Genomic DNA, 142,839 nt, shown 5'->3' on the forward strand with positions numbered 1-142,839 from the left:
AATAAGCCAGATGCAGCAGGCATGGGATATTTAAATGGATGTGGTGGAGAGGAAAGATGGAAGGTCAAGGAGGAATGGAGGCTGAATGCAAAAGTATGAAAGATACACTGAGGTGGTTTGATTGTACAATACAGAGAGAATGTATGTGAATCAATTTGCAAAACAAATATATGAAGGCAGAGCAAATGGGTCAAGAGATTGAGAAACCTCTGGGTAGGCAGAGCGGATGAGTGGGTAGACAGTCACTTGTCTGAGATGGTATAGGTCCTCCTGCTTGAGCAGGGGGCTAGACTAGAAGACCTCCAAGGTCCCTTCTGGCTCTATTCTATTCAAAAATTCTCCAAAGAGGCAGGAGAGGAGATGGAAAAAAGAAAAGGCCAGCGCGATGGGTGGGAGCAGGAGCGATTTGCAAGGAGAGAAAATACAGAAAAGACAGTGAGGGAGACTGGGGTCATCTCTTCCCCCCCTCCTCTTATTGCTTGCCTTTCATTTCCTTTGATAAATAGATAGATGGATGGATGGATGGATGGATGGATGGATGGATGGATGGGCGGGTGGGTGGATAGAGGGATGGATAGGTAGGTAGGAAGATAGATAGATAGATAGATAGATAGATAGATAGATAGATAGATAGATAGATAGATAGATAGATAGATGATAGATAGATAGATGGGTGGGTGGGTGGGTGGGTGGGTGGGAAAGACAGACAGACAGACAGACAGATAGGTGGGTGGGTGGAGCATGGATAGGTGGGTGGGTGGATGGATAGATAGATAGATAGATAGATAGATAGATAGATAGATAGAGGGAGGAGTGGATAGAGGGATAGATGGATGGATAAGTAGGTGGATAGATGGATGGATGGATGGAAGGATGGATAGATAGATAGATAGATAGATAGATAGATAGATAGATAGATAGATAGATAGATAGATAGATATAGATGGATGGATGGATAGTTGGATGGATACGTAGATGGATAGATGGATGGATAGGTAGGTAGATGGATGGATTATGGATGGATAGACGATAGATAGATAATCCATTTGCCACCTATAACGGCAGGCTGTGAAATTCCAATGCAAACCGAGAGCCAGGACTTATGCAAAACTCAATTCTAAAATACTGATAAATCCTAAAAGCTTTAACTATTATCTTAGTTCGTACACTGAGTTAAAAAATGCCTAATTTTAACTGTGGATTTTTAATATATCATACTGACTTTGGATTGGTTTTCAACACAAAGACATAAATCATAGTTTACAAGTCCTGTGAACTTATAGAATCAGATTTGGAATCTGGAAATCTATCCATCCAATGTTTCCCTACAAATCAAAATGGAGCCATTAATGACCATTCTTGGGTCTGCTCATAGAGCCAACGATGGTGCGAAGAGCGTATCTGATGGCATCCTCTAGCCCAGTGTTTTTCAACCTTTTTTGGGCGAAGGCACACTTGTTTCATGAAAAAAATCACGAGGCACTCCACCATTAGAAAATGTTAAAAAATTTAACTCTGTGCCTATATTGACTATATATAAAGTAATTCTCTTGAATAGGAATCAAATAAACACAAAGAAAGTATTTTATAATTACTTTTCAATTTTTCCCACGGCACACCAGGCAACATCTCGCGGCACACTAGTGTGCCGCGGAACAGTGGTTGAAAAACACTGCTCTAGCCCATGGGTAGGCAACCTTGGCTCTTTTATGACTCATGGACTTCAATTCCCAGAATTCCTGAGCCAGCTATGCTTGCTCAGGAATTCTGGGAGCTGAAGTCCATGAGTCATAAAAGAGCCAAGGTTGCCTACCCCTGCTCTAACCCATGGGTAGGCAACCTTGGCTCTTTTATGACTCGTGGACCAACTCCCAGAATTCCTGAGCCAGCATAACAGTAAATTGCAAATGCATACTATATGGACACGTTAACATGTTTAGGTATTTCTCCATTAAAGTATAGAAACTAGAAAGTATGACAGCCCATCACGTACGTGGTGAATGGTTGTGCCTTCAAGTTGTTTTGACTCCTGTTGATGCCTGCTACATTTTGTGGCACTGGTTTGCCACTTCTTTCTCCACAGGGTTGAGGAAGTGCCCGCCTAAAGGTCAGCCAGCTGGCTTTGTCCACACTCTGAAGTCTAAATCTCTGCACCAAAATGGTTCTACACGTAGACTTTAACCAACTGCTTGCTGATATTCTGTAAGCATTTAAAATGATTACTTTCTTAAAATTTGTTATAGTAATGAAATAAACATTAAGGAAATAGAAAGAAAACCTTTACACAAAAAAACATTTATATGGCCAACTCTCTTTCATTTTTTCCTCTTCTTCTTTCTCCAAACATTTGTAAATTTTAATTATTATTAATTTAAAAACTGAATGTTTCATAAGGTTAGTAACAATTATGGGCCAATTATGAGCCAACAGCCACTTATTAAATGTGTGTGTGGGGGGTGGCAGGGTGGAAGGAAGAGCTCCTTGGGCAGCAGGTTCTGGAGCCCGATGCGGGGGCAGGAGAGGACAACCTGCCGGCTGCCTCAGGATGCCCCCCCTGCACCCCCCCCGGAGCTCTGCTCCATCTGCACCCAGCAGCCACGTCCAACGAGCAGTGGCTGCTGCAACTAACTTCATTTTGTGCACACTTGATTTTTAGTGTGTGGGTGTGAGTTTGATGAGTAATGCGCACAGGAACCATGTACGCTTCAGAGGGAACATAGAGATTTGTTTATTTAAATTTCGATGCTGGCATTTCACTGCTGGCGACACTGGGCAGCTTCAGTGGTCTAAATCCCCCTGTGCCAGGCTTCTGGCCTCGAGGCAGGAGCCCAGTGCTCTCCTACTTCTCCTTCTTGATCCACAGCTGGCTCCCCCGAGGCAAAACGAGAGAAGGGAGGAGTGAAAAATTCTGCCTTCTCTCTGGCACCCATCCTTTCCCCTTCCGACGGGCCTCGCCCTCTCTTCCTTTTCTTTCCAAAATAATTACCCCCCTCCCCCATTTTGGTTTTGGTAATTCTTAAGAGGTTCAGCTCATTTTGGCCTTAACCTTTCTGAGTCAGCTGCTAGAGTTTCCCAAGATTCCTTTGCATCCTTCTGGGACTGGTTGTTCTGGCCAGGTCCCCCGGGGTTGCCACTGCCAGCTCTTGGCTGGCTGGTGCCCGCCGTGTGCAGGAACATCGGAGGCTTTGCATAGCACCACCTCCTGGCCCGTCCCAGGCAAAGCTTGGGCTGAAAGCAGACGGGTGGGGGTGGGGGGAGAGGCAATTTACACACGTCTGAGCTTTAATTGGCTTGTTGTAAATCTTTCACAGTAGCAGAGAAAGAGATAAGCTCTGGCTAAGAGTCATAAATTAGGCAGAGCTCGTTGTAGGGCCGAGATCGACTTCTTGCCTGGAGTCTATAACTGTGAATCTTGGGCAACTTGCGGGCTGAAAGCCTTGACGGTGGCAGGAAAGCCAAGTCAGCTCGGAAGCCATCTGCAGGTGTGGAGCTGGACGGGCCCAGAAGCCACAGTCCCTCCGCCCGTCTGTTGGGCTGCAGGGGAGGAAGCGGGGGAGGTCTCTCCAGGCCTGGCTTCAAGAAAGGACCGAGGGCCTCTTCTCCCGAGGAGCAGCCGGGCTTCTTTGTCCCGTGGCCCCCGAGGGTCCTCTCCTGCGGCTCCCTGGCTGCGAGTAGAAGAGCAGCCTGGGAGGGGCTCCGGGTTCCACTGGCACTGAGCCGCTTTGGCTTGGGGGGGGGCTTGTTCCTCCCCATCTCTGCCTGGGCGAAGGGCCCCTTGCCTCCTCCTGCTCCTTCTCTCGCCGCTCCTGCTGGAGAACTTGAGGGAGCGTCTGGGAAGCTCTTCTCTCCTCTGCTGTGGGGCAGCTGGAGACCCCCCCCCTTTGCAGCAGGTGCACGTTGGACCCCTTCCCTGCAGCTCTCTTGCCTTCTCCCCAGTCGCCTCTTTCGCTTGGAGCCTCCCCACGGATTCCCCTCATCGCCCCCTTCGCTCTCTGGGGTCCCCAGCAGCCAGGAGGAGACCGAAATAAGCAGGGCATTAAAACAGCAGCAGCAACAACAGCTGTGCCCCCCCCTTCCAGGCCTTCCCTCAGGTTCTTCACTCATTTCCTTGCCACCTATCTTGCCGTGGGGGCAAATCTAGGTGGCTTTCAATAGTAAAAAGGAAGGAAAAACAAAAGGCGTGTAAAATAATAGGACAATAAAGCAAACAACGGAGCGCAACGAGAATAAATACATCAATATGATAACCACAAAGATGGATGGGTGCAGAGCAGAGAGCGGGGGGAGGGGGGAACCTGCCATCAATCCAGCAGCCCCCTTCCTTTGCTCACTCAGCGGGCTTATTCCTTGCATGTCCCTCAGCTGCCTCTCCTGGACCAGCCCAACGTGCTTTCCTGCTATTGAGGCTGGGCAATGCAGGCCCAGAGGGAAGCAGGCCAGGGTTTGGGTTTTTTAAAGGAAAAAAGGCAGATTACGTTTTGAAAGTGGAGTGATGGGATTCACGAAGCTGAGGGTTCCTCTCCATGAGGCTGGATGTCATGGGACGCGCAACAGAGAGAGATGCAGACCTGAAATAAGGGAGCATTTCCTTGCTTGTTGGGCTCGTGGCTGCTCCATCACTGGAGGGTTTTGAGAAAAGACTGGCCAGCCATTGTTTGAGGATAGCAATAGCAACGGCACTTAGACTTATATACTGCTCCACAGAGCTTTACAGCACTCTCTAATTGGTTCACAGAGTCAGCATTTTGCCCCCAACAACCAGGTCCTCATTGTACTGACCTTGGAAGGATGGAAGGCTGAGTCAACTTTGATCGAACTCCTGGCAGTCGGCAGAATCAGCCTGCAGTACCGCATTCCAAGCACTGGGCCACCACGGCTCCTTGCACAGGGCCGGATGTTGGGCCAGAGACCTTTAAGGTCTCTATTGAACTGCAGGATTCGGTGGCTTAGATTTTCCTAAGGAGCAAGAAGCAGCAACTCCAGCAGATGATGGTGATTTATCACACCCTTTTTAATCTATTTATATACGGTATATATAGATTACATGGCAGCAACTTGAGGAGATGGGGAGGTGGGTCTTGCTGAAAAGGAAGATCACGATTCATGCTCTAGAGGATCCCTTGAACTACCAACTCCTCTGCGATAAAGAGGCAGAGGGACCATTAGCCTGGGACAGCTGGTGGACAAAGCAGGACCATTTTAGGTTGCATCCATGCTGCTTCACAATGTCTCCTATGACTTGGCCCATTGCGGTTATTACATCAGCTTTGATTGGGAGCTGCCCAGAGTTGGTTGAAAGGTGGGTGGCTATATAAACAAACCCTTGCGGGGGGGGGGGCTCTGTCTCCCTTTACTGGACATCTTCAGAGGCCTTTCTCAATCTTGGGCTGCACCAGCCTCCTTCTTCAATCACGTCAAGAGCTTTTTCCCACTGCTGGCAGGTGGTGGCTGACACCTCTGGTCAACTGGCCAATTCTTTCTTCCAGCCCAGTTAATTTTCAGCAAATATCTGGGGTGGCTGAAGTCTCCCACGACCACTAAGGCTTGAGAGTTGATTTGGGAAGGGACCGATATGACTCTAGGATAGCCACAGTGCTGCCTGGAAGGGGCGGGTGGCCACTCATGAAGTCTGCTGAGGGTGTCGTGTTTGTTCCTGCTCTTCTGAACCTTATCCAGATGGCTCCAAGGGGGTCTCCATATTTAATGTCCTCGCCCCGTCGTGATCTCATCCAGCCATGTTTCTGCATGCCCATCAGGGAACATTTCCTTTGCTCTGATAGGATCCTGGGTGCTCCTCTCGACTGCCCAGGTCATGCCCTGCCACCTCTGCTGTGGGGATGGCAGACGCCCCCCCCCCGGGGTTGTCTGGTTTTCCTGCTGCCCTGCAAGGGGGACGCCTCAGTCTCCTCCTCGCCTTGCACCACCTCCGTGGCCATGCAGCCGAGCTCTTCACACCCAGCCCTCCCCAGCCCATGCTCAGCCTCCCCTCTGACTCAGCAGCAAGCCCTCTTTGGCCGGGCCTATTTTCCCAGCCATGCCAGGGGACCCCCTCTTCTTGGCCAGACATTCATCTCCACATTCAGCCCCCTCAGCTTGCTAAGCAGGCCTTTATTATGCCTTCTTATCCCCTGAAGTGTTTGTCTTCTTCTGGTGATGTCCTTTGTCCCCAGGTAGATAAGCAGGAATGAAGAGGAATTAGTTGGCGCGATGCTCCTTAACAATCTTTCCACTCTGTCAGGGATACGAGCCCCAGGAAGACGGCCGCTTCTCACCAATGCTTATTTGGGGCACACCCAGCAGCCAGCAACACCGGTCCCCTTATCTTCCTCAATGGAGAGCTTTGGTTTCATGATCCTCGTGATCCTCTGGAGCTGCTCTTTCGGCTCTTCTGGAGAGGCTGGGATGACAGACTGTCTCAGCATTCTCCTTCCACATCCAAGGGTTTCCAACTGAGCCCCCTTCCTGACCCCTTCCTGACCCCTGGTCCCTCTGGAATGTCTCCTGCCCTTCGTCCTCTGCTCCTGGACGAGGTCTGTGCTCCTCCAAGCTTTCTCTGCAAAGAGAGGTCTCTGTGCCCTTCGCCTTCCCTGTGAGCCTTCAGGGCCTCTGGAGGCAAGCTGACGTGTGCCAGAAGGACACCTGCCTTCCCTTCAAGTCACAAGACAATCCCAGAGCTACAGAGCTGGAAGTAGCCCCAGAGATCTCACCTGCACAGGGCTTTTGCAGGCTCCCCACTTCCCAAGACAGCCCGTTTCACCGGCTGGCAGCTCTTACCGTCACCGGCTCCGCACAGCTGACCTGCATGTCCTTTCCTGCCATTTTAGTCCATTGGTTCTGCCTTTATGGGGAGCCAGAGAAGGTACCCCAACTCTTGAGAGACCTAAAAGCTGCTGCCACAATCATCTCTCCCCTGGGCTACAGCCCCCCAATGTCTTTTGGGGTGCCTCAGAGGCCCAGCTTCCAGCCCCCTCCCTCGTATGTTCAGAGCCCCCCTCGGGCCCACCTGAGGCAGAGTCTGATAGCGACCTTTCCTCTCATGGAGAATCCCTGTTTCACTCCTGGATGCTGCCCTGATCCAGAGGACCCGTGAAAGCAGAGCTGCTGGCTGAGGCAGCCAGGGGGATTCAGCTGCTGGTCAAGTGGATAAGAGGCACCAACCACAGGCAGATGGCAAAGGCATGAAGGGTGGTGGGGAAGGGAGGAAGGGCTAGGTGGGGACTGGTTCCTTCTGGTTAACGGGAAGGGCTCTGGGCAAGAGCTTTGCAGGTACTCCCACCTGCCCAGCGGGGGTGGGGTGGGGTGGGGGTGTTTGGTTTTTATTCCCCCCGATCTGCTGGGTGGTTGCAGCAGGTTTTGGTCACTTCACATGACCCTGGGACACTGTAACCATCATAAATATGAATCAGTTGCCAAGCATCTGAGTGTAAATAACAAGACCCTGGAGATGCTGCAACAGTCCAGCTGGTCAGCGCTTCTTCTGGGCTCAGCAGAAGCACCAGGATCAGTGCCGAGCTCCATCTGGATCCTGGCGCTGGTCCTGGTGCTTCTGCTGAGCCCTGACAGCCCTGCATCTCTCGCCGTCTCTCGCTCAGGCTTGTGCGGTGCTGCCACCGGTTCAGCTCATTCCTCTTCCCCGCTACCACTTTTCTAGGATGGTCGTGTACCACCTGCCAGGTGTCGATGTACCACAGGTGGTACCCGTACCACTGGTTGAAAAGCCCTGTTCTAGTAAACACCTCCAGAGTTGGAGCACCCACAGCTTCAGGAGGCAAGTTTTTTCTCTTTTGGGGGGTGGGGCGGGTTCCCACCTGTTCCCTGGTCAGCTCCAAGAGCAGCAAAGGAGGCTGGAGGCAGCCCAGCCAAAGAGCCAAAGCAAGCAGGGCTTGGCTGCACGGCCTCCCTCCCTTCTTGGGGCCATTTCCAGAAAGGGCAGGCAGGGCAGACATGCCACAGCTGCTTGGCCCATGGCTCCCTGCGCACCACCTGGGGCCAGGGGAGCTCCTGGATCCCAAGAGCAGCGGGGCTCCATCCAGCCAACGTGGCCATGACTCAGAGGCAGGTGGGGTTGCTCCTGCCCACCTGGCAGGCTTTTCGCGAGAATGCAGCACAGAAGGGTTCTTGTGCCAGTTGCGGGAGGAGTGAGTGTCCCTGATGATCTCCGTGGCCTCCAACTCTGAAGAATTTGTTGCTCTGAATCAAAGCCTTTGTGGGCTGGCTTTGCTCCCCGCGGGAAGCTGGCACACAGCCCAATAAGCAGCAAGTGGCGCTTCAGCACCCCAGTGGCCTTGCTAGTATTTACCACACCGAATCTGCTTCTGCTGAGCCAGGAGAGTTCTGCAGTGGCCCAAAGAGCCGATGCAGTACGTCAACATCGGGTCACCATTCTGCTCTCTGCTGCGCTGGCCGGACTGCGCCTCTGTTTCGTGGACACGCGGCAAGAGGGGCGGGAAAGAGGGCCGAGGAGACAGCAAAAGGGTGGGCCAAACCCTCTGAAGGAGAAGAGAAGGACCTGGAGCTGGACAGGCCAAGGAAGAGAGGCTGAGAGGGGGCAGGGTGGCCGTCCGCCTGGATCGGAAAGACAAAAGACCCCCAAAGTCTCTTTCAGCTCTGTGATTCCAGGAAGAAAGAAAAGGCAGTTATTTCCAGCTCTGGATTGCTGCCTGTATGCCTGGAGCAAGGCCTGGAGCTGGGCAGGAACTTCTCCTCTGGCCCTCTTTTGCCTAAAGAAGAGAACCGGAGTGGCGGGGGCCGGGGGTGGGAGGGAAGAGAACACGATAGGAGCCTTCCCATACTTGGAGAGCAGCCCCGGGAGAAGCTCTGGGTGCGTCCAGCTCAGGGCTGAGAGCAGGGCCCAGCTGGTGGGGAGCAGCTCTAGGGAGACCTTCCAGGCAGTGGGATCTCCGGAGCAGCAGGTGGTGGAAGGGTTGCCTGCCTCCCGTAGACAGGGGAGCTCCCCCTCCCCACAGGTTTCTGGCCCTGGGCAGGGGCTGGACTAGAAGACCTTCAAGGTTCCTTCCAATGCTACCATTCTGGGACCGATGAGCCAAGCAGCACCTGTGTCTGGAAAGGGTGGGAGGTTGGCGCATGAATGCCAGCCAGCTGTGCTTGAACCTTTGCCACAGCAGGACCGTCTGCAGCTCTCCAGGCCTATCATAAGAGAGTGGTGCCCGCTGGGCCAAGCAGCTTTGCACATTGGCAGGGCCTGCAGGTGTGTGTGTGTGTGGGGGGGGGGGCGGCTCAAGCCACACCAGCCAGAGCAGGGAAGAAAGCGCAGGGCAAGCAGGATGGGGGTCAATCTCATGGGATGTTACCAACCCCCCCAGCAGGAGGAGGAGGCTGCCCTGGGCGGAGATCCACTTCATTTGTGGAAGGAAGCTGGTTGGGCAGAAAGGAGCCCGCAACTGAACCAGAGAGGGGGGGCTTCAGGGACCGGCTGCCTCCTTTAGACCCCCTCCCTTGCCAGCTTTCCTGCCAATCAATTCAGCAGCCAGACCTAGCTGCCCCCCATCTCCAACCGCCTTCTTGCTGGGCGACCTGCAGTCTTGGCAGCGGCACCCATCCTGCTGGAACCGCACAAGCCAAGGAAAAGGCAAAAAGAGAGGAGGGCTACAGGCCTGGATCTGACGTAGAAAAGCAGCCCCCGAGTTGGAGAATGCCCCCCCTCCAAGCCCCAAGGGCGCAAAGGGGTGCAGCCCCTTGGTGCTTTTGGGGGGGCTCCTCATCACGGCGCTGCGGCTCCCCTGCAGATGAGAGCTGGCAAGACTGCAAGGGAGGCTTTGGAACCCAGCTGGAGACGGGCACTGCCAGCCTGAAAACATGCCCAGCCCTCTGGGATCGGAAGGGAAGCTGGGAGGAGGTTGGGGGGACCAGGTGCCGGCATGAAGGCAGAGAGGGAGGGGCCCCCTTGGCCCTTGCTGGCAGCTGCACTCAAGGGGGGAGATGCCAGAGGGCTCCACCAGGACAGGCTGACCAGGGCTTTGCTCTGCAGGGGCCGAGCGGGGCAGCTTCCCCCAAACCTGCCAGCTGGCGGGCTGGCAGCGGCTCTTGGGGGCAGGTTCCCTGGCACGTGGCTGGCACAGGGCTCTAGGCCAGTCCTGCAGAGAAGGCTCCCCTCGAAGCCCCCCAGGACCTGCATGAGAAGTGGGGAAGGCAGTGTGTGCTTGGGGGGGGTCTTCCCTGAAGCCCGGCTCTTTTCTGCTTTTCCCTGAGAGCGGCTGGGTCCACACGTGGGGCTCAGGGTCGGGGCACGTCAGGTGGGGGCGATGTTCCAGGAGAGCGGAAGCCTCTCCTTTCCACGCTGTACCAAGCAGCAATTGCCGAGATCTCCAGAGATGTTTAAATTACTGGCCATGTCATAAATCAGCGGCAGAAACAAGATGAAGCAAGACTCCTGCCTGTTGCTGAGCTGCAAAAGGCTTCATTTATTTACTGCAATGGCCAAAAGAGCAGGCAGCTGCCACCGCAGTCAAAAAATTAATCGGCTCCCGGCTTGGCTCGTCTGCCCCCTCCGTAGCCTCTTGGGAACGAAGTGGTGAGATGCGCTTGGGGGCTCCGCACCAAGACTGGCCCTCCCAAGGAAGGGGCCTTCGGCGGCCCTGCAGCACAGCGCTGGCAGGGCCCCCCGGAGCTCGGGTTCAGACCCCTTATCCCATGGGCCAGCAAGGGGGCCTTCGGGGACAGAGAGAAAGGGCGCCATCGGGCCTTGTCCACACTGGGGCTGACTTCTGGGGGCTCCTGCTGACCTGGCCACAGGGGGCAAGGGGTTGCTTCCCAAGCCCTGCAACAGACCTTGGTGCCCTTCCTCCGTGGGCGGGTGAATACCTGGCTCTCTGCACCCTTCTGACCAGCCAAAGGATGAATCTGCCAGCACTGAGGGGGAGGGGCCCAAACGCTGCCCGCTTGGAAGGCACCACTGGGCTCACCAGCAGCTCTCGCAGTGCCCACCGAGCTCCCTGCTCATCGGATGAAAGAGGCATTCATTAATATCACTGGAGCATGGGGGGGGAGGCTGCCTGAAGCAGAAGGTTGTGACAAGTGGCAGCATGATCAAAAAGGCCACGGGCTGCTCATCGTCCACCCACCTTGAAGAGCACCGGGGGCCAAAGAGCAGCCATGGCTGGGGTCAAGGGCCTCTTTGTGCTGTGTTGAAATTGGAGATTTCTTCAAGGACGGTCTTAGCCCCAGCAGTGTGTTGGGCACGCGTAGATGGTCTTCTTTTGCAGAATTCGAACAGGAAGCTGGGTGCCCCCAGCCCTGGTGGCCACCTGGCCATCTGGACCTGTCCACATGGATCCCCACAGCTTTTCTGGGGGCCACTTGCTGCCTCGACCCCCTGGATTCCCTGGTCTTTCATTCTACCTTCCAGTCATCAATATTCAACCAGATTTTTCACATGTCATTTTTATTTTTGTAAGGGTTGCTCATTTTTTATTATTCTGAACCTTCCCCCCCCAGCTCCTCTCTTACAGCTGTTCTTGGTCATTGCACAGGGTCCTCGGAAGCACAAGCAGCTATTCTGATGCTCCCGTTAACCTTAATATGTTCCAGATCTACCCAATCGAAGGCCTGGCTGTGAGCGATCAATTCAAAAGCGAAAACGGACCCTTCTCCGCCTCTGGCTCTCCACTGCCACTGGGGGCCGGCTGCCTGGCCCCAGCTCTCTGCCTTTTCTGGGGCAGACTGTTCCCCTGGGGCTTTTCTCCCCACGCCTTCTGCCCTCCCTAATCCTTGTGTTCATCCGCTACCTTTCAGTACCACGTGCCCCCACCCCCCTTTTTTCTCAGGGAAGGCTGTGGATGCCAGCTCCCAACTTAAGGAGATCTGGGACCATACAGTCGGTCGCAGCCTCCTTTCATTTCTCAGGGGCGGGTGGGGGGAATAATCGGCCTCCTGCTTTCTCCCCCACGCCTCCTAAAAGTTGCAGACCATTTGGAAGAAGACGGTGGCTAGTGCTGCCACGGAGTCAGCTTGGCTCAGGGCCAGACGGGCTGCTCCCTCCCGGCCTGGTGTGGACTTTCTGGGCAGCAGACTGACCAGGCTGACTTGGAAGAGATGGATTACGGACAGCCCTTTTAATTCGGGCTCAGGCCTAAAGCTGGCCTTGTCCTCAACTGGCCACTCTCCAGAGCTGCCTGGGTGTGCGGCCCTTTGCTCTTGGCTCCCCCCAATAGGGCATATTTCAGGGCAACCATGGTGGGTTTTATTAGCCGTGTTCTCCTCTTTGGGGAGGCGGGGGGTGCTGTTTGCACGCAGCAATTTCTAAATCTGGCACCCCACAGGTTCTACCTGCCCTTCAGGCAACCGGGGCTCTCCAAGAAAGGATATTGAGGCCTCTGGACATTATCGATACGTGGATGCCTCCCAGTGGTATTTGTCTTCTCCCTCGGAGCAGAGAAGATCGCCCGAGTGCCAGACAGCTGCTTAAGACTCCGTAATGGATGGGATGATGATTGACAGGCTCAGACTGGACACAGGCACCGAACTCTTTTGGGAAGAAGCTCCCTGGACGGGCTGAATTGTCTCCGGCTTGGGACTGCCCGCATGCTGTGGGAGTGAGGGGACTTTTAAGGGGAGCTAAAAAACGGCAAGGGAAGCCATCCCAGTGCAGGAGAGCGGAAGGCCCTGAAATATTCCGTCCCCTTGACAAGATGAGCCAGCTTCATTCCTGCTTTTTTCTCAGGGGTAATTGGGGCACCAACCCTTGGGTGGGGTTGTTTGGCACAAAGCCCTCGGTTTCCGTGGCCCGATGGACTTGGGGAGTGGGGCGGAGGGGGAGTAGGCATCTGTGGGGCCCATCCGGAAAACCTGCATTCTGCTCTTGGTAAATTAAGAGCCCAATCCTTTTTTTTAAAAAAAACCCCACTGATCTTTGGGAAGGAACACTTGCCTCCTCTTTCATTTCTTGAAAAGGGGCTTTCTGAAAGCCCTCCTGGCCGGATTGGCAAGTCCTGGGGCTGGGGTCCCTGCTGATGAAAGAGGCACTTTGAGTCCCAGGGCGGGGGGGGGGGTCCAGGAGGGAGACGCTGCCAGGAAACCACCAGCTCAAACCTGCCCCTGCTGTGCTTTTCAGGGGAGCCCCGGTTTTTTTCCCCTCCTGGCCTGTTTTGCAGGACAGAGCAGAGAACCAAACGGTCAGGTGAAGAACTGCAGAGTCCGGAGGAGGAAATGGGACTGCGGAGCCCCTCCTCCCCACTTACCGCAATGTGGGAAGATGGAGGGAGCACCAGCCTGGGGGGCTCCTGGGCCACTGCCTAACCCCGCTCGCCTGCCAGGGCCAGCTCTTTGCCCCACCCAACGGCGGGATGCAGGCCCGGTCCACTTCCGCCCACGAAGTCTGGGGCTGCCCAACTCCGCTGTCCGGAGGCTTCCAGTGACCAGCGGCAGCTCCGAAGGGAGGACTCCTTGCGGAGCAAAGGGCGGCCCAGGGCTTGCCCAGCGGAGAGCAGCAGGGACTTGCATCCGCAGGCCGAGGAAGGCAGCCAGGCGAGACCCTGACACGCTGCTCCTTTCTCCCTGGGCGCCGCGTGGATCCCGCGCAGCCCCGGGACGCAGGGCTCGGAGGCGCCCATTCGGGCCAAGCTGCTGGGCGCCGGTCCCCTGCAGGGGGCGCTGCCGGTGCCGGCCCTCTTCGGGAAGCGGGGAGGCAGCCCGGTACCGCCAGTCCCGGAGGGAAGCTGGGCCGGCCCGTGCCGTCTGCCCATCCCGGGCACCGGTCGCGTCGGGCACGGGGCTTTGGCAGCTGCCGCCGCGCTTTGCACGAGCCCCGAGACACGCCGCCCGCCTCCGCTTCCCGCGACGCCAGCAGCCCCGCCCCCCGAAGGCTGCCTGCGCCGGGTTGGCGGAGCCGGAGGCGGCGAGGGGGGGAGCGGGGGGCGGGGCCTTCCCCTCGCCAGCCTTCCAGGAGGCGGCCGGCCGGCCGGCCGGCGTCACCGCCCGAGCTGCCTCCGCCGCCGCCCGTCGCGTCCTGCCTGGCCCCGCCCCGCCGCCCCCGCCCCGACCCCGGCCCAAACTTTCCCTGCTCGGGCAGCTGGCGCGGCGCGGAGCCTGGGCCGGCGCCCGGCTGTGCCATGCGGGGCTTCCCTCGGGCGGCGGCGGCGGCGGCGGGGCGGGCGGGCGGCAGCGGCCCCTGCAGCCGGGGGGGCGGCGGCCGGGCGGCTGACACGATGCGGCCGGGGCTGGGCGCGGGCAGGCGGCATGGCCCCCCCGCCTAAGGGCCCCCCCGCCCGCAAGCTGCTCTGCATGTGCAGCCTCTCGCTCTGCCTCACCTACGCCTGCTACAGCCTCATGGGCGGCCCCGGCCCCCTCCGCTCCCCGCTGGCCGCCCAGGGCTCCCCCAGCCCCGCCGCGCCGTCCGCCAGCCCCGCCGCCCCCCGCCGCCCCGCGCAGCCCCAGACCTCGCCGCCGCCGCCGGGCTCCACGGCGGCGGCGGCAGAAGCGGTGCAGGCGGCGGTCCGGAGCAGCTCCGCCGCCGCGCAGGTAGCCGCCATCAGCCCTCCCGCCGCCGCCGCCGCCGCCGCCGCCGCCACCGTCCCCGGGCGACCTGCCGAAAGCCCCGGCGACGCCAGCACCCCCGCCGCCGCCCAGCTGGCGGACGCCACGGCCACGCCGGCCTGTGGCGAGAAGCGGCTGCCGCAGGCTCTGATCATCGGGGTGAAGAAGGGGGGCACCCGCGCCCTGCTGGAGGCGCTCCGGGCGCATCCCGACGTCCGCGCCGTGGGCACCGAGCCGCACTTCTTCGACCGCAACTACGGGCACGGCCTCGACTGGTACAGGTGAGGCGGGGGGGGCTGTCGGGGAGCGCAGGCACCGGGCTCCGCCACTCCGGGCGCCTCCCTGCCGGGTTCGCGGCGCGCGCGGGCTGCTCGGGCCGTTCGATCGCCGCCGCTTCCTCCGCCCGCAGCAGGAGCCTCGGGGCGCCCCCGCCTTTCCGCAGGTGTGCAAGTTGCCCGCCGGTCTGGACAGCCGCCCGGCCCGGAGGTCGCGTGGCTGCCCGGCTCGCCCACGAACGGCGGCCGGTGGCTCGGGGAGTGCCGCGGAGCGCCGACTCTAGCCCGGCGGCTGCCTCGCGCTCCCCAGGCGCTCGCCCAGGCACCTGGAGGCGGCCGGAGGCGCGGAGGGTGGTCGAGACCCGGGGTGCTGGGCGGGGCGGGGGCTGCGGTAGAGTTGGGATCGGCCGCCTGGGAGGGAGCATCCCCGGGTGGGGAGGACGCGTTTGCTTTCTTGCCCCGAGGAGCCTCTTCGTATCTTAAGGTGCCGTAGGGCGAGCTGCTGTGTGTGTGTGTGTGTGTGTGTGTGTGTGTGTGTGTGTGCGTCGGGGGAGAAGCAGACAAAACTCGAGGCTGTGGAGCAACCCTGGCCGCTTTGGGACAGACCCCCCCCTCCTCCTCCCGCCACTTGATGCTTTTGCCCACCGCTTGGCAATCTCCCCCCTTGCAGAGTGGCTGCTGCTTGGCTTCCTGGCGCTCGGCTTCAGCCCTGAAGAAAACGCGAGCCTCTTCCCGGATTCCCGGGGGGTTCCAGAGCAAGCGCTCTGGGTCGGAAGGTGTCATCTCTGGCGGGTGGCAGCTGCTGGAAAAGGCTGGCCGGGTCATTCGGCTGCTCCTGAGTGTGCAACAGGAGCATGTGGAGGACCCGGGCTGGGCTGCACGACGCTCTCTGGCCCTCCCGAAAGTTGTATGGGCTGCCGAGGCTCTCGTGGGGCCCTGGAAGGAGGGGGGTTCCCAGGAGAGCCTCCTTCCTGGAGGGGGAGGGGGATTGTCTGCATCCTTAGGACTTCTGGGATGGTGGAGGGTTTCCTGCCTGAGCAGAGGGCTGGACTGGAAGACCCCCAAGGTCCCTTCCAAGTGCTCTGCTGTCTGGGGGAGGCTTGGGCGCTGCTGAGCAGAGGGGCCCAGAGGGGCTACGTAGGGCTGAGCTTTGTTGGCTGGGTGGTCCAGGGCTGCACCCATCGCTCAGTTGCCTGCTCAGTTTCCGGCATACCTTTCAGCCCTCCTGAGGGGCACCGGGGAAGAAGTCAGAGGTGCCCTAAAAACAGGGGCTTCCCCAGGGCGGGTGACAAGAGGCAGGAAGAATGTCCTTATCCTCATCCTTAGGCACTTTGCTGTGCTTGTGTGTGTTTGTGTCGATGTTTCTTGCCTAGAGCTTTGGGGTGGGAGAGGTGCCCCTTCACTTTCTGATGTGCAGTTTGCATCTAGCCACGTCTGGCGTGGGCCAGGGACAAGGGCTCCAAGCCAGGAGCTGCCTAGCCTACCATGCGCCGAGACTGGAGGGGCCAATTCTGTTCCCAGACTGTTTTGCCCTGTGCGGGAGCTGCAGCCAGCGGGTGCTGCACGGAGAGGCTGCTGGCCATCCCTGGGACACCCTTCCTGCTTTTGAAGTGGTTTGTGTCTCTCGTGTGGCTTAGCCTGTCTGCTTTGGCTCCCCTGCAGTGGGGCTCGGTGCTTTTGGACCATTTGGGACTGGAAGCCTGCCGTGGGCAGGTCCTGTGCCCCCTGGCAAGCCCCTCATTCTTCGACATTGCCCCGGCATGGGGATTCTCCTCTGGTTGTGGTCTCTTGCTGCCTGGAGTGCTTAACCTTAGCCCAGCCCTGTGATTTGGGGCTGTGACTTTCTGGGGGAGCATTGTGCACCCAGAAGTCGCCTTCTTTATGCAGCTGACCACCCCTTCTCCCCTGGCTTCTAGGAAGTAGGTCAGGAAGTCCAGGGCATTTTGCATTGAGTGAAGGCTCCAGCGTGCCTGAGATGATCCTGGATTCTAGCAAAGGGATTGCCAGTGACTCTGTCCAGCCAGTTCAGCAAATTTGTAGGACTGTACAGCTCCAGCCTCTGCCATAGATGGCCATCCAGTGCCAGTGAAGGAGAGCCCGGCCATCCCGTCCCACGGCAGCTGCTTCATTGGTTAACAGCTGGGCCTGTTTCTTGCCTTCCGCCCCGGCAGCTCCCCCTCCCCTGCTTTGGCTAATGCCGGCAAAATGGGTGGCCGAGGGGCCTCTCTGCCGTGAGTGGAGGCTTCCTGCAAAAGCAGCTCGCTCTCGGCTGGTTTTCTGCTGGCCCTTTGGCTCCAGCTGAATTGCCTGCTCTGTGGTTTCAAAACTCAGGCATTTGTTCCACTCTGACATTTGCTCTGAGCGGTGTGTCTGTGCGTGGGTGTGCATGCCCAGCTAATGGCTCGCACAGCAGGAGGTGACACTGCTCATCTGGCTTCGCTTCGGCCCTTCGTGGCCTCTTAAGGTTATGTGCTTGGGAAGACGTGGGCACATAAGCTGCGGTGGGGCCAGGGTGGGCCAAATTCCTGCAAGATTCTCACAGCTTTGCTCCTCAGGCACTGCTTTTCTAAGCCAAGGGAGGGTCAGACTTGGCTTTGGAACTCAGTGTGGCTGTCCGGGCTGTCCGTGGGCTTCGTGCTGCCCCTCGAGATGGGGGAGGCAGGACTGCTGTAAAAGGCTGCCCGGAAAGCCGGCAGGGGAAACATTGGGGCGCCTCCGGACCCAGAAGCCTTCCGCTGCCGAAAAGGAAATGCCAGAGGTGGGGATGCCGAGCAACCTGTTTGGGGAGGGGGCAGGCGGGGCTGCTGGGAGCAACGACCAACCACCTGACCCATGCTGGGAGAAGAGAGAGAGGGGAGTTGAGGGAGAAGGCCTGGCCTGGCCTGACTGCTGACCCCTCAACACAACGCACAGCCTCCTGAACCACAAATGCATCTAATCACTCTCATCTTGGAATGCTGTGCAGTTGCAATGCTGGGTCTGTGGCTGGCTTGGCCGAGTGGGTCACATAAGCACGGCCTTCATTGAACACTGGGGGCCAGGAAGTGGGGAGGGAGAGCGGGAGAGCTTCCTCTCGCTCTCAAATCATCCAAAAAAAAAAAAGATTGTCGGAAGGGCCCCTCCCTTCGTCCACCCATTTACTCTGCATCGAGTTACATTCCGGTGCCCGCGTCCACCAGACCTTTCACCAGGAATAGACCACAGATGGGTGCAGCTGAGGGGTGGGTGCTTCCGGGCCACAGGAAAGCAAACTGTGGCCTCCTTGCTCCTCGTGGCCTCTCCTGGCCACGGGGCTGGCTCCTCTGGCCCAGACTCAGCTCGGTGGAATCGCCACTTTCTGGGGGGGTTCTGGTGATTTGGGGGGCTTGACCTAGGTGAGCTCTTGTCACTCCCATCCTTAAAATTGAGCCCTGCCACACCCAGCCGGGTTCTGGAGTTTGTGAGCTTTGGGCTCTGGCGAGGCGACGGGGGTGGTGGCTGCTGCCGACTTCTTGGAACCCCTGAGATTGGCCATAAAGCAGCGCATGGTGGAGGCGGGGGGGGGAGCTTAATTGCCTCGGGTGCTGCACGCAGGCTAGCGTGTTCAGCTCCTCTGCAGTTAAATGAGTTGAGATATATCTGGGTGTCTCCCGACTCGGGCGTTGAGTTTTGGAGAGGAAGCAGCAGGATTCTGGGGCACACAGCTGCCTCTGGGGCAGACCAGGGGGTCAGAAGCAGCAGTGTACTGCCAGCTCTGCCCCTCTCCTGCAAGAGTCATGCTCTCACACACACGGCCTTAGCAAAAGATCCTGGGGACGCCGCTGGCAACCTCTTACTTCCTAATTCACCAAGGTGATTCTCTGATTCTCCAGGTGAGGACAGCAGAAGCAGCCGCCGCCGCCACCGTCAAAATTTGCGGCACTTTGAATGTGTCAGAAAGGCATGCAAAGTACAAAGAACTAGCCTCACAAAAGAGCATTTGAGCTACGTCTGCAGGAAGGCAGAAGGCCTGGGCTCCCGTGTGGCTCTGCTCTTCTCCCTAGAGAGGGACGGAGTTGGCTTCAGAAAGACGGCGGGGGGGGGGAGATCAGGAGGTCTGAGCTAAGTCCTGTTCACTTGAGGTTGGTACTGGACAAAATCTGGGGACAAATTATTAAGCAGTCAGCGTTTGGAAAAGAATGCTATTACTTAGCAGATGTCAGCATGGATTTATCAAGAACAAATCGTGACAAATTATATTTGCTACTGAGAGTTCAGTTGACCACAGGAGAATTGTGGATGTGGTGAGTAAAAAAGTTTCCTGTGAGTTTTTGATACAGAAATTGGCAAAATGTTGCCAATGATTAGCTGGGCCCAGAGCTGGTCGTGGGGCTCTGGGAGGCTCTGTTTTAGGCCATGGGCTCTTTTACACATTTACCAATGGCCTGGAAGAGGCATTACAAAATATCTGCAGCCCACACAGAGGGGCGGGAGTTCCAATAGCAGAAAAATATATAGCCCAGGGCCGAACTGTGGAGACAGAGGAGAAAATATCCCAGGAGAGAATCACAGCTTAGGAGGGCCCTGACAAGCTGGAACAAGAAGCCAAAGCGGGTGGGGGGTCGGGGGGGGGGAGTCGACAGGGACAAATGCAGCATCTTACCAACCCGAGCAGAGAGCGGTGCAGCTGCAGAAGAAAAAAGGGGGTGCAATGTGAGGCACCTTCTGTGTGTCAGAAGCAAGCACAGTCAGAGGGGCTGTTTTACCTTGGTCCGGCTACACGTAGGATATGGTGTCCAGCTCTGGGCAGTGGTCAGGGGCTTAGCAAAGGGTGTCCTGGGAGTCACAAAGATGATCCGGTGCCTGGAAGGATGAGGTGGAAGTTCTGGGTCTCTTTAGCCTGAAGATGAGAACTCTGTAGACAGGAAATAATTGTCCAGACCTGTTTAGAAGTCGGAGAAACCAGGGCTTTATGATGCAAAGAGTGATTTTGTGTTGGCTGTAAGAGCTATTTGCCAGCGGGACCTATGCTCAGGAGGGGGTGGGCTGTTTTTCCTTGGGGTGTCTACGGAAGTGCTGCTTGGGTGCCTCCCAGGAAGCCTTCCTTAGCTAGAGCTCAGTTGATGCCCCTGCTGTCACCAAGGATGCCCCGGGCCAGTCCTGCCTCCTTACCTCGTAGCTCTTATACTGGGCGCTTCAGCAGAAATTTCATGGCTCCAGGGCTGGTGAGGTTCATCTGGAACAATCCCTACTGCTTGTATATAGCGGTAATTTCTTTCCGATGATTTTTGCTCGGGCAGGTTTCCATGAATTTAGAAGGCCTGGGGTATGAATAAGCAGCCAAGGGCCTAGTATGAAGAACTGGGAAGGGAGACAGATCAACAGTTCACTGTAGGTATTACATTTTGGTAGCTTTACTTATCTACAGTAATCCTGCTTTTGTGATTGATTACTTGCAGTCCCAGCGGACCATAAAGCTTCCTTGGCTTTTCATTTTCCTGTCCAGCTGCTCTCCGAAGTTGCAACCTTCATCCCGCTGTGCTCTCGGTAGGAGCTGCGGGAGGAATTCTGAGGTGGACTGCAGGATCTGTTTTGAGTGCTCAGTTCCCCAGAAATCCCACTCGAACCGCCCCCGGGTTCCCCCAGAAATGGAAGAGTGAGAAGCGGAGCCCCTTGCCCGCTGCAGCTGTTGGGGGTCGGGGTTCCTCGCAGGCAGGCAGGAGGGCTGGTTGGTTTCCACATCTGCTGGAGAGGCTGCAGCCACCGCCGTTGCCCCTCCATCCCTTTCTCCAGCCCCCCAGCAGCCCCACGGCCTTCAGTGGCTGTCATTCGTGGCCTCAGGCCCCACTGAAAGAGCCCCTCGGTAGTGCAGACCCCAAGCTGCCCCTGAAGGGGAGGTTGGGAGAAGCAGCCCTGGACGCTTCCCTGGCTTTCTTCCAGATGTGCTGTGTGCAGAGGCTGCCCTCCCCCCCCCCTGCATTCACCTCTGCCCAGGAGTGAAAGTGGGCCTGGCTGGAGAAGGAGGAAGCCAAGGGCCGGCAGGTTTGCTTCTGTCCACATGGGCAACGTTTAGAGGCCCCGTGTGATGTTGCTCTTGACATTCGCCAAGGTGGGAATCTGGAAAAGGTCAGTAGCATCTGCAGTCCTGGCCGTCCCTTCCCAGCAAGGAGCCCTTGGCCTCCCGGGCAGGGAGTGAGCGTGCAGGGCTGTCCGCCTTTGGAGTGGCTTGATTCCTTTGTTCAGAATTATTGATTACATTTTAATAGGGAGTTGTGCCTTTAATTTAATTGGCTTTGCGTTTTATTCTTTTTGCTGGAGGCCCTTAAGAGCCAGGCGAAAGTGCTGCCGGTGCCTTGCTTCTCACAGGCATGTGGGGTGAGGAGGGGGCTCCTCCCAAGGCAGCCCCTCGCCCCCTTTCCTTGGCTCTGCTGCCGGGACCCCAGATGGAAGGGTGACCTCCTGCACGGTTGCCTTTCATCCCTACCTGCTGGGTGGGTTCAGTGGGACCCTGGAAATCCCTGGAAGTCCACGGTGGGCTGGTCTGGATCACGTTTTTGCTGCTTGGACCGGATTTTCTTCTCATCTGGCACTCTATAGAGGTTGTGGATCACACTGTTCCTGATGCACTTGTCCAAGAGACCGAGGAAGGCCTTAGACCACAGATGTCAAACTCGCCGTGTCACATGACATGTCGTGACGCATCATGGCTTTTTTTGCATTGCTGGAGCTGGGGTGGGGCGGCCTCCTTATCAAGCAACCGGCCCAGGGCCTGGCAGTTTGACACCCTTGCCTTAGAGGACCCTTCGGACGTATTGTGTTCTGCAAACCTCAGGACCCGTTTGGTCTGGCAGGGCCGGAAACCTGAGAAGACCTTTGTGGCTGTGATGTGCAACCAAAGGCTGCTCATCCACCTTCCCTGCTGGTCTACTCAGCAGAGAATGAGTATCGGTATTCTGTTCCTTGGAGGCAATCCAGTCTGTTCCTCCCTGTTGCCTGCTCTCCCAGTGCGTCTTGGTGGGCTGTGTAACTCTAGACATCTTAAAGCTGTATTTGTGAGGCTTTGCCAGATTCTCCTTCTATAAGCGCCTTTGCACAAAAAATAATGCCAGACGGGATCCTAGAAGGCAGGAAATTGCTTCTTGGTTCTGGAACCTTTTTATTGGTGTTTGAGCTGTGGCTGACAGGAAGGCTATTGCTGAGGTCTCTGATCCATAAACAGAGTCCTTGGTGCTACTGCCCAGCGTGGGCCTTTCTCTTTGTCAGTACGTTGCAGTTGAAAGTGTGTGTGTGTGTGCGTGTGAGAAAGGGAGAGGGGGAGAGAGAGAGGAATGCATTGCAAAAGCTTGGTGAGCAGAGTGGGCCTTACTGCTTTTTATTTCCAAGCTTGGCAGTTTTATTCACTGATTCATTTTATGTCATACGTAAAAAAGGAGAGAGGGGGGGAGAGAGAAAAGCCTTTTAAATATGCAGTGTTTGAGAGCTGGAGAAAGTGTGTGTGTATTTGAGAGAAATTAGCTGTTTTTCCTTTTGTGCATGAAAACGTCCAACTTAGAGAAAGCATCATGTCAGTTTTTACATGCTGCCGGCATTGAGGATGGGTCATAAACTCCTGGGCTCTTTATGACTTCAACTATTACTAACACCACCGCCCTTATGTAGTTGAAGGCATTTACCTTGACAAACTCTCCTGTGAATTCTTTAAAGAATTGCAGTATAAACAGAAGAAGACTGCACCTTAAATTAATGTTCACCTCCAAGATTATAGGATGGGTAGGGTGAATAAGATGAATAAGATGAGCGTGGAAATTATCTGAGGAGCGGAGTATGGGAAGGAAGGCAAGAGGGAGCTTGGGGCTGATGCAAACTCTGGAGCAAAGGGGATGTGTGGCTCCACAAATGAACAGCCAGTGGACCGCCCCTGAGTAAATTCTCTGCAGGTGGGGAAGTCGTATTATCTCAATGTGAGCTTCTGAGTATTCACGCTGGATCAGAGACCAGCAGTCAAGTGACCTTCAGCTCAGCTCGAGTGACCTTTAGCTTTGTTGATAGGCTTTCAGGTGCCACTGCTGGATACTGCTGATAGGCCAAAGTTGACCAATGACCTCATCCCCTCTGGTCTCCCCATCCATGACCTCTTAAGCCATCCTGACTATTTGTTCGGAAGGATCTGTTCTCATGTTCCAATTGCCCATTGGAAGCAGCCAGGAACAACCTTCCATGAGAAGTCTGCCTTATTGCCAGTGGCTTTGCACTACTCTAGAAAAAAGTCATTAATATTTTCAAACCCTGAAAACATCGTATTGGATGAGTACAGAACATCCTGTTGAAATAAGGCCCAGTCAAAGACTACCTTGAAACTTCAGCAATCATAAAGTGTGGTAATTGATCCTAGCTACATGGAACATCTCTTTGGTTTCCTGTAAATTTCCTGGTTACAAGTCAAAATGCCCCGTCTGATCCACAAAATGATGACAGCTGTTGCCCAATTAATCTATGCAGCTATTCCAAAATCTGAAGTTCTTTTCTGGATGCCCCCATCTCCAGAGGTGAAGCCCATGAGGTTAGCCTGAGAGGCACCCAGCAGGGCAGGAAATATTTCAAAACACGGACATTTCAGTCCATTGCACTTGCCAAAAGGCTTGATGGTTCTTCAGTTTAGTAATTCTGAGAAACAAATTCAAACAATTCACAGAGACTCTGTCTTAGCGAATTCACTCAAGATTAGGACTGGCAGTTTGATTATTCAGTTTTTAAGATTCTGTATCCTGACACCTTTTTCCTGCCATTAAACCTGGTTTATAAATCTCTGTGTAAATCTTGTTTGGACCTTGACAAAGAGTTGGCTTGCTACATTTTGAGAGCCATGTTATATTGATCTTCCCTATCTAGATTTCTGATGAACAGAAATGCAGCTTTTATTGTTGCGATTAATGTTCATGGTCATGTTTGTTTTATCCTGCTGGCCCTCTATTAATGTCAATCTTTGCAGCAATTTTCAGGTTGTTTTCAGTGCAAGAAGATTGCCTGCCCCTTTTTTTGGGCAGAGTTAATGGGTAGCTTACAAATATCAGGAACACACACACACGCGTACCTTCTCAGCCCAACATTTCTGGATGGCTCATCCCTCACCCCACAAGCAAGGAATGTTTTTCCATATTGCCAGATGTCTTTTGTAGCAACTTAAACCAGGAACAATGGATCTCAGCGCAGGACCTCGGAGCTATGACTAGTAAGGGCCATTAGAAAAGAGAGTTGGGATTATGACCAAAGAATTCCAGCAAGAGCGTTTCCTTTCGAACGAGGCCTCTGTATATACAAAATTACTGGCCATGAGAGCTTTTAAGGGTGGCAGACAATTTACTGTTATCAAGAACCTGTTGCATCTTTCCTTAGAATGCAGGTGGGCATCCCGTGATATCCTGACGTTCAGCCTGTGGGTGAAGGTAGAGATGGATATGCGAAGGCTGACAATAACACTCAGCCTCAAGTGATTTTCTAATGTCCGGATCAGTCATAATTCAAAGCATCATCCCGCTTGCTGCCTTTGCCCACAGCTGTCAATTTTCAGAGAACCCAGGGCGTCCTCTTCTCCGGCTGAAGCTGGCTGTTTGCTGCAACTCTCTGCTGTGTGTCCATAATTCAAAGCATCGAGATTCCTCTTGTACGATTTCACCTTTTGTGATGAATTTTGAGTCCGTCCGAATGCAGAGTAAAAGGACAGGACTTCCTTTCTCAGGAAAGTAGGTTGCCCGCAGGCTGCCCTTTTCCCTGCTGGGTGCCTGAGAGGACGAGGCAAAAGACCAAAAGGAGACGGAGATGGTAAAGATTCTGCTGTGCAAACCTTTTTGTGTGGAAGGAGGATTGCAAAAGAAAATATCACCTTAGGGTTGATGAGCAGGGAGGTGTGGCATGATGAAGTTCCCAGGTTAGGAATGTCTCTAGGTTTTTTTGCTTCCATGCAGAGCCCTAACACACCCCCAAAAGCTAATTGTAGCATTTAAATAGGAGAAATAAAAGCTTTTTCGGAAAACCTAAAACACCCTCTTCATGTTCCTTCTGCTGAGGAAACAACATGTGCGTGTGTCCCCCCCCCCGCCCTTTTCCTGGCCATCTGAAACACCTGGCAAGCAGCTCTGATGGGAGCAGAGCCTGCAAGGGTGTCTGTTCAAAATTCATGACGTATCCTCAGTCTGTACTGATCGTGGTGGAGCAGGTAGCACAAGTGCTTCAGGTGCTTGGCACTACATTACCCACACTTCTGAACGTTGACCACGGTGGCGTGGCTTATGGGAGCTAGAATCTAAAATAGCTGAAGTCTTTGGGAGTACTTTTCTTCTATCTGAGGGGATGGATTGATAGTTCTGTCCCAGGAGAAATCAGATGCTTCCCTTCTGGAAAATTTCCCATCTACGGTATTTATTGGAGTGTTTACTACGTAGAGCCAACACTCCCCAAATCCCTGGTTTTGCCACAAGCCACCTGGTGAGCTCTTGGCGCAGGGCTCAAGCTTCTTGGCCAGATTTCTGGGCATCTGGCGGGCAGAGTTGGACTGCCAGGCTGCCAACCCACAATGTGGCAAGTTGGGGAAGAGTCTTCCCTGCAACCTCAGCCAGTCAGACCAATCAGAACATTTGATTGCTCTTTCTCAGCACCAAGGCCCAGATTCTCCCTTCCACCGGCAGCAGTTCAGACCGGGTCCTTTTCCCCACAGCCTGTCAAGGCAGTCTCTGCTGGGCTTTGTGGTCCTGAAGCTGCACAGCTGTTGGCCGGTGCTGCAACCGGGATCTTTGCCTGGGAGCCCATGGCTCTCTGCCTTGGAAACTCTCCGGGTGCCGGCGGCCAAGGAAGAAAACGGGGCTGACTGTGGCGTGCGGCAGCAGCTGGGTCTCTGGGCTGCGTTGGGTAACCGGATTTCCCCTCCTTTGTCATTCCCCAAAGATGAGAACTGCTGCCTTCTTAGGGCTGCACACGCACTGAGGTATAGGGGACCATTCAGTGGGCCTGGCATGAAGGAGAGGGATCCCAAAGAAAGGAGGCCATGGGAGATCCTGTGCCAATCAGCTGCCAGGCTTTCTTCTCCCCCCCCTTTTCCTGAGGAAGAACACTGTCCCCTTTCTCTCACTCCCCCCCCCCCACGCTCTGTGGGTCCCTGAGCTGTATCACGATGGGCTTGGTTGTAACAGGAAGCAGCCCTCCTGCCCCATCAACTGTTCTGGGACTTAGTCCTACAAGTAGGTAGGTGAGGGGTCGTCTTCTCCCCCCTCCCCAGGTCAGGGAGAGAATAAGCCCTGATGGGGGGAGCTGTTGTCAGACAGCCTCAGAGAGAAGCAGGCCCCTCCTTGCTTAGGGCTGTTAAGCACACCAGCCAGCGAGAAAAACTGATGCCGCCTCGAAGCTCCAGATGCTGCTTCGAGGCCATAATTGAAGCTTAATCCTGCCTGATGGGGGGGATGCTGATCTCCCCCCCCCGCAGAAACTGGCTGTGGAGGGATCTTTCTCTTGTCTTGTCTGTCTGTCTGTCTCTCTCTCTCTCCCTGACACTGGGGGCAAGTATTCCCCCCTCCTTGGGGGAGGCCAGGAATATTTAAGGAAAGAAGGAATGTTGGGGGGGGCATTTGTGATGCTTTTGGGGATTTTAAGAGGAGTGAGGACGAAAGGCATCCAGCTGCAGCTGTTTCTTATGTTTCTGTGTTTTCAGAGAGAATACGTTGGTCCTTAGGAATCCCTGTTTTTTTAAAAAAAGAATGGAATTATTTGCTGGCACTCATTACAACCAACAGGGGAATATAACATAGTCGGTGACCAAAATTAAATATAATCTTTAAACAATTAGGATATATGGACTATTGTTAAGTAAAATAAAACAATTCTAAAATATACCCAGATAATTTGGTGGATTACTAAAACTATTAAGCAACCACTAAATTACTAGAAAAAAAGAAAAACTGTCCTCAACATAACCGTTCTTCAGTGACCGTTTGAAGTTACCGGGTCCCTGAAAAAAGTGATCTATGACCGGCCACACTTACGACCAAGGCAGCCTCCTTGCGTGGTTGTGTGATCACATTCTGGGCACTTGGCAACTGGCATGCAGTGGTGAGGTTGCCGTGTGCCAGGTTCAGGTGGTCCCCTTTCTGACAAGCAAAGATGGGAGGGGGGAGGCCAAAGTCCCTCAACAACCTGGCTACTGATGGCCTTTCTTTGCTAACTGACTTAAGTGGGACAGATGACAAGAAGAAAGGTGATAAAATGGGGCAAAATTTACTTAAATTTACTATCTTGCCTAACAACAGAAATTTTGAGCAATTCAATTGTGATCCTAAGTCGTAATACTTACATTTGAATTCAGTAGTGACTAAACTTTTGAACTGCTTAAATGATTAGCAACGTCTGCCTGCGTTTGTGTCAGAAGTGCCTGCAAAGCTAACCAAAGGCTGCATCTGTGGTTGAAAGGATTTGTCAGCGGCAACACTGTCGCCCAGGGGGACGCCTTATTGCCAAAAGTAACACAATGTTTCATGTCCCCAATTAGTAAGGTAGGCAAAAAGGAAGGCATTCCTTCAACTCTGCTGATTGATAAAGGTGTGCAGGAAGTTCTCGAGATACGACACTGTTGGGAAGAGGCTTGCTGTCTCTAAGTGGGGCAGTCGACATGTGTGATGTCATGTGGCCATGCCCGTTGCCATGGTAATACCAGGATGCCCGGGTCATTAAGTGGGAAGCAGCAGAGGCCCAGGTAAGGTTATTGGATGCTGGTGTGTGTGTGTGTGTGTGTGTGTGTGTGTGTTGTGTGTGTGTGTGTGTGTGTTGGAGCCCTGGGGCCTTCAGTGCAGGCTAGGCAGGGGCGGGGAACAGGGTGGCCTGCTGAACGAGGAGGCGAGGGGGACTTAACGCAGCATCTTGCGACTTTCTCTGCCAGCTTCCCACTGACTTTGCTTGAGGGAAGCTGGTAAGGAAGGTTGCAGGTGGCAATCTTGTGATTGTGACAGTTGTGAGTGCAAGCTGGTTGCCAAGCGCCCGAGCGATCATGGGACTGGGATGGCTTGAAATTTGAGGAAAGGTTGTAACTACCGCTTGTTCTTCAATACCATCGCAGCTTTGAATGGTTGCTAAACAAGTGGTCCATAAGCGAGGACTAAGGGTAGTAATTAGGCCTTAAAGACTATTTAAATACAAAGGGCCCCAGAGAAGGGCGTGTGGTTTTGATCCACTCTCCTCCCGGGGGCCTCGCAGGAGAGGATGGCCTTGCCCGGGGAGCCCTTCTCTGGAGATGAAGGTCAGGCCCTGAGTTGGGCTGGCTGGCAAACCTCTCTGGGGGTAAGAGGTCTCCTTGGCATGCCTCAGGTTTAGAGTGTCGAAGCGGTGAGAAGCCCCGCTGTGGGTCCAGCTCAAGGGTCCTCAGTGGTGCTTCTGACGGAGGAAGTGTCCTCGTGGCCAGGCTCCACGGGGTCTTAGGAGGCTTCCTGTCAACTGGGCCCTGGAAGCATAAAGTCAGAGTGTTAAGGAATTTGTTGTGCAGAGGTCTCCTTGTGCTACCAAAGAGTTGCACAGACAAGGAAGGGTACTGAGAGCAGCAAGAGTCACACAAGAGTACACTGAGTAAAAAAGTAAAAAATAGTTTACTTGAAGGTGGTGTAAGAACAAAAATGCACAGTCAAAAATAAACAGTCCAGGTCATAAACAATAGCAACAGTCCAAGTAGTAATCCAAACTACAAAGTCTTCTTACCGGTCCAGAGATCAATACACAGTTCAGGTTTACAACAGTAGTAAACCAACAGCAGAGCAAAAACAGTAACAGTAGAAAGCAGTGAATTCAGAGAGAGAGAGAAGCTACGTTCCTAGCTTCCTCTTATGGCCATGAAAACACTTACACACCCATTGGCCAATTAACAACTTAAAGACATAGCATTATGGTTAATATATTTTCAACCCAACATTGTAGGCTAACACCATATGCCTAACACAGAGCATCGAGAGGCCTTCCGACTGAGCCAGTGATGCCCAGGCAAGGGTGGAATCGGAGCAATGGAAATCCATGGAAATGCACCTCGAGTTTTTTCAAAAATTCGGCAACTATCAACCGTCTAGAGCAGGGTTTCCCGACCGGAGGTGCGAGACAATATTCCAGGGGGTGCAAAAACTTGGGTTTGGAAGTTTCAAAATTATAGTGTACATGCATAATTCATTTTGAACTTTTGTAAGGGGTGCAAGAATATATTAGAAGCATTCTAGGGTTGTGGGGTATAGAAAAGGTTGGGAACCGCTGCTCTAGAGTGAGTGTGGCCAACTAGGTTTTCGGAATGGATTTGGTTTAAGCCATTATTAATTCACCAGACAGGATAATTCTGTAACCATCTTTTCCAATAAAACTGCATTGTACTTGTTTGATATAATCTAAATACATTTTCTTCAGCACGGTACTTAAAATGAGATGTAGCTATCAATTCTGGAAGTACATGGTGAATAGAGAAATGATTTCGTCAGATTTTTCTCCAGATTATTTTTCATTAGAAAATGGAAAGTAATCATTGTGTCAAGCCAACTTGTGAGAGATCTTTCTGAGTCACCAGGCACTAAACAGCACCAGCTCAATTAATTGTTGTCGATGCTTAGAGGATTTTTTGTCTGATATATGTGAGGAGAACAAACATCACCAGCTTTTCAATTGTACTAATAATATTTAGGTTTTTTCAACAGCATTTTTTAAAATGATGTTTTAAGTTACCGTATATACTTGAGTATAAGCCGACTCGAGTATAAGCCGAGACCCCCAATTTCACCCCCAAAAACTGGAAAAAGTTATTGACTCGAGTATAAGCCGATCCGCCGTTCTGCAAGCCTCTGCCGCCAGCAGAGGCTCGATCCGCCATTTTGCAAGCCTGAATACACAGGAATACCCTGTGTGGCCGCGGCTCTCGGGGAAGCCCTGGCTGTCCGCTTCCTCGCTCCACGCTGCCATTCGGGGCCCGCGCGTTCCCCGGGCAAATCGCGGCGCCCAGCAGGCGAGGAAACACGCCCGCTCCAGTCGCCCCCCCTTCCCTCAGGAGACGCGAAGCAAGTGACCGCCCGGAGCTTACCGAGGACTTGCGCGCGGCCGAGGCTTCGGTGCTTCCAGGATCGCGCGCACCTCCCCAAACCTCCCCAAACGTCGGCAGGTCTCCGTTCCTCCTGCCGACCTTTGGGGAGGTTTGGGCGCCTCCCCAAACCTTGGCAGGTCTCCGTTCCTCCTGCCGACCTTTGGGGAGGTTTGGACGCCTCCCCAAACCTCCCCAAACCTCGGCAGGTCTCCGTTCCTCCTGCCGACCTTTGGGGAGGTTTGGGCGCCTCCCCAAACCTCCCCAAACCTCGGCAGGTCTCCGTTCCTCCTGCCGACCTTTGGGGAGGTTTGGGCGCCTCCCCAAACCTCGGCAGGTCTCCGTTCCTCCGCGCAGACCTGCCGACCTTTGGGGAGGTTTGGGCGCCTCCCCAAACCTCGGCAGGTCTCCGTTCCTCCTGCCGACCTTTGGGGAGGTTTGGGCGCCTCCCCAAACCTCCCCAAACCTCGGCAGGTCTCCGTTCCTCCTGCCGACCTTTGGGGAGGTTTGGGCGCCTCCCCAAACCTCGGCAGGTCTCCGTTCCTCCGCGCAGACCTGCCGACGTTTGGGGAGGTTTGGGCGCCTCCCCAAACCTCGGCAGGTCTCCGTTCCTCCTGCCGACCTTTGGGGAGGTTTGGGCGCCTCCCCAAACCTCCCCAAACCTCGGCAGGTCTCCGTTCCTCCTGCCGACCTTTGGGGAGGTTTGGGCGCCTCCCCAAACCTCGGCAGGTCTCCGTTCCTCCGCGCAGACCTGCCGACCTTTGGGGAGGTTTGGGCGCCTCCCCAAACCTCCCCAAACCTCGGCAGGTCTCCGTTTCTGTTTGGGGAGGTTTGGGCGCCTCCCCAAACCTCGGCAGGTCTCCGTTCCTCCGCGCAGACCTGCCGACGTTTGGGGAGGCGCCCAAACCTCCCCAAAGGTCGGCAGGAGGAACGGAGACCTGCCGAGGTTTGGGGAGGTTTGGGGAGGCGCCCAAACCTCCCCAAAGGTCGGCAGGAAGAACGGAGACCTGCCGAGGTTTGGGGAGGTTTGGGGAGGCGCCCAAACCTCCCCAAAGGTCGGCAGGTCTGCGCGGAGGAACGGAGACCTGCCGAGGTTTGGGGAGGTTTGGGGAGGCGCCCAAACCTCCCCAAAGGTCGGCAGGTCTGCTCGGAGGAACGGAGACCTGCCGAGGTTTGGGGAGGCGCCCAAACCTCCCCAAACAGGAACGGAGACCTGCCGAGGTTTGGGGAGGTTTGGGGAGGCGCCCAAACCTCCCCAAACGTCGGCAGGTCTGCGCGGAGGAACGGAGACCTGCCGAGGTTTGGGGAGGCGCCCAAACCTCCCCAAAGGTCGGCAGGAGGAACGGAGACCTGCCGAGGTTTGGGGAGGTTTGGGGAGGCGCCCAAACCTCCCCAAACGTCGGCAGGTCTGCGCGGAGGAACGGAGACCTGCCGAGGTTTGGGGAGGTTTGGGGAGGCGCCCAAACCTCCCCAAAGGTCGGCAGGAGGAACGGAGACCTGCCGAGGTTTGGGGAGGTTTGGGGAGGCGCCCAAACCTCCCCAAAGGTCGGCAGGAGGAACGGAGACCTGCCGAGGTTTGGGGAGGCGCCCAAACCTCCCCAAAGGTCGGCAGGAAGAACGGAGACCTGCCGAGGTTTGGGGAGGTTTGGGGAGGCGCCCAAACCTCCCCAAACGTCGGCAGGTCTGCGTGGAGGAACGGAGACCTGCCGAGGTTTGGGGAGGTTTGGGGAGGCGCCCAAACCTCCCCAAACAGGAACGGAGACCTGCCGAGGTTTGGGGACGTTTGGGGAGGCGCCCAAACCTCCCCAAACGTCGGCAGGTCTGCGCGGAGGAACGGAGACCTGCCGAGGTTTGGGGAGGCGCCCAAACCTCCCCAAACGTCGGCAGGAGGAACGGAGACCTGCCGAGGTTTGGGGAGGTTTGGGGAGGCGCCCAAACCTCCCCAAACGTCGGCAGGTCTGCGCGGAGGAACGGAGACCTGCCGAGGTTTGGGGAGGTTTGGGGAGGCGCCCAAACCTCCCCAAAGGTCGGCAGGAGGAACGGAGACCTGCCGACGTTTGGGGAGGTTTGGGGAGGCGCCCAAACCTCCCCAAACGTCAGCAGGTCTGCGCGGAGGAACGGAGACCTGGGGAGGTTTGGGGAGGCGCCCAAACCTTCCCAAACGTCGGCAGGAGGAACGGAGACCTGCCGACGTTTGGGGAGGTTTGGGGAGGCGCCCAAACCTCCCCAAACGTCGGCAGGTCTCCGTTCCTCCGCGCCCTGCCTGCCTGCTTCTTTCCGCTGCGGAAAGAAGCAGGCAGGCAGGGCGCGGAGGAACGGAGACCTGCCGACGTTTGGGGAGGTTTGGGGAGGTGCGCGCGCACCTCCCCAAACCTCCCCAAACTTCGGCAGGTCTCGGACGGTGGTGGCTTGGGAGAGGTGCGCGCGATCCCGGAAGCACCAAAGCCTCGGCCGCGCACAAGTCCTCGGTAAGTTTTTTTTGTTGACTGGAGTATAAGCCGAAGTGGAATTTTTCAGCCCAAAAAGTGGGCTGAAAAATTCGGCTTATACTCAAGTATATACGGTAACTGTTTTATTTATAAACTATGTTTTTTTCAAGACAAAAAGGATGCAATTTCAACTAAGGCAGCACCAGTAATTTCAGCTACCGGTAGCAGGTATTTGGTGGAGCCTCCCTTTGTCTGTGTCTCTGTCTGTATTCATGGGAAGGAAAGACAAACGTTCTGCTTTTTACCAGGAAGGAATGTCTAAATCCAAGGTTCAGGTGACTCCTGCCATTTTTAAAGCTCCCCTTTAAAAGAGATGCCATTCTCTCTCAAGTCCATTGGGAAGAGGCTGCCCTGAAATTTATTACACTCAGAATGAAGGAAGGATGACTGTTTAACACCCAAGGACAAGTCTCAAAGAGTTTGGCGTTTCTCTTTAGCTCTGCTGAGAAGGCTGCCCTGATGCTTCCCTCCCTTTTCTCCATGATTTTGATTCCCAAGATCCCTCTCCCCCCCCCCGACTGCAGGGGAGGCATCCCAAGGGCCACGGGGCTTCCTTTGCCCTATCCCTTGCAGGACCCCAAGAGGAGCAGCACGGATGGGGCTGGGCCCCGAGTCTGTGAGCATCTCTGGGGCCGGCCCCCCTTCCTCCTCTCTTGCTCCATCGCTGAGAGATGAGCTTGGCTCCCGGACAGCCCCTTCCCTCCCTCCTTGCTCTCGGTGGTCTCCTTACCGAAACAAGGGGAGAAAGACTTGCACAGGGCTGGGTGTACAAAATCATGCCTGGTGCGGAAAAAGTGGACAGTTGCTCCTTCCCCAAATACTGGAACAAAAGTCTCCCAATGCAGCTGAATCTTGGAAGAATCGGGAGAAAGAGGGGTTTTTTTCTTTTTTTACACCACTCGTAATTCAGCTTTGGGATGGATTCCTTGCCACGTGATGTGGTGGTGCTGGCTGGCGTGCCTGGCTTCAGAAAGGCTTGGGCCGATTCACAGAAGTCCCGGGGATCTATGCCTGTTAGCCTTGATAGTCGTGGGGCTGCCTCTGAAGGAGGGCCCTGTGAGGACACACAGCTGGATGAGATGGGCTGAGAATCCCACCCAGTAGCTACCATTCCTGAGTGAGGGTCTCCTAAAGGAGTTGGCTTGAGGCAGTTCCCCCAAATCGAATGGGTGGAGAGATTTTGTATGCATGGGAAGGCAGGGAGGGGAGATGCCTGCAGGGCTCAGCCCACGTGGCTTGGGGGGAGGGGGCAGAAGAGAGGAGCTGGTGCTCCTTCTGCCCTCCGGTGCTGCAAGCTGGCTCAGCTTGGCTCTTCAGCTCCTTCCCTGCCTTCTCTTGAGGAGGAAAGTCCAGTTTTATTTGGGGCCCTTCCCTTGGGGGCCCTCAATTTGATTGTTTATTTTGTTTAATTAAATTCCTCAACAACTCAAGGCGGCAAACATAGCTAATACTCCTTCCTCCTCCTATTTTCCTGCTAGTGAGGCTTCCGTGCCCAAGTTGGGACTAGAATTCACTATCTCCTGGTGGTTGGCCCAAAGTCAACCAGCTGACTTTAATGCCCAAGTCAGGACTAGAACTCATGGTCTCCTGGTTTCTAGGCCAGCCCCTTAACCCCTAGGCCAAGCTGGCTCTGCCCAGGCCCTGGCCATAAGAACAGCCCATAACAGGGGATTCCAAAAAGGCACTTGGCTCCATCTGGCCTTTTTTCAGAATTGCCATAAAGGAGTATTTTGGAGGGCTTGCCATGTCCACTGCATTAGCTGTGTCTTTTCAAGGAGCTGCATTAAAGGATTTTTTCAACTGGATGGCATTAATAATAATTCCTTGCTTTTTAAAATAAAATCTGACCTTGGATACAGTTATGGCATTACGCGTGAAAAAGCTGCAGATGGAGATTAGAAATTCGTTTAGCAGAACAGAGGTCAAATTTTGGTTGTCTTCTGCGCTTGGGTTTGGCATCCAGCTCAGGCTTTGGCTTTGGAGACCAATGAAGACGCCGGAGCCAGCTTAGGAGACCAAGCCTCTGCCAGGAGCACTTGAAGGATTTGGGATGATCGGCGATTATAAGTGGGTGAAAAGTGCAGGGAGGGCACGAGAAAGACTCAGTTGCTGAGATTCGGGTTGGGAGGAATTCCTGATGGTAAATTCCAGCTGAGCTATTCAAAATCTTAAAAGACGATGCAGTAAAAGTGCTACACTCAATTTGCCAGCAAATTTGGAAAACTCAACAGTGGCCACAGGATTGGAAAAGATCGGTTTACATTCCAATTCCAAAGAAAGGCAGTGCCAATGAATGTTCAAACTATCGCACCATTGCACTCATTTCACATGCTAGTAAAGTTATGCTTAAAATCCTACAAGCTAGACTCCAGCAGTATGTGGATCGAGAACTACCAGAAGTACAGGCAGGATTTCGAAGAGGCAGAGGAACTAGAGATCAAATTGCCAACATACGCTGGATCATGGAGAAAGCTAGAGAGTTCCAGAAAAACATCTACTTCTGCTTCATTGACTATGCTAAACCTTTGACTGTGTGGATCATAACAAACTGTGGCAAGTTCTTAAAGAGATGGGAGTACCAGACCATCTTATTTGTCTCTTGAGAAACCTATATGTGGGCCAAGAAGCAACAGTGAGAACTGGACACGGAAGCACTGATTGGTTCAAAATTGGGAAAGGAGTCCAGCAAGGCTGTGTACTGTCGCCCTGCCTATTTAACTTATATGCAGAGCACATCATGAGAAAGGCAGGGCTAGATAAATCAAAAGTTGGAATTAAGATTGCTGGGAGAAATGTCAACAACCTAAGATATGCAGATGATACCACTCTAATGGCAGAAAGCGAAGAAGAACTAAAGAGCCTCTTGTTGCGGGTGAAGAAGGAGAGTGCAAAACTTGGGTTGAAACTAAACATTAAGAAAACCAAGATCATGGCATCTGGCCCTCTCAATTCCTGGCAAATCGATGGGGAAGAAATGGAGGTAGTGACAGATTTTATTTTCCTGGGCTCCAAGATCACTGCAGATGGGGACTGTAGCCAAGAAATTAAAAGACGCTTGCTCCTTGGGAGGAAAGCCATGGCAAATCTAGACAGCACATTAAAAAGCAGAGACATCACCCTGTCAACAAAAGTGCGTATAGTCAAGGCTATGGTCTTCCCAGTTGCAATGTATGGCACTGAAAGTTGGACCATAAAAAAGGCTAAGCGCCAAAGAATTGAGGCCTTTGAGCTATGGTGCTGGAGAAGACTCCTGCGAGTCCCTTGGACTGCAAGGCGATCAAACCAGTCAGTCCTAGAGGAGATCAACCCTGACTGCTCTTTAGAAGGCCAGATCCTGAAGCTGAAACTCAAATACTTTGGCCACTTAATGAGAAGGAAGGACTCACTGGAGAAGAGCCTAATGCTGGGAAAGATTGAGGGCAATAGAAGAAGGGGACGACAGAGAATGAGGTGGCTGGATGGAGTCCCTGAAGCAGTAGGTGTGAGCTTAAATGGACTCCAGAAGATGGTAGAGGACAGGAAGGCCTGGAGGAACGTTGTCCATAGTGTCGCGATGGGTCGGACACGACTTCGCAGCTAACGACACAACAACAATGAGCGGAACTGTTTCCTCTACATCGGAGCGTTTCAGGTGGTCCCCTCCAGAGGAGCTGTTGGTGTAATGGATCTAGCAGGTCTCTGGCACTTCAGATTCCTTCTGTTTCATGAATTATACCTTTCACTGTTGCTTGTCAATATTTAGGCTTCCCGGCAAAGCAGGCAAAACGTTGGAGAGATAGCCCCTGGATTCCTGGCAGCTCAGAATCTGCCTTTCAATCTGGTAGAATGTAACACTCTCTGCATGTGTTCTTAAGATGTTGGCCAGTGCACTGCACATGCTTCCTAGTTGGGGGAGGGGGAGAGATCCAGGCCAACATAGGTTGGCTTGCAACCTTACGATAGAATAGAATACAACTGGAAGGGACCTTGGAGGTCTTCTAGTCCAGCCCCCTGCTCAGGCAGGAGAACCTATATCATCTCAGACAACTGACTGTCTAGTCTCTTCTGAAAAATCTCCAATGATGGAGCGCCCATGATTTCTGAAGGCAAGCTGTTCCACTGGTTAATTGTCCTCACTGTCACGAAGTTTCTCCTTGATTCCAGGTTGTTTCTCTCTTTGGTCAGTTTCCAACCATTGTTTCTCGTTCTGCCCTCTTCTTTGTGGCAGCCCCTCAGATACTGGGATACTGCTGTGGGTCCACCTGGTGGCAACCATGAGCATAATTTTGGCACCCTGGAATGGGTGGGGGAACAATTATAAAGAGTATGAATTAGCAAATCAAAGAAAGGAAGAAAATGTATATGTGAGATTAGCAGGAAGAGAAGGATGTAACAGATCTGAAGATGGTTCATGTCTCCTGGGGCAGAATGGAAGAATATGTGCAGGTACTGAATGGTTAGTTATGAACAGAAGGGTTCAGATCCATGTCAGAGGATTTGAATTGGCTTGAATTGCATGTTAACACTGAATGAAGATCATTGAGGAAGCAAAATTTGGTGAGAATTACACCATATTCTGAAATAAGGCAACCCAGGTGAAAAAGGTGTTTTGCTAAGTGTCAAGAGATGGGAACAATCAGGAGAACCTAGATAATTATTGGGCATTTGGAGGCCCAGTCTGCACCTGGAGCAAAGCATGGCTATTTGATTCTGTTTGCTGAAAAATTAAGAAACTTTATAAAGGGTGCAAACTTAATGAGAGACTCTGGATGTGATGCAGGCCAGTTTTTGATAGTGTCAAGTACAAATATTGGGTAAAAATGGACACAGGAGGAAAGGAAAGAAACCAAGGAAATGAGAACGAAAGTAGAATGACTGCCAGTATGAGTCCTGTGTGGAAAAATACTGGAAGCTAAATTAATTTCCCAACAGAGCAAATGGAAAGTAGACATAAGGAAACAGGATGTAAATTCTAGCTGGAACAGAGGGAAAAGAGTCCTTTTTATGTTGGAGTCCTACCAAACTGTGTAGAACTACACTGGTGGGAAGTATGAAAAATGTTTCTTGGTGGAATGAGAATCATAAAATTAGAAGCGATCTCAGAGGCTACCTGGTCCAACTCCCTGATCAGCCCAAGATCTGCTGAAGCATAGTGAACAGGTGGCCGTCTTGGCTCTGCTTAGAGAAACCAGTGAGGAGTGACAGACATCTTCATAAGGCAGCCTCTTCTACTGGTTGACGGCTCTTAATTATAAATGCCTCCTGATATTGAAGCTGATATCGAAGTTTCAGGCCCCTTGATTTGGTTCTGCCCTTTGCAATGAGTCCATTTCCTCGTCTAGTTGTATTTTTTCCCCCTCCTGCAGGGGCTGGAGGCTTTTGCCCAGCCTTCTTGCTCCTCTTCTGCAGAATGAACACATCCAGGTGCTTTTAACTTTTCTGCTGAGGGTTGATTTCTAGCCCCCCCCCCCAGTTGTCAAAGTCTTTTTAAGGCTGTGCTACTCAAAAGTGGACACGGGAGGGAGTGGACCTGTTCTCTGAGTCACCCCAAAGGGCAGAAAGAACAAAGTCTAGAGGGGGACATCTACTTCCTGCAATCTGGTCCACTGCTGCCAGTCCAGATCTCCCCCCTGTCCCAGGCTTGTGCCTTTCTTTCTTTTTTTCTCCCCAGATCCAGATGTTTCTCCCTGTTAAATCTTTCCTTTGGCCCAAAGTCAGTGTTGAACAGCAGAAGGTCCAGCAAGAGCCCCGTCGCTTCCCGCCGGATATTGCTCTCCAAAATGAGGTGGAGCCAAAGAGAGGAGATCGGCCTGCCATTTGTGACCAATTCATGATGGCTCCTGTTCATTCCAGCACATCTGTCCAAATGCTCACAATCCTGACGATTCATAGGCTGGTTGAGGATTTGCCCAGGGCAGATGTCAAGCCGGCTGGTCTCTTGTTTCCTGGGCTCTCCTTCAGCAATGGGAACATTGGCTCTCCTCCAGGAGGTCCCAAAGAGGATTCTGCCGCCTCCTCTTCCCCCCTTCACTCCTCCGGGATGCCATCCATCTGGACTGAGAGGTCAGTTCCTTTGAACCGGCCAAGGGTTTGTGGGAAGAATCCAGAGAAAGAAATATTTTGGGGAATATTAAAAAGACAGAATATATTTCTCCAAAGGAATAATGTAGAAGATCTTTAAAAAGGCAGAAAATTCTCCCTCCCCCCAGCCAGAAAACTCAGCGGAAACCAGAATTTAGAAATGCAGATGTAATAATCCATTCAGGAAGGTTGGAGCCAGGAAGCTAGAAGCTGATGAGATTAGGAAGACAAAGACCTCTAAAATCTACATACCCCACCCAAACTCTAAAAGACATGACCTTTGGGGACATACGTAATAGGATTAATCTACCAATACCATAAGGGCACACTCAGACTCAGGTCAAAGTACATGACACAGGAAATACAAAGCCTCAAACAGGAACAGGAAACAACCTCAAAAGCCCAAGAAGGTATAAAAACCCACCACTGCCAGCTACGTGGGGTCACCTTTCCCAGAGACACGATTCTGTCTGGCTCTGCTCTTCAATAAGCCGCAAACTTCCTTCTAAAGCAGTCTCCATTTTGTTTATTCCCGGCTTGGACTGGACCCTGATGAAGATTTTCCTTTCAGCAAGTTCTCTTGCTCCCTCCTTGTCCCTCCTGAGCTGCAGTTCCCTCCTGCCACTCTGGCATGATGGTGGCCAGCTAAGGCTTTGTTTTCCTTCTGAGGGAAAAAAAAGTCATAAAAGAGGTTCTCATTGTCACCTTGTGATGGGTTCAGCCTTTCCCCCCCTCTTTTTGTTTGTGATATACCTGAAAAAGCTTTTTTCTTGATTGGAGCATTTCTTACAAGCCTCAGTCTGTGTGGTCTCCAGCCTTTTGGACACAATTCCTGCACCTTTTTCCCTGTACGTGTCAGCCCTTTGAGGCAGACCAGTCAATACAAAGATTCTGCAGGGGTCCCTAGAATGCAATTTTATTGGCTTTGCGTATATTTGCATAATCTTGGAACCTGCCCAAACTCTTCCCTGTCCCTTTTCCTGGACAACAAGGTCAAGGTGGGGCTCTTTGAGGCCTCCTCGTTGATGTCCTCCTTTCCCAGGACGAAGCAGTTGTTCTGTCTCTCCTACCTGCTTCTCAAGGAAAAAGTTAAGTTCCTGTTCATCTCTTTAGAAAACTCTCCATGTGGAGTTCTTAAATGCCTCTCTTGTTCTCCCTAATTAGGAAGAGTTTGTGACAATTGTGAGGATATTCCTCCCTCCGTGAACACTCTTCCGGGTTTTTAAGCCATTTGGCTTTCTATCCCAGCTGATCCAAATCTGCTCCTCCAGAGTCTGCAGGTCTGGCTCTCTTCTCTTCCTCCTCCCGTTAGTAGCAGCGTGGACTCCAAGGGGATCCGATGGCTTCCTCTCAAGGTTCCAATCCTTTTCACTTCTTTAATTAACGCCTCTTTGTGGATGAGGATAAAGTTCACCATAGCAGACCCCCCTGCTTCCTCTTTCGTCTTCTGACAAACGTTCAGCAAAAAGAGCAGAAATGTGTTGATCACTGGCAGAATTGGATTTTTAGCGGGATGCCAGAGTCGTTGAAATTGTCACTGATGGTCAGAGTGACTTCTGTAGTTCATGCCTCTGCAATAATAAATTCCCACAGTGGTATCCCTTTTGTTTAATTCTTACCGAAGACACTCTCTCCCCCTCCCCACTTTTATTCTCTCTTTTTATGAAAAAAAAATTAAAAAGGAAGAAAAAAGGAGAAAGACAAAAGTAGCAAGAAAGGAAAATACAGTGGAAGAAAAATAGAAAAGAAAGAAAAAAAGGAAAATATAGCAAAAGAAAAATAGAAAAGAAAGAAAAAAGACGCTAGCACCTTGTGGCTTCCAATCTTCTTTACAGCAGTTATAGGTTTTCTATACAGTTCCAACATAACTCTTCTTTTTATAATCTATCCTGTCTAATCATCAAAACCATAAATCATAAGTTCATTTTTCTGTTTTACACAAAAAGTCTGTCAGGGGTTTCCAGTCAGCAATAATCATAGATATTTCATTCTGACTGAAGACATTCTCAGGAGGATTTCCATGTTTTAGAGTGTGAATTTCTAGGCAAGTTGTCTTCCTTCATGCAGATTGCAACTGGCCCTCCCTTCCCATTGAGTTTGTTCCTTTTGATTGTTGTAGCCTCCTAGGGACGCGGTGGCTCAGTGGGTTAGGATGCTGAGCCTGTCGATCAGAAGGTCGGCAGTTTGGCGGGTCGAATCCCGAGTGCCGCGTAGCAGAGTGAGCGCCTGTTACTCGTCCCAGCTTCTGCCAACCTAGCAGTTCGAAAGCACGTAAAAATGCAAGTAGAAAAATAGGGACCACTCCGGTGGGAAGGTAACAGCGTTCCGTGCGCCTTTGGCGTCTAGTCATGCCGGCCACATGACCACGGAGATGTCCTCGGACAAGCGCTGGCTCTTGGGCTTTGAAACGGAGATGAGCACCGGCCCCTAGTAGTAGTAGTAGTAGACTTTATTGTCATTTCAACAATATACAATACAGCACACAGTGAAATGAAACAACGTTTCCCCAAGACCAAGGTGCTACATCAGAGGACATGAATCAAAAGAAGAACAGAACAACAAACTACACATAACTCTAAACTAAAAACTTAAAAGACTGCAATACAAATATTTATAGTTCCAGTTTCTTCATGTTGAGAATTCTAATGACCTGTAAGAAGAAACTGTTACACCATCTGGATGTCCGAGCCCGAATGCTCCTGTACCTCTTTCCAGATGGCAGAAGAGTGAAGAGTGTGTGTGAGGGGTGTGTGTAATTAGCCACAATGTTTCTGGCTTTACGGATGCAACGTGTGATGTAAATATCCATGACAGAGGGAAGAGCAACCCCGATGATCTTCTCTGCCATCCTCACTATTTGCTGTAGGGTTTTTGCGATCCGAAACGGTGCAGTTTCCAAACCAGGCAGTAATGCAACTGCTCAGGGTGCTCTCAATAGTCCCTCTGTAGAAGATTGTGAGGATGTGTGGTGGAAGCTGTGACTTCCTCAGTTTGCTCAGAAAGTGAAGACGCTGGTGGGCCTTCCTTGTTATGGAACAGGTGTTGAGGGACCAAGTGAGATTCTTCGCCAAGTGAACTCCAAGAAATTTGGTGCTCCTTACGATCTCCACGAAGGACTCTGTTCCAATCCTAAGTCATCATCCCTGTGTTAGATGTCAAATTTCCGATGTGTGGGCTTTTCAAGTGACTCAGAGGCAATGTTTACCTTAAAAGTCCTTTATTAGCCTAATACACCGGCAAATGCTTGCTGGAAGGAAGCTGGAATCTTCTCCCTGTGCGAGTCCCCTGTTCTGTGCTTTGGTGTGCAGCCATCTGTATTCCCTTTCACCCTGCTGCTCCCCCCTTCCCCCTGCGTTGTTGGCTCCAGTCCTTCAGGGACTGGTGTTTGATTCTGGATCTTGGCCACCCCACCTTTTGCTGTAGTAAAATGCCTGCCAAGCACATCCTTCCGGTCTGTGTGAGGCTCCTCTATCTGCTTGAGTCCTTCTTGTAGAACCCTAATTTCTCTTGGGAGTACCATCTGTAGAGCCGGTTCTTTTCTCTTAGACCCTGACTTCAATGCATAAAAACATCACTTGTGGTTTGCAAGATCTCCCACTGCCTGTCTAGGGCCTCATAATTTCTGGAGATGTTCAAGGACTGTTCTGGAAGCACTGCTGATCCCCACCTGTAATAGGTAAAGGTTGTTGTGATTCAGGGTCAGCCTGTGGGTCCGGCAGCCGGGTCAGATGACTCGGATGACTCAGACGAGGGGGAGGAGGAGGGTGTTGAAGACGAACTTGCTGATGATGGCTTGGAGGCTTCGCAGAGCCCCCAGCCAGGCCCCTCTTCTCAGCTGCGCGAGCCCGACAGTGCGGATGATGATGACCCACAGCTGGCCCTGTTCAAGGACGCCCGACGCAGGAGGCAGTCAAGCAGGAGCAAGCAGAGAAAGGCTGTGGGACTCCTCGGAAGGAGGCACAGGGAGGCCACGCCCTGAACTCTAATAAAGGGAGTGTTTGGGGAAGGGCTGGTTGCTGAAAGCAACCGCTCCGTTTGAGGATCAAAGTTCCGGTATCGTGTTTCATGTTCTGTTGTTTGTTTGTGAATTAAACTTGGCAGACGTTTTCCAGCCTCAGACGTTTTCCAGCCTCTGCCGTTTGTACAGGGGTTGCCTTTCTGCAAGGCCGGTAGCAGGCTGGTACAGAACAAAGGTAAAGGTTCCCCCGCACATGCGTGCTAGTCGTTTCCGACTCTAGGGACCGGTGCTCATCTCCGTTTCAAAGCCGAAGAGCCTGAAAGCAGCCTTCTGAGTTTTTTTAACTCGGGAGGGCCCAGGAGACAACTCCCTTGTTCTGTGAGACCAGAATCTTTTGCTTCCATTTCATAGTTGGCTTCCCTTTCAGTGGAGTTATTTGGGATGAATATGAAGGGAGGGATTGTTAGTGATTTGTTTGGGAGAGAGTGAAATTGAAATTAGTGCTCTAAATGTTAATACTCGGGGAAGAATGATGACAAGGGTATCATAAAAACAATAAAGTTGGAAAATGAAAGGACTGCAGGTATACATGGTGTACTCAGATAAATATTACAGTACGCATAGGATTTGCCTCATGGATTAGCTGTACAGCTTGCTTAACATATACTGTACAGTACATGGTCTGAATTTTTGCCTGAGAATTGGAAGAATGATGTCATTCCCCATTAAAAGGGAAAGTAGCAAAAGTGAATGCAAAACTGTAGGGGATGAGTTTGCAAGGCAAGGAAACTTTGCTTTGCATGTGGCAACTTTGGAGTAAGACAACATGTAAAGATAAATCAAATTATTTAAAAGTGTGAGATTAGAACATAAAGAGAAATAATAGATTGGCCAAATTCTGATTGAAAGACTACAGCCAAGGTCAATAAACAAAGTTTGGGAAGATGGAGCATAAAGATCAGATTTTTGCTCTTTGGCAGGACACGTTTGTACTCTCTGGAAATGTTATTGTTCCTGCATTGACTTAGGGATGACAAAACAAATGGGCTCCAGTTATGGCACATGGGGCAGGCGCGTGGAACGGAAGGTTGGCTGTTGAATGCAAGGAGAGCAGTGGTAGGATAGGAGAGTGAATACAGGTAGTCTTGCCACATTTGTTAAGTGAATCACTGCAGTTGTTAAATTAGTAACACGGTTGTTAAGTGAATCAGGTTTTCCCATTGACTTTGCTGGTCAGAAGGTTGCAAAAGGTGAAGGTCACATGACCCCGGGATCGCTTTTTTCAGTGCTGTTGTAACTTCAGTCACTAAATGAACTGTTGTAAGTTGAGGACTATCTGTAAAATGTTTGGGAAGTGATTCAGCACTCAGCAGGGAGGAAGGCAAGAATGCACGATACCTATTTGGTTGCTCAATTTGGGGATAAATAGATAAAAAATGCATATGAAAGGCCTGTGGTGACCTTAGAGGTACGTTGGTTGGAGACGTGAATGTTCCTGTATTTTTCAATGCAGACAAAGCCATGTTTGTTTTGCAACAAATATGAGATAGGATGCAATAAAAAGGATGGATCTGGAAATAAATGCTGCATTGTGCACAGAGACAATGGATTGGATGATGGGAAGTTATTCACCAACAGGAAAAATCTAGAGCAGTTAGATGAATTTGTATCTCAGTAGAATGTTTACTAAGGATGGGAAAATGGGTGGAGAGACATCTGGGCATATAAAGAGAAGCTTGCAATGAAGTGGAATGCTGTGGGGATGCGTGTGGTAAAACGAGAACGAGTGAGGGCTGAATACAAAAAAGAAGTAGTGCAAACAAAGTTCACTGAAGTGGTTTGGTCGTACAGAGAGAATGAATTAGGATCGGTGTAAAAATAAAAACACAGCAGAAGAGTGGGTGGGTTGAGAGGAAGGCAAAGCTGAGATTTAAAGAACATAATGTACAGTGTGAAGGTGGTCCCAGCAATGATGGGGTGAGTGGGTAAAGTGAATGGTTTTGGTGCAAACTAGATTTTGCTCATGTTTCCTTTTATTTCCTTATCTCATGCTGTCACACCTGCCTCAAGCTGAACCTTTAAGTAAGAATGATCCTTGACTCCATTTGTTGAGAAAGGTATAGTTTACTAAAGGTCAAGTGAAATGCAGTAGAGCAAAGTGAGAACTGAGAAGCACAAGTGCCCAAATCCCAAAGAGTAACTTTCCCTCCCTGGGGCCCATCCCCATGCTGGTCGCTTCTCAGGTAGAACTCTTGGTTAGCCCTGAATCCTCCCCAGAGTTCATGGCACCAAGAGACAGAGAGCAAGCTTGAGGTGGCAGTTGTTGTTTGATTTACTTTGCATAATGTTGCTTACACCAGAAAGGAACAGGGTGATGAGAGCAGCTATGTGTGTCTATCCCATCCTGATGCCTCCATTGTTTCAGCATCTTTGTGGATGTTGCTCCAGCCATCAGAGCTCCAGGTAACAATTTCCTGGTCTGGATTATTTGAGGTGTCTTCTTTCTGCGTTGCATCCGGCATGCCTCTGAAAGGCCTGTTCCGTTGGGTGTGTTGTATCTTGATAAGAATGACTAAGCCTCCGCCACTGAAGGGTGTGTTCCCAGCCATATGGACAGGAGTCTTTGCTGTGTTTCATCAGTTGCTTTATTTTTATTCCAAGTTATCTATTTTCACATGATAGGGCTTGCCTTCTCAGGTTTGGCTGATATATTAAGTCTTCCTGACCTACATGCTGTGTCCAGAGCGCTGCTACTAAATAATGGATATAATTCATACCAAGGATGGTATTGAAGGTAGTACAGCCATTCATTCTGAGGATATAACCACCCAAAGTAAATAAGTCCATGTAATTACTTATCCTTGGTTTGTTTAGTATTACCGAGGAGGGATGAAATTGGGGGGAAAACTCTGTCTGCTTTAACTTTCATTAAACTACCTTTAAAAAAACAAAACCATATTTTAATCAGGAAGAAGGATCCTAAAGCGAACTTGAGAAGCCACTGCAGAACAGACGAGCAGACAGTCCTTTGTGTAGTCCCTCCGAGCTGAAGCATTGCTCATAAGGAGGCTTTGGGGCCCTGATTTTCTTTCTCCAGCTATTGGGATGTTGTGTATTTGCCTGTCATAGCCTGAGTGTATTCAATGTCCCTCAATGGGAGGAGGAGGAGGAGGAGGAGGAGGAGGAGGAGGAGGAGGAGGAGGAGGAAGAATTCTACATGCTCTCTGAGCTTGGTGGTTTTCTTGCAGACATTTCATCACCCAAACTAGGTAATATCATCACTGTTAGTATTGATATATTGTATTGATGCATTGTATTTTGTTCTTTTGGCTTTCCTTGTCTTTGGACTTTCCTCTCTTGGCAGGCTTGTTAATTTCTCTCTCATTCCTTGGGCATACGTGGCTTTTATTGTTTTATCTATATATAAAACGATGGTAGAGAACAGGAAGGGACACGGTGGCTCAGTGGGTTAGGACGCTGAGCTTGTCGATCAGAAGGTCGGCAGTTTGGCGGGTCGAATCCCGAGTGCCGCATAACAGAGTGAGCGCCTGTTACTCGTCCCAGCTTCTGCCAACCTAGCAGTTCGAAAGCACTTAAAAACGAAAGTAGAAAAATAGGGACCACTACGGTGGGAAGGTAACGGCGTTCCGTGCGCCTCTGGCGTCTAGTCATGCCGGCCACATGACCACGGAGACGTCCTCGAACAAGCGCTGGCTCTTCGGCTTTGAAACGGAGATGAGCACCGGCCCCTAGAGTCGGAAACGACTAGCACGCGTGTGCGGGGGAACCTTTACCTTTAGAGAACAGGAAGGCCTGGAGGAATGTTGTCCATGGGGTCGCGATGGGTTGGACACGACTTCGCAAATAACAACAACAATATGTAAAACAAAGAGAAATAAAAATGGGAAATTAGGGGAAGGAAAAAGAGGGGGAAAGAAAATGTAAGGTACAAAGGAAAAAAAGAAAAAAAGGCACTGATTTCCGACTCTTTTTAGCACAGTACAAGATAGAAACACTCCAGCCTCAACTTTTTGCTTTTACACATCAGTATGTAAGTAGCCTTTTCTATAAAGACAAGTCTGTCTAATCAACAAAACCAAAGTTTCATTTTTTTTCATCACAAGGACAAAATCCAGAAGTGATACCCAAGTGAAAAAAGTACTTAGTGTTTTCTCCTCTTTGAATAAAATAATCAATTTAACCATTTCTGCTTTATCTTCCTTGCTATGGAAATAGTGTGTATTTCTGCTTGCACCTAGTAATCTTTATAAACTTATCACCATTTGTTATAAACTACCACAAGGTTCACTGTATTCTTTCAGATTCTTTGATCTTACAGGGAAAAATACGTTTTTTTCATCCTTTTTTAAAATAGTAAACTTTTCTTTAATCACAGTTCTGAAATCAAAACTTTGTAATAGATCTTTTCCCTTTAACTTCTTAACATACATACTTTGAAGTACAGTGTTAAAGTCCCTCCCTCCAAACTATCCTCATAGAATATTTCTTTTGTATACATCCTTTTTAAAACTCTAATTTTTTCTTTAAACTAATACATCATTTGCTTTAACTTTCTCTTAACACATATACTCTCAAATACATTTTCATTAACATTTTGCATACTTTAGGAATTACTTAGGCATTATATATGTAAAAAAATACATTTTCTAATTTTAGATTAAGACTTTCTTTCAAATATCAACTTGGTAAACATCCAACCTAGTTCCAGTTAACTTGTTAGATTTAAGTCACTCCTTCCAGCTTATCTTCCTGGAGTAAAATCTTTTTCTTCTCTGGAAAGTTTATCAAGTAGTTATAAGCTTACCTTTTTCTCAAGGATTTCTCAATCTTGTTAATGTCCTTAAAGAAAAAGTCCCAAAGTTTTCCTTTTAAAAGTTGCAGAAGCTGTTTTCTTGAAGCTGTATTGAGAGAATTATATTTAAACCATCATAATAGCTGTCAGCTTTATATTCCAAAATTACAGTTGATGCCTCTGCATTTTCAGCTGCTTGTGAAGATGCCTCTGTAGTTTGGTAACTTTCTACACGTTTGCATCTCTAAAGTAGTTCGAGAAGTATTTTTTATTTTTGGAGCACAACTGATCTACAAACTGGTGGATTTTATTTAGAAAATTTTTCAAATACATATCTAATAATTTGCTCCTCCATTTTGACTCCCTCTTTGGTCAAAGAGTGGCTTTTTTGTAAGTCACTTAGAAATTGCTAGCCATTCAGGAATCATAAAAATCAGAAAGTTTTAGCCACCCACAGCAAAGCAGACCAAGCTACAACTTACTACAAATAATAAACTAAAACCACAACTTTCTGCCTTTATGTTTCTCCATCATTTTTTTTTCTCCACACTTCCTTATTTTGGCTTGCCTCAGCAATCCTCTTCCTTGTTTAACACTGAAGGAATCCCCCAAATGACACAGGTCTTCAAAAAGGAGTAGCAGGCTGTGACTAAAAAGAGCCTCTTTTAACTTAGTCAAGATTAATACTCCTTAAAGGTGATTAAGAAATGAAAGGCACAACTTACTGTCTGTTTGAAAGCTAAATTTCAGAGTGGCTGCTTCTTCAACAGGAGCAGATTGCAGCCCCTCCTCCCCAGCTTTCGGCGTGCAGTTGCTTCAAAGCGCAGCTCCTGAGGTTACTTGCAGACCTCAGCTGTATCGGAGGCTCTTGAGGGGTAATTTTAAGACTTTCTCTAGGCAGGAGAGTCATATAAAACTGAAGGGATGCCAGTTCCTTCTGTTAGTAGTTGAAGAGCTACGGTCCAGGGGAAAACCCTTCAGGGTATTCAGTTGGCCATCTTCACTCGAAGCGTGAATTTCTCTCTCATTCCTATACTAGCAAGAGCAGTGGAATGAAAATATAATTTTTGTTCATGATTATATTTTGAACGGTATATTCCATTAAACTTTTTAAGGAGTTTTAGAGGAAAAACTGCATTTTTGTACTGTGTTTCTACAACAGTGTAGTCTTATTCGTCTTATTATGGTGAGGGACCACAGAGAGGGCCCATCACTGGCCCTTGGATCAAGCAGGGGTGTGCAGCTTGCAACTGATTTCAGGCTCTTCACCTGATTTCGTAAGCCACCCCCCCCCCTCAGGTGATCAGCTGAGGCTTCTGGCCTTTCCTGGCCCTGGAGAACGGAAGAGAAACGGGAGGGGGAGAGAAAGTGATGGTCTTCACTTTGTGTCCTCTCACTCTCGCCTCTGGATTTGCCCATTTCCTTGGTCCCTCCCAAATGCCATCCTGCCCACCTGGCAGGTGCTTTTTGAGGCTCGGCTGGTTAGAGTATTCTGGGGGACCTCCCACCTGGAGGGTGCCCTGATGGAGAGCAGGAATGGGGGCAGAAGGTTTGGGGGGGGAGACTGGTAACCACCCCAGTTTCAGTATAGTGGCTGGGTAGGTTTCGCACCTGTCTCCATCCTACAGTCAGCTGTTTACTTTTGATGGACAGAAGTCCATCAGAAGTACCCTGAGCCCCGACTGCCAGCAACACATCCCCTTCCAGACGCTGGAGCGGCAACACCTGGGAATCCGATGGTGGTTCCTATGCAGAAAAGGTGGCGACGGTGCTAAATGTTATTCTGCATCATTACTCATTGCAGGGAGGTGATGGCTGGCCTTGTTTAACAGCTGAACTGTGCAACCTGAGCTGAAAGCTTATTTGCACTGATTGGGGCCTGATGCTTTATTGCTCTAATTGTACTGATGATGTTAGAGCACATGTTGTTAGGCCTTCTGTTGCAGTCACTTAAAGCTTTATACCAAGACTTGGCCTGCCTGGCACACCCCTTTTTCTGAAAGCACAAAAGCTGCTTTATTACTCCGGTCCAGGAGGGTGCCTGTGTCAGCAGGAGAGGCCAAGAGTGGTTTTGCTTTAAACGAGGCTCCTCCACATTGCCTAGAATCCCAGAAAGGCCCCCTGGAGCTGTGGGGATCAGGGCAGGGACCCCAAAGAAGGCAACCCCTACCCATCTGAGTGACCAACGAAGGATGCCCACTGCCCTCCCATTAAGAGGTTCAACCACAATCTCTCTTCCTGGAACATCAGACCTTGTGCTCTGGGCTCTGGGAATAGGATTGTGTCCTCCCCACTGTGGCTGAAGTGAGGCTGCATTTTTAATCATGACCCACAATTAGCTGTGTGCTTGTTCTTTAAAGGGTCCAAAGTGATGCGCAGTCAGGTGTCCACAGAAGGACCTGAAGCTGGTGATCAGCTTGACAAAAGCTGCCTCTTGTTTTCTTGGTTACTTTGAATCCTGCCTCTCCTCCAGAACCTCAAAGTGGCCTCCAGGCACCTCCTCCCCCAGCTTCTCCCCACGACTACCATTGGGGAAGGGGGTTGGGTTGAGACAGGGGCTGCCCCCAAGGCGTGTCTCCCAAGGTGGTTCAGGGGCTTGAACTGATCTGCCCCTCAACTTCTGCACCAGAGCAGGCCATTCCTCCCCCCCCCCCATGCAAGGCAGCCCAGGCCTTCTGGAGGCCAGAGGGGCCCTTGGCCCCTGCTTGTCCAGGGAGAAGCCTGTGGAAGGCCCTGGGGGGTTGCTGGATGGCGGGCAGGGGCCGCTTCCCAGAGCTTGCCGTGGGGCCTCCAGCCCAGGGAAGGGGAGAGGGAGGCAAAGATTGGAATGGACCAGAAACAACCTGTAAACTCTTTGGGTTGCATATTTCTGAGCAAGCAGACACAGTCACACTTGTGGTGGCAGCTGCTAGTGGCAGGAAGAAGGCCAGCCCTGCTCAAACCCCACTGAAAATTGAGATTTGCACAACAGCAACCTTCGACAGGCGAGATTTAATGTTAACGAAGGGAGGGGAGGAGTGGCTGACTGGGCCATCCAAGAGCCTTCTTGGCTTGATAGCTGTGGAGGAACCAGGCTGAGGGACAGATCTTCCATCTCTTTGTCCTCTCCTACGTAGCCGTAGCCTTGCTGCACCCGTTGTGATATTCTGAGCAGAACGCCTGCATTCAGAAAGGGGAGGCTGACCCCCTAGGGCCATTCTGCTGGCATCCGAGTGGCATCCAAACTGGGATGGATGGTCTCAAGGTTTCCCGGAAAGGAGTGTGGCCCTGAGTGGCCTTGGGATAGAACTGGTCGGGGGCTGGGGGGAAGAGGCCTCTCCTGCCTTGCTTGGGTACCGAAGGGTTTGCGCTTGCAAGCCAGGCAAGGAAAGAGAGGAGCTTGCATGCCTAGGGGGGCTGGGGAGGTTGGCACAGAGCCCACTCTGCCCTCCTGTCAAAGGTCTTTGTGGGTGGAAGGAGGTTTGTGAAATGAAGTTTGTTCAGAAACACAAACCACAAAGAATCTCTTTTGTGTGAGCATTTTTATTGCTTGACTCCTTGGTACTTAATGAATACGCTGGCTGTTAGAGTAATGCTTGTTTTTGTGTGGTAATTAATATTTGTGTTGCCCTTGAAAATGCAGGCCCCGCATGGCCGTGAGTCAGAGATTGAGGGACAGGTTGAGTGGGAAAGGACTTGCCCATTAACTAGCCCCCCCAGGGTGGCCAGCGATCTCCGCCCAGGTTAGCCTCCTGCCGGGCAGATGGAGGGATGCAAAGAGCTTTGCAGCTGCTGAACATCTGGGCCATTGAAGGACTTTCATGCAGAGTCACAGAGCTGGCAGTTTTGCTCTGATGCTTGTCAGCAGCGCCCACGGGTCAAGTGGGAGTGGGCAGGAGAGGCTTCCTCGGCACAAGTTGTTTTGTGCTTCTGGCAGGGCCGATCGAGTGTGTGGAAACATGTTTCTTTGCCCGAAAAGCTCCCCTCAGAGTGGCTGTTGGCTTGGCTGAAGGAGAGCCTCGTTCAGGCAGCCATCTTGAAGGGAAGCAGACGGGCCTGAGGAGTGCAAGGGACGTGGAAGAGGATCAGGTTGGAGGCCCGGCCAGTGCTGGTGCCCCCCTCAAGGCCCGGGCCCTCTTCTGGCACCCTATTTTAAGAAGGATCCCAACGAGCTAGAAATGCCACGAATGGAGGCCCGAAACCAGATCCCCTGAGTGGAGAAGGAAGGAATTGGGCAGTGAAGTGAAGTGGAAGCTGAGGACGGAGGTGGCAGCATTACCCCACTGTTGCTGAGGGGCCAGCCAAGGAAAGGGCAGGATGTGGACCCATGGATCTTAGTTAATGCCAGGCAGATGACGGGGGTGAAGGAAGTTCAGGTGGGAACTAGGCATCTTGGTTTGGGATGCTGGACCGGACACCCACCCCAAGGGGGGGGATTCGACTGGTTGGGCTCGAGCCCCCTTCAATTGATTTATAGGGGATGGTCCCCAGGTTGGCCACTGAGGCTCCTGACCCCCCTGCCCTTTCCCTCCACAGCCAGACTCGGTGTCTGCTCATCCTGAGGCTGACAATGATGGTTATGGCTGCCCCACTGGCCTCATTCTCATTTGGCTCCTGGCTGGGGGCTCGGAGCGATTCTGCCACCACTGGGCGCCCCATGTTCGGCCAGAAGAGGTAGGAGATCCTCCTCCTCTGGAAGGTCTGTGACTATTTGCCACGCCGACTTACTGCGGGACAAGAGTTATGGCAGTATCAGAGAAATGGTGGGACAGAATCATTCAAGGAAGGATGCAAAAGGAGGAACAAATGAAATGTTTATTTTATTTTATTTATTTTAAGTAATTGAATTGTTCAGTCGTCCTGCAGTGAGTTGTCCCATGGTGAGTTGTCCCATTCTGCCTCTGGAGGGCTTCTTCTCAGCAAGGAAAGACTTGCAGGCTACAGACGGCTGCTGGCGGGGACCCTCTTCCTCCTAGCGGTTGCTGGGGAGGCCCCCACCTTTCCTCCTGCTCCCCTTTGATTTCCTCTGGTGGGGGAGGGGAGGGAGGAGCTGCCCTTTCACTGCTTCTCTGAGCACCCTCTTTCCTTTGGGTGGCATTGGATGATGGGCTTCCTCCAGGACAGTCTCCGGAATGGGGCGACTGTTGCACAACCTGCCCTCCTGTGGAATTTGACAAGGGGGCCAGACAAGGTTTGGCTGATGGACTTTCGGCTGGGCCCCCAACTCCTAAGTTCCCCAGGAATTCAGCCCTGGCCAGGACAAAAGGGATTCACCCCCGTTTTAGGTGAAAACATCTTTCTCCCCTCCTCTCATTTCCTCTTCTTAAATGGCAGATTCAATGAGTTCTATTTGCTGCTTTAGCAATAAACCAATTCCCTCAGTGGCCTCAAAACAAGCTTCTCTCGTTATTGGAGCTCCCTTGTACAATGAGCAGGAAGGCCTTGCTGACTGGCCCTGCCCCTCTACTGCCCCAAGAGAAGCCCCCCTGGGCAGGGCAGCAGCTGGGCTCAGAAGCCCTGGAGGGATGGGGAGAGGAGGAGGCAGCCCTTCCAGACAGCCTTGCTGGGACTTTGGAGAAGTAGGTCTCCTCCCCCTGCAGCCTTCAAGGGGGTCCTGGACTTCTCCATCCAGTCAGCAGCTCATGATTTCCTGGTGGTCTCCACTCCAGACTGGCCAGATGGTAAAACAGACATGTTGCACACCCACCAGGGGCTTCGGACATTCCAATCTGCACCTAGGAGAAGAACAGGTCTTTGAGGCCCTCCAGAACACCTGAGCCCTGGTGGCACAGTGGTTAGAATGCAGCATTGCAGGCTAACTCTACCCACAGTCTGGAGTTCAATCCTGATGGGACTCGAGGTTGACTCAGCCTTCCATCCTTTCGCGGTCGGTAAAATGAGGACCCAGATTGTTGAGAGCAACATGGTGACATTGTAAACCACTCAGAGAATGCTATAAAGCTCTGTGGAGCAGTGTTTTCACACCTTTAAGTACTAGTGCTATTGTTACAGGGTGGCAGCTCCTAAGATCTTGGGGAGATGCTCATTCCAGAGTGAGGTTACCATGATAGAGAAGGCACCCTTCTGGGGTCTTGATAGATGGCACTGCTTGATGGGGTTGGTCAGCATATGTATTTAATAGATGATGGTCGTGGTGGTGGTGGTGGTGGTGGTGATGATGATGATGATGGTGATCTAGCAGTTGAGGTGACCAGGGTGTGAAAGACTTTCTGAATGGGCTTTCACTCTAGGAGATGGCATAATGGGTGGACCAAATGAAGCTGTGCAAAGGCCTCTCTGGCCACAGCTGCCCTCTGCTTACTTGGGAACTGAGTCCTGGAAGACCCTCACATTGTCTGCCACTATTGAAGGGAAAGTGCATCCCATCCCAGATATGTCAGAAGGTACGTATCTCCAGATTTAGGTGCTTCTTCCATCCATAGCCTTGGTAGGATTGAGTTGGAGATGGTTCCTCCCCATCCAAACACTGCAGGCTCTGGGACAGGATCTAGACAGTCTCACTTGGAATAATTGGGTATCACGATGCTAGTGAACCCCAGACTCACCCAGCAGTTTCATATCAATGTTGACTACAGGGGGAGAGGGAATTAAGCTTTGTGGTACTCCACAAAGGCCTTTGGCAGGAGTTAGTTTGCAGGTAGCCACATTGGGGAAATGGATGCGGTCTCTGTTGGTGCAGATGCAAAGAATCCCTTCTTCCAGATTGGCCCGGTGCTGTCTGTGTTTGCAGTGCCACTGCCCCACAAAAAATGGCTGGTTGGTTCCACGGCATGCAGTTCCACTAAGGGACACTATATGACAGTCCTATGCCCACGTCCTACACCCACCTGTGTCTTCCTTTCCCTCTTGCTTCTTCTTTTTCCTGGGCTTGGAACTGACCACTGAGACCTGTCTCATGCAGCACCCGCCCATCTGTCCGTTGGCCTTGCCCTCTTCAGAGAGAATTCTGCGAGTCCCTTGAGGGAATTCAGCTGGCATGGTCCTTTTGCCCTTGGGGCTCTGCCTTGGAAATGTCTGGAGAAGTTTCCCTCAGAGAGCAGGAGGGTGGGTCCTGTGGTCCTCTGAACCTCAGGAGGAATGTGCTGTAGACAGAAATGAAGGTGATTTTCTAAGGGAGGCCGAAATTAGAAACCATACTGGCCTTCTGCAGAAGAATCTGGATAGAAGACACCATGCAGTCATATCTCTGGAACCGGGTTTCAGCTGATTGGAAGCCACGATTAATAATCCAGTGCCATGACAAAGCTACACAGGAAGAGTGTCCATTTGGGGTGGGAAGAAGCCACCCAGGAAGAGCTGAGGTGCTGCGCAGGACCCCCAACCTGCCAGGCCTCTGTGGGAGGCCCCGAGAGCACTGAAACGGCGCTGAGGGTGATCAGGAGTTGGATTCTGAAAATGGTGCAGTTCTTCCCCGGGATTGAGCTAATTTTGTGGTGGTGGAAGTTGGAAGGTCATAGGCCACTTCAGGCCTTCTGGTCTCCTTTCTGGCCTCCAGTCAGTCAGCCATCTTGCCTGTCTATCTAACAATTTCTTCCTCTCTATGTTACCAAGTCATTCCAGTATATTTCTTTCATACTAATTACTTTTATCCACAGTCATTCAACACCTGTTCATTCTTGACTGGATCTCTTTTTATCTTCCCACACGTGTTTAAGTAACCGGTTTCCATCTTGTTTCAACACACATCCAGCTCTCCCCTCCAAAGAATAAATGGAGCAAAAGGAAGCTGTTTCACACAGCTATATTCATTTATTCAGACAAACAATTCTTTCTCACAACACATTTACCTTTTGCCAGTATTTGCATACCTTAAGATTTCTCCACCTCTAGGGAACTTTCTACTAAGATACATAAGCTTATCAAATGGGGTCTGACCAAGGCAGGGGGGAGGGGGAGGGGGCTGCCTCGTGTGCTCAGCACATGATGCTTCTCTTGGGGCTGTTGTCTTTTTAGTACCTTTACGTAGGTCTGGCCTCCTGGCAACTGCCTAGACAAGTCTCTGCAGTTTTCTGGGCAAGGCTTTCAGAAGCGGTGCACCGCTTCAATAAGCAAATAATATGCAGAATCACTGTAATTGGGCAGATTTGTAAATTATGAAATATAGTGTGCTCAAATATTAGTATTGCAAATGTATCATGGATTTATGTCTTAGCTTTAAAAGCAATGGGATAAAAAAAATCACAAAAAATCTTGTCAGGCAATAAAATTCATTAGGAGCAGCTACAAGTGTGAAAAAACTCCATGTTTGTTCTTCAAGTTTTCCATGAGGCTGGATAGGAATCCACAGAAGCCATGCCAGGAAGAGGGAAAGGAGGAGGGCATTGCAACTAACAAACTTGGTTTGATTACATGGTTGCTTCTGGGATAGGCTGTTGGAAAAAAATACAGCATAATTTAATGTCCTGCATCTGTGAGCCCTCGCATCAGTATCTCAACAGAGAAGCAGAAAAAAGCATGTAAAAGCCATTGAGAAACTTAACAGCTGCAAAGTTTTGTTAGGTCTTTCAAGCAGGATAAATTGGCATCCCTGTTTTAAAAGAGTTAAGGTTAATTGATGAAAATAGTAGAATGTATTTGCTTACATGGAGTTAGGTAATGAAAGCAAAAATTAGAACAAGCACAATATTTATCTCACATCTCAAATGACAAAATATGGGGAATCATGAATATCATGCTTTCCACCCACAATTGGCTAATTTATAATCCCCTCCCCCCCACCTCCGGGTGGTCTGTGTCTCCCTCACTCTCTGGGCCTCCCCCAGAGGCCTGGCAGGTTCTAAGGGCACAGAGACCAACAAAAGCAAAATAAGTGTGAAATATGCCTCTTCTTGCACCCAGACGTCACCTGTCTGTCCTGGCATACGTCTGCTGCCCTAGGGCATATTCCATCCCCTCTCCCCATTGCCTTCCCCGAGGTGCCTCTGAAATATAAATTCCCCTCTCCCCCCTCTGCGTGGCCTGTGTCTCCCTCGCTCTCGGGGCCTCCCCCAGAGGCCTGGCAGGTTGGGGGTCCTGCGCAGCACCTCAGATCTTCCTGGCCTCGCCCCTTCTGGACAGAGAGCTTGGCTGTCCTTCCTGGGACCTGCCAGAGCCCCCCCTCCCAGCTCAGGGGTGCTCCCACCACCCCTGGAACCATTTTGGCCTTGACTTTCACACCCTCTCCACTTCCTCCTTCAGGCCCTGCTCCTTCGCCAGCTTCTCATCCTCCTCCACATTGCTGTCACTTGGCACCGCTACATCTATCGCCACCGTTGCCTCCTGGTCTACTCTCACAATGTCAGCTTGAGTGGCCAGTACTCGCCTGTCTGTCTGGACCTGGGAGTCCCACAGGGCCTTAGCCCTGTTTTTCTCCATGACCACCTTTGGAATCTCCCTTCTGGAGCTGGAAGGCTGCAGTCCGTACCCTGCCAGCTACTTGGTTGTGCCACTCAGCGTATGCTCTTCCTGTTTACATCCTGCACCCTGCCACAATGTATTGGACTGTGCCTAGTCTGCACCTTGGATCCTGTCTGGTGGGGTAGACCTCTGCTTCTATATCGATCTCCTGCCTGTTCTTCTGCTGCTGTGATCCGTGCCTCCATGCTGTCTTTTAGCTCAGCCCTTTCCAGCCCCCGATAGGATTTCCCAGTGCCCGTTACCTCCGCTGCCTGTGGACGATGCCCCACATGCAGGGCCTTGCCATGCCGTGGCACTTCCTCTGTCCTTCCTCCCGTCTCTGCTGCTGCCTCAGGCACTCTCAGCAGCTCCTCTTTGGGTGCCCTTTCACTGATGCCCTGGGCTTCATCCAGGACAGGCTGTTGGCTCTTTGACACTTTCATGCTTTTTTCCATAATTCAGTCATTCTAATATACATTCTGATAGAAACTGATGTAAGAAAAGGAAAATGAAAAAATTAAAAAGGAAAGCTAAAAGTGCAAACAAGTAAAAAAAGTAAAAGAAAAATAGAAAAGAAAGAAAAAAGATTCTAGCACCTAGTGGAACCCAATCTTCTTTACAGCGGTTATAGCAACAATTACAAATTTACCTCATACTGTATGGTTACAACATCTTCTTTCTATAATCTATCCGGTCTAATCATCAAACTCATAAATCATAAGTTCAGTGTTTTCTGTTTCACACAAAAAGTCCATAAGGGGATTCCAGTCAGCCGTAAACATAGATACAGTCTTTTCTCTGATAAAAAAAAGTCAGTTTAGCCATCTCAGTGAGTTCCATCATACTCACCAACTATGCCTCCGTTGAGGATAATGCCAAATCTTTTCATCTTTCTGCGAACAATAATCTCACTGCAGTTATCATGTTCAGAAACAAAGTTCCATGACTTTTTTCCATCTGTGTGTCCATCAGTCCCAAAAGAAAAATATCTTGTCTTAATTTCAGTGCTTTTCAACCTTTTATCGCGACGTGTGTTGCCCCAGTTCTGTGTATCTTGGTTTGGACAGACTGTAACATTTCATTGCATTTTAATCATTCTGTTCCATTGAGGAATATTGAAGCTGAGATGATGCTTCTGTTGAGCTGTGTTTTGGCTTGTGGAAAGCTTGGTCTGAGATTGTAGCCCATAGAGTGATTATATGACATTGCCATTAAAGCACACCCAAGTCATCCCATTTCAAGTTGTGCCATACTGCATCTTGTTAGCTCTTCCCTTCTGCCTAATTGCCGGCTTACCTGCTGCCCACGGTGATGGCTCAGGAAGTGTCAAGGAGCTGTTGGGTCCATCGCCAAGAGCAGAGTTCTCTTTTTCCTGATCCTAAAGTCTTTTGGAAATGGTGACTTTTGCTTATACATCATATACAGCAAATCATGGATGGTCCAGTGCTGTCCTTGGTGCTGAAAAGACAAAGTGGTACTGATGGAAGACAAAATGGTGCGATGGCTACTTCTGCTCCTCTTTACACACAGGTGGGTATTGAAAGAAGGTTGTGGGGCAGAGACACCCCCCCCCCCCAAGGATGATAGGCCATGCCAGGATGTCTGGGCACTCACAAAGGGAAGGCAGCCAGCTCCCGCATCTTCCTTGCAGAGTGAGTCCTACAAGTGTCTTTGCTACCTTGATGGGCATCCTGGCTGAGGGCCACACATCATAACTATATGTAATGGAATGTGAGGATAACTTCGGGGACCAGGGGAAGAGATGCTGCCCAAGAAACAATCAGACAAGAGAGTGGGGAACGCCCCCGTTGCTTAATAGTCAGAGGAGGAAACTTAGGAAGAACCCACCCTAATGGATCAGGCAATTAAAAGTGGAGGCAGGTGGGAAGTTTGCAACTTCAGGCTGGCAAGACTCTGGTAATGTAGCCTTACAGTGAAGTAGAATTAGCTCATCTACTTGTGTTTCCTGTCTGCTTTACCTGACACTGTCGGAAGGCCAAGAGCTATGGGAGCTGAGTGTAGGGGGGGGGGGTGACACTTGGATTTCTTCAGGAAATGTGGGACTTTTCTTTGTTCTTTTTAAAGGGAGCTTTGCCTACATTTTCCCATCGCTGGTGAGCAAATAGTTGTACAATCCATTTCCAGCATTTGTGATCAAAAGAGGATCGAGGACTAGAAAAAGGAGAGTTTGGGTGTTGGGGGGGGACCTGCTGCTCTATCTTTTTTGCATGCTAAAATAGTCATTTGCAGGGATGGCTCCAGTCAGGCTTGCGGAAAGAGCTGCTGCACTGACCAGTCTGCTCGGAACTCTCTAGCTTGTTCCTGCCTGCATCCCTGAGCCCAGGGATCAAACACAAGACTTGGTTTACTGTGACATCATCCCCCTTTGCCTGTCCACTTGGCAAAGGGGCCCCTTGGAGAAAGAGAAGAAGGCAGCCCACTATGGCAGAGAGGGAACCCAGCGCCAGGCTGTTTTTGTTTCAGAGCATTTTTGTGTCACCCCAGGCGGGAGGCGAGATAGGAGGGCAGCCCTTTCTGGCCTATGGCTCTGATGCAGCTCTTCAAATGCTGTATTTTAATAGGCAAAGAACTAGATCCTATTGACGTTCTTGAGGAAGCAGTTCAGTTCTGTTGAGAAAGTGCTGGGTTTTCTGAGAAGTCTGGGTCTGTGTTTGGAGGGAAAATACCCACAGTGCCTTTTCCTGCTCAGGCAAGTCAAAGAAAGGCTCTTGGTGATGCTGATGGTGTTGCTCCCCATGGCCTGAAAGGACCAGCACAAGGAAAGATGAAAATGCCTGTCCACGGGCTTTGGTTGCTTCGTGACTTAGGCAGAAGCACCTCCCCCAGGTCCCTCATCTCCTTCCTCTTGCTTTGCTTCTCTGATGCTCCTAGAATCTCCCACTCTCCCCCAAGCTCTCATTCTCTGGCTCCAGCAGAACCCCCGAGTTTCTTTTCCGCAGAGCCACCACATCAAAGGGTTGTTTTCAGGAGATTGTCTCAAAAGATGTTCACTGACCACGAAACACTACAAATTTGTCCTTCTCATCTGCATCAAGATCTAGCAATCCTCTGAGATGCAACAAGAGGATTGGAAGGGGCCCTTGAGGCCATGCAGTCCAGTCCCTACTGCTTGTAATTTCAGGCACTCCTGAAAAATGGCTACCTAGTTTCTGCTTGCACACATTTAGTGAAGAGGAGCAAAATAACTGCATCTTATGACAACTTCCCCAACAGGTTTCTTAGGAGGCCACAGGTGCCTTCATAGCTGAAGACCACTTCCTTCAACTCTACCCTGACTAAAAAAAGAGGAGCCAAGTCTCAAAGCAGCTAGATGGCCTCCATGTCCCCATAGCTTCCATTCCACCAAGTGGAGTGACCTGTTCATCTGCCATTCTCCTCAGTGTTCAACATTATTCAGGGCCAACTGCCCAGTTGATCCAGAAATCTCTATTCTAAGAGCTCCAGGGTTGGAGGTCATGAGAAAAGAAGTCTTTTATTAGCCTACTCCTCTAAAAATCTATATTGAAATGCCAAAAGGTAATAACATATGGGTATTAAATGATAAGAAAGACATAACACACATTTAAAAGAAATTATCCCCAATAGGTAAAATGTCAGCTTAGAAAAAGAGACGAGACAATGTTTCCTACAAGGAGGATGGGGCTGGTCGGCTGAGTCACAGGAGGGAATTACAGAGCTGAGAAGGATCCCACCACCTTTCTTTTTGACATGATGGAGCAGGTTGAAGGATCTCTTCTGATGACCTTACATTGGAGGCCGGCAGATACAGGAGAACACAATCCCCTCTTGGGATTCCACCTGAGAACAGACCAAGAGGGAGGCTTTCATAGTAAGGGAATAATGTATCATAATCCGGTTTGAAGCCAGAACAATATCTGTTTAATTAATTGGAATCTCTCAGAAAATCATAATATGCTATCCATGACATCACCGGCTCTTGGACTTTTTCTAAGCATGGAATTGCCGAGATGGCTAGAAAGCATCATCTCTATATGGCAGGGGAGGGTTTTCACAACTGTTTAGCACAATAGGATAATACTCACTATTTTCTCATGAGATACATGACCTGCTTGCTCAATTGATCTGCATTTTAGATTTGCTTAACATCTGCTCAGAGTTCCGATGCTTATTCTTCAGAGGCAGCCCCATGAAGAACGTGACCACAGACCAGATAGAATTGAATGGAATGTAAATCTTTCACAGATCTGTCTTCTCTAGGAAAAGGAACAATAGGCTCCCTAGACTTTGCTGACGAAACTAACTCCTGCTGAAATCAAGGCTGAATTTGGAAATAATTAAATCTAGATTTTTAAGAGGAATGTAACTGTTCTGTTGGAGACAAGCTGGACTTTGTGCCCTGATGGTTGATCAGGAACACTTGTTGGTGCTCAAAGCTGGCCAGGAACGGCACCCACCATTCTCATGCACCTTTTCCTGCAAAGTGGCAGCCAGTCAGTGGATCTCCTCTCATTGTGAAGAGCTTCGGAGAGTGAGATTCAAAAAGGCTCCCAGCGTCACCACTCTGGATGATTGTAGGTCTCTAGATACTGAACAGAGACATAAGGCAAGATGGGAGAATCATAAAGTTGGAAAGGAACTTGGGGGTCTTCTAGATTAAAGAAGGAATTATAAATTAAAGGCATTTGTGGATGACCTGGTGTTAATTTGAAGATCTGTTAGAAGGAGTAGAAACATTGGAGGGAAAATTAAAGGACTTTGGTATGTTGGCAGGTCTTAAGAATAAAAATCTGAAGATAAAAAAGTTAACAAAAATATGAAATTAGAAGATCAAATAGAGCTGATGGAGAAAACAGATTTTAAACTTGAGAAAATACTTGGGTATTATGATGATGAACATGAATTACATGTTATTTCAAAATAATTACGTTAAGACATGGAATGAAATTAAGAAGGATATGTGAAAATGAGAAAAATTAAAATTGTCACTTAGGGAATGTTTCTGTGATAAAAATGAATGTTTTGTCTAGAATGTTTTTGTTTCAGACAATACCTGTTGACAACTGATGTACCATTCAAGCAGTAGCAAAATGATATATCTAAATTTGTATGGCAGGTGAAAAATCATGAGTTAAATGTAAAGCATTACAAGATGCAAAGGAAAGAGGAAGATTGAGTTTATTGGATTTAAAATTGGTCTGGGTGAAAGAGTTGGGTGTTAATGAGAATGAGACTTTTAGAATTTAGAAGGCCGCGATCCGAGGTTGGGATGGCATGAACACTTATAGATTGATAAAGTTAAAATTAATATGGATTTTAAAAATAATTTTAGTAGACGTGTCATATTTACAACATGGATTGATATGTGCCCAAAACATCTTCAATCAGAATAGAGCTGGAAGGGACCTTGGAGGTCTTCTAGTCCACCCCCCCTGCTCAAGCATGAGCCCCTATGCCATTTCAGACAAGTGGCTGTCCAGCCTCTTCTTGAAAACCTCCAGTGATGGAGCGCCCACAACTTCTGGAGGCAAGCAGTTCCACTGGTTAATTGTTCTCACTGTTAGGAAATTCCTCCTTAATTCCAGGTTGCTTCTCTCCTTGGGTAATTTCCACCCATCGTTCCTTTTCTTGACTTCTGGTGCTTTGCTTTAGATATAGCCTTGTAGATCTCAGTGCAAGAAGCATTTAACAGAAGAGAAACCAGGAAAAGATGAATGGTTAATCTTCCAGGAATTATTGGAAAATCATCCATGTTGGAAACAGGAATAAGAAGGGACAATTTTATCATGCTTGGTAGACAAAAAAGTGGGCTCCTTCTCTTCCCAGATCCCTCCAATTAGAGTCCTTTAACTGATAGGGTCTGCAACATACCTTCCTGCCCAAATGGGTGAGATGGGCCAATGAGGTGAAGCCATGTAGGGCTTTTGTAGGCCACAACCTTGAATTGGACCCAGAAGCAAACGCACCCAGTGCAGCTCACTCGGCAAACGTGTTATATGCCCCCTTCTTTGAGTGCTCAAAATTGCCCACAGAGCTGCACTTTGTACCAGTTGAAGCTTCCGGATACTTTTCAAGGCTAGCCCCATGCAGAACACGTTGCAGTAGTCAAACACTGGGGTCAGGTGGCGTCAGCTCTGAAATCTCCCAAATTGCCCAAGGGAGACCTTTGGTGGGTTGGGCACCAGTGAAACGTGGGGATGATGTAATGAGGATTTTAACACCAAGAGCATAAGTGCCTGTGCAGGTGGATTGTTGTGGGATGTTTCCTAGAAAGGGCAAATATTTTAGGGAACTCTTATTGCTTTAATTTGTAAATTAAGTCATTAGACCCATCAAGCATCTTCGTTTTTATTCATCTCAATCCTTTCTTTCCTTTGGTCTTCAAGCCAGTGTTGATTCTGGCAATTGCCTGGACTGGTCATTGCAGTTTTTGGCTGACCTCTTCAGAGATGGTTGGCCATCACCACCACCACCTTCTTCTTCTTCTGGGGCAGGGAGATGGGGGGACTGGCCCATGTCAGCCAACTGGCTTTGTGCCCAGAGCAGAACTGGAATTTGGATTGTTCTCTGCAGAAGCAGTAATTTCTTTCTGGAATCACCATTTTGTACTTTTCTAATAAGTGATGCTAGATCTGCCACAGAAGTCCAGATCCCTCCTTTCTGACAGATCAGAAGTTCTGACCTGGATAAGTGGGCAAACCTGAGTGTGGCTCTTGTGGTATATTTTGTTATTTTTCCCCCCTCATTGTGATTATAAGAGGAAATGTTATAGGAATGGTCACGTTGAAAAAAAGGAAAGGATTTGAGGAAATTAAATCCCCTCTTGGAAAAAAGGATTCCCAGATGTCCCTCATGTAATTATCTTGAAGTTTGCATAATTGTGTACTATTCATTCATCCATTCATTTAATAAAAAGTAGCACAATTGCAATCCTATTTAATTTGATAGGGAGGTAGCCGCTGCTTTCTAATGAATTGAAAAATTGGCTAGGGTATTTAACTTTCCACTAATTTCATCTGTAGTTATGTTGTTTCTCACATCCTAGGCAGATCATCCATTAAGATGGCCAAAATGATCTCTGTGCCATAATCAAGCTTGAAGCTGGGTTGAAGTCTGTTTAAATGCTTCCCATGCCGGAAAATCCTCCTGGACCTGCTTGGGAGTGGAGCTGAGTATATGATTACCTGTCAGGATAATTTGTTTCCTCTAAATGTATCTCTTATTTCTCTTTTTTTATCGTTTAATACCCGTTGTTACATTTTGGCATTTCAATATTTTTTGCAGAGGAATGGGCTAATAACGGTTTCTTTTCTCATGACCTCCAACCCTGGATCTCTTTTAACAGGGTGTCGCATGCCAGACAACCAAGGGTCTGTGGAGGTTCTCAGCCGTCCAGGTCAGGGTTGTCCCAAAGGCGCTTTTTTCAAAAGGCAACTGGAGTTTTCCTCGAAGACATTTTGCTTCTCATCCAACAAGCTTCAGAACTTCAGAATAAGATTCTTGGATGAGAAGCAAAAGGTCTTCAATGAAAAACAAAGGAAGCACAGTTGCCTTTTTTAAAAAAAAAACAACACCTTTGGGACAGACAACCAGATGTTGTTGGATGTCGTGGAAAAACCCGTGAGTTGCGCCAGTGAGCCCAGATCCTTTGGCCCTCTGAGGTCATACGTGTTCCCTGGTGGAGGTTTGCCTCCAGCCCAGGCAGCAGGAAGGGCTGTTGAAGTGGTGGGAAGTGGTGGTAGGCTGCCTGGGGTGGGCATATCCTGAGCACCCCAGTAGCGGGGTGTGTGCGAGGGGGGCTTATTTTGAAGGTGCTGTGCTGACTACAGGGCTTCAGCCTTACCAGTAGCATCTCTCTGTGTGGCTATTTGTTCCTGGAGAGAGCCAGAAAGAAACATTTCTGGTAGAAGGAGGAGGAGGCCGAGTCTGCCACCCCCTTTAATGGATAGCTTGTTAACAGCAGACACGGATCCACTCCATTAATCTTTTGCCTGCTTGCAAGCCATTACTTGTTCCCTTATTAAAACCCCTTTGCTGTCTCCTGGAGTCCTTTGATTCCCCCTGCTTTGATGCCTTCATTCAGGAAGTGCAAGGTTGCTTTGGAGGAGCCTCGTTTCGCCTTTCCTTTGCCCTACCATTTAATTAGTAATTACAAGGCCCCTTTCTGAAAAATCCTACAGGGCCTGGGTCTCTCCTGGTCCTGGTGGTCTCTGGAAGCAAAGCTCTCTTGGACACCCTGTTTGCTTTTGAAAAGGACAGCTCCTGCTTGGAAACCCTCCTCTCTCTCTCTCTCTCTCTCTCTCTCTCTCTCTCTCTCTCTCTCTCTCTCTCTCTCTCTCTCTCTCTCTCTCTCTCTCTCTCTCTCTCTCTCTCTCTCTCTCTCTCTCTCTCTCTCTCTCTCTCTCTCTCTCTCTCTCTCTCTCTCTCTCTCTCTCTCTTTCTCTTTCTCTCTCTCTCTTTCTCTCTCTCTCTCTCTCTCTCTCTCTCTCTCTCTCTCTCACACACACACACACACACACACACACACACACACACACACAGTCTGTTTGACCTTGCCCCTGACTTAGGGCTATCTCAGGCCAGCTGAAGATTTCACTCTCCCTTGGCCAGGATTGTCTCTTTCTGTCTTCAAGGAATTCTCTGTAAGATTCTGGAGCCACCACTACAAGGGGTTCTCCAAAACACAACACAACAAGAAAATCTTTTAAAAAAAATAGTAGAATTAGAATAGAATAGAGCTGGAAGAGAAGAAGGAGGTCTTCTTGTCCAGCTCCCTGCTCAAGCAGGAGAACCTATACCATCTCAGACAAGTGACTGTCTAGTCTCTTCTTAAAAACCTCCAGTGATGGAGCACCCACAATTTCTGAAGGCAGGCTGTTCCACTGGTTAATTGTCCTCACTGTCAGGAAGTTTCTCTTTAATTCCAGGTTGCTTCTCTTTTTGGTCAGTTTCCAACCATTATTTCTTGTCCTGCCCTCTGGTGATTTGGAGAATAATGTGACCCCCTCTTCTTTGTGAAAGCTCCTCAGATACTGGAATACTGCTATCATGTCTCCCCTATTTCTTCTTTTCTTTAGACTAGCCAAACTCAAGTCCCACAGCCGTTCTTCGTATGTTTTAGTCTCCAGGCCTTTGATCATCTTAGTTGCTCTTCTATAAAAAATTTTCCGAACTCTCAACTTCCTTTTTGTGATATGGTGACCAAAATTGGTTGCAGTATTCCAGGTGTGGTCTTATTAGGGTTTTATAAAGTGGTAGTGATACCTCGTGTGATCTTGATTCTATGCCTCTGTTTACCTGCATTACCTTTTTTGGCGGCTGCTGTACACTGCTGGCTCATAGTCAAGTGATCGTCCACTAGGATTCCAAGGTCCCTCTCCCAGTTACTGATTTTGAGTCAGGTCTTGCCCAATCTGTATTTGTTCCTTTGATTTTTCCTACCTAAATGTAAAACTTTGCTTTTCTCCACATTGAAACTCATTTTGTTGGATAGGGGCCATTGTTCAAGTTTGTCAAGATCTTTTTGGATACTGAGTTTGTCTTCTGGGGTGTTGGCTACTCCTGTTAGTTTGGTGTCATCTGCAAATTTGAGGAGTTCCCCTTCAATTCGCTCATCTAAGTCATTGATGAAGATGTTGAAGAGTACTGGGCTTAAGACGGAACCTTGTGGTACCCCACTGCTTACTTCTCTGCATGTGGACGTAGTGCCATTGAGGACTACTCGTTTAGTTCGGTTTGTCAGCCAGCTACAGATCCATGGTGTGATGTTGTCTATTCCACCTTTCTCTAGCTTACCAAGGAGTAGATTGTGGTCTACTTTATCAAATGCCTTACTGAAGTCTAAGTATACTACGTCCACAGTATTTCGCTGGTCTATTAGTTTAGTCACTTTGTTGAAGAATGAAATAAGATTGGTTTGGCATGATCTGTTTTTAACAAACCCGTGCCAGCTACTTTGTTTGCTTCTAGTTGTTCACAAACCTGTTTTTTAATTATCTTTTCTAGGATCTTCCCAGGTATTGATGTTAAACTGGTTGGTCCGTAGTTTCCTGGGTCCATTTTTTTTCCCTTTCTTGAAGATGGGAACTACAATCAGCCCTTTTCCAGTCCTCAGGTACTTCCCCGGTGCTCCAGGATTTATGAAAGATGTGGTGCAAGGGTTCTGAGATAACATCTGCCAGCTCCTTCAGAACTCTGGGACGTAATCCATCAGGCCCCAGTGATTTATATTCCTCAAGGTCGGATAGGTGTTCTCTTACCATTCTTTTGCTTATTTTAATTTTTGTTTTTAATTTCCATTTTGCAGTGGGGGTTTTTTTGTATGTTGGGCTATAGTTTCTTTTTGTGTGAAGACTGATGCAAAGTATGAGTTAAGCAGCTCTGCTTTCTCCCTGTTGCCTGTTATTTCCTTGCCACTGAAAGCTGCCATTGCATCGCATGTGGAGGACACGTGAAATTGTACGTCTGGAACTGCGGTTTGAGTTACCCGTGATGGGCTGCTAGCACAAGTTGGCATGAGGATTGGGAGGAACGTGTTTGGTAGTTTTTGATCTGACTCCAGTGTGCGCTGGAAATCAAAGGGAAGGGAATTGCTTACAGAAGGACCTCTGGAAGGAAGCAGGCATGGCGCTGGGGGGGCGGCTATGAAACGAGCCAGTGACTTTTCAGAGAGGACCCTACCTCATAAAAGTCAGGTCCATCTTTGTCTATTCTCTAACGCCCAGAGCACTGCAAATAAATAGGATGAACCTAGAACTCTTCCAGCACAAAAGCAAGGATAATTCCATAGGTGCAACTGGGTGGGACTGGAACATTCAATCAAAACGTAGACTTTCTCAACAAGGACAGGAATAAGAGACAGGCAGAAAAGCCGTGAGTGTTGAAAGAAACTGCTCTGGCTTAGAAATCCAATTGAATGAACTTGGTGCTAGAGAGAACACCTAGAGGAAAATAAGATCCAGGCAAAGCAATATTACTGTTGGCAACTACTGTTGTCCACTCGGCCAAAGGGAAGATGTGGCTGATACGTCTCAAAAGCAAACGGAAGACCTGTCAAAGAGGCTTGAAGTAATAGGATGGGAGACTGTAATTGCCTAATATCTGTTGGGAAGGAAACTCTGGCAAATACGTTCTTTCAGATTTGAACTACTTTGCTGACAACTTTCTCTTTCAGCAGATGGAGGAAATTACAAAACTACTAACTGGATATTGACCACTACAGTACAGAAGTCTTATACAGGTAGTATAATTATAAGATGACCCCAAGTGAGCCCAAAATTTTTATTGCTAAGCAAGATGGTTGTTTTGCTCCATTTTATGACCTTTCTTGCTACAGTTAATAATAATAATAATAATAATAATAATAATAATAATAATAATAATAATAATAATAATAATAATAATAATAATAATAATAATAATAATAATAATTATTATTATTATTATTATTATTATTATTATTATTATTATTATTATTATTTATATTTATATTTATATTTATATTTATATTTATATACTGCCCTTCTCCCGAAGGACTCAGGGCGTGAACAGGGCAGATATATAAAAAATACAAAAATACAAAAGTTAAAAGAAAATTAAACATATGCCCAACTAAAACAGTAAATACATATATTAAAAAATGACAATAAAAACCCAACCCATCCCCCATCAGGCCAGGCCGGCTTGTTCAAGTTAAGAGAATCACTGCACTTGTTAAGTTAGTAACACGGTTGTTAAGTGAATCTGGCTTCCCCATTGACTTTGCTTGTCAGAAGGTCACAAATGGCTTAAGCCAAAAGGAATTTGGACAAAAATACATACCTGGTTTGAAAAGATGTTAAGGAAACACATAGACTTTAAACCTGAATTCTTTTTATTAGGTATAATTTCAGAAAAAAATTGATAAACAAAGTGTATATTTAATATTACATGTATTAATAGCAGCAATACATGTAATTGTATTGTATTTGCACAGCACTGGAAAAATGAAAAAAACACCATTGGAGGAACAGATAATTAAGAAAACCCTGGACTGTGTGGAAATGGATAGACTTAACACTGAGAATCAAAGAAAAAGAAGATAAGGAATATTATCAAACATGGAACCTATTTTATCAATGGTTGGAAAATCGGGACAGAGAGAAAGAACATAATTGGTATTACTAAACATAATGAATGAATCTTTATTGTCAAAGTACAACTATGTATACATTGAGATTAACAAAAATTAACCCAGACAACACATTGTTCATTAAGCACTAAGGAATTGTAATAACGAAAAAATAATAAAATATTATGTATGTATGTATGTATGTATGTATAAAAGAAATGGTGATCCCATGACCTTGGGACACTGCAACCACCATAAATGTGAGCCAGTTACCAAACATCAAATTTTTGATCATGTGATCATGGGGATGTTGCAAGTGTGCAAATGGTCATAGGTCACTTTTTTCAGTGCCGTTGTAACTTTGAATGGTCACTATTGTAAGTCAAAGGCTACCTGTAGTTAAGGAGGCAGAAGCCACAAAAGATGTCAGGAATCACAAACGGGGATCCTTTAAATCAACCCAGAATAAAAGAAAGAGGTTCAATCCATCAGCTGTTCAGAGAAAGTGGCAACATGCTAACAGGCAGTACAGGCAAAGCTATTGTGGTCCTCCTATTCTGGGCCATTCTTCTCTAGCAAGAAAGAATGTGTCCTATCAGCAAACTGAAGAGGCAGGATTAACACAGGGGCAGAGAATACTCCTTTGAACGAAGGAACAAGCTGAAAGTCAGCCCGAACACTTTAAACATTTCCTTTGAGAAATCCTGGTGAAGTGCCAGGTGATTGAGCAGGGCAGATGTTTTGCTGTCTTCCAACAGGGGTAAAGGGAAGATTCAGCAAGCAACAGAATAGTCAGTCACACACCGGTAACTGAGAAGATTCCATGTAATAAAAAGATCAACTTATAAGCAGCTTGAAAATAGTGTGGGAATTAACAGAAGTCAGCATGTATTTGTCAAGAACAAATATCAACCTGATCACATTTTTGATCAGGTGGATTGCGGGAATACTGTAGAGGTAATATATCTAGTTTTCATCAAATTTGGACAGATTTCAGCATGACAAGAAAAGATGTCCTGAATATTATATTCAGATGAGCATTCATCCAGTGGGTCCTAGTGCAACTGGAGAGAGAGATTGGGTGTGGTTCTGACTGGTTTCCTCTTCAACATTTGGGCGAAGAGGTTGGGAGGATGCTGGCAGATGACAGATATGAGACATGCAATTTCCTAAAGAGTATTTTTCCAAAAGAGATCTTGGAATAGTAGTTGATTGCAGAGTGAATGTAAGTCATTAGTGTGGCATGGTTGCAGAAACGGCGCATGCGATGCTCTACAGCTATTGTGCTGCAGGTGGCCACTTATCTTGTCACGAGCAGCAGCAGGAAGAGAACTTATTTGTTCCCTGCCGCAGCTGCAGAGGGATGGCTTCATCGGCAAGGAAGAGTAGCAGGTCCTCAGGGATTCCAGTAGAGTCAGAGGATGGAAGAGTTGGAGGAGATCTTGGAGATCTTCTAGTCCCCCAATTGCGTGGACGGTGCAAGAATCCACTATTGCAGCGTTCCTGACAGGTGGATATGCAGCCGGTGTTCAAAGTTGTCCACGGAAGGAGAAACCGTCACTTTCCAGGCAGGTTGTTGAACAGTTTAGCCATTTTTTTCCTGATCGATAATTAACTTCCTTACAATTTAAATCCATTGCTCCTTTTCCTGTCTTCTGGAACAACTCCGAACAACTTTTCCCCATATTTTTCTCTTCTCTTTAACTAAACATAACTGTATCAATACCTGCAATTGCTCTTCGTGTTTCCTTCCTTCCTCAACTTTATTTCTTTCCCCTAGGCATGTTCAGTGTTTTCCTAAAGTGAAATGCCCGGAATTAGAGACAATTTTCTAGGTGTGATCTAACCCATGCAAAATAGAAGCAATTCCTTCTCTTGGCCTTGACTCTCTACCTCTGTTATTACAGCCTAGAACTGCCTTTGTATCACATTGTTGGCTCACATTCGGCCTGTGAACCACCAAGCAAGCCAGATCCTTTCCTCACTTACTGCTGCCTGGTACGATTCCTCCCATCCTTTGCGCACACTTTTGGTTTTCCTATTCAGGAGTTTACCTTTGTCTCTTCCAAAACTCAGCTTTGCTAGCCTCGTTGGTCAAGATCCTCCTGACTCTTGGTATTGAAAGGTTTTTGCTAGCCTGCCTGTCTTTGTATCACTTGCAAATTCGATAATCTAACCTTTTGTCCAAGTGATTTATAAATATGGCGAGTGATTGCAGGATAGAATGGTACACGGTACTCACTTCTTTCTGATTTGATGCACAACTTTGTTGTAGGGTTATTCAACCAGCTCTCTCCCCACCTGATGGCAGCATGGAGCAACCTACATTTTTTCCATTTCTCCACTACAGTCCCACGGGAGAGTCGGTCAAGTGCTTTGCTGGTGCCCTTTCTCCATACATTTCCCTAGTGAGCTAAACTGGACCCTCTGCCAAGCTGATTGGCAAAGGCTTCTCACTGGTAAACTCTTGCCAGCTTGGCCAACCAGGCCTTCTTTGCCAAATGTTCACCTCTTTCAGTCTTCCCACCTCAGTGGCCGGTCTCTGGTCACTTGGCTCCTCTCCCCCCTCCGCCCCTTTTGAAGCAAGGGACAATCCTTGCCCTTCTCCAGACCTCTGGAACTCTGTGGATTCGCACTCTGATTTCTCAGTCATCAAAGGCCCTCCAGCCCCTCCCCTCCCTGTGCAGAAAGGAGAGGCCACATTCGCAAGCAGGGTGTGTATGTGGGTGAGCTGGACTGGCTGAGTAGCCGACGTTACGGACCGCCCAACAGTCTGGAGAAGGCCTCTCTCTGCCTACCCCTCTTCCTCCGTGTCTTAGCTAAAAATACTGACGAAGGCAGAATATTTTGAATGGCTGTTTCAAATGCTTACAGAGCCTCTCAACACCCCTGCAAAGCAGGGGAGAAGCTGCACGAACGTGGCCTACTTAGGTTTCCACAGACGGCTGGCACTTAAAACCAATACTTTTCAAAAAGGCAGCAATCTCAAACCAGTTATAATTTACCAAAGTGTGTTTTATTGGAAGATAATGAATTGTTCAGCAGTGTTGATGGCCTTAGAGAAACATTTGCGAAGCGAAGATCTTGAGGGGCTTTAAAGAGCTCATCTTCACCGGGAATTATTGTTATCTGCAGAGCCAAAAGCTGGTCTAAAGCTTTAGCTAGCATATGATGGCTGGTCGGGTGAACAACGGTTTGTTGAGTTGGGTGAGGTTCACAGAATGATCCCACTTTTGCCGTTTGGTCTGCCAAGGCCAGCGGCAGGTCGACCGCTCTCGGAGGACCCCGGCCCCCTTCTGGGCCCTGAGGCATCCCTGCCCTGCTTCTGGGTCGAGGGGCCCAAAGAGCCCCCAGCCCCCTTTGTGCTTCGACTGGCCACAGGCCCAGCGAGGACCTGCCGAACAGCCTGCAGGGGCTGGGGGAGGGGCTGGCCAACCGCCTGCCCAACTTTAAGCACCCTGACTTTGGGGATGGGGGGGTTCTGCACTTCTGGGGGGGCCCAGCCAGGGAGACTCGGCCGTTGGCGGCTTGTGATTCTTTGGCCCTCTGGATCTTGGCTGCTCTGTCTGTAAAGGGCTGCTTGTGATGATGTTCATTTCACAAAAAAGAAGATGCAAAGCGCGCTGGGCCAGGCCAGGCCAGGGGCCAGATGGGGTTCCTGCCCCTATGCTTGCCCCAGCTGTGAGTTAGCGAATAAATTAGTGAATTCATGTCTCACGTGCTGGTAATTAAGTGCAGCACAGCCACCAGACTGCAGTTAAAATCAAGTATAAAACAAGGGCTTTTAGACTAAAAGGCTCAGGACAAATAATAAAATCAACAACTGTAGAAATTAGTTTCTTTATTTTAAATATTAATGTCTTCATAAAGGCAAGCCGTGTTTTACTGCTTTTTTAAACATGGAGAGGTTTGATTCCACATGCAATTCCGCTGAGAGACCCGCTCGTGAACATCCACCAGAGTTTTCGAATAAATGGGCACCCGGTCTTCTGGGTGCCAACGCCGGCAGTTCCTGATCCTCAGCCGAGGGGACGGGTGGGGAGAGGAAGGGCAGGAGAGAAGCAAGAAGGCCCAGAGGAGAGAACGCCAGCACGCCCTGATCAGCCTTGGGGAGCCCAACGAGATGGAAAGTGCAGCCTCCACTCAGTGGCCAGGGGCCTCGCCAGGCTGTCTCTGTCCGGGGGTGGGGTGGATTTGGCGCCCAACTCCATCTGCCCCTTCTCCCCACCCCCTCTGCATCTGGGCCCACGGGAGGGTGGCAGCAGACCCTCACGTTGCCCGTTTGTTTGGTGCTCTGAGCCCCGTTTGCTTTCTTCATTCGGAATCAGCCGGTTGGAGAGCAGCGTGTGCATTATTCATTGGCTGATAAGGGCTGCTGAGCAAATAAATAATAGATCTGTAGAATAGAGAGGGATTAATGATCTCTGCTCGGAGAAGGGGCTGTGCTCATGGGGAGGGGTCCCCACATTACCCAGCTTCATCTGTTGGGGAGGCAGTCTTGTTTCTGGGCGTAATTTGCAGCCGGCCTGTGGTCACTTGGCGTCTCTGCTGCCCTCCTTGCAAAGACCTGCCGGGCTCTGGAGGCCCCGCTTCCCTGATCTGGGGTGGGCGTGGGGGAGGCAGCCCCATTTCCCCCTAGAGGGGAGGGGACTGGATGCTGCTCCTGTGAGTTGGCAGCGGGGGGCTTTTCACAGCCACCCGGGGGGCCATGGGGTGACTGCAGCTTGTCACAAGCCCCCTCCAGGTCGGGATTGGCGGGAACGAAGCCTTGGCTGACCTGAGCAGCTGCTGTTCCTGGCAGCCCCTTTGGACGGTGCCCCAGGCCGGTGCCAGGAAGTGGACCCTAGATGGGACTCCGCCAGAGGCCTGGTTGCAGCTCTGGCAGTTCTGGTGGGTCTTGGTTGAGAGACAGAGAGGAGCCCATGGCCTCACCCAGGCTTAAGAGTGGGCAGTGACGGCTTCTCTGCCTCTGCCCATCCGGACCAGTGATGGGCACTACCGTCCCTAACTGTTGTTCTCCCCCCTCCCTGGAGCTGGGCTGCTTGGATTCAGCAGACCCTGGAGACGTCTCTACGCCGCAGCTCTCAGTCAGGGGGGGGGCACTTTGCAATGCAGGGTAGGGGGGAGCCAGCACCGTGATGCAGCCACACGGTGTGTGACAGAAGCTCGGCCATCTGGTGCAGGCCAGGTGAGACCTCCCCTCCATGAGCACCCTAGATTTTATTGGGGTTCCTTAAAGACCAGCAGGACATCATTTGCAGGCATTTCCAAGCTCTCCTGCCTGCTCCCCATAGAGTCCAAGCACAGCCTGCCTGGGGATTTTTTGTTTCAGGGCCTTTTTTGTTGCACAGCCAGAAGTGCCGCTGTGGAGCTGCCGTCTTTTGACTGGAGTTGTGCCAAGCAAAACTGTGCTTGCAGATGGCCCCAGCATTCCTGGTGCACCTCCCACCTCGGCTGCTGCTGTTGCTGAGTAAAATTAGTCATTTCAAGCTGAATTAAGTGGGTGAGTGCGAGATCAACACGACAAAGATTAGTGGGTGGTGTTGAAGAAAAACACAGATTCTACTCAGGACATGTCCATTTTGTGAAAGTCCTCAGACTGCTTTTTGCAGCCCTCCCACAGCCCTCTCCCCCTCTCCCCCCAGGCGATGGTTCTCTGCCCCAGACACTGCCCTTCCTTGCCAGGAGAGCCACTGCAGGCGAGGGCCCTGGGCAGAGCTGGAAGGGGGTCCAAGAACCTTCGTTACAGCATCAAGGAAGGTAAAAGAGAAGCCGGGAAATGAGCAGAGGGACAGAATCTCAAGGTGCAGCCCTTTGCAAACCATCTTGGCAAAACGCGAAAAGGGCCTGGAGGACAAAGGCCGCCGGGCACAGGAGGGGAGGGCTTTTAGGTGGCTGGGGAACCAGATGGCATCTTGGCAGAGGAAGCCCTGCACCTCAGCTTTCCTAAAGGACCAGGTGGAGGAAGAGCTGGCTTGTGGGCCAGATGCAGCCCACCATTCCTGGCTGAGCCTCATTGTTGCCCAGCTTTTGGCCAAGATGGAGGGGAGCCTGTTGTGCTTCAGAGCCCGGCATTTCTGAGGCAGGGAAGGGGCTTCTGGGTGCCAGTCAGACAGGACCTCTGGGGTTGGCGCTACAGGAGCTTCCTTTCCACTTGCGGTGCGCTCAAGCACAATGCCTGTGGCTGATGGGTCGGTGAGTCATGCTGGCTAAGGAAGGCTTGCAAAGCTGCTCTTGCTCCCTCAGAGGTGGAGCCGGAAGCTCTGCTCCTGCCTGAATAGAGAGTGGAGGGCGGTGGGGCAGGCCCCAGCACTGGGGCGGTTTGAGAAAGAGGCTGCCGGGAGAAGGTCCAGGCCCACCCGGGAAAGAGGGGTCGCCTTCCCCTCCCCCTTCGTTTATATGTCTTATCAGATCCTGTAGGAAGGGCATGTATGTGGTGGGTCTGTCTGCTGAGGAACTCCATTGGAGGGGTCCCAGAAAGAGACCCTTTCCTGCTGGGGCCCTGGCCCTGAAACACCCCCCCAGGTGAGGTTAGCCCCTATCCCGTTGTCCTTCTGGAAATCCCTTAAAAGCTGGGGCTTTTTTCAGCAGCCTCGGGGATCACATTGAAATATGGATGGTTAGGATGTTGGTCTTACTTATAGTTATTTTTATGGTTATTTATATTTAGGGTTTATTGTTTTTTAATAGTTGTTTAAACTTACTTTTAGTGGTTTATCTTATTATACACTGCCCAGAGTCACTTTTGTGAGATGGTTGACTATATACATGATAGAGATAAATAATAATAATAATAATAATAATAATAATAATAATAATAATAATAATAATAATAATAATAATAATAATAATAATAATAATAATAATAATAATAATAATAATAATAATAATTTTATTTGTATACCGCCCTTCTCCCGAAGGACTCAGGGCAGTGAACAGGGCAAACATATAAAAGTACAAGAATACAAATATTAAAAGAGATTAAACAGGGTGCCCAGAAACTAACAACAATAAGTTAAAATACATTAAAACAATATTAAAATCCAAACCCATCACCCATCAGGCCAGGCCAGCTTGTTCGAACAAGTAGGTCTTCAGATCGCATCAGAAGGAGCAAAGGTCGGGCGCCATCCGGAGCTCAACCGGCAAACGGTTCCACAAATCAGGCGCACCCACAGAGAAGGACCTCCCCCTGGGGGCCACCAGGCGACACTCTCTGAACGGTGGCACCCTGAGGAGGCCCTCTCTGTGGGAACGCACAGGGCGGAGGGAAGTTGATGCCGGCAGCAGGTGATCCCTAAGGTACTCCGGACCCATGCCATGTAGGGCTTTAAAGGTCATTACCAGCACCTTGAATCTCACCCGGAAGACAACTGGGAGCCAATGCAGCTCACGGAGCAGAGGTGTAACATGGGAGTATCGGGAAACTCCCAGCACAACTCTCGCGGCTGCATTCTGTACCAGTTGGAGCCTCCGAGTGGTCCTCAAGGGCAGCCCCATGTAGAGAGCGTTGCAGTAGTCTAAACAAGAGGTCACGAGAGCATGAGTGACCGTACGCAGGGCATCCTGGTCTAGATAGGGTCGCAACTGGTGCACCAGGCGAACCTGGGTGAAGGCCCCCCTAGTCACAGTTACTATATGATCTTCTAAAGAAAGCTGTGAGTCTAGGAGGACTCCCAAGTTGCGGGCCCTATCTACGGGGGGTAATAACTGCATGATACAATCAAGAGCATACCTGCTTTTTGCCAACCTCTCCAGAACTTTCTATGTAGGTCAGCTTTCCAAACTGGTTAAATAAATATGCTTTGCAATGTAAAATAAAATAGAAAGCTCACCGTTAAAACAAAATGGGGATTTAATCCCTACGTGCATAGGAAGTCCTCAACTTATGATCACAATTGGGTCCAGATTTTCAGCTGCAGCCTCCTTTGCCATGGTTTTTAAGAAAATCCCTGCAGATTAAGTGAATCATGCAGCTGTTAAACAAATCCAACTTCCCCCATTGACTTTGCTTGTCAGAAGCGAGCTGAGAAGGTTGCAGATGACGGCCACAGGACCCCAGGATGCTGCTTCTACCCAGTCTCTGGACTGCAGAAGGGTTCTGCTTCTGTGCATCGGTGAATGTGCGTTGCCCGTCCACACCCATCACAACACGCAGCCTCTGGTGACCCTGTACTGCCTGGCTTTAAAGGAAATTAACGAGCCCCCAGCACCCCCCTCGCAGCTCTTAAAATAAAGGCTTGATTATTAAAAGATGAAGTAGGCAGCCTTGGAGCATGCATTGCCAGAATGAGAGTCATTAAACATTTAAAGAGGTGGTAAATAAATCAAGGAAATTAGAATCATAGGTAAAATACCATAAACACAGAAACACAGTAATTCTGTGAAATATTAAATGAAAACAATATTTTTATTTCTGGGGGAGTTTGACTAGAAAACTACATCTATGCCAAGTCTAGCAAAGGGCTGTGGGGCTGCTTCATGGGGGGTGGGGGGGGTGGGCGTGGGGAGGGACGATGAGCAAGGAAGGCTGAGCGAAGGATGCTCCTATTTGGGGAGAAAGGAGAGGGGGCCCAAATGCAAGGCTGGCAGGTTTGAAAGAAGGGAGGAGGTTGAGGAAAGGACTGGGATGAAAAGATTAGGAGTGTTCGCAAATATAGGGTTTAATGAGAAAAATGTTTTAAGAGACCAAGAGGAGGCTAGATGGCTTACAGGCCAAATCAAAGAAACCAAAACTAATCCAGATGTAATTTATGTGCTCTTGGAAGATCCTGCTACCCACAGAACTGTTCCTGGAGAACTTCGGCCCAACTCTTTGACAGGCGACTGGGGAGCCCTCACCTGTGTGGCTCAGATGGGCTCTTTCAGGTCCTCAGAAAGAGGAGAAACGGGGGGGGGGCAACTTGACCCCAAACATCCATCAGGGTATGAATTGCCTCCCGGGACACGTCTGGACAAGTTCCTCGGCCAGGAACTTCCCACTCACAGGGCGGGTCTCTCCCGCCCCTGCAACCTGGTGTGGTTTCTGTAGGTCCTTGAGAAGCAGATTCCCCTGGCCCAAACAGACCAGAGTGTCAGCAAGAGTGGGGTGGGGTAGCGGGTAAATTGATCAAGAGCTCCTTGGAGAAAGCATACGGCCCTCGATCATTGTGAGGTCAACCCTCACATTTGTGACTCGTGTGGATTTAGTCTGGCATGCCAGGGTGATGTGGAGAAGTTATTTTCTCTCCCAGGCCTTCTTGTGTCCAAGAGCTTCGGCCTCCTCAGAAGATCTCCACAAAGTCATCTGCTCCTGAGCAACGAGAGCTTCCTTCCCAAAGGCTTGTCTCTGGACCTTTCTGTCTAGCAGAGAGAAGCTTCCAAGGAAGGCAATCCACAAAACTGTTGTGGAAAAGAATGCAACACTCAGCACTTTTTTGGGGGGTGGGGGAGCGCTTTCCCAGCTGTTGATCCCCTTTGCGGAGAAGAATTCCATGAAGTTCCTTGGAAAGGACCCAGGAAGAAGGAAGGTCTGTGCAGAGGTGGGTGTGCACAAAGGACAGCCAGGCCAGAGTTTCACAAACAAGGGACAACCACGTGGAAGTGGTGGTCTTCTTTCTCCATCCCCCCAGCCAGACGGTCTCCCTCAATGGTTAGAGAAGGGGGGGCTTTAAATCGAAGCATCAAAGGGAATTTGATTCAGTGAAGCTTTGATCAGATCTCCCATCGAGGCAGGTAAGCAATTGAAGCTGCTTCCAGGAAGCACCAAGAAGCCGCTTCACAGATGCCACACCCAGGTTGTGCTTCTGGGTTTATAGCAGACGGCACAGACAACGCTACGCCTGCATCCCCATCCCAAGAGGAAGGTTGGGGGAGCGGATTAACTAGTGTGATGGACACTCTCTGACTGGGACAGGACGTCTCGCCCGTAGAAGTTCTTGTTCACCTCTGACAGACAGATCTTGGCAGGGAAGCAGCCTGCCACGCTGACCATGCGGCTCTCAGCTTCTCAAACCGGCCCCTCCCCCCATCCCGCTCTCTCAGGCTGGTGGACTTTGCAGCTTGAGTTGGTTGGCCTCAGCTCAGCTCGGCCCCCTCTCTGCTTCTGGGCTCAGCTCTTCCTTTGAATGCTGCACACCCGGGACAGGTGTCAGGCTCCCAACGAGGGAGGCGCGCAGCTTTCATCATTCAAGATGCCAGGAAGGCCATTTTCTGGTGGCCAGCATGCCCCCCCCCAGCAATTTTCCTAGCCTGTTTCTTCTGCCTCTGCTAACCGAGTCAGCTGGACGGTTCCCAACAGGGCAGAAAACTGCTCAGCCCAACCTCGGGCTCTGGCGGCCCTTGGGAGGCTGCGGTGGTGGTGCTGCACGTTCTGGAGCTTTGCCTCCTCTGCCTTGGAAACGGTCCCGGGGGAGCCTTCCCACGTGCATCGGTGCTTGATAGAGTTTCCCCTGAAGGATCTCCCAGCCCCACGACTCTCATTCCATCGTGCCCCAAGGAAGCGGCTGCCTCCTGCAGCCTTTGCATTCAGAGCTTCTTCAGATCAGGTCTGGAGCGAAGCGGCTTGAGCCAGAATGGCTGCCCTCTCATCTTGGCAATTCAAAGGGAAACATGCCCTCAAACGCAAACAGCATCAAGACTTAATATTCAGGCCTAACCAGTAATATACACAGGAGGGAATTGGGGGAACCATGTTATTTTTCTGCTTGCTCTCTTTTGAAAGGGATCCTTGAAAGGGATCTAAGGAAGTACAAAGAGGGATGTCGACACCAAAATCAATCCCTTTCTGCTTTCTGTTTGCATTTCCCCCCCACCCCCGAATTTTCTCCTGGTCTTTTCTCCGATCAGTTCCAACATCTGGGCTGGCTGGTGTTCATAGCCAAGTCTTAAGGGCTTTGCAGAAAGTCAGCAGGTTTGGAGTTCCGGTGGGGTGGGGGCTGCAAAGGGCAGATGCCACGGGAGACAGGATGACTTTCTCTAACTGTGGGCCCTGGATCGTGCCCCTCTTTCCAGGCCCGATGAGATGAGTAGAGAGCACCGAAGAAAGGGGGTTCCTCAAATAACCTGGCCCCATGCCATGAAGGGCTTTCTAGTGAGACGCAGCCCCTTGAATTGCACCCAGAAGCCTACCGGCAGTCGGTGCAACTCAGAAAGCGAAGAGGGAGGGTGGCATGCCCATAACTCCTTGTGCTGCCACACATCCTGGACCAATTTCAGCACCCAGATGATCTTCAAGGGTGTCCCCATTTGGGGGGGGCATTGCAGGAGTTCACTCAAGAGCTGACCGACGCATGAATGACCACAAGGGGTGCTAGGCGCTCTCTGAGCTGGGTGGTTTCCTTGCAGACGTTTCATTACCCAAACTAGGGAACATCATCAGTGCTAGAACCTCACTCCCTTCTAGCACTGATGGCGTTACCTAGTTTGGGTAATGAAACGTCTGCAAGGAAACCACCCAGCTCAGGAGCACCAAGGACGCCTTGTGTCAACCCTGAGCTGCAAATTTTCTCCTTTATTAGTCTGAATGACCACGCTTAGTGCCTCCTAGTCCAGGAAGAGGCACAACTGGCACACGAGCAGTGTCAAAGCCCTCCTGGCCATGTTCCACCTGCCCCAGGAGGACCCCCGAGCACTCCCTTGGGAAGGGCAGCCCCTTCCAGAACTAATCCTGCACTGGAGGCTGGGCACTGACAGCCCCCCCCCATTTCTAAGCTTGAGCTGAGGGCTGCCTTTCCTCTTGCAGACCCTAACGGAAGTCCCACTGCATCCCTTGCTCAGCCCAGGGCAGAGATGTGTGAGAGCATCAGCAGCAACATTATCAGGGATTTATAGCAACCTGCGTTGCAATTTCACTCGCATAACGCCAGTCTTGGTACTTCCAAGGGAGGACTGTAGCGCTAGAGAAGATTCAAAAAAGGGCAAACAAGATAATCAAGGAGCTGAAGCAATTTTCTTTAGCTCAATAAAGGTTATGAGGGTTCTAATTTAGGAGAAAGGGAGATAAAAGAACGCCTGATGATGGTGTGTGCTGTGGGTGAGAGGATAATACTGTGGAACGTAAAGATTAGAAGGCAGCTTACACGAGATGATCAGGCTGTACAAAATCCTACCCAGCCCGGTGATAGAGGCTGGCTCGGAATCCGCCTAAGAAAAAAGCCTGCGGCCTTTGAGGCAGGGCGAGGGCCAGGCTGAAACCGCTCTTGCTCTGAGGAAATGTCTGCCGATGTCCCACTGCAATTGCCTCTCACACAGCTTAACCCTTTGCTTCAGGTCTGCCTTCTTCTGCCCGTGGTCCACCTGGAGAACCTTCAGGCCTTTAGAGGCAGCCAAACCGTCAGGGTTGCCTGCAGTCCTTGTGTCTCCAGAGTGAGCCTACCCAATGCCTCCAGCCGCTCTTAATCTTCCCCGCCTTTGTCATCTTGCTTGTTCTCCTTTGGGCAGGCTCTAGCTTAGCCTTGTTCTTCCCAGCATGCAGTGTCCAGATCTGGACACACAATTTTCTAGGATCGCTGCCAAGTGTTTTTATTTTTGTGGCTGCCTCACCTGCTGGGTCTATTCAGTGTATGATCTAACGGGAAATCTCCCTCCCTCCCCGGATATTCAGACACCGGGATCACATTGGGTTCAGGGTGGAGAATGACAGGCGCAGATAGATTCAGGGGCAGAGAATCACTGGAATACCAGTAAATAGCCCGAATCTGCAGAGACGAAGTCAGGAAAGCTAATGAACTACGACTTGCAACAAATACCAAAAATTATTCTAAAAATGTAAAAACAAAAACAAGAAAAAAAACTAGGAAATGATTGATCCACTATTGGGAGAAGGTGGCAAGTAGGTAATGGGCAACAGGGAAAAAGTGGACTTGTTTCATTCATTCTTTGCACCTGTCTTAACACAAAAGAAACAAATAGTCCAACCTAACAAAAGAAGTGGAGTAAAAGATTAGGAACAGAAGTCAAAATAGGCAAGAAAATGGTAACACGACACTTATCCCTTCTGCTTGATTTCAAATCACCAGGACCAGATGGGTTAGATCCCAGAGTTTTGAAGGAGCCGGCAGGTGTGATCTCAGAACCACTGAGCTGTATGTTTCCAAAGATCCTGGAGCACCAGGGAACTACCAGAGGACTAGAAAAGAACAGATGTGGTTCCCATCTTCAAAAAAAGAAAAAAAACCCCACATCCAGGAAACTGAAGACCGATCAGTCTGACGTGCTATTCTACTGTAGAGCAGAGTTCGCCAATGTTTCTGGGTTGGCAGACCGGCGGGGATGGTTCCGCACGGGCAGCCGGCAAGCTCCATTTGCAGGAGCGGCGTGGACACGTGCCTCCCACTCATACAAATGGGGCGTGCACACACACACTCGCCCACTGCTCCTGCAAATGACGGTTTGCTTGGTCACGCGCTCGCCAGCTGTTTTTGCAGCCTGGTTGCAATCCCCCCATGGCCCACAGGTTGGAGACCCCTGCACTAGAGGCTTTCAAGAAGAGTTTGTCTCTGTCAATTTCCTACTTGGTGGGATGGCTAAATCAACCTGTGAGTTTTGGGGCAGCGCTGGGGTTGAGTGTGTGGAAGGGGAAGGGGACTGCTGCGAACATTCAGCTTCCAGTGGGGCATTAGTGGGAGCAGATGGGCCTTTGGATCTGGGCTAATTTCAGGAGTCTTCTGTCCTATGACAAGGCAAGTCTCTTTGGACAGGGCTTTTCAACCAGTGGTACGGGTACCACCTGTAGTACATTGGCACCTGGCAGGTGGTATGCGGCCATCCTAGAAAAGTGGTAGCGGGGGAGGGGAATGAGCTGAACTGGTGGCAGCACTGCACAAGCCTGAGTGAGAGATGGCTGGAGCTGCAGGGCTGTCAGGGCTCAACGGAAGCACCAGCATCAGCGCCAGGCTCCAGCTGGAGCTCAGTGCTGATCCTGGCACTTCTGCTGAGCCCAGAAGAAGCGCCGATCAGCTGGAATGTTGCAGCATCTCCAGGGTCTTGTGATTTACATTCAGATGCTTGGCAATTGATTCATATTTATGACGGTCACAGTGTCCCAGGGTCATATGAAGTGACCAAAACCTGCTGCAACCACCCAGCAGACGGGGGAAATAAAAACCAATAAAAACCCCACCCTCGCTGCCAATCCTCAACAGAAATGCTCACAATGAAAACCTCGGACAGGAGGAAGAGCGCCACCAGGTGGGCAGGCAGGTGTCTTGCTCGGCTGTGGCTTGGGGGGCACTTTTTTCAGTGCCATTGTAACTTCGAACAGTCACTAAGCGAACTGTTATAAGTCGAGGACTATCTGTACTTCATCACTTGTTTCCTTTTTTTTTTTTTTGGTCATCATGTTTTTGATACCTTGCTCGGCAACTTGTGGTCCTCAGATGTTGCCCTATCCTAAAAGTGGTACAGTGGGTGAAAAGGTTGAAAAGCTGTGTGAGGAAGCCCAGGATCCTGCAGAGCCCAGTGAAGGGCAGGAGGACAACAACGTGGCCCTCAAATCAGATCTGCTCGGCCCCAAGCAAGTCAGATTATTGAACGTAAAGCATTCTGCCAGAGATGACTGGTTTGGTTGCAGGAGGGGGAATTGGGACCACCACAGACTGCCTGCTTTTCATCCAAAAACTGGGGAGGAAGGATAGGTGAATGGAAAGCTGGCCTGCTGCAGGGCAAATGGTGAACATCTGGATTGGCTTCAGGGGCAGGAAAGTCTTCGGGTTCCTAAAAGGTCCCTCAGATGGCAGAACAAGGCTGCCTTTTGGCCAGTGGAGGGCAGCCCCAGGCCCCATGTGGTCTCCAAGAGTCACCTGTGCTGCAATCCCCAAAGGTGGCTTACCTGTTTTGCATAGTGATGCAAGGAAATCCAGAGCCACTGGAGCTGCCAGGACTCTGGCAACAGGATCACTGCTCAGGTGGTGCCCGTCCTCTTCCCCCCCAAGCACAGGGCCAGTCTCAGAAGCAGCCAGGGGGAGGGGCTCAGCCCGTGCCCAGCTTCTGCTCTGGCCTCCAGAAGAGCTGCCCCCCCCCCCCGCAGGCTGGCTTATTTCACATTCACTTGGCAGAGCCTGGAGAGCAGCTTGGTTTGAAGTGCTTCACCTGTCAAGCCAAATTGATTTCAGCTCTGGCTTTGGGTGATAACGGCAGAGCAACTGAGCACCGGAAGGCCTGCCACTTGACAGTCTGTTTCAGACCTCCAGTGGGAAGGAGAAGCGAGGGATGACTGTGCCCAGAAGGTACCAAGGCGGGTTTGGGCCTAGCTGCTCCTGGGCACTGCTGACATCCCTGGCAGCAGAGCCACCGCTGGCCAACTGTGCCCAGAAGTAAGAGGAGGGTGGTGACACCATTGGGAGAGCGGATCAGCGGGATGGTTAAGATGTTGGACCAGGAAAGGGAGAGTCCGGGTTCAAGCCCACCCTCACCACGCAGAGTTGCTGGTGAAGGGTGGGTCAGTCCCTCCCTCTCTCAGCCCAGTTTGCCTGCCTCGGCTGCCATTGTGGGGGCAATGGGAGGAGACGGCTCTGCGCCCAGTGCTGAAGGAAATGCAGAGCAGCTTCTCTCCCCATGAGGGCTGTTGGTCTTGCTGCCTCAACAGCTTCTGAGGGCAGCTTCGTTGCACAATGAGAGGGTCTAGAGCAGCTGTCCTCCCATTCTCTCCCCCCCCCCAGCGCTGCCCGTGGTTGCAGGGATAATTCAGTCGAGAGAGGTGGGGAATAACCATAATGGTTTATTAAGAATTGGGGTGAAAGGTAGTGAAACTGCTTGCCTGTGTTTCGCCGTTGGAATGACAGGAGGGTCCCCCTTCCAAGAGGGCCAGGCCAAGCTCCCCCTTGGTGGCAGGCAAGGCAAAGCTCAGGCCTGGCACCGTTGCCATCTTCTTCACTTTGGAGCTGCCAAGCCTGACATCCTGAGCTTATGGGAGTAAGGGACAGTGTTCCACAGCCATTTTCCTCCTGGAAGGCTCTTGGCCTTCTTTCATGTCTGAGAGTTCATCTGCTCTTTGATGGGGTGATCATTTCTCCAGGATTCAGCAGCCATGCCACCTTCCTTACTCTGGGCACGTGGGAACCGATCCCTCAGAATTGGGGTGCTTGTATTCCTGACCCACTCTCGCCGGCCCTTGCAGCGTCTGAGGAGGGATCCTGCCAGCCCCCCAGGAGCAGGTCTTGCTGCCCCGAGAGCTGCTTCCCCCTCCACTTCCCCCTGCCCCCACCTCCCCTTTGCCCCTCCCCTGCCGCCCACTGCCCTTCTCTTCCGCAGACACAACACCTGCCCAAGAGGGCAGAGGCAAAAATAGGCAGCCGCTGCTCCTTTCGAAATGATTTTGCAAAGGCTCCTGGGCGGCCTCCAACCAGCCAGGCAGGAAGAAGATCCAAATCTGGGCCACGGCTCCTGTGGGAAGAGGCATATAAATGGATTAAACACGAGGCCCATTTATCAGGCCTTCCTTACTGCCAGGATCGGGGATGCCATTTCCAGCTCAGCTACAAATCATCTCTGGAGCGACCCCCCCCCCCCAGCACCGGCGCAGCGGGGCGACGGGGAGCTGGAGGCCAGAGCCAGGCGGAAGGGAGAAGAGCCCCTCGCTCCTTCTGTGGAGACCCTCGGAAGCGCCGTCCCGCCTGTGCTCCAGGAGAGCCGACCCGAGCATCTTGTTTCCTGCAGGGGTAAAGGCGATCGATCCGGCCGGCCGGCGGGCTTCGCTGGAGGCAGCAGGACAGCGCGGAAGGAAGGGCTCGACGTGCCGCCCTCCTCCTAGGAAAGGGCTGCGGCTTTCTGACGCTTTGCCTTCGGTTACGACCCGCGTGTCCTGAAGACGCCGTTTGAGCCCTATCGACAAAGCAAGCTGGCGAGGAGGGTTTGCTCCCTGCTCAGAGCCGCTTTTCCGAGAGGAGCCCTCCGCCCCCCCCCCCCGGCTCTGGAGTGGACGAGGCGGGTCGGGCCGGCTGGTTAGGAGGGAGCGGCGCCCGGCGCTGACAGCCCAGCCGGCAACCGCCTCTCCTTACGGGGGAGGCGCGCTTGAACTCCCTCCGGAGAGCGGCGCCCCCATCCGCCTGAGCCGTGCCGGGGCTGGTCCGCCGCTGCCTGCCGCGGAAGAACCCACCGCTCGGGGGGGGCCGTCCCCGGTTAACTCCGCGGGGCCCTCCCGGCGCCCTCCCGACGGCAGCCCGACAAGCTTCTTCGCAGGAGGAGCCTTGGTCTTCTCCGAAGGGTCGGCTCCTGCTCCGGAGAGGCGCCGCCTGGCAAACGGCAAAAAACCTGAGGTGACTTTTAACCGACGCCGGGGGCCAGAGCCCGGCTGGCCTGCCTCGGCCGGAGGAAGGAGCAGCCGCTTCCCCCGGGCTGGTGACAGCCACACCTGGACAGCAGCAGCGGCAGCTCTGGAGCCTCCCCGGCTCTCTTGAACCCTGGAGGGTCCTGCTCGCTTACTGGGCCCGGGGCAGAAACTGAGTGCCAGGCGGGGGTGTATAAATTAGTCATATATAATTTTTATTGAGAATATTGTTGTAATATCTATTTTAAAGAAATTGGACTAGAAAGGGGTAAAAAGCGAAAAAATGAATAACGAGAAAAGACAAATATAAAGAAGTGGTTTCCAACATTCATCACAAATATAAACAAATTTAGTGACTTCACCCTCTCTAAGGTTACAAACATTTATTTCTTCATGCCGCATCTCATCCTTTATCTATGGACAAATCCATAAAACATCATCTTTTTGGCCCTCGTATGGTTGAAAGGATTGGCGTAACAATATGCCTTATTTCAGCCTTGATCCAATAAACAATCTTTACATTTCTTCCTTTTATTTCTAATAGTCTTAATCTTTAGTTCATTCCAATGTTGTCCATTTGCTTTCATTTCTTCTTTGTCCCGTCACATGGAGTTCTGCAAGGCTTTAACAAGTAAATCTAATAAAAATTATCCAGGTCACTTTCTTGGCTTATCACTTGTATTTCCCTTCAAAATCTCAGCCAGTTTTTTGTTCATCAGGGAAAAATCCTTTCTAAGTCATTATCTTGACTTGCCAGCTATAAATCTACTTCTTGATACCGTCTCTATCTTGCCAGCTAAAATTTGTTCTACATCTGTCATTTCTTCAATTAATCTTTCAGATATACGTTTATCCGTAGAAGCAGACATCATTACGGACCTTGTTAATATTGTGGCTGCTACTTTCTGATCCCATTCTTCAAAAGTCTCCATCAGTATTTTTATGGTTGTAATATTTTGCAGCATTTTACATGCTTGTAAAGTTTTTTCCTACCTAAAACCTTTGTCTTGTCCAGTGTCCAATTTTTGAAATCATGAAATTGCCCGTAAAAACCAAGGTAGAATCTGTTTACTTTATAATTCCAAAATCTTATTGTAAAAGTTTCAAAATTCCAAAATTATCTGAACCCATTAGTGCATTTATAACTTTCTAAGATCAAAATCTTATTTAGCTTCTTGCTATTTATTTCAGATTCTTTAAATTCTTCTTTTTCAAGCTTGCTGACACATACAAACCAGGTACATTAGAAGCAGGAATATGTACTGCGGTTTAAGCAGACAGGAAAGTGATTCAGATGCCTCGTAAAGAACGCTTGCCCTAAGGGAGCCAAAAACTGTCCAAGAAGCAGGAGCATCGTCCAAAAACGTTTCCAAGAATCACAGGATGCCAAATTGGATAGTCATTCTATGGGTCAAGAGTCACAAACAAGGAGCAAGAATATAACTTGGAGCCAAGACTTGGAGAGCCAAATGGTTGTCTCCGACAAGGACTGTAAACACAGGAGCCGACTAAATCTGTCTGCAGCCAGCTGGCTGCAATTACTCATATCTCGATGCCCTTTGTTTCATGAGAAGCCTTGCTGAGGATCATTGTTCTGCTCACTTCAGTACGTGCCTGGGGATTGTGCCTTGTCATCTGACACGATAGCTGAACAGGAGATTCCTGTGCCTGATCAGCTTTGATTGAATTCTGGCTTGCTGGGTTCAGAGGCTGGCCATCCTGAAGCATGGGCTTAGTTGAAGCAACAACATCAGATTCAAGGTCAGAATCAGACTCTGAATCGTGGTTCATATCAATTCTTCAGCTTATGATTAAAATTTTCTTTCCTTCAGAATTGAAGGCAGACTCATCTGGCATTTTCAAACTTGTCATTCCGAAGATCTCCAATAAGTAAGAAGTAGTTAATGAGCAATTTCCAAAACTGATTAGAAAATGAAGTTGGCAGACTTAGTGTCCTTCAAAATTCTTCATGGTTGTGAGCAAGCTGTCTAATGCCATCTAATGCCTGATGCTCATACCTGTGGAAAACCACCTTCCTGTGATCTCCTCACAAGGAACAGCCATCCAAAGTTTATGTGGGCAATCTCCCATCCTCTCCTTATCTGGAGAGGTTCCAAGGAACTGGTCTAGTCACGGGTTCCTTGGTCTTTGATGTGGTGATCAGCTCCACCTTTGCAGCGCTGTCTTCAGTTCGCCAGGCTGGAAGTCCACAGAAGGGGTGATAGTTGAAAGCATTTTCTGCTGACACTGGCCAAAGTTGTTAGCAACATTTCAGGCAGGAGGGTCAGTTTCTAATTGGATGCAAAGAGTTCAGCCTGGCAGTTTGACCAGTAGTATTGCTGTGTGGGAATCCCTCTGTCCAGCCACCTCCACAACAAATTCTATTGGAGGATTCCTTTGTCACTCCTTGGGTTTCATTCTGCTGGGGTGACAGCCTTACCCAGTGTATGCTGGATCAAGATGATAATGGGTTTAGCTAGAAATGCAATGCTCTCTGTTGAAAAACCAATGAATCAGCAACATCGGACCATGCACCACAAAGCAGCTGAATGAATCCTGAAATGATGCAAAATCTTAAGCTGACACTGGTGTTTCCCTGCTGTCTTCTACCCAGACTACACAACCCCTCCTCCTCATTCCTAGTCAGCTTTTCCTTCCAGTCCTTTGCCATCTTGATTGCTCCCACTCAGACGTACTTCAGGTGCCGATGTCCTTCCTAAAGGGTGGTGCCCCAAACTGGAGGCAATATTCTTGGGGTGGTCTGTCCAACACAATACAGGTAGAAATGATAACTCATCTGAACTAAGCCATTGTTGTCCAGGATTTTACCTGCTTATCTTGAAATTGCATCACGCTCTTGCCGCAGGTTCAGCTTGTGATCCACTTTGCCCAGTATTTATTTTATTTTTTGCATACACTGCTGCCCAGCATGTCATCCTTTGCTTGTTTCCTTGATTTTTCCTACTCAAGTGTAGGATTGGATGTTTGCCAGTTGAATTCTGATGAAGTGATTTTTGCCCAGCAAGATGAATTTCTGTTCCAGATTGTCAAGGTTCCCCTAATCTTGACACTCTCTCAAATGGCGCTGTTCCTCTCCCCCACATCCCCCCTTTATGTCCCCTCCAATTCAATCATCCCTCATCCACGTCAGTTATATCTACTGAATGGCCCAGGGATGGCATGTAGCCCTGCAGTCTGCAGTCCCTTGGCATTTCCCTCCAGTGTGTTATAGGCCCCATGAAGCTGCGCAATCAAACTTGTGGGCACGATCGTTCAATCAGCTCTGCATCCGTGAAATGGCAGAACAGGGGCAGTCTGGTCATTAAAGCGATGGACTAGGAAGGCAGAGACACAGCTTACTCTGGTGCTCCAACTTTTTCAGGCCGCGGACCTCTTTAAAAAAATTTATCTCCATTTTACAACCTCCTTGCTAGAACCTCATGGCAGCCTTTGTCAAATGGTTTGCTGAAGTCAAAGTATGCTGGATCCTCAATGATCCTGTCTTTAACTAAAATGGCCACTTTATCAAAGAAGGAGATCAGGTTACTTTGGCATGAATTGTTTTGGATGAATTCATGCTGGGCTTATTTTGCCAAGCAACATATTTTTATCTGACCAAAAGCAGAACTAAATGGATCAATCATTTCCTGCAATTTAGAAAACAATCCTCCTGTTGGTACAGCCTGAAATGGCATTTGCCTTTCGTGTAGCTACATCACAGTGTTACTTGAAATTCACTTTCTAGTTAGCCACTATAGCACAAACCTTTTCACCAGAACTTTTGCCCAGCAGGTGTTTCCCCATTCTATAGTTGTGGATTTGACTTCTGTTTCCTAGATGGAAAACCACCATTTCATTCTGTTATTTTGTAAGTATATATGAACACATTCTCAAGAAAGCATTTGATAAAGCCGTGTTTTCTCAACCTTGGTAACTTTAAGATATGTGGACTTCAACTCCCAGCATTCTGGGAGTTGAAGTCCACGTGTCTTAAAGTTGCCAAAGCTGACAATCACTGTGATAAAGTGTTTCATGATATTTGGGGGGAATGAAGTGGATAAATATTAGCAAAGGTTATAGTGGTCCAAGGATCTGCAGTCTGCCACCCTCTGTACTACCGGTATGCAACCTCCTTATAAACTACCCAGAGTTTGCAATGGAAGAAAGACTTTTTAAATTTCAAATGACGCCAAGCTGGGGGATTAATTAACACCACAGAGACAGTAACATAATTGAACAGACTTGAACTATGGCCCAAATCAAACAGGTTGATATTCAGTGATGACAAATATCTTGCATCTGGGTAGGAAAAGTCAGCGGCAGGACTGAAGAGTCTTGGCTTAGTTTCAGAGCACCGTCCTAAAAGGATTTAGGAGTCCTGGTGTACCGTCAGCTCTATGAGCAAGCAATTTTGTGTGCACAGAGACAGAGATCAAGACTCTCTGGACTCAATAGCTGAGATCAAAGCAGTCACCTCAAACCCACCTTGTGTGTGTGTGTGTGGGGGGGGAAACGGGACACTTTGATTTCTAGGTTGCTTCTCTCCTTGATTAGTTTCCATCCATTTTTTTGTCCTGCCTTCAAATGCTTTGGAGAATAGATGGACCTCCCTCTTCTTTGTGGCAGCCTCTTAAATGTTGGAAGACTGCTATCATGTCACCCCCTAGTCCAGGGGTCTTCAAACTTGGCCCTTTTATGACTTGTGGACTCCCAGAATTCTGGCTGAGTGTGCCTAGCTGAGGAATTTTGGGAGTTGAAGTCCACAAGTCATAAAAGGGCCATGTTTGAAGACCCCCGGACTAGTCGTTTTCATTAAACCAGACATACCCAATTCCTGCAACCATTCTTTGTATATTTTATCCTCCAGCCCCCTAATAATCTTTGTTACTCTTCTCTGTACTCTTTTTAGAGTCTCAACATCTTTTTTATATCATGGTGACCAAAACTGGATGCAGCATTCCAGGTATGGTCTTACTAAGGCTTTGTAAAGCAGTACTAATACTTCATGTGATCTTGATTCTATCCCTCTGTTAATGCAGCCTAGGACTGTGTTAGCTTTTTTGGTAGCTGCAGCACACGGCTGGCTCATATTTTAAATGATTTCCACTAGGACTCCAAGTTCCCTCTACTGTTGAGCCTACTACCACCTGTTCTGTACCTATGCATTTGGTTTTTCTTACTTAAATGTAGAATTTTATTTCTCATCATTGAATTTCATTTTGTTAGATAGAGCCCAGTGTTCAAGGCTGTCAAGATCCTTCTACTTCTTGAGCCTGTCTTCTGGAGTATTGGCTGTTCCTACCAGCTTGTTGTCATCTGCAAGTCTGATGAATTCCCCTTCTATCCCCTCATCCTAATCATTGATGAAGATATTGAAGAGTACTGAGCCTAAGGCAGAGCCTTGGGGCGCCCACTGCATACTTCCCTCCATGCAGATTCAGTTCCATTAAGGACTACACATTGAGTGCAGTTGTTCAGCCAGTTACAAATCCATTATGATAGGAAAATGTGGGTTAGACAGCATCTTTATCTTATCAAGTAGTAGGTTGTGGTCTACTTTATCAAATGCCTTACAGAGGTCCAGGTAAATTATATCCACAGCATATGTCTGGTCCATTAATTTTGTCACTTTATCAAATAATGCAGTAAGATTTGTCTGGCATGTTCTGTTTTTGACAAATCCGTGTTGGCTTCTGGTTATGACTTTGCTTTCAGATATTTGCAGATTTGTTGCAAATCTGCAACAAATTCTTTCCAGAATCCTTCCAGATATAGATGTCAGGCTGATAGGTCTCTAGTTTCCTGGATCCCCAGTGATCCAGGATCTTTGAAAGATACGATTCAGTGGTTCCGAGATCACATCTGCCAGCTCCTTCAGAACTCTAGGATGTAATCCACCAGGTCCCGGTGATTTGAACTCTTGCCTAGCGTAGATAGGTGTTCCTTTATCACTTCTAAGCTGCATTTTACAGGTTGTTTTTTTTGATAGATTGGATTGTTTTTTCCCTTTTGTGTAAAGACAGATGCAAGAAAACGAGTTAAGCAGTTCTGCTGTCTCCCTGCTCCTCCTCACCTTCTTGCCATTTTCTCCCATTAATAGACCAGTTGTTTCTTTTACTTTTTTCTTGTTTTTTACATGTTGAAAGATGCTCCTTTTTTGTTATTTTTGACTTTTAGTTCATTTTGAGTCTTAGTCAAGAAGACCTCCAAGTTTCTATTCTTTTCTGTTCTGTTCTATTCCCAACCAGCCATGCTGACTCAGGAATTCTGGGAGTTGAAGTCCACAAGTCATAAAATATCCAAGGTTGCCTATCCCTGGTATAGGTTCTCCTGCTTGAGCAGGGGGCTGGACTAGAAGACCTCCAAGGTCCCTTCCAGCTCCTATTCTATTCTATTCTATTCTATTCTATTCTATTCTATTCTATTCTATTCTATTCTATTCTAGTTCTTATTCTATTCTATTCTATTTATTCTATTCTATTCTATTCTATTCTATTCTATTCTATTCTAGTTCTTATTCTATTCTATTCTATTCTATTCTATTCTATTCTAGTTCTTATTCTATTCTATTCTATTCTATTCTATTCTATTCTATTCTATTCTATTCTATTCTATTCTATTCTATTCTATTCTATATTTTATTATTCCATTCCATTCCATATTTTCTATTCTATTCTATTCTATTCTATTCTATTCTATTCTATTCTATTCTATTCTATTCTATTCTATTCTATTTATTCTATTCTATTCTATTCTATTCTATTCTATTCTATTCTATTCTATTCTATTCTATTCTATTCTATTCTATTCTATTCTATTCTATTCTACTCTACTCTACTCTACTCTACTCTACTCTACTCTACTCTACTCTACTCTACTCTAAATTTGATTCGATTCAATTTCCTATTTGATTCTTATTCTAATTTGCAGATTCTGGCTACTTGCTGATATTCTGCCTTAGTTTTTATGCTTGCCCTTTTTGTCCTGTGGATTGTCAGCTTCAGGATTGTTACGATTCATTAAGCCAGGATTCATTTGAGGCTGATTGGCCACAAACATTTCCTGTTTGGCCGAAGCAGTCAGATGACAAGGAACGCCATTCCCCCCCCCCCCCCGCCGGTCTAGACACAGACAGGGCAACAAGGACCATGCTTCTCAATGAGGCTCCTCGCTGGGCAAAGGGCAAACCATGAGTAATTGCAGCCAGCTGGCTGCAGACAGATTGAAGTAGCTGCTTTGCTTTGAGTCTTAGTTCAGTATTCCAGCTGGTGACTCTTGGAGTGGCCGACTGCCTGACTGGGCGTTCTGTGACTCCCGGAATGCATTTAGACTCCTTTCCGGCTCTCTGGACTGTATTTGCCACTTTTCAGGGCAGCTGGCACCCTTTGCTAGGTACAGTATTTGAATTGTGATGTGTCTGCCGGTATTTGCCTAAACTGCAGTAAATACTTCAGCAGCTTAGTATGTCAGTATTCATGCAACCTTGAGGCAGGCTGGTGAGATGCCATGGTTTTCAAGAGAGATGGTTTCCTCATCCTTGTATGAGTAACTGTTAAATTGCCAGGATTCTGTGGACAGAAGCGGATCCATTTCTCCAAAGGGAAATCACCGCTTCTCTCACCCTTCGTGGCTCTGATCTGTTTGGAGGCCAAAGCTACCACCTTGATTAGACATTTCCAGTTGCACCTGATGGTCTGCATTTGTTCAATATATTTGCTTTCCATCTTTCCCACAGATTTTCCTTATCACCATAGACTTCAGGAATTTGACCTCAGTTTCTACCATCTAACAGCCGGCAAGCTCTCGGATCCCTTCAGAGCCAAGGTACAAGAAGCTTCACGCAAGCCCATCCATAGGAACTTCTTATTGGCACTAAATGAAAATTCTTTTAGGTCTTTGCAGAATCAGATTTCTAATTTTTGGAATTTCTTTTGCACCTGAATTGGCCTGGTTTGATGCTCTCTTCTATTCCTACCTATCTGTAGGTGTGGCTTCTTTTTACACAATTAGCAGAACCCATTTCCTTCCGGGTTTGATGCAGGCCTGCCTCGTCCTGACAGCGCTTTGCTTGGAGCCTCCCTTCAGCCTCCCAAGCTTGTCCACCTGTTTCCAAGCCTTGGCCAGCCCTCTCATTCCTTGTAGCTGTGACTCTGGCACAACCAAGGAACTCCACGCCTGCCATAGGGATTCTGTCTCTCTCTTATTTTTCATAGCATAAGGAGACTTCTACTTTCTCCCCAACTATCCCTACTTTCCACATGAATCAAGACATTTTCTCCAGTCCCCTGCTGTCTCTGGTGTCTGGTCTGCAGCCTTTTTCCAGATAGGCTAAACAGAGTTCTTGCAAAGGGGTGGACCTCCTGGCCTTAGTTTTCCTTCTAAGGAAGGCCCCGGTTTCTAAGTAATCTTAGCCACTAGTGGACTTTCTTTTCAGTGTCCAATCATAGAATCATAGGGCTGGAAGGGACTTTGGAGATCTTCTAGTCCAGGGGTGTCAAACTCGCAATGTCACGTGACGTTTTCCCCATTGCCGGCAATGGGGTGGAGGCGGTTTCAGCATGACCCATCTGGCTCAAGGATTTGCCAGCAGTTTGACACCCCTGTTCTAGTCCAACCCCCTGCCCAGGGCAGGAGTCCTTATTCCATTCCTGACAAATTGTTCTTTATACCTCCACTGATGGGGCACTCACAAGTTCGGGGTGCAAGGTATTCCATTGACTTAATTGTCCTCACTGTCAGGACATATCTCCTTAGATCCAGGTTGGATCTTCCTCTGATGAGCTTTGCTGCTTCTTGTCTTGCCCTCTGGTGCTTTGGAGAATAAATCAACCTGCTGAAAGCCCTTCAAGTATTGGAGGACAGCTATCGCATTGCCCCCAAGTCTTCTCCTTGTTAAGCTAAACATACCTGCTTCCCTTAACCATTCATCATACAGCCTCCAGGCCCCCAATCATCTTTGTTGCTCTTCTCTGTACTCTTCCTAGCACCTTTTTTTGTATCATGTGGACCAGACCTGGACGCAGTATTCCAAGTGTGACCTCACTAGTGCAAATAAGACAATACTATCACTTCTCATGATCTTGATGCCCCGTACCTACCAAACAAGTTCAGGTGTTTCCGCCTTCACTGTTATCAGTCTGGATATACTCACAAAGGGTTGCTGCGTTTGGAGAATCGCCTGAGAAATAGTCGGACCTTCCTCCACCTCATAGGCTAGTCGTCATTTCCCATACGGGTGAATCTCAGACACTGCGATGGAGACCTGGTTATTTTCCAGAGGCTGCTTCTTTGAGTGGCCAGTTGGGAAATCGCCTGCTTGAGGACCTTAAGATCTTTCTCAATTTTACTCAGTCAATCCTAGGGGTCGGGGAGGGGGGGGTTAGGCATGGGGTTCCAGTTGAGAGCATGTGGACAAGAAGAGAACGATGGAGAAAGAACAGTTATTGTGGTGACAAACCGGAATTAACTCTGTCCATTGCAAACCTCTGGGAAAGGCTGTTGGCTCTTCCCCCTTCTGCAGTGACCTGGAGAAGGTGTCGAGTCTTAAACTAGGCCAGGCTTAAACTCTGCAGTGCCTCCAATGGTCCCCAGAGTCTTTCTCCTTCCCCATCTTGCTTTCTTCTGCACCTGCTTCTACAGGTCCTTCCTGAAATATGGTGCCCAGAACTAGATAGGTGCACTTTGGCCCATGCGAGAGAGAGAGAGGAAGGAGGGTAACTTCTCTTGGACTTGACTCCTTGGCGTTACTCTTTTGTTTCTGGCCTACGTGCAGGGCAGGCTTTATTCAGCAAAGCAGCAAAGGGAAGAAAAAGCAAGTCCTCACCCCTGACTCGGGGAGACCCAGTGCATGGATGCCTGCAGTGAAATGGCAGGAGACACCTTTGTGTCTAAAAAACTGTGAAAAGAAAAAAGGTATAATGAGAATTTTGGCCATGGGTATAGCTGGAGGCATAGAATAAATATGTGCCATTCCACCACGCATGTATTGACATGCTTGTGTCCACTGTTGGGAAGCAAGCGGGAAGACTAGGGTTTGTGTTGTGTCGTTACAATCAACAACTCATCATAATCCGCCTCCTAATCCTTTCCCAGACTGCTTTTTCTCTGCTTCACAGGGTCTGTATTTGCTTTTTTCTTTCTGACTAAGGCATAAATGGAGGTCCTCTCCCCCCCCCCCCGCCCCTCCCTCCCCGCCCGTTTCTCTCTCAAGATGCCGGCCGGAGGAAGGAGGGGCTGCTCCCTGCAGCCTCTGCTCTCTCAGGCCACAATTGGGGGGGGGGAATTCCTCAGACGGCCCAAATCGCCTTGGGCTGCAGCCCAGTGATAGGAAGCTCTTGTCCGCTGAAATTCAGGGCTGGCCTGCTCGGCTTTCTGGTTGACTCCGGTCTCTTGCCAAGGCTCGCCTTCTTCTCGCCCACCAGAAGTGCGTCAAGGCCCGTGAGATAAGCCACTGTTTGCAAACACAAAGCTCCTCTGAACACCAAACATGCCTTTGATTGCCTCCTCCAGCTAATGAACCATTGTTTATGTGGGAGATGTATTCGCTCCTTGGCATGTGGTGAGATCTGCTCTCCTCCAACATCTCAGCGGGGAAGGATGGCAGAGTGACATTTGCTTGGCAGCAGATGGATTTCAGTCGCGCTTGCCTGCTCGGAAAAAAATCCGGGAGGCTGGTTGGCAGGATCTGTCTCCGAGAGATTCTGCTTGCCAGTGGGATGGTGTCATCCCGTCAGCCTCCCGGGCACAGCATTGTTGGCGGGCAAGTGCAGCAGAGACCAGCCACTGGTGGGCACAGGTGCCTGCTTGTGCTGGCAGAGTGAGAGGGAAGCCTGGTGGTGCCATTAGCGGAAGAAAGACGCCTCTGGCAGTTTGCAGGACGGACTTTCAGTCTCTCAAGCACAGGAGAGCGAAGCCAGTCCAAGGCCGAGCGGGAAGCCGAGCTGTTCCAGACAACTGAGTGGGATCCAGAGTCGGAATGAGTGTCATAAATCTTGATTATTCTTTGTCTCGGCTGAGGCGAACCAAATGCTGTGGACAGGGATGGAGTCCACATCTTGCTGAAAACAGTGAAAAATCTGATTAAATGTACAAACTTATCTCGATAGCACTCTGTCTACATCAGCGCCTGAGCTGTCACCCTGGTGGGCACGGCTGTTCGTCTGGAGCAGGCCCATTCCCACAGGAGCCTGGACAGGGGCAGGAGCTGTCTGCCACCCGTCCACTGTTGCAGTGGCCATTGGTCCTGCGCATCCCCTGAATTACCAGCCAGCAGGATCTCCCTTTGATGCCCCTCAGTTGCAGTGAAGCCTCTAGACACACACACACACACACACACACACACACACACAAACAGAGCAGTAATGAGGCAGAGCCATTATGCAGCTGGCCAACCCACAAGGGCCCAGCAGGGCCTCCAATAATGGGAAGCTCCTGGGTGATTCTGGGAATTACCGCTTCTGCATGCATAATCAGTGGGAGCTGGGAGGCAGCCTGAGTTGGAAAGGGGGAGGGCAAGGAGGAGGAGCAGCTGCTCTGGAAACTGAAGCCAGCCAGAAGGAAAGTGGTTTTGGGGGGGGGGGCTGCCAGGCCAGACATGGCTGAGCTGCCCTTGTGACCCAGTGTGGGGGGCTTCAACCCAGCAGGCAAGAAATGGAGGGGTGTGTGCGTTGGGGAGGGAGGGAACCCAGGCCTCCAGGAAGACGTTGACAGCTCAGGATCAGAAGATGGCAACGGAGGGCCTGGACGGATATCCTTGGCATCCCTTCCTCTTGCTTGACCGATGGGCCGGGAGCAGGCAGGGCCTTCAGCTCATCTGGCGAGTGGAACCACCTGCCCCCCACCATCACTTAGCTTCCCTTCCTCTCCAGGTGACAAGAAGGACTGAAGGCACCACCTCAGCTCCTCTACCAAGTGTGTGTGTGAAAGCCACATCTGGGTTTGATGCCACAGCTGTTGCCACTGACCACAGACTCCTCTTCCTTATTCTGCTCCCTCAGGAAAGGGAAGGAGCCAGGGGAACAACTGGATTGTCCTCTGCCCACAGCAGCACCAAGCCACCCCCACCCCCGGGCCCCACATGGCTAAACAGGGCCCACTTGTGGCTCATTTTTCAGTGTGGGTGTGGGTGTGTGTATCTTTTCCTTAGAATGGAGGCTGCTGCCCAGAGTTCTAAAATATTCACAAGTGATTCGACAAACTAGGATTGTTTGTGATGCTCCAGTTTTAAACTTAGATGTGATATAACTTCCCACGATTTGGAAATACTTCCAAACAATATATTTGCACTTCTTGCAGCCACATCAAGCTGCTGATCCATTCTCAGCTTGTATTCCCTGCTAGTCCAAAATCTCCTTCTCATATAATTGAAGCGTCTCGTTCTCTTTCATCCAGTATCCAAGAAATTTCCCTTTGTTTCTTAAGTGAAAAATGTCCTAACTGTCTATTAAATCTCAGCCCATTTCTCTAATCTACCAAGAATTTTATTTCTGTCTCCAACCCTTTCTCTTAATTGTATCTCACATTTGATTGACGGTCCCTCCAGCTCCTCTACTAAGTCATTAATGAAAGCATAGAAGGGCCGAAGGATCTTCGTGGGTGTTCCTTCAGTTCAGCCTCTCAGTTGTCATGCCATCCAACCACACCCTGTGTGAGGAGTAGTAGTAGTAGTAGTAGTAGTAGTAGTAGACCTGGTTATTGACCACAGGATCTCCTTCCAAAGGCTAAGTTAATTTTATCTAGAGAACATCTCCAACATCCAGTGCTAAGACTTTCCAGTTTTCTCCTCCTCTGGATTTTAAATAAAGGAATTGGATGTGGGAACTTCCCATCTGCCGTGGAGGTGTTAGAAGCAGCCTGTTGCCTTTGATAGGCTCTCTTTGGACATGCATTGTGTTGAAGCAAAAAAAGCAGGTTCATGATAGGCAGTATGTGGAACTGAAAGAGGCACCCTAGTTCCCATAGATTTTTTTCTCAGTATATTTTCCATCTGGCAGTTGCTGTAGCAACTTGGACCTTCTCATCCTCCCTCTTCTATTTTGGATTCTACCAATTTGCTGCTGATGTTAGTATCAGAACACCTTGAAACATATGTGCTGAATGTAGGGAGGGAAGTGTTTTTGGCATACATCTTCATATTTTGAGGGAGAACTCCAGGTTGGCAAAGGAGGCAGCTGTGTTGTGTAAAGAGACCAGCCACCAATGCTGTGAGATCGATTCATATTGTGCTTCTTCTCAAAAGCTGCAGCCATTTGATGAGACGAGGCTTTTAGTTCTTTAATGGCCTCGCCTGCAGGAGTGGGCTTGGGTATAGCTACACTATCGTGCAAAAATAAGAGGTGGCTGTACTGTGGAAGACTTAAGAAATTAAAAGAAAAATTTAGTGTTTGTCTGTTGTACAAATATACTGGAAGAGTCCTGGGCTTTGGCTTCCCGTATTGAGTGAACCCAGCATTGTGGTTTGGAGCTGTGTTGGAAGCCAGCCAGTATGTGGGAGAGGCATCGGATGTGTGTCTTTTCTACCGTGAAGCGTTCACATGTGTAGCCTTTACCGTGCTTCAGAATGGCTAGGAGATGTTCATTTGTGCTGGGTTGAAGTGACCCAAGCAAAAGCCTTGCTGTCTTTGTGAAGAGAAGTGCAGTCAGGTTTTGTATAAGTGTCAGCAACCTGGTCCTTGTATTATTTTTGATTTTGTGAGGGCAGGGATGATGACAGCAGAAATCCGCTATTATGCAATTTCTGTAGAGATGTCAGGCTTGGGGAAAACGGGGTATGGGATAAGAGTGCTCTTGTGGACGATCGGTTGCAGCCTGGAGCACCAATGGCTGTTCAAAGCTACAGAAGGACACAAAGTATGTCCAGAGAGGGGTCATCTTTGTGAATCTCCTGAGGATACTGACCGTCCAGTCCTGGTGCACTTGCCCAATGTCTGCAGTTTGTGCATAAATTACCTATTATTTCATTCTTGCTAACATGTGAACAATAAAAATTGAAGACAAAATAACAGAGTTGGAAGGTACCTTTGAGGTCTTCTAGTCTAACCCACTGATCAAGCAGGAGACCCTATACCAGGGGTAGGCAAGCTCGGCTCTTTTGTGACTCATGGACTTCAACTCCCAGAATTCCTGAGTCAGCATAGCTGACTCAGGAATTCTGGGAGTTGAAGTCCATGAGTCACAAAAGAGCCGAGCTTGCCTACCCCTGCCCTATACCATTCTGGACAAATGGCTGTCCAGTCTCTTCTTGAAAACTTTCAGTGTTGGAGCACCTACCACATCTGGAGGCAAGTCACTCCGCTGATTGTTTTCGCAATTAGGAAAGTTCTCCTTAGTTCTAGGTTGCTTCTCTCCTTGATTAGTTTCCGTTCTTTGCTTCTTGTTCTGCCTTCAGTGCTTTGGAGAACAGATTGATCCCCTCCCCCTCTTCTGGGTGGCAGCCCCTCCAATATTGGAACACTGCTATGGTGTCACCCCTAGTCCTTCTTTTCATTAAACTACACATACTCAAGACAGTTTAAACCTACATGGATTTGTTTTGAAAACTCACCGCTGCTCTAGTAAAGGGAAAGTTAAAACCCATGTGGAGAATCAGAGGCCCGAAGGTTTGGCAGTGATGAAAGGGTCAGCCTTTCCTGTGGGTGTGGTGAGCCCAGCTCAAATGGAGGGATCCTAGCCAAGCTTCTCCATGAATCAGTTTCCTTGGGACTTGCTTCCTGGTAAGTATGCCTTATAAACGGCTCTCAGAGGAGCTGAGACTAAAATTGGTGGGAGAGCTGTCGTGCCCTCCTCGATCATCCTTGAGGAGTCCTGAAAAATTGGGAAGGTGCCAGAAATTGGAGAAGAGCAAACACGGTCTCTGTAAGAAAGGGGGGGGGAAAGAGGATCCTGATGGGTATTGACTGGCATGCTAACATGCCAGGGAAGAGTGGATAACGAGGCATCCTGTAAGCGTCTCTTCCTTTGACAAGCTAACTCTTCTAGTAGGCCAAGGGAAAGCCACGGAGAGAACCTGCCTGGATTTCAGCCAGATGTTTGGTAAGGCTCGCTATGGCGTTCTTCTTGAGAAGGTCTTGAAGTTTAGTTTGGGTGGCACTACAATAAGATGGGTACACAACTGCATGTGGACTGGCTGCACTCGGAGGGTGTTAATCACTTAGCAGGGATCGGTCTTGGCAATCTAATATTAATCCCCTGCATGTGGTTTGATGGGCTGTTAGTGGATGACTTCCCGATGCTCAAGATGGCAATGAGATTGCAACTTACTGTGACAGGTTGGAAGACTGAGCTCAGAGGACAAAAGTGTCCTTCAACGTGGTGAAAAGTATAACGTAGAAGAAAAAAATTAGGGCCCTGCTTCTGAGGAGCACAAGTTGGATGTGAATGAGAGGGGCTAAGGCAGGTCTTGCTGCATTAGAAGATAATTCTTTAATCCAGGTGAATTAACATCTGGAATGCTGTGTATAGTTCTGGACATCTGTTTCCAAAAGAATATGACAGGTTAGAAGAAGCCAAGAGGAGGGCAATGAAGATGATGCAGGATGTTGAGATTTTAAAGGGAAGTCATGGAAAGAACCAGAAACCATTAGTACAAGTTGCAATTATTTAGATTTTGCTTGAATGTAGAGAAAACATCCTAAAGGTAAGATCTGTACCACAGTGGAACAGGCCTTCTTGCTTTTCCCACTTTGGAAGATTGGAGAAGCTGGGCAGCCATTCCCAAGGATTATTTTCCTGCACATTCTTGGGAAATGGACTAAATCTGCCACAGAAACCATCTCTTTTTCAAAGAGAGTCCTTGGGAAGCCACAGTTTCAAAGTCTTGATTGGGGGCTCATTCATACATTTTGCCCTGATGCCAAGATGGCTTGCTGTTCGTTGAGGACATCCTCATTGTGGAGCTCCATCTTGGTGCCACCAAGAATGGCAGAAGCCAGGTCCAGCAAGAAAAGTCCTTCAGAAACACCAGCACCGCCTCCTGTAAGCCCACCTTCTCCAGGACTAGCCTGGAAGAGGAGCTGACGGAGGCCAGAGCCAGCCAGACTCCTAGGCTCCCTGAGAACCACTTGCCCCCATCTCGCTGTCGGCTCTTTCTGCCGTAGCTCTGGAAACCGCAGAGCCCCCCTGGCAGCCTTCCCCTTGCTCTTGTTCAGGTGGCAGCTTTGGGGAAGGGGTTTGACCACCTTACCTCAGTTCCTAGCAGCAGCCTCCCTGCCATCCCCCACCAGGCCTCCCTCCCTCCCTTCTCTCTCTTTCCAAAAAGGGGGGGGGGCTTGCAAGGGAGAGACAATTGGCCTCAAGCTTACTAAATGGAAGAAATGGGGGGGAGGGATTGCCTACCTTCTCTGCTCCTCTCCCTTTGCCACACCTGTTGTTCCTTTTTTGCAACCTGCCTGAGGAATTCCCAGATGTTCTGATTCTGGGTATCTTCAGCCTCTGGCTACCACCCAGCCTCGGCAGCTGTTCCTGGTTCCCCTCCTCTGCACTGTTAGGGCTGCTCTCAATGCCAGTTGTGTGGCTGGTAAACAATTGTTTTCCACAGCCAGGAGCTGCCTGATCTGGAGGACGAGGGGATACGCCAGGCAGGCCAAGGAAAGAACGAGCAGCTTCTCATGTGCCAGACACCCCCCCCGTGCCCCCATGGCATGCAGCCCAAGGAGGCCGAGCTCCTTTGAGTCCAGTGGTGTACCTTCCTGCAGAGTTGCTCAGGCAGGTGCCCACCAGTGGCATCCAACAGATCTGTTGCTTTCATCCAAACACAACGCAACCCTTTGAGTTATCTGTCTCTGATGTGAAGTATGCTGTCATCGGTCTTTGATGCCCGGATGGTGCATCCAGTGTCCTGAGTCAGGCCAGAGGGCAACCTACATACTGCTTGCCCCCCCCCCCACCCTAAAATGGCAGCTGCAGAGTTCTGGTTGCTTGCTGGCAGGGACTGGAGGGTGTGCTCGGGAGGGATTGAAACAGTTTTCAGCATTAATGCTTTTAGTCTTGAATATGGATTTGGAGATCAGAAAGCAGCTTACCAGATGCTTCATCGGTAGAAAGTGGAACAGGAATGAAGGGGGGGGTCCTTTTCTTCCCAGCCCTTTCGGTGGGACAAATTCAGCCAGGGGCGTTTGGCTTTTCTGCTGCCTTCAATGGGCCCATCCCCTTGAAAATATCCTCACCAGGAGGCATGGAAGGTCCCCACTGCAACACCGAGATTTGCACCAGCTCCAGACCCCCCACCCGTTTCTGGCACCCCCCCTTGGGACTCCTTCTGCCCCCCCCCCCACATCTGAATAATGACTAGGCTGCCCAAGCAGGGATGGTGATGCAGGTCCTGGACAGGAGAACCCTCCAGATGTGCCTGAACTGTGGGGGGCGGCTGGAGACATACAGATGCAGGCAGGCTCCAAACCTGGAGCTGGCTTGGAACAGCCCTGACAAAAACATCCCTTCCTCTCTAAGGATTTTGCTTGGAAAAGCAGCATTGGCTGAAACCAGGAACGGAGAAGAGGCGTTTTCTGCTGCTGGCAAGTTGCAGTCTCTGCTGGCATGAAGTGAAAATCCAAACTGGAGACGTTGGTTGTTTCCCATCTTAGCAATTGGGAGACTGGAGCTCCCTGGGGGGGGCGGGGGGCGTTCCTAAGCTCCACCCAGACGCAGGCAGCACGCAAGCGGCCCCCTCCCTGCTCTCCCAGCGAGGCAGGGCGTCCTAGGGGGGCTGAAGCTTGATGCGGGACGGGCATCAGGGCAGGATCCTCCGTTGGAACCGTCGCATCTCCCCCCCCCCCTCAAAAAAAAAGCAATTTGCAGCAGAGTCTGCAGAGGGAGATGCTGGGGCCGGGTGCCCTGTTTTGTAACGACTCTCTTGATCCAACAGCATCGTTTTCTTTGAGTAGAAGGAAACCCTTCGGGGTGGGGGCGCGACACGGAACCCCTCTCCACAAGGTCCCTAAACGGCGGCCTTCACCATCCTTGTACAGAACGGTAAAGCGGAGGAGACAGACGCTCCTTGGCCGCCCGTCCTCTTGCCGGGGGCGGTTTCTTGCCGCTGCAGCTGGGCAGAGCGGAGCCTCCCTTTAAGGACACCCGCCCTCCTTCCTGTCCCCAGGCCGGGGTCCCGTTTGGAGCCAGCCAGCCGGGGAGCCGAGGAGCCGCGTTCTGGCCGGAGGCTGCCAGGGAAGGAGCCGAGTAAGGCCGGGCGGGCTCTGCCAAGGCTGGGGCGCCTCCACAAAGGAGCCCTTCCTCTGCCCCCCCCCCGAGCGGCGGTCTCCCCACAGAGCCCCCTTTTCCCAGCCTCGGTCCATTGTCTGGCAGGAGCCCCCCCCGCTTCTGGCTCAGGGCCGGTCACTCCCCCCCCCAAGCGGCTGGGAAGTCCCTCTGCCAAGCCCACGGCCATTATTTATTGACGAGGTGTGGGAAGGGGAGATAAAAGCCCGTCTCCTCGCCTGCGAGATAGTAAATACATTTAATTACGGGACAGGCGCCGAGGGATCTCTGCCGATAGTAAGTTTATTAGCAGACATTTAAAAGCCTGTCGTCGGAACAAAAAGGTCTTGCGTGATCCTAAACGCTCCCCTTTGATACGAGGCTCCGAAGCCAGCAGGCTTAATTGAGCAGGCGGCGGCGGCGGCGGCCGCTCGGGCTGGGACCGGCGGGGTTTCGGGCCACTTAACTCCCGCCCGGGCCCTGACGGCTCTCCCGCTCTCTCTCTCGCCCGCCAGGGAGCTGATGCCGCGGACGCTGGAAGGCCAGCTCACCATGGAGAAAACGCCCAGCTACTTCGTGACCGGCGAGGCGCCCGGGCGGATCCACGCCATGGCCAAGGCCACCAAGCTGATCGTGGTGGTGCGCGACCCGGTGACCAGGGCCGTGTCCGACTACACGCAGACGCTCTCCAAGAAGCCCGAGATCCCGGCCTTCGAGGCGCTGGCCTTCAAGAACCGCAGCCTGGGGCTGATCGACGCCTCCTGGAGCGCCATCCGCATCGGCCTCTACGCGCTGCACCTGGAGAGCTGGCTGCGGGACTTCCCGCTGGCCCAGATGCTCTTCGTCAGCGGCGAGCGGCTCATCTCCGACCCCGCGGGGGAGCTGGCCAAGGCGCAGGCCTTCCTGGGCCTGCGGCGGGTGGTGACGGAGAAGTACTTCCACTTCAACCGGACCAAGGGCTTCCCCTGCCTGAAGAAGCCCGAGGAGAGCGGCGCGCCGCGGTGCCTCGGCAAGTCCAAGGGCCGGACCCACCCCGTCATCGACCGGGACGTCCTCCAGAGGCTGCGCAAGTTTTATAAACCGTTTAATGCCATGTTTTACCAAATGACCGGGCAGGATTTCCAGTGGGAGCGGCAACAGGGAGGGCTCTGATGCGGCCGCGGCAGACGGAGCGGTTTTTTCCTCCGGAGGTAAACGGCTTTCCTCGAGGAAGGAAACCTCTTTGCGGCTGGGGGGGAGGGGTGGGGGCGCAGCCTTTGTGAGCCTTTACAAGCCCGGTCCTTCCCCTCGTTTGAGTCGGGACTCCGGCCAGCCTGGTCCTCCCACCCGAGGCCACCAGGTTGAGGAAGGCTGCCCTGGGCTCCTGGGCCTGCAGAGTGCCTGGGCTGGCGCTGCCACCAAAGGTAAAATGGCCAGAACCTGTGAGATCAGGCTTCTGACCTGAGAGCACCTGAGGTGTCAGGTGAGAAATAGCAAGGGGTTTGCGTTCCCACCACATCAAGATGATGGCTGTAGCCCACCAGCTTTCCATAATCTGATCAGATTTTAGTCATGCTTCATTTTTCACACAGTTGTGACTGCCTAAAGATCCCTCAAGCTTTGGATTCAAAATCCAGCCCCCATAATTGCCCGCCACCTTCTTGTTCTCCTTCCAGCTGTCCCCCTGCTTTGACAGATGGGGGTCTCCAAGCGGAAATGTGGGCTGAGGCTGCTGTCCGATGGGAGGGGCGGGAATGGGCCGCTGCAGCCTGGGCCAAAGAGAAAGGGGGCATCGGGTTTGATGTTGGGATAAAATGGAAGCAGCTCCTCCTAGGAGCTCTCTGTTTTATATAGGCAATTTTATTGAGAGCCAGTCTGGCTCGTGGTTAAGGGAGCAGGCCAGAAAAGGGGAGTTGTGAGTTCTAGTCCTGCCTTAGGCAAAACCCAGCTGGGTGGGCCAGTCACTTTCTCTCATCCTAGGAAGCAGGCAATGGCAAACCTCTTCTGAAAAACCTTGCCAGGGAAACTTCAGGGACTTGTCCAAGTAGCCTCTGAGAACCGGACATGGAGGGAAAAAAAGTTTATTACAGATTTTAAAAAGGAAGATTAAACTAATACAAACTGACATAAAAAGGGAAAGGGAAAGAATTCAAAGGGAAAACTGAGGTGCAAGAAAGGGGGAAAAACCCTAAAAGAAAAGTAGAAAAAAAAAGAAAAAAGACGCTAGCATCTTGTGGCTCCCAATCTTCTTCACAGCAGTTATAAGTACAATTATACATTTACCCCTCTACGGTTACAACATAACTCTTCTGTCTGTATCTAACCATCAAATCCATAAACTGTAAATTTGTTTTTTTTCTGTTTTGTGCAATAAATGTCCATAAGGGACTGCCAGTCAGCAGTAAACATAGATACAGTCTATCAAAGAAGTCAATTTAGCCATCGCAGCGAGTTCCATCATCTTCACCAACTCTTCCTCCAGTGAGGATAAGGCCAAATCTTTCCATATTTGTGCATACGATAATCTCACTGCAATTATCAGGTGCAAAACAAAAATTCCATGGCTTTTTTTTCCAACTCTTTGTCTGTCTATCCCACAAGAAAAACCTCTGATCTCAATTGTTGGTTAATCTTTAAGATCCTGTATTTGAATTTGAATCTGTATTTGAATCTAGAATTTTTCAGCATTTTATATTTCTACCAAACATGGTAAAATGTCCCTTTTTGTTCACATTTCCAATGTGTACATTTGAAGTGCCTTTGTATATTCTAAACATTTTTTTCTGGAGACGATGCCAGCAGTACAACATTTTATAAAAAAAATTAAGATTATAATAGTGTAGCTCGCTCTTCTCTTGAGGAGAAAAAGCAACTTTAAATCTAACAAACCAAAATGAAGTATGTGCTGGAGCTGACTTTCACATATGATGAAGTTTTGAGTTCCTCCATTAAATAACGATGTTGCCATGCAATCTATTTTGCAAAGATTAAAGTGGTCAGGTAGATGACTTTGTAAAAACAAAAGAAAAGATATCTTAGGTTCTGGTCTGGGCGGGCTGTGCAACTCCTCCTCCCCACCTCCAAGCTCCTCCTGGGCAGCTGGACACCTTGAAGGATTGGAGAAGTATCAGCTGGTGTGGTTGATGAGTGAGGTTCTGGGGCCACATTTGCCCCTATCACGTGTCCCACCATGGTGGATGCCACAGCCCATCTCTCTCTCTCGTCCCTGACAAAATGGTGCAAATAGCCAATCTTTTGTGAGAAACAGCCAGCGGGACCTCTGACCAAACAGCATGAAGCTCATGAGCAACAGGTACCAAGGGGCTGGCTAGCAGGAGCCCTGCGAGAGGTCTTCTTCTGCCAGATGGGCAGCGGGCTGTCCCAAGCAGGGGATCCGGCTCCTCAGGGGCCGTTCTTTGAAAGAGGTGCTGCTGCTCCCCGTAACGAGGTGATGCTTCTTCTTTTCCTCCTTGCAGATCCATCTGTAGTGACGAGAGCCTGACCTGACCTCCGAGGGCCAACTGCCCCCTCCCCCCAGCCTTGGGGATGAGCGCTCAGCGGACTGAGGAGAGGCAGCCGAAGGGTCAGGGGATTCCTTTGGCCCCTGATTCCTCCCACTTTCTGAGACCAGGAGGGTGCCCCGAGCGCCCCAGCTTTGCCCTGGAGACACCTCTGCTGTCCCGAGAGAAGGGGGGGCTGGGTGTCCCTGCTTCCCAGCTGGGGAAGAAGAGCCATTTCACACATCCTGCATCCTGCGCCGTGTCTTCAGATGTTTATTTTTGCTACGGTCGAGCCGCTGAGCCCCTTCTGGAAAGTGGCATCCCAGTGGGGGAGGCTGCCTGGGTGTTTAATGGTTGGTGTGTCGCTTCCCAACAGAGGAGGGGGCGATTCCGCTGTACGAAACGCTGCCAGTTTCCTGTTTTCTGGACGGCTGGTGCGTTTCCTCTGCCAGCCTCGCCTTTTGCTGTGCAAGAAGACCGTCTGTCTTCGGAGGAAGCCACTAGCTCAGGAAGCTTCTTTCTTTCTTTCTTTCTTTCTTTCTTTCTTTCTTTCTTTCTTTCTTTCTTTCTTTCTTTCTTTCTTTCTTTCTTTCTTTCTTTCTTTCTTTCTTTCTTTCTTTTTTGTCTTCCCTGTTTAAATGTCAGCCTCCCTGGCACAGAGAGATCGAATTTTGTATTTGATTTCAATTAGCAAGGCATAAATTATACTTAATTTTCTACTCCCAGAGACGGGATGCGTCATAGTTCAGCCATTGACAATGGAAGGATTCATTGCCTGGAAGCAAAATTGCCTCTCTGCCACCTTCTCCCCTCCCCCCACATCTCCCTCTGAGTCTCCACCATCTACCTGAAGGATGCAGACATTGCAAAGTCTCCACCCGGAGCTAAACTCACCCCTCAATAAAATCTTGCAACAGCAGCTTCTCTCTGTGTGTTTATCAGCTCTTGGTGGTGGTGGGGAAGCAGCTGCCTTTGGCAAAGGGGGGTTCACATGGGTGGAGATGGGGTACCAAGCAGAGAAAATACCACATGCTTTTGGCTCTAGAAGAGTAAATGCAGGGTGGCTGTGAAAAAGCACAAAAAACGCTTAATGCTCATTTTAATTTTCATCAGAGCCGCTTATATCCAGGCAAAAAGAGGTATTAACACTGAGCAGATCTAGCTGATTCTCACTAGCCCAGCTGTGTGTTGGGAGAGGTGCAGTGTGGCCTCCAGCTGTTGCTGAACCACAGTGACAATCCGCATAGCCCACAGAGGAAGATACTGAGAGTTGTAGTTGAGCAACCTTCTTAATCCTGGCATGCCTTCTTTTATTGCACCCCACACCCCCATCACCATCTTTCCTTTGGAAATAAGCATTATGCAAACTGCAGAGACAGGAAGTGAAGATATTGCAGGAGAAGAAAACGCAGCTAAAGCTCCTTTGCACCACTGCCGTGCCCCTCCCCCCCTCCTCCTCCCTGCCCTTGCCTGGCCATTCCCCCTTGACCGCTTTCTTGGTCTTCACCTGCCTCCTCACCCATTCGCCCTAGATTTGGTTTGTGTTTATGTTTCTCCTTACACGGCTAGCTCTTTTCTGCCTAACAGAGTGGGCAAACTCGCATCCTCGTAACAGACCACCGGCCAGCCATTATATTTGTATGTCTTAAAATGTCTCCCTCCATATTTCCATCCTGAGGTCTCACATTCTTCTAATTGCTCTGTTTTCTCTAACTTGGAATCATCAGTTCTATTTTCCTTGTCAAACCCAATTTTCTGTCCTTTATAAATGAATAATTCCTCTGTCACAATTCTTACTTCATCTTTCTTTCCATGCCCACGGGACAGAGTCATTATTTCATATTCCTGGACTATCTTCGGAGCAGTCCTGGGAGCCAAGTCGAGAGGCGACCATTTGAAATGAGATACCAACCTTTGAATGCCCAGCCTCAACCACCAGCTGGGGCTGCTCGATGGCAGAGCCCCTGGCTCCATTCAGACAACAGGACATACCATGGTTAGTTGCAGTCCTGGTTAGGCACCCATATCATTGCTCGGCTTCACTAACTCCTACGATGGCAGTTTTCTTTGGTGCGGAGCCTCTGGAGGGACGTTGTGGGCCAGCTTCAGAATCTGACTGCCCGTGTTTGAAATAACGTCTGAAGTGAGCCTTGGAATCTCGCTGGTCCAGGAGAAACTCCGGGTTGCTCGGAAACTAGCCAGGACAGATCAAAGGCTCCCTGTGAAGCCGACAAGCTTCTTCCTTTTGCTGCATAATGAAAACAGAACATCTCCCCCCATCTCTGGTGTGTTTCCACACTGCCATGCATAATCCCTATCTAGCAGGCTGGGGGAAATCATTTTACCACCTCGTACAATTGTGCCACTGGAAAAAAGCAACTGTATTTTTTTAATCAACAAAATGAAGAAGTAGTGAACTATAAAATTGCTAATTATTTTCTAGTAAATTTACTTTTGAATAACTTGAGACACCAATTACAGGGACCATTAAGCACCATTAGCAGGGGGTGTGCCAAGGCTGGATGCTGCTCGCAGCGGGCAAAGCGAGCGGAAGCTTTGATTTCCTGCTCAGAGGCGGGCACGGACAGCCTGCCCTCTTGCCTCTCTCCCATCCTTTGCCAGAAACTTAAAAAGTCATCAAATGTTTAATTATGTATTAAATTAGAATAGAGGGGTTTTCAGGAAAAGAAAAAAGAAGCCTGGTATTGCTGTACTGGGATTCCAGCATCCCTTGAGGGGAAAAACACTCTTCCTCTTCACTCAGAACCTTGTTCCTAACTGTGCCAGAGGATCCTGGCATGAAAGGGGGGGGAGTTCACATTGTCCCTTGGGGTACCCTTCCAAGCCGGCTGGCAGCCTTCTCTTCCACTGTCAGCCCAGTCAGATTTTGTTCCTGCTTTGGTCTGGTTAAAAAGGTAAAGGTACCCCCGCATATGCGTGCTAGTCTTTTCTGACTCTAGGGGCCGGTGCTCATCTCTGTTTCAAAGCCGAAGAGCCGGCGCTTGTCCGAGGACATCTCTGTGGTCATGTGGCCGGCATGACTAGATGCCAAAGGCGCACAGAACGCTGTTACCTTCCCACCGTAGTGGTCCCTATTTTTCTACTTGCATTTTTACGTGCTTTCGAACTGCTAGGTTGGTAGAAGCTGGGACGAGTAACAGGTGCTCACTCTGTTACGCGGCACTCGGGATTCGACCCGCCAAACTGCCGACCTTCTGATCGACAAGCTCAGCATCCTAACCCACTGAGCCACCGCGTCCCTCTGGTCTGGTTAGTACACCCCAAAAGGTGACGATGTGGGTGTGTGTTCAAGGCTTGTGGCCACCCCCACCTCTCTGGGCGGGCACAAAGTGTTCAGGGCTGGCGTGCCCTTCACACTGAAATGGAGGCAACCACTGCAACCACAATGACTTGTTGCTGACATCTCCCCCCCTACACACACACTTAGAGCTTCAAGGTGATCCTATTTCTCTTTCCAGCCTGAGAGGGCTGGAGGGCCGTGTTTCCAAGCATCGGGCCCCATGTTGGTTACTCATCTACATTCAGACCAATCCATAGTTTTGTGCAGCTTCTTTCAAGGGGCTCAAAGCAGCCAAAGGCAACAATCCTTGGCCTCTTTCAGAGACTGGGCTGGAAGAGCCCTTCCTCCTGTCCTCCAGGAGGGCCAGTGAACAAGTCCTTGTGCAATTCTTGACTTGTCTCGGCAGTGCAGTTGGGGGAGGGCCCGGTTCCCATGTGGGCTGCTTTCACCTCCCAGCTGCAGCTTATGACTGGGGGGGGGGACAACAGTTAAGGACCCATATGCCAGCCTCAAAAGTCATACTCTGAAGGCTTCTCATCAAACTTGAGAGGGATGCCCCAAGTTCAGGTTTGGACTCTACTTAAAAAGTAAATTATTGACTGAAGTGAAGAGGTGAAGGAAATGCTTATTAAATCTGCAGACAATGCAAAAATGGACAGGGTAGTGAATACATAGAAAAACAGAAATAAATTTCAAAAAATCTTGGTTAGAGGCTAAAAAAATGGGTTGAAAATAAGAGATTGAAATTTGACAGGTAAATGCAATTTACTGCTTAGGAGAAATATATCAAGTACACAAGGGTAATATGGGATCTTGGACTAGTAGCTGAATATAAATTAAAGGTAGAAGTTTCATATTCTTCAAAAGATTGCACGACAAGCTGACTGTAACTTAAGTTGATCCTAGCCTTCTTCTGGATAAAAGAGAACAATATAAGATGGATGGTTTCACAGTTGGTGGTGGCCCAGCATGTAAAGCTCTAGGTCTCTCTGGAGAGAGGCATGCAGAGGGGCGCTCCAGAGTTCAGTCCTGGGCCCTGCACTTTTCAACATTTTCATCAATGATGCAGACAAGTGGATGGAAAGGCTACCCATCGTAGGTGCAGACACACAAAGCTGTAGGAGGGATTGTTAGCATTTCAAAAGATGGGCTCAATGTTCGAAAGAATCCTAGTATACTTGAATATTGGGGCCTCTCTATCAATATATAATTTAATGGAGAGAAATCCACAGTTCTACATACCAATAAAAGAGAATATTTGTAGCTCAGGGTTGAAATAAGTGGTCCTTGGTGCTCTCTGAGCTTGGTTGTTCTCTTGCAGATGTTTCATTAGCCAAACTAGGTAACATCATCATTTGATGTTATGATGTTACCTAGTTTGGGTAATGAAAGGTCTGCAAGAAACCAACCAAGTTCAGAGAGCACCAAACACCCCACAGTTATACATTCTAGTAGGGCAAAACCAGATGCACAGGTACAAGATACGCAGTGCCTGGCTCAACAGTAACACTTGTGAGAATGGTCTAGGTATCCTGGTAGACCACAAATTAAACACAAGCCAATCTCCTGCAGCTGCCAAAAGAGTCAATGCAATCTTGGGCTGCATCAACCAAGATATGGTAGCGAGATCATGGGAAGTCATAGTTCTTCTGTAAGCTGGTCTGGTCAAACCACCTGGAATAACTGTGTACGTTTCTTGTGACAATATAAGGATGACATCAAGAAAGGGAAGGAGTGCAGAAACAAGTATTAAAGATAATGATTGACTTGGAGATTAAGTCATATGAAGAACAATTAATGGAATTGGCTGTGTTTACCTAAAGAAGTGAGCGCCTGTTACTCGTCCCAGCTTCTGCCAACCTAGCAGTTCGAAAGCACGTAAAAAATGCAAGTAGAAAAATAGGGACCACTATGGTGGGAAGGTTCCGTGCGCCTTTGGTGTCTAGTCATGCCGGCCACATGACCACGGAGACATCCTCGGACAAGCGCTGGCTCTTCGGCTTTGAAACGGAGATGAGCACCGGCCCCTAGAGCTGGAAACGACTAGCACGCATGTGCGGGGGAACCTTTACCTTTACCTTTTACCTAAAGAAGAGAAGGCTGGGAGGAGGGGGAGACAGACCTGATAGGAGCCTTCCAATATTATCACAGGGAAAGAGACTCTGAATTTATTCTGCATAGTATCTGAGAATAGGACAAGAACCAATGGCTGGGCAAGCTACTGTGAGAAGTCCAAAGTCACAATAAGGTGGAATTTCCTGACCATGAGAATGATCAGTCATTAGGTGATCAGTCTGCCTCCTGGAGGTTTTCAAGAAGAGTTGAAGAGGCACTGGACTATACTTTGACCTGTGCTGGAGTTGAACTAGAAGATCTCCAAGCTCTCTTCCAAATCTATAATTCCATTATCACCCTGTGACCATTTAGAAGAAGACGAAGATCTGAACAGGACACAGATTACTGGACTTAAATTCTAAGAAGGCAGATTGTGACACAACAGTGTAGCTAAGTCTTTTCTGGCATCCGGTCGCACCATCTTCCAGACAGGCCAGCTGTGCCTGGAGGTGATAAGCTCAGTCTAAGAAATAGCAGGGAGTGAAACATGTAAACAATTTCACACCCAGAGAATGTCTTACTGGGATGGGAGAAGAGAAAGGAAGGGAACCTGGAGATGAATTGTCAGGAAGGGGCAGTTTTGAGAGGAAGAAGATGGCTGGCATCAAAATGGATCAATCAAATCAAAATGAATCGAGACAGCATTTGCTGTTGAAGATCTGCTGGTTCTAGAATGGACACTGAAGAATTTCCGGTGATGAGAAAATTAATGAAGATAAAAGGGGAGCAGACTTTGAAGGATTACGCTTACCTGAACAGAGGAAGAAGAGAAGCAGAAGAAAGAATATGAACTTGCTGCCAGCCATGAGAGGTTGCCAGCTAAGCATAAATAAAGCCCTTGATTAACTCTGATGGGAGCTTTAGGGATAACTACACATATAATTACAGTCTTAAGTTAAGACTGCCTCATTAGAAGAATTATATGGCAGATAGGAAACCAGATAATCTAATAACCTAGGAATGCTAGATGAAGCAATAAATTCATTCACTGGGATTTTTTACTGCATACAAAGATCCTTTATAGCCCAAACTATAAGAGACACTGGACAAAGACTTTTGTGTCAGATAAACTACTGCTCACTGGGTTCACCTTGCATGAGTGAAAGAGAAAGCAGTGTTCTTTGTCTAATGAATAAAGCAGAAGAAAAGGAAGGTTTGCATGTGGAGTTCATCTGGTTCAGCCTGCGAATATCCAGCCTTCAGGACAATAGGCTGGCAGGGGTGGGGCCCGAGAGACAAATAGCACCGTGTGGTGAATAAAAGCCTGTGGCTGAGATGGAAAGGAGGGTTTGGGCTGAGCGCTCTGACTGAGATCCGGAGGCTTTGCAGCCCCAGTGGAGTCAGAGGTGAGGTCCCGTGGGTGGCCTTTGTCAAAGGTTGGCAGAGATGCTCAAAGAGGCAGGCTAGGCAAAGCCAGGACTGAGGCGCTGAGGCTGCAGCAGTTGAGGGAGGAGAGCAGTTAACAAGGCAGCAGAACCCAGAGTCAGTCCAAAGCATCCTGCAGCCATTGGGGGCGGAGACAATATTTCCCAAAATGCAACCCATCTTTGCCAGGAGGGTGGGGGGAATGGCTACTTTGCCCTCAACTCTACAAACTCACCCTGTGGCCATCAGAACGCTCTCTGCTGGATGCATCCTTGGTTACTCCCCCAGGGCCAGCACCATCTTCTTTGCATTCTCCAAGAAAGGCTTCAGCAGCAGCAGGAGGACGGACGACTCTCCAGAAAGACGCTTGTAGAAGAAAGACCACCTAGAGAGGCCAAACATCCAGAACGGGCTTAAGCCAAGACAGAGAAAGAGCAGAAGGCAGAAAGAACTGCAGGGCCCGGTGCCAGTTGCAACGGTTGGGCCAGGGAGACAAAGCGACAGGTTCTGGCAGCTGCTGGGGGCTTTTGCCTGCCAGATTAAAGTCCCCGAGTTGGCAGACGGAGGTGAGGCCAAGGCTTTCTCTGCGATGTTTGGGAGACCTGCCTTGGTCAATGTCGTAGTCCAGGCCCACCTGAGAGCATCTCCTGCTCCTCCAGTCAGAGAGGAGGAGAATGCAAAGAAGATGGTGCTGGCCCTGGGGGAGTAACCAAGGATGAATCCAGCAGAGAGCGTTCTGATGGCCACAGGGTGAGTTTGTAGAGTTGAGGGCAAAGTTACTGGACTTAGGACTCATGTGGCCAGAGCAGAGAGGTAGCCCACAAACAGTCCTTGCAAGTCCTACCAAGCCCAGTCCAGTTCTGTCTGAATGCAAAATAGGCAGTGGAACTGGTGGAGAATTATTCAGCAGCCAGGAGCTCAGAAGACACCCACAGTGGAGTTTCAGGTTTGGCCAAAGTCTCAGAGCAGGACTAGACAAAATTCCAAGAGAAAAAGCAATGTTCAGAGAACAAAACCTCTTAGACAACCTGATCCAGAAGGAAGAGAAGATCCAAAGAGGGCAAAACCTGTTAAGGAGAGGGAAAAGTAGTTCAAAAATGTCTGTTTGTAGTAACATAGGACAGTGTTTCTCAACCTTGGGAACTTTGAGACGTGTGGACTTCAGCTCCCAGAATTCCTCAACCAGCATGGCTGGCTGGGGAATTCTGGGAATTAGCAATAGCACTTAGATGTATTTACTGCTCCACTGTACTTTATAGCCCTCTCTAAGCGGTTTACAGCAGGACTTTTCAAGCAGTGGTATGGGTACCACCTGTGGTACATTGGCAACTGGCAGGTGGTACGTGACCATCCTAGAAAAGTGATAGCGGGGGAGGGAAATGAGCTGAACCAGTGGCAGCACCGCACAAGTCTGAGTGAGAGACGGCTGGAGCTGCAGGGCTGTCAGGGCTCGGCAGAAGCGCCAGGATCAGCGCTTGTTCAGGGCTGTCAGGGCTCAGCAGAAGCGCCTCTGAGCCCAGAAGAAGCGCCGATCAGCTGGAATGTTGCAGCATCTCCAGGGTCTTGTGATGTACATTCAGATGCTTGGCAACTGATTCATATTTATGACGGTCACAGTGTCCCAGGGTCATGTGAAGTGACCAAAATCTGCTGCAACCACCCAGCAGACGGGGGGAATAAAAACCACCCCCCACCCTGCCCCCACTGCCAATCCTCAACAGAAATGCTCACAACAATGAAAACCTCGGACAGGAGGAAGAGCACTGCTGGGCGGGCAGGCAGATGTCTTGCTCGGCTGTGGCTTCGGGCGCACTTTTTTCAGTGCCATTGTAACTTTGAACTGTCACTAAGTGAAATGTTGTAAGTCGAGGACTACCTGTGCTTCATCACTTTTTTCCTTTTTTGGGGGGGCGGGCATCAGGTTTTTGACACCTTGCTAGGTGACTGGTGGTACTTGGATGTTGCCATATTCTAAAAGTGGTACAATGGGTGAAAAGGTTGAAAAGCCCTGGTTTACAGAGTCAGCCTGTGGCCCCCAACAATCTAGGTCCTCATTTTACCCACCTCGGAAGGATGGAAGGCCGAGTCAACCTTGAGCCGGATGGGATCAAACTGCCAAACTGCTGGCAATCGGCAGTCAGCAGAAATAGCCTGCCATACTGCATGCGAACCACTGCGCCACTGCGCCTCTTCTAGGTGGGAGTGGAAGTCCACATGTCTTAAAGTTCCCAAGGTTGAGAAATACTGACATGTAATTCAGGAAAATGCTTCCCCAGCAGAAAGGGGGCATAGCATCCATAGACGTCTGTGCCAGGAAGCCGAAAGGACCTTGTACACTGGCAGGAAATGAACCAGGCAGAACATCACCCAGATGGGCTTAGAGGCCGTCTCTGCTGTCTTAGGGCAAATGAGACATTGTCTGCTTTGCCTTCAAATCTTAGATCAGGTGGAGAAAACCAGTGCTAATCTTGTGACTGAGTTGCCAAAGGAAGTAGCTGTCGGTATTCACCTGCCAGCGCGTGGGCACCTAACAGCTAAAGATACACGTCTGCAACATCAGCAGGAAGGGAAAACAGTTGGTCTCAAGAGAAAATGATAGAAAAGCTGGAGGAAGACAGGGAGACAGAACGATTGTCTGCAATTTTACCTTCCCATTTATTTATTAATCAAAATTATACATTCCCATCTCACTGTACTATATGTGATTCTGGGAAGTTTCAATAGAAAGAGACCATAGAAATCATATAAAAACATACAAAGTTAAAAAGAGAGACAGAGAGCTTCCACAAGGCACCGTGCCCGATGGAGAGCCTGCCTTAGGCCAGAAGCCTGGGGCCGACCTCACCTCCTGGGATATATCCCACAGGGTGGGGCAATAGCGGAGAAGGCTCTCCTCCTAGACCCCACCGCAGGGGTCCCTAACGTGCCCAGGTGGGATGAGTTGATGTAATAGGGATGAGATGCTCCCATGGCACGCAGGGCTTCAAAGGTGATAGCCAACATCTTGAATTGCACCTGGAGGCAAACTGGCACCCAATGCAGTTCATGCAGCGGAGGCGATGCACGGGCAGCCGTAGAGGTGCCCATAAGTGCCCACACCACTCCATTTTTCAGGAGCTGAAGCCTCCCGATCTTTTCCAAGGGCAGCTCAGTGCAGAGCATGTTGTCCATCCAGGAGATGGCCAGGCCATGACTGACTGAGAGGACTTCCTGATCCAAGAAAGGGCATAAGTGGCACCCAAGGCAAAGCTGAGATAAGATCCTCTTGGCTATGATCAGGATTTGCACGTCCAGGATGACACCCAGATTATGCACTGGAGCAATGCCACCCCACCCAGGAGCAGAGGTGACAAACCTCCAGGTACAGAAGAATTCCCCACCCACAGTCTTGTCAGGTCAAGAGAAAGCTTTTAGGCAGTTGGCAGAATTAGAAGCCAGCCCGTAGGAAGAAATGGGAGGTGGATATAAGACACACACCCCTTAGATCCCCATCGGAGGGCAGGGCTGGCAAAGGATAATGAGTGGATAGTGCCTGTGGTCTTGAGCCCTCGATAGAGGAGTCAGAGGAAACCCCACGAGTGAAGAAAAGGCGGACCAAGCCTTTGTTCCACAGAGCTGGATAGCAGATCTGCTGACCCTCCTGCACAAAATTCCTCTGACGATGGTGGGGGGCAGGCATAACTCTAACAGGACCTGGAGGCAGATTCTTTTGACCTGCAGTGATTGTGGGCCTCATGGCCAGTCCTGCCCATGAAGCTAAAGGGGAAGCAAGCACCACGGCTCCTGGTCCACTTCATGCATCACCGTGGTTTAGTTGCCAACGCCAATCAAAGAAACCAGCATAGTTGGGTTATCGGTGATTCAGCCACTAGAAAGCTCAGGAAAAAACTTGCACCACCCTCAGCAGCACCGGCCATGACTGACGAGCTGATGAATCGCATGAGCTCCTGGCAGAGCAAGCCACCCTCTTTCAGCCTGCCCGTGCTCCTCAAAGCCGGCAAATCTGGAACCAGAGCAAAGCCACAGCATGTCACCAGAGAGTTGGCAGAGCCTTAACTGACTCTGAAAAGAAAAGGTCAAGTAAGTAAGTGTGGGTGTTATTTTGGCATATTCAGCCCTTGTTAATTCTTACATGGAAAAAGACCGGGGGGGGGGAGTGACTAGAGTGACTATGGAGAAGAAGGGTGGACGAACAAAATTCCAGTTCCAAAGACTATTGGAATACTCTCTCTCTCTCTCTCTCTCTCTCTCTCTCTCTCTCTCTCTCTCTCTCTCTCTCTCTCTCTCTCTCTCTCTCTCTCTCTCTCTCTCTCTCTCTCTCTCTCTCTCTCTCTCTCTCTCTCTCTCTCTCTCTCTCTCTCTCTCTCTCACACACACACACACACACACACACACACACACACACACACACACACACGTATACTGGTATATATCACATAAAGGGAGTACAATCTCAGGTAAAGGGAGAAGCTATAAAAACTCAGTTACAGCAGAATCTGAAGGCTGCTCAGGAGAATCAAAAGTGTTGTAGGATATCAAAGTCACCCTAGGAGACAAAACGGTGCAGTTGTTGCAAACTCAGGAATCTAACCTTCCCGTGAGCGGGAAGGCCCCTGGAGGGTGGCACAAGGTCTGCCTTGTACATAAAACCCAGTTAGGAAACGAGAAAAGAGGAAGATTTTGCAGAGCAAGCTTTTGACTGGCCCCTCGCTGTGCAGGTAGACAAGTCCCAGCTTAACCTCACAGCAGAAGCTGATCTGGGAATACTCTCAGAGGAATTAAAAGCGTTACAAGCAAGCCAAGTACCGATACACAAAACAAACACTTGAGACGCAAAATCAATAAGACAGAAAGCTTACCACATTCCAGAAAGAGCTGCAGACAGACAGGGACAAAAAATGCAAAATGTGTTACAGTTTGGTGTTGGCAAACATTCACACAATGAACGTGATCCACCCCAAAGCTGAAATTAGGGTGGATTTCTGCCCTTCTGGTTATCAGAGAGAACTGGGACTCTCCCAAAATTCAAAGTGCAGTAAACTTAATATATTGTTCACTGTCTTCAGGTTTGGTTTTGAACTGAGCCTGTTCTTCACCGTGCTATGTGATACACCAAACAAGAAAAGCCCTCTTTCCCGTTTGTATGGGAAGAAATGGAGGTAGTGACAGATTGTATTTTCCTGGGCTCCAAGATCACCACAGACAGGGACTGCAGCCAAGAAATTAAAAGACGCTTGCTCCTGGGGAGGAAAGCTATGGCAAATCTAGACAGCACACTAAAAAGCAGAGACTGCCAACAAAAGTGCGTATAGTCAAAGCTATGGTCTTCCCAGTTGCAATGTATGGCAGTGAAAGTTGGACCATAAGAAAGGCTGAGTGCCAAAGAATTGAGGCCTTTGAACTATGGTGCTGGAGAAGACTCCTGCGAGTCCCTTGGACTGCAAGGTGATCAAATTGGTCAGTCCTAGAGGAGATCAACCCTGACTGCTCTTTAGAAGGCCAGATCCTGAAGTTGAAATTCAGATACTTTGGCCACCTAATGAGAAGGAAGGACTCAGTGGAGAAGAGCCTAATGCTGGGAAAGGTTGAGGGCAAGAGAAGAGGGGGACGACAGAGAATGAGGTGGCTGGATGGAGTCACTGAAGCAGGAGGCGTGAGCTTAAATGGACTCCAGAAGATGGTAGAGGACAGGAAAGCCTGGAGGAACGTTGTCCATAGGGTCGCGATGGGTCGGACAGGACTTCGCAACTAACAACAACAACAACAACCTTCTGGATTTAAGGCACAGCAGGTAGCAGATGGCAGAGTCCATCCAAGGCTTTATCTGAACTTCACAGAGAAACCTGGTGGCCAAGTGGAACAGATTCCTTTAACACTCCCATCTCAGAAATGTCTCTTTCTCTTCCTCCCTCTCTCCCTCCTTCTCTCTCTCTTCAGGATAATGAGCCTTATTAAAGTAAATAAAAATACGATCATATGGCACCCTGCCGCTTGGGTATAGCCACTTGGGGAAAATAAATGGAAAATGGCCCCCAGCCTGATGAGAGAAGCTGGAGACGATGGGCAAGCTGCAGCTTTGATTCTGCCCCCCTGATGCCGAAACAGTTGGAGGGGCTGCTCTGGAAGCATCAACTCCGGGCACAGCTTGCAGGGCTTCTGAATGCCCAGGTCCTCTCCTGGCCTCCTCCTCCTGTCTGAAGTCTGAAACTCTTTGGCTCTGTCCTGCAGCCTGAGGCATTTAAGTAACTTCATTGGCACCTCCAGGTCCACGTAGGATGGACTTTGTAGTACTCGCATTTGCTATTGTATTCCTCCATCTCATAGCAAAGATGAGAGACTTGAGGAGCATATGTTACACGCGCTACCAACTCATGTTCCTCGTTATCTTCCTTCATCTGCCTGTCCTTCCAAGCCTCATTCGTATCTCCTGCTACACAGCTCTGATAAGAATCAAGGTGAGGAATAAGGGCCACGCAGGATGGACTTTGAAATACTTGCAATATGGGTTTTGTAGTACTGTTGCACTGACTAACATGGGTTTTCTTGTATGTAAAATTTGCCTTTCTTCTAAAATAACAACTGGCAGAGAAGTATTCAATAAGTTTTAGATAAAATAGTTGCATTTTTAGGTAATGAACAAAGCAAGTATTCAAGTCCAGCTTTGGGAAGCACTGTCTGTGTATCTTACTGACACCCATTCTGATTTTTTTCCCTTGCAATTTTTTCTACTTTTATTTAGCATACAAAGCTCCTTTTTATGGTTATCACTGGATCCTTTAATTCTCACAATATAACTTGGATAGATGATTATTTCTAAACCAATCAGCTTTTACTTTAAAGTTTCCTTGTTGTGTAAGCCGTTTTTCCAGCTTCTCTCTGTATTTCACAGAGAGACCCTCTTCGTCAGAGTTCTCTAACCAAGAGCCCTGTTAAATGATTTTCTGACTCAGTTGCTTATTGGAGAGAGCATACCGAGGCAGACCTTAGGGCCAAATTTGGCCTTCAGAATGAAGATCTCTCTCGAGAAAATCTACGGTACTTGGTCCTGTATACTTACTCAGTCCCAGTGAACCAACGGCAGGATTCCAACCAGGGTTTCCAGCAGAAATGGCTCATAATTTAACTACTGCGCTCATCATCGTGCCTGGCTGCCATTTGGGGAAAGACATTCCTGCGGTCATGTCAGGAAGACAGCCCAGCAAAACGTTTCCTGGCCTTCTGGGTGCCAAGAAGCAAGGGAAATAGAGTTTCACCCGTTTCTGTGGGGCTCTGAAGGCTGAGCGATTCTCATCTTCCTGGGGGAACCCCCAGAGGACTGGAAGAGAGCTGGTGCGGTTCCAGTCTTCGAAAAAGGAGAAAAAGTGGATCCAGAAAACCACAATCAGTTTGACGTCAATGCCCGGGAAGATTCTGGGAAAGGTAATCGAGCAGTGGGTGTAGAGAGGACCGTCGCAGGGAAGAGTGGGTCAGTTTGTTCTTCACAGCACCTGAGGGCAGGACAAGGAGCAGCGGGTGGAAACTCTTCAGCGGGTGATCCAACCTGGGACTAAGGAGAAATTTCCTGAAAGTGGGAACTATTAAGCATCCACGTGTGTTTTTCTGTTGCTGATGCAGCTGAATATGCTTCAACCTGTGGCTCACCAGACCTGCTTATTCCAGTTGGTCCACTGGATTCCTGAGCAAGCTGCAGGGAGCCAACACACCCATTCATTTTTCTTCCAACAAGAAGAAAATATTTGTAAGAGGCAGTAGGATACGATAGTAGGCATGGTTGACCAAATGGGAGCTGCTTGTAAAATCTCCTACCTTTAAAGCACCAGGAGAGAAAGCTGAATCCAGTTCACCTCAAAGGTGCTGACCTATAAACTGAATGGCATCCTGGGTCAAATCTGCACCCAGGAATCTTGCAAATCCACAAACTCCTTCCTTCCTTTCGAGACTGCCCTAACTAAAATGAGGCGGAGAGACAGCCTCTGCCGCCCTGGTGTTGCCAAGAGAAACTCTTTCTCAACCTGCAACAGGACAGGATCCTCACCTTCCAAGGAGGGAGGCCACAACCCCTCAGCCACAGAAGTCCTCTCTTTGGACCAAGCACTGTCCAGTATATGTGTGTGTGTGTGTGTGTGTGTGTGTGTGTGTGTGTAAAGGTTGCCCCGCACATGCGTGCTAGTCGTTTCTGACTCTAGGGGCCGGTGCTCATCTCCGTTTCAAAGCCGAAGAGCCAGCGCTTGTCCGAGGACGTCTCCGTGGTCATGTGGCCGGCATGACTAGACGCCAAAGGCGCACGGAACGCCGTTACCTTCCCACTGGAGTGGTCCCTGTTTTTCTACTTGCATTTTTACGTGCTTTCTAACTGCTAGGTTGGCAGAAGCTGGGACGAGTAACAGGCGCTCACTCTATTACGCGGCACTTGGGATTCGACCCGCCAAACTGCCGACATATATATATATATTCGAATCTCAGAAGGGTATGACTGACTGATGAAGACTAATGAGTCAGAAATGCATCTCAGCCTCCCTTAATTCTTTGTTAGTAATTTACACACACACACACACACACACACACACACACACACACACACACATATATATATATATATATATATATATATATATATATATATATATATATATATATATATATATATATATATATATATATATATATATACGCTCACTCTGTTACGTGGCACTTGGGATTCGACCCACCAAACTGCCGACATATATATACAGGGCTTTTTTTCTCATAGAACGCTCAAAACGGAGTTCCGGCACCTTTTTTGGATAGAACCTTGTAGGGTAGGTAAGGCAGGTTGTATGACATGTGTGAGTTCCCGCACCTTTTTCTTTTACAAAAAAAGCACTGTATATATATATATATATATATATATATATATATATATATATATATATATATATATATATATATATATATATATATATATATATATATATATATATGTCAAATGTTAACTATTTAGATTACCTTGCTAGGCCCCAAACATGGGGCAAATCTTTATTTCCTGTTTTCAGCCTTATCTCAAAGGCCATCGAACAGGCTGTAGTCACACTGGACAGTTCATATATTTGTGTAAATTACTAACAAAGAATTAAGGGAGACTAAGATGCATTTCTGACTCTTTAGTCTTCATCAGTCAGTCATACCCTTCTGAGATTCGAACCTGGGCTGATTGCATATTAGGCAGTATTTTTACCTCTTGAGCCACAGGATCTCTCTCGCTCTCTGTTAGCTTTCTGCAAGGGGAGATATGAGTCAAATGTTAACTATTTAGATTACCTTGCTAGGCCCCAAACATGGGGCAAATCTTTATTTCCTGTTTTCAGCCTTATCTCAAAGGCCATCGAACAGGCTGTAGTCACACTGGACAGTTCATATATTTGTGTAAATTACTAACAAAGAATTAAGGGAGACTAAGATGCATTTCTGACTCTTTAGTCTTCATCAGTCAGTCATACCCTTCTGAGATTCGAACCTGGGCTGATTGCATATTAGGCAGTATTTTTACCTCTTGAGCCACAGGATCTCTCTCGCTCTCTGTTAGCTTTCTGCAAGGGGAGATATGAGTCAAATGTTAACTATTTAGATTACCTTGCTAGGCCCCAAACATGGGGCAAATCTTTATTTCCTGTTTTCAGCCTTATCTCAAAGGCCATTGAACAGGCTGTAGTCACACCGGACAGTTCATATATTTGTGTAAATTACTAACAAAGAATTAAGGGAGACTAAGATGCATTTCTGACTCTTTAGTCTTCATCAGTCAGTCATACCCTTCTGAGATTCGAACCTGGGCTGATTGCATATTAGGCTTCAGCCTAACCGAAGGCCATCGACAGGCAGTAGTCACAAGAGTGACAGCTCATATTTGTGTAAATTTTTTTTTAGATTGCTAACAGTCTCCCTTTAATTCTTTGTTAGCAATCTAAAAAACAAAATTTACACACACATATGTATATATATATATATATATAATATTTAATTCATGTGCACCATCTTCTTCCCCCGAGGAAACACTTTCTAGCACCAGCTAATTCCAGCTTTCTTTATGTTATGGAACAGTAATTCTGAATTAATTTGTATGCAATTCTTCAGTTATGTAGCTAATCTGCATATTTTACTTTCTGGATGCAAAATGTTTCTGCGAAGGTTTAAGAAAGCAAGGAGGAGAATTTCAGCAGCCAAACAGCTGCAGCTTTGTGCCTGGCAGAAGGGGGTATTGGCACTCTGAGTATGTGGGGGAAAATGGTAGGATGGACGGGAGGGAAAAGGGAAGAGGGGGCTGCAAGACGGTGGAGAGAGACCCAGGCCCTGTTTTCAAAGGCCCTGGAGTCCATTTTGGGGGGACTCCTTCTCCCTTCCCCACCTGCAGCGGAAAGAAGTCCGGGGTGCTTCTCTTCCTGCGAGGAAATTGGGAGAGTTGCTTTGGGAGAGCCCAGGGCTGGGTCTGAGGGTGGGATCCTGTAGCCAGAGCCCTTCCCTTGAGGGGCCCCCTGGGGAGAAGAAGCCCCTCCTGGGCAGGGCTGGAAGAGCATCAGCCTCGCTCTTCCCATTGGGCCGCCTTGCCTGCTGGGTCTGGACTTCCTTCCAGCAAGGAGCCTGCTGGGTGCCTGCCCTGCCACCTTTAAGGACAGCGTGACAGCCTGATGCTCTGAACGTTTGGCAGTCTGCAAGTTTAGTGCTGAATCTGCCTATCTTTATTTTGTGCAACATCCTTTCATTGTGCTATCATACGTGGCCGTGAAGAAAGTGAAAACTGAGAAAGTTAGATTCCTTCCTTGGTGTTTTCATGCTTTATTTATTTAGTACTGATTATTTATTAGTTTCCTCTGGTTGCATACTTCCTCCCAGAGGTCCCTAAGTGATTTACAAGAGCGCAACGCAACCTTCTTAAGTAAGGTAATAACAATAAAACAAAGTTTTAAATCAATACATTCAAAAATTAAACCAAAGCCCATTTTTAAGAGCAGAAATGGTAAATAATTAGCAGATGACCGTGAGATGAAAGTATGAGGGGCAGACCCAGCCTTTCGCCTTGGCGGGGCTAGGAACTCTGAACCACTCCAGATCCCGGTGCAGCCCCCAGGAGCCTCCGTAGGCTGGAAAGGCCCAGACAGCCCCACAACTGCTGAGGCAGGAAGCCGGACCAGAGGGGTTTGGCCCAGCTGCACCCACAGCTTTCCCTCTGCAAAAAGACAAAGGCTGCTAAAAGCACAAAGGAAAGTCAATGGGTTGCTTTGAACTTCCCTGTCATATTCACGAGTTGAGAGAAGTTGCAAAACGTGGTGATATCAATGAGCAATTATTTTTCAGACCAATTTTATGCCCTAATGCTTCCGCCAAATTGTGAGAAGTATCTTTGCAAATTAATGGCCCTGAATTAGGCTTTAAAATGAGTACAGAAGCTGATATAAGTCTGATTTCAAGACTCACTCTAAAGAAGCTCTTAGTGAGCCTGCCTTACCCAGCAGATGACTGCTTCCCTTAGGATACTTAACAGAAATAATAGAGAATAACAGAGTTGGAAGGGACCTTGGAGGTCATCTAGTCCAACCCTCTTGCTTGAGCAGGAGACTCTCTAGACCAGGGGTGTCAAACTCAATTTCATTGAGGGCCGCATCAGCATTGCGGTTGCCCTCAGGGGGCCGGGTGGGTGTGGCCAGGGTGGGCGTGGCCTACTGGGTGGGCGTGGCTAGAGTGCGTATGGCCTGCTGGGTGGGCGTGGCCAGCTCTACATCATTTGTGTCAAGGGTGCCTATGGGGGCCTGGGCAGGAGTGGGACAGATCTGAGGGTCTCTGGCAGAAGGAGATGGGACCAGGGAAGTGCCAAGGCAAGGTCCACCAGAGGAGCCTCACTGTTCCTCTCAGGCCATGCGGGGGAGGGGGGCTGGGTGGTGGCGTGGAGGTCAAATGCCCAGCCCAGCCCTCAAGCACCCACAGCACTAAGCCCAGCCCCACTTCCCCAAGGGGGTGCCCAGCTGCATTTACCTCCTCCTCAAGGCTGCTGCTGCTGCTGCTGTGCTTGCTCTCCTTAGCCAGATTGCTCATGACGGGTACGAGGGCAAAATCAAGAGGGAGGTCTATTCCCTCTCCATGTGAGGAGACCTGGCTTTGTATCCAAAGCTTCCTTAGCAATAGGATGGGAGACACCCCACAATAGGCCAGGAGGAGGGGGCAAGGGGATGGTGAAAGGGCAGCAGGGCAGGACTAAGGCAGGACTTCCCTCAGACCCTCCCTCTCCTTCCTTCCTTCCTTAGAACAGAGTGGTGGGAAAATATTTGAGATGAGGGAGGGAGAAAAACAGGCAAGAAACACAGCTGGGGAAGTGTCATCCTTCGTGAGGAATGAAGAAATGCACCATTGCCTGGAAATGGCCAGCACATGGCCTTCGCTTATTTCACATATCTAGCTTGGTGGGCTGGAGGGGATGCCATGAGCAGCGTGAGAGTCAATGTTACCTGCGCAATGCTGCTCAGCCCCTAGCCTGCCCAGTTTGGGCAGGTAGCGGAGGGTTCTACTCACAGAGCAGAGAGGCTGAGCCGGGTGGCATGAATCTGAAGAGAAGCACAATGCTCCCCAACCCCTAGCCTGCCCGAAGTAGGCAGGGCCATGTGCTGTCCACTTCCAGGCATTGGTGCATTTCTTCATTCCTCACAAAGGGTGATACCTCCCCAGCATGCACCGAGGGGGCAGTGCCGACACGGCATGGGCCGGTCCCTCGCTGTTTCCAGATGGCCTTGTGGAGCTAAGACTGAATGGATTTCAGCATAGATGACCACCATGAAATTGTACATTGGCTCCTGGCCAGCCTGGGCCGGGGCCAAGACAGCGGGGGCTGTTCCCTTACTGTTTCCAGGATGGCTTTGCGGGCCACATGAAACCACTTCGCGGGCCGCATCCGCCCCCCGGGCCTTGTGTTTGACATGTCTGCTCTAGACCACAGGTGTCAAACTGCATCACGTGACATGTCGCGATGTATCGCGACTTTTTTCACATTGCCGGAGTTGGGGTGGACGCGGCCTCTGCATGATGCAAATGGCCCACGGGCCGTCAGTTTGACACCCCTGCTCTAGACCATTTCAGACAAATGGCTGTCCAGTCTCTTCTTGAAAACCTCCGGTGATGGAGCACCCACAATTTCTGGAGCAAGCTGTTTCACTGGTTAATTGTTCTCACTGTTAGGAAGTTTCTCCTTAGTTCTAGGCTGCTTCTACTTGATAGGAAGCACAAAGGCCACGAGTGGACGACATCCATGCTCCCTGCTCAGACAAGCAGTGCAATCAGTCTAATGCACTGTGGAAAGACTTCTCAAGGTGCCTCCTGAGAAAGTGGAACATTACGGATTTCTTCCATAAAGATTAAGGAGGGGCTTACTTTCCATGCATGCCAGTTGTAGGGCAGGAGGCCTTCAGTTCTATGTTGCCACACCATCCAAGCACGGCCCAATCCTTGAAACGTCCACTGATGCAGTGTGCTGTCTCTTGAACAAGATCTTCCCCTTACTGGAGATCTTCAAACAAAGACTGGGTTTGTCCACAACACTTTAATGGACCATCCACTGAACAGGAACTACATGACCATTTATTCACTTACCATCTCACATACCAGTAGTCCTTGCTTAACAATGGTAATTGGGAACTCTGTGCCAAGGGATGCAGCTGTAAGGTGCAATCTCGCACAGCTGTGCCGATTTACGACAGCAGTTCCAGCAGTCCCAGCTTGGACTCTCCCAATCACAGTGTCTTGCAGTCACGTCATCACCATTTGCCTCCTGCCAGCTTCCCCGTTGAAACTGGTTGTTGGGGCTTCCGGTGGCGACGCGACGCCGAAGACAGCCGTTTTCGGGCTGCCCGCTCCGCAGCTGTGTTTTTCCACCTAAAACAGCGCCGATCAGCTGTTTAGATGGATTTGAAGCCCCCTCCTCGGGAGAAGAGGAGGGGGTGAGGCCCCAGGTAGGGGTTGAGCTCTCCGGGGCCGCCTGAGCTGAGAGTTTGGGCGGCTGAAGGACTGAGCCCCCCCGAAGCCTGGGTTGCTCCAAGCTGCGCAGCGCCCCTGCTCCAGGATTTATGGAGCAGAGCCAGGCGTTAGCAACCACCCCTGCCAAAAGGAAATACCGGTACTTTTGATTATCAAGATGCAGGCAGAGCGGTACAGGAGGTCAAGGTGATGTGGACTCTTATCTTTACTCTCTAGCTCAATGGATTTTATAGCTTTAAAGTGAAAGTGCGCAATAAGTGAAAGTGGGGGAAGATGGCGGCTAAAACTTCTAAAGCTCTTCGGAGTGTGGGGTCTTCCCTGGTGCAACAGACCTCATTGCAAGCTTTGCTTCCTCCTGCACCTCCTCCGGCATTGATGCTTAAGGATTTACAAGACGCTCTTGGAAAGCATTCACAATTGATGTCTGACATGATGGATGAAAAGCTGAAAAAGTTGGAGGAGAAACTGGAGAAGAAGATGGAAGAGAAGTTTAGAGCAATGAGGGTGGACATGTTGTCTATGATTGAATCTGTAGCTGAATGTGTGCAACAGCTGGATGAAAAAGTGAAGGATCTCAGTCAAAAGAACTCTATATTAGAAGCAAAGGTATTAGAAAATGAAAATATAAGGGATAAAATGGACGGAGAATTGAGCCTTGCTCAGTATCATCAGATGCAGTATGCTATTAGAATCAGGGGTTTAAAGGAGAACTGTAAAGAAGATTTAAAGCAGCTGATTTCTGAGGCTCTGGAAGGGGTATTGGGCCAGCCAGCATCTGAAATTGAGGGAAATATGGACAAAATTTTTCGTGTAAATTCATGGATTGCAAGACAAAGGAAGTTACCCAGAGATGTGGTGGTCTATTTTACAAAGAGAGTAATTAGAGATGAAGTTATTCAAGCTGCTTATGATACTAAACTGGTAGTGGCTGAGCAAGAAGTCTTGGTTTGAAAAGAGATTCCTCCGAAGATTTTAAGGAGAAGGAAAGATTTTGCATTTTTAGTACAGGAACTTAAGAAATGTGATATTAAGTTTAGATGGGAGATTCCAGTTGGACTGGTGGTGACGCATGAAGGTAAAAGACATCGTCTGGTTACTGTGGCCCAGGCACGTGATTTTTATAGCAATGTGTTAAAAGCAACCCCCCTATCATTTTTGGAAGCTGTTAAGGGATACGGCGAGGGAAAGCTTCAAGATGTTGCAGACAGACAGAGGACAATGGTGTTGGAGGGGATCAAGATACAGTTTCATTGGATGTTGCAGGAGGCCAGAGGAAGACGCGTGCCGCCCTAAGAAGAGCGAGACGAGAGCAAGAACAAGACCAGCAGATAGTTATGGAATCTCCAAAGTGTATTTACAGTGAAGATGTGGGAGGGGCGCGGTCCAAAGAAGTTTTGGGGGTCATGACAGACGTGCTCCAAAAGTTTTGGGGCGTTAAGATTGCTGATTAAATTTTTAAATTAGTATCTTAATGGATTAAATTTATCATAGAGGAGAAAGAAAGTTTTTTTTTTAATATTTAACACAATTTAAGATGGATGTTATTTGCTTGTTAGAAAAGTATATTAGGGTTATGGACTAAAAGTATGTGTTGAACTAAGAATGGGTATGCAAGCTCCTAATTAACAACAAGTTGTCTTACAGACTGCTTAAACCCTTTTTTTTTACTCTTTTTATTTGAACTCAAGGATGACTTGGAACTGCGAGACATTTGGTGCGATACATGCAAGAATTATTTTTGATTATGGTTTAGTTTGGTTGGAGATTATTAAGGCTAATAGATAGGCGCTTTTGGCGCGTAACTGAGAATTTGTGTTTTTTTTTTCTTTGAAATTAATATGAATAAGGACTGGGATTAAGAAAATCTATTCTGAGTAAAGCTCCTTTCTGTTTTTCTCTTTTTCTTTTTTACTTTATTTGTAATATTAATATTGTTTGTATTCATTTTACATGAGCTAGAGGGAGATAGAACTAATAGTTTATTGCTGATAACATAGGGGTGCTTATGTTTGTTTTTTGATTTTATACCCTGTATTTAGCTCTGGGAAGTCGGGGGGGGGAGGAGGGAATGGGGGGAAGGGATAGGGAGGGTTGGGTGGGGGTGGGGGAGGGGGGGATTAAAGTCAAAATGTATTGTAAAACTTTTTAAATAAAAAAAAAGAAACTGGTTGTTGGAAGCTGGCAGTGATCACATGACCAGGGCAATGCTGTGATGGCCACAATTACAAGTATCTGTCATTAAGGCCCCTAATTCCGGTTGCTGAACAAGTGGACATAAGCAAGGGCTACCTGAATGTGACTCTTGGAGGCTCACAAATGTTTATTTGTTGAAGAAAACTTATACGGCTGTCCAACTCACTCTCACTGACTGGGTGGTTTACAAAGGTAAAAACCCAATATAAAAACAATGAAAAGCAATCCAAAGAGTAGTCCAGACGGAGGTGAGTAGGAAACCATGCAGACCGCCTCCCTCTCCAGGAAAGGGCACACAACCTGCGGTTGCGCAAAACCCCTCCTGGCCAGGAGTGCCACCAGCTCTTCAAGCAAGAGCCACAAGTCCAGGAGAACCGCCAGATGAGGCACTGGGTCTGTCTGGGGCGGTGCCGCCCCATCCGAGACCAAAAATGGCACTTCTCCGTGGCCCAAAGAAAAATTTCTCCTCCTGGGTCCCATCAGCTGACATTCCCTGAAAGACATGCCCTCCCTGCCAGATCATTTTTTATATAATAACTTTATTGAAGTTTTTAATAGATACAGTAAATATCAATACAAACTAAAAGATTAAAGAAAAGCCAGGGAAAAAAAGTGAAGAGAAAAAAGGAAAAGAAAAGAAAGAGAACAAAAGAAAAAAGAAATATAAAGTAGCTTCTAACTTTCAACACACGTAGCATAAGCTAACACAAGTCTCTAACCTCTTCTTCCTTTATTCTAACTCATACACAATTCAGTTGTAATCATTTCGGTCCTGATTCAGCAAAAAAGTCCATTAGACGCTACCAGAAATATCAAACACATAATTTACCTCCGATCAAATGCTTCATCCTTTTGCACTTCACCATCTTGGCCATTAATTCCCTCCAGTGGTGTTGCGGGATTTGACCATTCATCAATCTCCCAAAGATTCTTCAGATTTTTTTCCGAGCTACTTCATAAATCCAGTGAAGAGGTTCAGAGTTTCTTCTCACATCTGCTCTTTGTCCAAGTCCTTTCTTGATTTTCCTTGGATTTCTGGTTTAGTCCTTTTTCCAGTTTTATTATACTCCATGCTTACAAGTCGTAGTCCTGTGTCAGGAATGTTGCTTTTTAAAGTCACCCTTAACATCTTCTAAAAGTTTAATCACTGGAGCCGGCATGCTTTCCAAGATATTAGTTATTAATATCTCAGTCCATGTTTTCAAAGAACTCTTTAAGCAACTCAGAAATGTGCCGGGGTTGGCCATTTTGAAACTTTAGTTTAAAAGTTGACAAATGCATTTTCCTTTTTTTCTTTCTGCTTGGTCCTTTAGTCCCCTCTAGTGTCCATTTACAACATTCAAAGAATCTCATGTCCTAATATAGATTTAATTTGTTTCAGTCATTTCCCACAGGTGTGTTATTTAATTATATACTTGTTTTTCAAATCTAACAGAAAAAAATATAATTTTTCCAAATTCCTCTGGTTTCCTAGTCTGTTTATAGCTTTCTTAAATCTTTTTTTTTGCTTTTTATCAATTTATATTGTTTTTAAACTCTTATGTATTTATTTAAAATTCCTAGTATTAAAAAAATAAGATAAAACTTACCAGGTGTCAAATTAAACTCAGTGTTTTGAAGGTCTCTAATATCTATGAGATAGTTAAATAATCCTTTCCCAGAATGATTGGAAAATGACTGCAGCTGGCTTTTTAAAGGTTCTGTTGTGGCTGGGAGCCAGATGTTGTCTCCATCATCTCCTGATGCTCAGTCCTAGAGAGGCCCATTGTTCTACGAACATCTCAGGAGAAGCTGCCCATTGGAGAGCTTATGGGCAATCTTCAGCCTTCTGCTTCTCTGGAGAGGTTTCAAAGGACGGGTCTATTTGCTGGTCCCTTGTTCTTTACTTATTTATTAAAATTATTTTATTTATTAAATTATTCTTGTGGTCATCATCTGCACTGTTCACAGATAAATCTTCAGTCCACCATGATGCATCTGGAAGCTGCTCTTTCTTGCTGCATCTGATGAGGATAGGTAGATGTAACCGGGAGAGGTGAGCCCTCAAATTCTCATGCCATTATAGGTCACTACCAGCATCTCGAATTGCACCCAGAAGCGCACTGGGAGCCAATGCAGCTCATGGGGCAGAGGTATAACGAGTCCTGCTCGAGCATCAGACGTAACTGCCTGGGCTGCCACACGGTGCACCAATGAAGTGCTTCCATTCCATCACACCATTTGGGGGGATTTTTAGAATTCTCAATTTCCAGAACAGAAGGAGTTAAGCGCAGGTGTAAGGAAAAGCAAACCAAGCAGTTAATATATTTATTTCCTCTAATGTAATTCAGTTTATAATGAAGAGTGCTGCTGGCAGTGGACTGTTCTGAGCCACCCAGACCTGCTGACTTCTGGAGCTCAGATGTCCACCCCTTTTGTTGCTAGGAAACAGTTGCAGAAAGAGACCCTTGGTCCCTCCTTGTGAGAAATCCTTCCTCCACTAGAGAAACTCTCCAGTGCAACCTCACCGACTTTGAGCTCCCTCAGGGGCAGCCTTCTGCTTTCACTGAGATGCTTCTCTGAGCAGGAATCAGGCTCAGGGGGGCCTTCCCGGCACACAAGGCAATCCTGCCTCACCTGCTGCTGCTGCAGCGGCCTCCCTTCTCCATTCCTGCCCCCTGTGAGGAAGCCAAAGGAATCTGGCTGGTGGCGCAGGCAGCTCCACTGCGAGGCCACTCCCCAGTGCCCCCTCACGTTCCATGAATGCCCACTGGATGGGTGCCCCCCTGCGGGGTGAGCTGCCTTTGCTGGGGAGATGGGTGCCACGGTTTGTCCAGCTCCCTGCTAGGGATTTTCATGGAGTCCAAAGCCACTGACCCCTTGAAGAGGGAGGCATCTCTGAAAGCTGCCAGAAGGACCGTGGGCCGTACCCACCCCACCCTTAAGACCGTGACCCTCCCCGTGTTGGGCTGTTGTGCGGGGGACTAGGGGTTTGGCTGCCCAGAGTTGCTTGACAGTGAGGCAGGCTGCATATAGACTGAACAAACAAACAAGAAGAGAATGAAAGTGATCTGCTCCAGAAGCCTCTGGCTGCCATTTGCATCTTTTCCAATAAAGTTACCCAACCTCAGGGCCATTGCGGAGGGGGGGGGCTCTACCTGGCCTGGAAAAGACTGCCGAGAGGGAGGGTCCTCTGCATTGCTTCTTGTCCCTCAGTGTGGCCACTTCTCCTTCACTCCTGGCCTCTGGGGCCGGGGGGGGGCACTGCTCTGGGCAAACTAGCCAGCCCTGCTGGACGAGGGCCTTTTTCTGGGACATGGAAAAGGCAGCATGGAAATGGGAAGACAGGCAGAACATGCAGTCCATTTGGAGGGGGGGGACATCTCTCCGCCCCCCCCGGGTGGGCCAGCCGTAGAAGGACAGCAATGGCCCATCCCACAAGGGGTGCCTGCTGTGGCTGCTGGAGACGTGCCAAGGAGGGGGCCAGGTGTGGGAGGGGAGGGGGGCGTGTGACAGGCGGCCTGCCTCTGCCTGAAAGCACTTGACACCTGAAGAAAGAGGCGCTTTAACATTTGGAGGGTTCTGGAGCCATAAATCACAGGCCAGGCTGCTTGAAAAGGATAGAATACATTCAATTTTACAGGATATTAAGCTTCATCTAATTTGAACATAGGAATGGACCAGCAAAATAAATGACCAATTTCTGAAGGAGAAATTACCATTTGGCTGGTGCCATTATGAAGCTGCTGGCATTTTATCATGTTCTTAACATAATATTGCTTGTCTATTGATGCATAGTTATAATGCCAGCACAAATTAGACGGTGGCGAGAGAGGAGAAGATGAGGGCTGTGGAAAAATGGGCATCATTTGTCAAATTTTCCTCCTGAGATCTTTTGTGCTGACGATGATATGCAGATTAAAGTAGAAGTAAATGGAGGATGGGGCAAAACAAAGTGAGGGAAGGGACTTCTGGTCAAAGGGTGGTGGTAGTCGCATGAGGCCAGATGGAGAGAAGGATGACTCTCTGGAATCACTTGCTCTTCCTTGGAGACCTCCAACGTGGACTCTGCACGATCCCTGAACTTCTGGGATCCCACCATCTCGGGACAAGAGCTTTAGGGACCTGGAAATGGCAGTTAGTGAATATTTTCTTTGAAGTGAGGCCACTCCATGGAGCTTCCATGCAACCCTTTCCTCATTAGTAGACCATCACCTACTACTTGATGAGATAGAAAAATGTGAGCTACACATCACCACCACCAGATGGATTTGTAACTGGCTGACCAACCGCACTCAACGTGTAGTCCTTAATGGAACTGCATCTACATGGATAGAGTCATGCAGTAGGGCACCGCAAGGCTCTGTTTTAGGCCCAGTACACTTCAACATCTTCATCTATGATTTGGATGAGGGGATGGATGGGGAATTCATTAAATTTGCAGACGACACTAAGCTGGCAGGAATAGCCAACACTCCAAAAGACAGGCTTAAGATACAGGAGGATCTGGACAGACTTGAACACTGGGCGCTATCTCACAAAATGAAATTCAGTGATAAAAAAAGTAAAGTTCGAAATTTAGGCAAGCAAAACCAAATGCACACGTATAGTACCTTGCTCAGTAGTAGTAACTGTGAGAGGGATCTCGGGGTCCTAGTGGACAATCACTTAAATATGAGCCAGCAGTGTGCGGCAGCTGCCAAAAAAGCCAACACAGTGCTAGGCTGCATTAACAGAGGTATAAAATCAAGATCACGTGACGTATTAATACCACTTTACAAGGCCTTGGTAAGGCCACACTTGGAATACTGCATCCAGTTTTGGTCGCCATGATGTAAAAAAGATGTGGGGACTCTAGAAACAGTGCTGTGGCTGGAAAGGCTCCCTTCCTGGGTCCCATGAAATGATGTTCCTTGGTAACATGCCTCTCCTGATGGATCTGGTGGGACAGGTAGATGTAACTCATAGTGATATGGAAATCTGTTGATGCAGACCAGAACTGCATTTGCTGACTCACATTCAGTTTATGCTCCATTACTTTGCAAAGGCCTTTTTTGCCATCCTATTGCCAAGCCAAGTTCATGGCTGCCGAGACAAGAGCCAAGACTAGGCAGGGCCATCGATAAAGGTGGGAGAGGCAGCAGACTGGAGGCCTCAGAAATTAGCTCCTGTGAACAGGCTCAACTTGGAGGCTGCTGGGCATGGGCAGCACTGGGGTCCTTTGCTTTACCCCAAGCTGATCTGTACGTGTTCTGTTTCCACAATAAAAGCTGTTTACCGGGCTTGCCGTGCCCTTGAAGCTTCTGCAGTTAGCTGCTGAGCGCAAAATTGTTTCTGGAGATTGGAGATTTATTGCCAGGTCTACTGTGAAGTCTGACTCCAATATCCCTCATCCTATCCCTGTTCATTTCATCTCTGTTTCCTAAATGAAGAACTTGGCACTCATCTCTGTTAAATTTCATCCTGGTACTCTAGCTCATTTATCTAAGCTATCAAGACCGTGTTGAAATTTATTTCTACCCTCTGGAGCAGAGGTTGTCAAGCGTGCGATGCTGTGACCCCTAAAACAATGAGTTCATTTCTGTGGACACCCCCACCATGGATAAGACTGTCAGATGCTTTGCTCCGGCACCTGGGCCGAGCAGCAACTTGGTCTGGCAGGATCCCTGGGAAGCCAGAAGGACCCACCGGGTGGGAGAGAGGCGGGGAGGCTGACTCGGGGTTCGGAGCAAGAGTCAGAGGGCAGCGTCCTTCAGGTGCGGATCTTGAGCTTCCCAGCACCCACAAAATGCTTTTGGGGTGAAGGAGGCATCAGGATTTGTTGGCTCAGGCTTGGCCAACACAGTAGGTCCTCCGCAGGCTGTGGATGAGTTTGAGGAAATGAGGCGGGAAGAAGCTGCTGTCCTAACAGCCAAAGGCCTGGCAGGCAGGTGGGGAAAAGCACCGGGCAGGGAAGTGCAGGATCTAGTTGGCCCCTTGTTCCTCAGAGGCAACGTAGGGAATCTTGGAGCCCCATTTCAGATGGACCTTCCTCCCCCCAGGCAAGCCAGACTGCCACTCCAAGCATGATCAGCTTCCCAGGTGCCAGTTTGCCCCGCCAGTGCAAGGCTGCCACTTCATTGGTTTGTGGGGTCCTTGGTGCTCTCTGAGCTTGGCTGTTTTCTTGCAGACATTTCATTACCCAACTAGGTGATATCATCAGTGCTAGAAGGAAACGGGGCTTGCTTTCTGTTCATATACAAATGACTTGCCCTGCCAGTATTGGTAGGAGTGTTCTTGGTAGTTCTTGATTAGGCTGTTGTTTACCATTAGGTTGGTGGGTTGAGATGGTAGTGCCTTGATTGGGGTATTATTTACTGCTTGTTGGTCTGGTGTTCATCTTGGTGTTCATCTCTGCATATCTGGGTGTGGATTGCTGATGAGGAAGCATTTTGGTCTTTTAGTTTCCTTCTTAGCTTTTTGGTTGCCTCTTTTGAATGGTATGTAGATATTGTTTATCTCTATGTGCCTATTGATGGCTGATTTGTCTGAGCGTCAGGCCTCCAGGAATTCTTCTGGTGTTTTTGCACTTGGCTTTGTCTAGGATGCTCACAGTTTCCCAGTTGAAACTGTGGTTAAGTCTATCCATATGTGGTGCAATTAAGGAGTTTTCTAGACCCAGAATATTTGGGTCTCCTGATCCTTGTCTAACACCTGCATCACTCCTCCACCCTTTGGTCACCTCCTGAGAATAGAGGACTCAAGGGTGTTCCTGCTGGCCCTCCACTTGGTTCTTCTTCTTCTTCTCCAGTTCAGTGAGGACCATTAATCAGCTTTCCTCATCCCAGGAATTTGGGACACCTGTGGCCATAGGCTGGCCTAGCGGGACACCCACTACTGTCCACAGAAGAGAGCTGCAACTCAACGCGTCTTCTTCCACGGTGACATGAAGTGGGGAGGGCTCAAAATGGAGTCTTCAGGACTGTCTGCCTGTGACTGTTCTTGGAGTCTTGTATGACCCTGGAGACAGTATCCAGGGTGACATCCAGTCACTTGAAGAATATGTCCAGACTTGTCGTAACCTTTCCCATCTCAGTCCTAACGATGCGATATGGCAGCCCTTAAGCAAAGGGCCAAGGATTTGGGAGCCCAGTCAGAGCCGACGCCCCAGCCAGGGATGTGTCCCTGGGCTGCCGTTCACTCTTTCTCAAGGCAGCTTGACGGCCAAGCCAAACAACCAGCCCCAAATCCAGAAGAGGCCAGCCTGGCAAGGTTCATGCTTGCCCAGCAGCTGTTCTGAAAACAAGGGGGCAAAGGCTGCCCCAGTGGGGCAGTGGGGCCAACTCACCTTTTCTGTGCTGGTCCCATGGAAGAGATGCCCTCCCTCCCTCAGCTAACAATACCTCATCTACTCCAATTTTATTTCGCTTAATGTCCCTGAATTGTGTCTTACTGGTTTTTATAATTATGGGGTTTTTTAGTTGCTGTCTCACTCAGAGTTTTGCTTTGCTTTGTTTTGTTTTGAGCTGTGGCTGCACTAAAATGTCTTCTTTCGTTTTATCCTGTCAGGGACCAGGCATCACTCAGTTCACAGGTGTAACCGCAAGGCCTGTGAATGTTTGAACCCAGGAAGAAAACTCCTCTGGCCATTCACTTTCTTCACCACCCCTTTGCCTTGGGTGGGCACTGCCCGTTGACACAAACTGAGGTTTTGATATTTAGCAGAATATCATCTGTAGGCAGCCATTTGTCTTTCTTCCTGCCATCAAAATGCTACACCAGAACAGCATCGTAACTTACTGATGTTTCTCCCAAAAACTTTATTTCTAATTTCTATTCCTTCTAGTCCAACTTTTCTTAAGCTTTATTCTGCATGTTGGATAAAAAGAACAAGAGGATACTGGCAGTCTTGGTGCCTTCCTGGCCCTGTTTTGAACCATTTATTTGCTTCAGATGCCTTGTGGTTTCCACAGTCGCCATTCAAATTCCTTGACAGACAATTGAAGTGGTGAGGACACCCATGTTTCTGGGCTCTCCACAATTTGCTGTGATCTTACAACCCAGAGACTTTTAGTAAATAATAAAGCCAAGGCAGGTGTCTTTCTGGAGCTCACTTGCTCTTTCCGTTATCCCTCGGCTCTTGATGATGCCATCTTGAGTTCTCTCATCTCTTCTGATTCCGGCAAGTGGCTCTTGTTCCAGGGTTTACTGAACTGAAATTGCACAATTCTGGTATCTGGTACCTGAGCTAAGTTCAACTGTTCAATAACTTGAGCTTCTGTAATGCTGTCCTTTTTGGGTTTTGGAACATAAATAGATTTTTCCCAGCCTCTTGGCCGTTCTGTGCTTTCCATGCTGCTTATAAATCGCAAGGAGCTCCTTAACTGCATCACCTTGTAAAATCTGAAGCAGCCCTGCTGCTGTTTCATCAACTCTTGCAGTTTTGGTGTTAGCAATATTTTTTAGTGCCCATCCGGGCCAGAGTGTCTGGCAGAGGTTCAGTGATCAAATCTTTGTATGTAGTATTGATTTGGGGACATTTTCTTCCATATGTTCACAATTCTCTGCTTTATATCTTCTGTATCCAATACATTAATCTGCCATTTGTGTCTTTCATTCTGCTGTTTTTGCATAAAAGTTTTCCTTGATTTCTGAAGTTTTATTAAATAGCTGGGCGGATCTGGAGAGGGTGGAAAGAAAGGCTGAGTTCCACACGGCTTCCTGTCTCCAGGATCTGCTCAGCTTCTCCACTGGGGTGGGGTGAGCCTCTCTCTGCCCAGTCTTTCCCCAGAGACGCCAAGGCGCCTTCGCTCCCAGCCGATTCTCCACCCCCTCCAGTTTGGGGCCTCTATGGAGTCTTGTCCCTCCAAGTCCATGTCCCTTCTTCTGGGGAAGACACCTGTGGGCCTTCCTTTCACTTCCAGATCACAAACTGATGACTTTTCTCCCCAGCCACACCCTTCCCTCCATCTTGTACAAATCTATCTATCTATCTATCTATCTATCTATCTATCTATCTATCTATCTATCTATCTATCTATCTATCTATCTATCTATCTATCTGACTGTCTGTCTGTCTGCCTGTCTGTCTGTCTGTCTGTCTCTAGTTTTTTCCCCCCCCAGCAACATGTCACACAGCAGCAAAGCAGCTGCTTCTGCCCCCAGGGCATCTCGGCCCCCCAGCCCTCGGCCCCCCAGCCCCCAGCCCTACATCTCAGCAGCCCAGCTGCTTTGCTCATGCCACAACCTGACTCACAGCAGCAGAACGGCAGCCAGGCCAGGCCACTAAAACCCATGTGCCATAGACACATCCCAATAAAGAGCCACAATAAAAGACTATAAAAAACCCAAATCATCACACAATAGTCTGGTTCTACAAAGGCTCCATAAAATGTTTTGTTCTGTAATAGCTTGAGGGATGCCAACGAAGTGGGGAGATGGAATTCCTCAGGGGATACCATTCCTGAATGTCACAGGCTGAGAGAATCACCCTGAGGAATGGCAGGAAGACATGCCTGGCCAAGATGTGAAGTGTGGGAACCCTAACCCTCAAAAGCCCCCATCATCCCTTCCCTTCCCTTGCAAAAACAGGTCGCCAGCACATTCTCCTGTGACGTCTAACTTGGGCTGGTTAACATTCGGTAGGGAAGGTGTTCTTGGGAGTTCTTTGGTGCCAAATATGGGGACTTAAAGGTGAAAAACAACATGTTGAGTTGCATTTGGACACTAACAAGGAGCCTGTGCCAGGCTGGGAGCAGAGGTGGAATACGATGTTGGCAGAGCCCTCCCTCCCCTCCCCCCAGTAACTGGACTCTTCTCTTCTGGACCAACGGAAGCTTCTGGAGGGCCTTCGAAGGCAGACCCATACAGAGTGCATTGAGGGAGTCCAGGTGAGCAAGGATGACAGAAGGAAGGGTCTCAAAGCCCTCTTTGTCCTAGGTAGGAGTGTAACTGATGCACCAACTAGAGCCGGGCAACACTCAGCTGAGGTAGCGGGGCCTGAGCTGATCACGGGCCCACCTCCCCATCTTGCAGAAGTCAGGAGGACCCAGGTCATGGACCGCCTCCATCAGAAGTTGCTCTGCATCAGCATCCCCAAAGCAAAGCTACCAAGGCACCTTGAGCAACTGTTGTGTCTCGCTCGGGCTCAACTTCAACTGTTTCATCCTACGGAGATTCTCATAGAGTAGCTGCCAGACCCCGGGTGGTCTCTGATGCCAACCCCACACACAGCCTGGCTTCTGATACAAATCAGGGTATTTATTGCAATCATAAATCTTTAACAGTTGTGATACAAACCGAAACATTTCTGAATAGAGAAGAGACCCAGGAGCTTCCTTTTCAAGGAATCCAAAGAGACAAATTGCTAATTTAGGTTTGATGCAAGAATTGTCAATTTCCGATAGCTTTTGAATAATTTATGTTCTACAGTCCTTGCATTCCATTCATGAATTATATCCCAAGGTTTTAGTAATACTATTCAATCATAATTAGTTTTTTGTGCATTATAAATTCTAGGTCTTCCGCTCTGTTCCATCCCCGGGCCCCACCCGGGGAAGAGAAGAAATCTCTTGGTGTTGATCATCGTGTTGCCGTCTTTCCGTGGCTGCGTGTCCAGCTCTCCACAGTCAGGAGCTGGAGCTGCAGCCCAACTCCGCTGTCTTGGGTGTGCCTACTCAGTCAGAATTAAACCTTTACTCCGTTTACTCCAAAGTTCAGTCTGCCAATCTGCAACGGATCTTCTCTGAATCTGAATGCAGGGTGGGCTTCGCAGCGTATGTGGACTAATGCTGCCCAGAGCCCCCGTCCTCAGGCGGAGCGTGAGCCAGATGGCAAATGGGGTGCACCGTAACGCTGCAGTGGCGCCCATGGGGTGGCCCCAAGCTCCGTCTCCAGGGGCGAGGAAACACCTTCTCTGACCTCCCAGAGCTCCTCTGGATAAAGCAGGCACTCCTGCACTAGATGGACCAAGAAAAAGCAGCTTTATTCTGCAAAAACTGCCTTCACTTCATTGTTCAATCTTCAGTGAGCAGACTGCAGAATTTTGGTTCCCGAATCCCCCAGTTTTGCAAGATCCCCCATTAGCAACATTCACTTGTTGGTATTTTTCCTTCCGCTTTTATGATTTGGCCGTGCAGTGAAAGGTTTTGCTACTTTTTTTTCTCTAAAGAGAAATGTTACTTCCTAGCTCAGCTACTTGATGGGTTTATTTTTTTCCCCTTTGTTTTTGCTTCATCTCTTCCCCTTTGGGAACTTCATTTTTCCCCTCAGCAGAAGCCCCCCCTCCCCGACAGGCCCCCAGAAGACACTCTGGCAGGCCCTCTGGCCACATATCTCCCCTTCCTCTCAAAGTCTACCACCATTCACGAGCGGCAGCAGCTGTAAATCCTAGCTCAAAATACTAATTATGTTTCATTTGCAAACAGGAGGTTGCTATTTCCATCCTGTGCAGTTCATGGTTCTGATGTGTTTGGTACTATGGCTGAAATCTGCGAGGCAAAAGCTTTCGGAGTGAAAGAGGAAATTATGGGATGTAGAAAGTGTAAAGGCAGGTGTAAAGCTGGTGGTGAGAAGGAGGGTTGGGAGACGTCTGGCACCTCCTTATAGGGAGGGGGAGGAGGAGGAGGAGGAGGAGGCTCAAGGCAACACAACAGCAGCAGCACCTGGAAAAGTGCTTCAGGGATAAATCACAGAGGTTTGGGCTGCTGCAGGCCACAGTGTTTGGAAATGGCTGACTGGCAGATGTGTACACAAACACACAAACACACAGAGTACTGATAAGATGTTTTGTGGGTCTCATTACAGGTGGGGATGAGACAGCATACAGGGCGGAGGTACAAAAACTATCCATATGCTGTAGTAACAACAACTTGCACCTGAACATTGGCAAGACGAAAGAGATGGTGCTAGACTTCCGGAGGAAAAAGGAGGAACCTGTCCCACTTTACATCGGGGAGGGCTGCGTGGAGAGAGTTTCCTCCTTTAAATTTCTGGGAGTCTACCTCTGTGAAGATCTGACCTGGAAAATTAATACAACCCAGGTGGCCAGAAAGGCTCAACAGAGACTCCACTTTCTCAGGGTCTTGCGGAAGAACAGGGCAGAACAACGTCTAATGACCCTCTTTTACCGGTCTACTATAGAGAGCGTCCTCTCGTATGGTATTGTGGTTTGGTATGCTGGTCTGACAGCCGCGGACAGGAAAGTATTACAGAGGGTGGTGAGCACAGCACAAGACATTGTGGGCTGTTCCCTGACACCACTGGATGACATCGCCAGGGCTCGTTGCCTTGGAAGAGGGAGGAAAATTCTCAGGGATGACTCACACCCTGGTGGGTACCTCTTTACTCTCCTACCATCGGGTAGGAGATATAGGAGTATAGCCAGCCGCACCAACAGGCTGAAAAACACCTTTTATCTGT

General features: G+C 49.4%; 1 protein-coding gene across 1 annotated transcript; it reads left to right on the forward strand.

Moving 5' to 3' along the window:
* Positions 1-14,193: 14,193 nt before the first annotated feature.
* Positions 14,194-107,488, forward strand: LOC308674185 (heparan sulfate glucosamine 3-O-sulfotransferase 4-like; the record flags this gene model as incomplete). The annotated part of the gene is made up of 3 exons (XM_081338461.1): positions 14,194-14,771; positions 104,532-105,206; positions 107,472-107,488. 2 exons carry the CDS (start codon positions 14,194-14,196, stop codon positions 105,166-105,168), a joined length of 1,215 nt encoding a protein of 404 aa, XP_081194587.1. The 3' UTR covers positions 105,169-105,206; positions 107,472-107,488.
* Positions 107,489-142,839: the final 35,351 nt, after the last annotated feature.

The sequence above is a fragment of the Vipera berus genome (genome assembly GCF_964194415.1).
Source record: "Vipera berus genome assembly, chromosome: 13".
In the NCBI taxonomy this organism is placed as follows: domain Eukaryota; kingdom Metazoa; phylum Chordata; class Lepidosauria; order Squamata; family Viperidae; genus Vipera; species Vipera berus.